This window comes from Antechinus flavipes, chromosome 3 (assembly GCF_016432865.1).
Source record: "Antechinus flavipes isolate AdamAnt ecotype Samford, QLD, Australia chromosome 3, AdamAnt_v2, whole genome shotgun sequence".
NCBI lineage: Eukaryota > Metazoa > Chordata > Mammalia > Dasyuromorphia > Dasyuridae > Antechinus > Antechinus flavipes.
This window is the reverse complement of record NC_067400.1, coordinates 577,867,111-578,010,754: the sequence shown is the minus strand read 5'-3', so window position 1 is coordinate 578,010,754 and position 143,644 is coordinate 577,867,111. Positions and strand designations below refer to the sequence as shown.

At 41.5% G+C, this 143,644-nt stretch overlaps 5 protein-coding genes across 13 annotated transcripts in view; 4 read left to right on the top strand and 1 right to left on the bottom strand.

The window, feature by feature from the left end:
• CATSPER4 (cation channel sperm associated 4) overlaps positions 1-11,305 on the top strand; it is a 22,087-nt gene extending 10,782 nt beyond the window's left edge. Inside the window, exons 5-11 of the mRNA XM_051990826.1 lie at positions 1,495-1,592; positions 1,882-2,002; positions 2,378-2,511; positions 5,014-5,197; positions 8,987-9,207; positions 9,830-9,981; positions 10,787-11,305. Coding sequence (XP_051846786.1) covers positions 1,495-1,592; positions 1,882-2,002; positions 2,378-2,511; positions 5,014-5,197; positions 8,987-9,207; positions 9,830-9,981; positions 10,787-10,821 — 945 coding nt within the window. The 3' untranslated portion in view covers positions 10,822-11,305. The remainder of the gene's footprint in view (positions 1-1,494; positions 1,593-1,881; positions 2,003-2,377; positions 2,512-5,013; positions 5,198-8,986; positions 9,208-9,829; positions 9,982-10,786) is intronic.
• A 25,279-nt stretch (positions 11,306-36,584) lies between these two features.
• On the top strand, positions 36,585-42,263 carry LOC127557511 (uromodulin-like). The gene is made up of 6 exons (XM_051990825.1): positions 36,585-36,598; positions 37,026-37,271; positions 38,703-38,865; positions 39,265-39,367; positions 40,680-40,712; positions 42,155-42,263. The coding sequence occupies exons 1-6, from the start codon at positions 36,585-36,587 to the stop codon at positions 42,214-42,216; spliced, it is 621 nt and encodes a 206-aa protein (XP_051846785.1). The 3' UTR covers positions 42,217-42,263.
• Positions 42,264-51,009: 8,746 nt separating this feature from the next.
• Positions 51,010-97,366, top strand: CEP85 (centrosomal protein 85). 4 transcript variants are annotated; one of them, XM_051988146.1, is made up of 14 exons: positions 51,010-51,120; positions 68,395-68,467; positions 74,036-74,176; positions 80,019-80,701; positions 83,027-83,160; positions 83,547-83,664; positions 85,208-85,393; positions 86,887-87,039; positions 87,439-87,593; positions 87,934-88,048; positions 91,199-91,249; positions 93,651-93,758; positions 95,096-95,321; positions 95,802-97,366. In XM_051988146.1, the coding sequence occupies exons 2-14, from the start codon at positions 68,413-68,415 to the stop codon at positions 95,960-95,962; spliced, it is 2,286 nt and encodes a 761-aa protein (XP_051844106.1). In that variant the 5' UTR covers positions 51,010-51,120; positions 68,395-68,412; the 3' UTR covers positions 95,963-97,366. The 4 variants fall into 4 exon arrangements, with proteins under 4 accessions (XP_051844106.1, XP_051844108.1, XP_051844107.1 ...); XM_051988148.1 differs by lacking the exon at positions 74,036-74,176; XM_051988147.1 differs by lacking the exon at positions 51,010-51,120 and having other exon boundaries at positions 65,581-68,467.
• A 580-nt stretch (positions 97,367-97,946) lies between these two features.
• On the top strand, positions 97,947-99,458 carry SH3BGRL3 (SH3 domain binding glutamate rich protein like 3). The gene is made up of 3 exons (XM_051988156.1): positions 97,947-98,133; positions 98,647-98,814; positions 98,895-99,458. The coding sequence occupies exons 1-3, from the start codon at positions 98,086-98,088 to the stop codon at positions 98,958-98,960; spliced, it is 282 nt and encodes a 93-aa protein (XP_051844116.1). The 5' UTR covers positions 97,947-98,085; the 3' UTR covers positions 98,961-99,458.
• A 586-nt stretch (positions 99,459-100,044) lies between these two features.
• On the bottom strand, positions 100,045-137,818 carry UBXN11 (UBX domain protein 11). Of its 6 annotated transcripts, none has more exons than XM_051988150.1 (16): positions 137,515-137,818; positions 136,569-136,629; positions 131,014-131,144; positions 129,788-129,825; positions 128,698-128,796; positions 123,855-123,955; positions 123,431-123,485; positions 118,875-118,954; positions 117,192-117,306; positions 107,113-107,330; positions 105,428-105,505; positions 102,299-102,425; positions 101,497-101,639; positions 100,834-100,874; positions 100,560-100,730; positions 100,045-100,235 (listed from the first exon to the last, which is right to left on the bottom strand). In XM_051988150.1, exons 3-16 carry the CDS (start codon positions 131,082-131,084, stop codon positions 100,082-100,084), a joined length of 1,491 nt encoding a protein of 496 aa, XP_051844110.1. In that variant the 5' UTR covers positions 131,085-131,144; positions 136,569-136,629; positions 137,515-137,818; the 3' UTR covers positions 100,045-100,081. The 6 variants fall into 6 exon arrangements, with proteins under 6 accessions (XP_051844110.1, XP_051844112.1, XP_051844111.1 ...); XM_051988152.1 differs by having other exon boundaries at positions 100,560-100,694; positions 137,515-137,816; XM_051988151.1 differs by lacking the exon at positions 136,569-136,629 and having other exon boundaries at positions 131,014-131,120.
• Between the last annotated feature and the right edge of the window lie 5,826 nt (positions 137,819-143,644).

Below are 143,644 nucleotides of genomic sequence, written 5' to 3'. Positions count from 1 at the left end.
ATAGGGAGCCATTGGAATTTATAGACTAGATGGATGACAAGGTCAGACCTGCACTTGCAGATCACTTTGACAGCTAGATAGAGAATGGAATGGAATTTCACATGTACTTCATCACCCTTCCCTCTGTCTCTGTGCAGGGTTTCACGAGACTGGGGAGAACAAAGCCATAAGGATGTGATGATGGGGTTATTATGTTCACTGCCTTGAGGGTCCTGAGCATCTTCTTTGACCTAAATCTTTTTCCTTTTTAAAAAAAATTATCCCTTTTTTATTTTATTTTTTAAATAATAGTAGCTTTTTATTTTTCAAAATACATGCAAAGATAATTTTCAACATTCTCGCTTGCTAACCCTTGTGTTCCAAATTTTCTCCTTCTCTACTTTCCCCCTTGCCTAGAGAGCAAGTAATCCAATATAGGTTAAACATATGCAATTCTTCTAAACATATTTCCACATTTATCACACTGCCCAAGAAAAAAAATCACATCGAAAGAAAAAAATGCAAACAAATAAAAAAGATAAAAATATGCTGTGGTCCACATTCCATCTCCATAATCCTCTTTCTGGAAGCAGACAGATTTCCACCCTAAGTCTATTGAAATTACCTTGAATCACCTCTTTGTTGAAAAGAGCGGAGTCCATGACAGTTGATCATCTCATAATCTTGTCACTGTATACAATGTTCCCTTGGTTCTACTCACTTTCCTTAGCATCAGTTCATCTATGTCTTTGCAGGCTTTTCTGAAATCAGCCTGTTGATCATTTCTTACAGAACAATAATATTCCATAACGTTCATATACTATAACTTATTCAACCATTCTCCAATTGATGGGCATCCACTCAGTTCCAGCTCCTTGCCACTACAAAAAGGGCTGCCACAAACATTTTTGCACATGTGGATTCTTTCCCCTTTTTTATGATCTTGTTGGAATACCAGTAGATTCACTGTTTGGGCGTAGTTCCAAATTGCTCTCCAGAATGGCTGGATCAGTTCACAACCCCACCAAAAATTATTATTTATTAGTGTGCCAGTTTTCCCACATCCCCTCCAACATTTATCATTTTTCCTGTCATCTTAGCCAATCTAAGAGGTGTGAAGTAGTACCTCAGAGTTGTCTTAATGGGCATTTCTCTAATTAGTAATGCTTTAGAGAATTTTTTCATGTGACTAGAAATGGCTTTAATTTCTTCATCTGTTCATATCCTTCGACTATTATTTGGGGAATGGCTTCCAATGCTTTTTTCCTGCTTCTGGTTCTATATAAATATTTGGGAGTGGGTGGTCCATCTTCTCAATGGTTATCGAAGTTTTAATGCCTTTCCCAAGTCCTGTGGGACTTAACATTTGGATCATGGCAGCATGGAGCACTGGCTGGTGCTGCTTGTGGTGGTATAGAGAACTGGGTCAGTGATAACACATCTGTTGAGTAGCAGGGAAGCTGAGTCTTAGATGATTGCCTCTGATCACCAACTCCTGCCCCCTCCCCCTGCCAGGATGGATGGAACATACTCAACTTTATAATCGTCTTGGTGCTGCTGCTGAGCCTCTTCTTCGAAGTGTTCAGTGGTATTGCCATCGTTTACACCTTGAGGTAGGTGATGTGAAAGGACCAGCCTGTCTCCCTAAGCTAGAATTGCTGCTCTACAGACTAGGGCTTCAGAGAAGGCAGATGATGTGGGGCACCTGTGGGGAGGGGGGGCAATAAGAATAGGCTATATATAGGCTAGTAAATAAATGGGAGGGGGAATCAAGAAGCTGAAGAGCACGTGCTTATTTGGCCACCCCAGGGAGAATGGAATGGAGTGAGTGGGAACTATCTCTGGGAGGGAGTAAGAAGAGGATGGAAGAACCTGATTGATCTTCCCCTCTCCCCTCTTCAGGGTATTGAGATTGGTGCATGTATGCATGGCAGTGGAGCCCCTGGCCCGGATTCTCCGTGTCATTATACAATCTATTCCTGACATGGCCAACATCATGGCACTCATCCTCTTCTTCATGTTGGTCAGTCCCTTCCTTGGGGCCTTCTTGGGGAACCTTCTCCCACCCTATGACCCTTTCCCTGCCTTCCTTTCCAAAATCATTGCTGGTCCTAATCCCTGGAGAGAGCACTGCCTTTATGGTCACGAAACATGAGTACAAATCCCTGATAAGACATTAACGATGACATAAGACAAATCTCTTTCCTTCTTGGAATCTCCCTTTCCCCATCTATAAAATGGATGTTATATTACCTGTCTCCCAAGGACTTTGTGAACCTAAATCATCACACAAATACGTTACTGTAACTTTCTCTGAGTTTTGGCTTCTTTAAAGTGGAGGGTTTGGAGCAGATGGTCTCTGGGTACCTTCCAGCTCCAAATTCTTTCATCCTTGTAGGTTTTCTCTGTTTTTGGAGTCACTCTCTTTGGCTCCATGGTCCCTAAACATTTCCAGAATATGAAAGTAGCCCTTTATACGCTCTTCATCTGCATCACTCAGGATGGCTGGGTCGACATCTATCAGGAATTTCAGTGAGTAAAGTAATGGGCCCCTCTGAGATGTGGAATGGGATTGAGCCTTGCCCAAAACCTCTGAGAAAAGAAACACCCTACAAGCTATGATGAAAGGCTTCTAATGTGATGTGAGGGAGGATGGTAAGAGAATCTTTTATTGGAGGAAGAGGAGCATATTATGGGAAATCAGATAGGAAGGCTCCAAATGGGAAAAGGGGGAATAGGGAATAGGGAAAAAGGACTGCTGATAAGGAGAACTGGGAACTCCAATGTGGAAGAAATAAGGCATTTCTCATGAAGGCAAGATGAGAGGCTTTTTATTGGGAGCTAAAGTTTATCTCCAGCATGGTTACAGGGGTTCTGCCATGTTGTGGATAGTGAAAAAAATGCTACAACCATAGACTAGGACTAAGGTACCCTTCAGGCCAAGGGAATAAAACTTGAAGGAAAAGCAAAGCCAAGACGTCCTTCATTTGTCACTTAAATATCTGGTTTCCAAGGAATGAAGGAATCTTATTCAATTTCTTTCAGGCCTCTAACCTCCTTTTTTTTTCTTTTCCAATTGGGAGGATAATCCTTTTCATTACTAGTTATTTTATTTTCAATCCATTGCATAATTTCTGTTGGTATATGAACCACTTCATCCTAATGTCTAAACTATTTTCTTTTAAAAATGTTTTATTAATGCTTTTTATATTATATCACCTCCCCCCACACACACACACACACTCACACACTTTTCCTGGCCCAAACCCCCCCCCAAAAAAAAACCCCTTTCCTTGTAACAAATAAATGCAACCAAGCAAAATACATCCATACATTGGCCATGGAAATGCATACCTCATTCTGTTCCTCTAAGCAACCATCTCTCTGCTCAGAGGTGGAAGACAGGCTTTCTAAGTACATCAGTCCTTCTAGAATCGTAGGAACATAGATTTGGGCTGGCAGGTTCCTCAGAGGTTATTTAGTCTAACCCCTAATTGAGCTTTAGAGAGGTTAAGAAATTTAACAATGATCGTAAGAATACACTCTACCTATTAAAGGTCTTTCAATATTGTTTTTCCTTTACTTCATTAAGCCCATTATGTAAATTATTCTCCAGGTTGTGCTTACCTTGTTATGCAGCAGTTCATACAAACCTTCCCAAGTTTCTCTGAATTCTCTATGTTCATTATTTGACAACATAGCAATATATTCCATTACATTCATTGACCACAATTTGTTAAGCCATTTCCTAATTGATGGGTGTGTACTTTTCTTCTAGTGCTTTGCTACTACAAAAATTAATTAATATTGACATTAATATTTTTTGTACATATGAGATCTTTCCCTCTTTTTTTTTAAAATTTCCTTGGGGTAGATGTCTAGTAAATGGTACTGCTGGGTTAAAGGGAACATATAATTTTGTTACTTTTTTAGTATAATTCTAAGGTGTTTTCCCTTAAAACCGCTGGACTATTTCATAGTTCCATCACATTAGTCTGTCTATCTTCCCACAGCCCCTCCAATATTTACCTTTTTTCTATCTTGTCATCTTTGCCAGGATGACAAGTATCAGGTGAGAACTCAGAGTACTTTCTTATTTCTCTAAGCTGTATCTGAACATTCTTTTATATGACTATCAGTAATTTAAATTTACCTATTAGAGAGTGGTTCTTATTTTGTATATATTATTTTTAAAAAATCAATTCACAATACATCTTCTATCAAATTTTTACCAAAGATATATATGAAAAGACTTTTTCCTAATTAACTGTTTTTCTTCTAATTATAGTTGAATTGCTTTTGTTCACACAAAATTACTTCAGTTTTACATAATCAAAATTGTCCATTTTATTCTCTCTAATTATAGCTATTGCCTGTTTAGTTAGAATTTTTTTACCTAGACATATTTTTGCAAGGTAACTCCATTTCTTTCCCTCTGTTTTTTTTTAATGATATGGACCTGACTGTAGTATATGACATAAGCCCAAGCTATTTTCAGTTTTCTCTCTCCCCTCATCAAGTTAGACCAATCTTCTGAGTTCTTTTAACCCTCCCTGTAATGCTCGAGCTAGCTTTCTGGAGTTCCTCCGCAAGGGCCTTGGTCTCAGCAGGATAGACACAAGAATGGACAAGAATAGAGTCCAAAGTCTTTATTGTCTCTTACATGGTCTGTCTGCCATAGTCTGACCCAGTCTTAGTCTAACCCAGTCTCCTCCAGCAGTCTGACACTCTCAACCAGTCTCCCTCTGAATCTGACTTTGTCCCCAGTTTAAATACCCTATTACAGTTACATCATTACAATATACTGAGTATGTGTGAACTAGAGAACTGTTACATCACCATGCTAAATACTAAGTATATATATGAACTAGAGAACTGTTATCTCACCATTTCCACTGAGTTAACACCTTGTTTCAAGTATACTTCTCCAGAGTTCCGGCTCTCTACACCTCCCCAACCTTAGGCACAGCAGAATCTCCAGTCTCTTACTCAGGGAAGGGGCACAAGGTGATGAGGGGTCCCTGCTGTCTCCAGGATGGATAATAGGGAATACGGGCTAGAGATCGGGGGTGCTGTTTACTTTGCCGTCTTCATCACCCTTGGTGCCTTCATCGGCATTAACCTATTGGTGGTTGTCGTGACCACGAACCTGGAAGAGATGATGAAGGAGAGAGAACGGGCACAGCAGCAGGAGGTGACTGCTTTCACCATCTTGGAGGTAAGTGATGATCATTGATCAATGGACCCCGTCCTGGGGTTAACAAGGGCTCTTGTTATAAGCAAATCACTACTCCCTGAAGTCAGGAACCAAAGTACTAGGAATCAGAGTTGTAGGTCCTGGAAAAGGGTTCTGAAGGCTGGAGGGTCTAAGAATGATGAGGGTCTTCATTTTCCAATGGGCCTCATTTTTCAAAGAGTTTACATTCTGAACCTTTAGGGGTAAGATTTAATAGAGGATAGGGGAACTTCTGAAGAGGTAGGATCTGAGAGGAAATCTGGTATGGTGGTCAAAGCTTTGGGACTGAGACTTAAAATCCCCTACTCCTAATAGGTATTTGTGTGACCTTATTCAAATCACTTATCTCCAGGTTTCAATGTTTTCATCTATAAAATGAAGGGTTAGAAATGAATTTAGGATTATATTTCTTTTATCTCTAAATCCTAGAATACCATGTTTTCCAGCAGGGTGGAGATCTGGGGCAGCAGGGCTTCTGGAGAATATAAAGATGTGTGGATAATGCCTGATGTTATTACTTAGCTACTTAAAAATTTTTTAAATTTATTTTAAATTTATTTTTTTTTTACTGATTGGGGGAACAAATATTGACTGAGACACATAGGAGAGAGGAAGTTAGGGTCATTAAGACTTACTTATCTTGATGCCTAGAATTTCCTCTGGCTATAGTAATTAGTAAGTCCACTATTAAGAGATAGTGGAAGGAATATTCAACTGGGAGACTTGTGTTTAAATCCTGGCTCAGTAATTTAATGAACTAGTTGAATGATTGTCTAAAAAATATTGATGAAAGAATATATGACAGCAAGAAGGTACTTCACTCTTTCCATAAATATTTCCATAAATATGTTTTAGTATGAGGAAAGATTTCTACTATGGCACTGTCAACAAAATGTGTCTTTTTTTTTTTCTGAAAATTAGCCTAGCTAAATCTAGAGAGACTCAATTCTAATAGGCTTGTCATGTGGAGATGAATTCTTTGGCCTTAACAATTCATGAAACAAAGGAAAATGCAGATGATCTTTAACTCTATTTAACTACTTTCTGCTCTGTTGGTAGCAGAATTATGGGAAAAATGGCAGAGGGGGGTTAAGAATCCTGTAGTTTGAGAACTGCCTATAGACTTTAGTTTAGTTGCTGGGGCTCTAAATGTCCAATGACCAATGTTCAATGACCTTTGACCTGACATATTTCACGCCATGCTTTCTACACTCTAGTCATCCACTCTCTTCCTTTCAGAATTTTTTTGGATTTTGCCCTTGGAGCTGGTAGACCTTGGAGGTGAACCTTCACCTCATCTTATTAGGAACCTCCATATACTCCTTGGTCATCTCTACACTACACTGCCTCATGGGTATATTCCACCAGCTTTCCAGCTCTACTTTATGTATTATCTTTATATATGTGTGTGTGTATATATATATATGTATGTATGTATGTATGTATGTATGTATATATTAGTATATAAGCTCCTTGAGGGTAGGAATTGTGGCCATTTAGGAGCAAACTTCTTTGATGACCACATTTCTGTGTTTTATGACTTTCCTAATGTTAATGAGCACAGGGTCATTGAGAAAGGTAATTTCTGTTGAGAACCTTTTCAAGGAATCTTATTACCATTTATTAATATGTGCACAAAAAACACCTAACTGGAGGAGGTTTTAAGATAGGAATTTGGATTTGAGAATTATTGTTTTATAGTTAATAAACAATAAGGGCCAAAGAAACCCGTATGCTCTGCACTTTTCAGGCCATATATCCTAAAATGGAATGTCCATAACCAAACACCACATTCCATGTGTGGTCTGAGCTAGTCAGGGGACACATAATCGTTGTGTTCTATGCGCTGCTCCTATTCAAGCATTCATTCTATTTTTTAGGAGGATTTCTAGCATATAGTCTAGGTTGAAGGGGGGTTCCCTTTAGATGATGAGATCTTCCAAATGGTCCTGTCTTCAGATGAGGTTGAATGTACCAAGGGCCCAGAATGTAACAGCGATTAATACATGAGATCCAGAATTTTTTGAGAATTCAGCCTATTACCCACACTAGAAAAAACCGAGTAGATGAAAAATCTCTATTGTTTGCTCTGCAGGTCAGCCTGTAGTGCTGATCTATTTGGGTATTCCTTTTGAACTGAAGTTGCAGATGGACAATGAATGAACAGGATTGACTCTGAATGGAAAAGAAGGAAAGAAAGAAAAGAAGGAAAGGTGTGGGGGAATAAGGGAGAGGTAGATTGCATTTAAAAACTGCAGTACTATTAATAACTCCAAAAAATTAAACATCATCTTCCAGTGTTATTACATGGCTGCAAATCATATACCATAATTTTCAAAGAATTTAATTTGTGGAATACCTGAAGGGCAATAGAAAGGTACATGGTAGATCTGAGTTAGCTGGAACTTATTGCCAATGATAAATTTTATAGAAGAAGAAGGATAAAAGACATTATTATAGAGATCCACGACCAGAGAAGGCAAGTCACATGGCAAGACTGAGGAATAACCAATGGACATTTTGGTATCTGGTTGATCTAGTAGATAGTAGATTAGGTACAATCTCCTGTAAAGAAGTAGTAGATTGGATGGAACTCCTGAAAAGAAGTTATGAGAGAACCTGAACAGGAGTTGACATGCTAAGTACTCATGTAGCCATCTGTACCATTGGAGGGAGTGCCCCCATGAGATCATAGATCCTTCAAAGTATCACAATAATCAATTTGGAGGAAGTACCTAATAGATCGTCCCAGGGTTTTATCTTTAACTCTCTGCTCTTCAACATTTTATCACTGATTTGGATGAGGGCATAAATGGGAAGGAGTATTCATTCTGAAGGCAGCCAGGATATTATGGAATCTAGAGATCATGCCAAATATAGATGTATATTCTAAAGGCAGTTAAGTAGAACACTGGATAGAGTATAGGTGAGAAAAAAACCTGAGCTGAAATCCTGCCTCAGACATTTGTCAGGTTGTTGACCTCTATATTCCTCATTTTCTTTATCTGTAAAATGGGGATGATAATAATAGTACCTACCTCTTAATGTTGACCAGAAGATCAGATGGGATACTATCTATTAAGTATTTTGCAAATTTTAAGGTACTATTATTATTACTGGGAGAGGCAGAAAAAACTGGGAATAGAGGTATAATCTAGGGAAATTGTATTAGGGACATAATTTTTTTTATAGGTTTTTGTTGACAAAACATATGCATGGATAATTTTTCAACATCGACCCTTGCAAAAACTTCTGTTCCAACTTTTCCTCTCCTTCCCTCCACCCCCTCCCCTAGATGGCAGGTAGTTAGTGACATAATTTTGTTCAAGTATTTGAAATATCACCATTTTGAAAAGGGATTAGCTTTGCTAGGTGTGTATGCATAGGCAGAACTAGGATTAGCAGGTAAAACGTAATAAAGACTTTGAATTTGACTTAATATAAAGGAAAAAAAAACTTCCTAACAATCAGTTATCCCAAAGTGAATGAGGTTGCCGGGGACTTATTGAAACTCCTTCTCCCTGAAGGCACCAGCTGAGGCTGGATGACCACAGATCTAAGATATCGTTGGGAGGACTCCTGATTATGGTAGGAGTTGTATGAGGTTCCTTCCAGTCTCTGTGATTTTCATGACCTCCTCTTTTCCCTACACCTCAGTTTCCACATTTCTAAAATGGGCAGAAAATTAATCACCGTCCCACCTACTTCCAAAGGGCTTCGGGAAAGAAAGAGACACTACAGAAATGTGTGCTGTGATTGTGTTGTGCTTAGGTAAACAAAGAAGATTACACGAGCGATGAGAAACCAGAGCTTCAGCTAGTGCACTGTAGGGAATGCCTGGCAGATTGGATAGAGGCCCCAAGGCAGGAACCGTTGGCTGGGGGACCCATGCAGAACCTCAACGAGAACACCTGCGACAATTTTTGTCTTGTGCTCGAAGCCATCCAGGAGAACCTACAGGCCTACAAGGAGATCCGGGAGGAGCTCAACAAGTAGGCCCGGGATTGGGGGAGAGGAGGGGACCTGGAAGAAGCCGGGGTGAGTGGGTGGGAAAGGATTACCCGGGCTCTGCAGGCCGGGAGTCCACCTAGGAGGAGAGTCTTCAACTTGGAGGACCATCCAGAGGGGAAGACGGCCCTGGGAGGGAAAGGGGAGAGGGTAGTAGTGGAGAAGATTTTGGGAGAAGCAATGAGATCAGGTCCTCCTGACTTCAGGGCTGGGGCTCTATCCACTGCGCAGGAATTCTTTTAGATGGTTAAGCCATCAATCTGAATGAACCTTATTAGATCCAGTTGGTTCTGCCCCAAACCTCCCTCCCTCCCTCCTTCCTTCCTTCTTTCCTCCTTCCCTTCCTTCCTTTCTTTCAAAATTAAAGCCTTTTATTTTCAAAATATATTCATGGGTAATTTTCAGCATCCATCCTTACCAAAATCTTGTGTTCTAAATTTTTTCCCTCCCTTCTCCCCACTCCCTCCCCTAGACTCAAGCCTCCTTTCTTAGCAGAGAAGTGTGCTGGGCCCGGCCTCTCTAAGTCCTATTTCTGACACCCTCCCCCTTTTTCCTCTGGTCCCCGACCCCCCACGCCCACCGCCATCCCCATTCCTATTCTTCTAGGATCGTCGAAGAGGTTCGCTCCATCCGCTTCAACCAGGAGCAGGAAGAAGAGATGCTGCGTCGGAAGCGGAGCCGGACCTATTCAGGGGAGAGCGCAACCTCGGTGCAGAGTCAAGACGTTCTCTCCAGCCTTATAAACAAAGAAAAAGTGGGTAAGCTTCCTGATTTGAGGACGCCCTCCTCCTCAAATCCACGGCAGCAGGCGAATTGTGTTGGATCCTTGTGGGGAGAAAGAATCTTCCAAAAATGAGTCCATAGATTTAGGAGGAGATTAGAAGGAGAGCTCAGCATCCCCAACAAACCCCACCCCCGTTTTGTAGATGAGGAAACAATTTCAATGATTTGGCCTGAGTTATTACATAGTCTCGATTTTCTGAGCATTGGAAGGCTTTAAGTGAAACAATTTAGAAGCAGTTATTGGTTATTATGTTACCAGGTGATTTTTTTTTTTTTTTTTTTTTTTTTTTTTTTGCTGAGGCATTGGGGGTTTAGTGACTTGCCCAGGGTCACACAGCTAGGAAATGTTAAGCTTCCGAGATCAAATTTGAACTCAGGTCCTCCTGCCTTAAGGACTGATGCTCTATCCACTGCACCACCTAGCTGCCTCCAAGATGGTATTTGTAAGGGTGGGAAAGACTGGAAGATTGGATCTGTCCCCAATAAGACACATTAAGACAGGTTGAAGAAAAAGGTTGTCTTTGAAAGAGTGCTGGCGTTGGAGAGGAAAACTACTACTTCTATTCCACTTCTGCTATTCAGTATTTGGCTTTAGAGGCATCTGTCCCTCCCTGGGACTCAGTTTCCTAGTCTTTAGGTTGAGGGCTAGATCATCTCTAAGGTCTGTTCCAGCTGTCTTTGTGATGGCTCCCGTAAGCTTAGGAGACCAGGGCAATGGGGGTGGGGTAGGGAAAAAGTAGATGAGGTGACTACCCACACAAACCCTCTCTGGCTCTTCAGCTTCTGGAAGAAGACAGTCTGTATGGGAAACTTAAGAAGAATCGATGAAAGGGCAGGACCCAGGGCAAGAGCAGCTGGACCCTTCATCCCGACCTCCTGGATCTGCCTGCGGATTGGGCATGACTTCGGAAAGTCCCTCCTGCTCTTCCTACCTTCCAGCTCCCTCATCCTGGGATGGCGGCCGCTGCTCCAAAAGTCAATTTCTTCCTCAGAAGATGGGCACAGAGGCCCAGAAGTGGGGGAGGGGCAGGATACCTGGGTCCCACCCCCAATTCTCCACTCCACCAGATACCAAGGAGAAGGGTCAGTGAAAGAGCTGGACCTTGTGTAAGGTCTTGGGTCTGAAGAGAACAGTCTGGCATGGGGGGGCTGGAGAGAAAAGCTGTTTTAGGATGGAGATGGGGAGATAATAGGCACAATGAAATGGACCCAGCTCCAGGAAGTGTAAATTCTCATTGCTAAATGGGGCACCTCAGAGTTTGGCTCTGAACTTTCAGCGTGCATAGGATTAAGAATAAAGTGGAGTGTTTTGAGGTGAGTGTCTGTCTGCTCTGTTCCCCTTCACCATCCTGTGGAATAAGCCATGGCCGGAGGTGCGAGGGGCACATATAGAGGAAAAAACTGCTTGCTTTAGAGATCCCAGCTCTGCTACTTACTGCTTCGGGAACTTTAAGGTAGGTGACTTAATCTTTATTGGCCTCAGTTTCTCCATCTGTAAAATGAGAGGGTTGGATTAGATCCTTTAAGTAAGGAGGCTGGACTAAGTCCCTTTCAGTTTAAGCCTGTGATTCTTTGAATCAAGATCTATATCATTGCTATTCATTTTTTCTCAGCAGATATTTGCCACTTCGGCTCCAGGCTGCTTACTGTAGTGTCTTTTCTTGCAGCTGCCATTTTAAGACAAATGAGGAAAGGGGATCCAGGGTAAAAGTAGAAGGATTGGTCTAGGAATGAAGGAATGAATGGGAAGAGTTTATGATGGGTTTAGCACTGGAGCTATAAATACAAAGGTGAGATGATTTAACCTTTAGGGAGCTTGAATGCTATGCAGGGGAGACAATTCATATAAAGGAATTGGAGTCAGAAATGGAGAAGTGGTAAGTGGAGGGGGGGAGTAAAGGGTATGGAGGCATAATTTAGAGATGAGTAAAGGAAATGACCTTGTGATGACTTGGTTTTGGATAAGATGAGTTAACTTACTTAACAGTTTTTATTTGTTAGAACCCAAAGGATTTGTGGATGAGTTTTATCCTGTGAAGGGATAGAGATTATTGGGAAATAACATGTTTTTTGAAAAGCAAACATTTAAAACAAAAAATAAAGACAGGTTGAGATTAAAATATAGCTAAGATCCCTTTTACTTCCAAAACTCTGATTCTCAGGCTATAATTCTATGAAAGTTCAGATTTCTGGGGACCAGGTCCCAAAAGGATGTAGTCTCTCTCTTTTTTAAAAATAGCTTTTTATTTTCAAAATATATGCAAAGGTAATTTTCAACTTGCATCCTTGCAAAACCTTGTGTTCCAAATTTTTTTCCCTCTCTTCTCCCCCTCTCTTAGACAGCAAGCAATTCAATATAGTTCAAATATGTGCAATTCTTCTATACATATTTCCACATTTATCATGCTGCACAAGAAAAATCAGATCAAAAAAGAAAAAAAATGAGAAAAGAAAAAAAAGCAAGCAAACAACAAAAAGATGAAAATACTATGCTGTGATCCACATTTAGTCCCCACAGTCCTCTTTCTGGATCCATTGGAACCATTGGAATTGGCCTGAATCATCTCATTGTTGAAAAGAGCCATGTCTGGAGAATGGAATCTCTTGATTCTCCAGCTAAAGAATCCTTAATTCTTTTCCCTTATAGGGGAAACAATTAAAGGTAGACATGGATTGTATAGGTCCCTAAAAAGGATGGATGACTGCTTGCCTTTTTAGCAATCCCAGGGTCTTCCACGTTGTTGATGGTGATCTACCCTTAAAATATTACTCTAAGAATATTACTCTAAATCATAATAGGTTTTTTTGTCTGTTCTGTGAGCTAGGGGACCTTTCTATAGTTCTCTACATTATATAAGCCTTATTTGATGTTTTGTTTGCCTATGAGGCTTGTAGGGAAATTAATGGCCACCCTTATGCCCTTTCCATTTGAATGGATGAAACCATTTGAAGTTTAAACCAAAGTTTGCATAGCCCTTTTGGGTTAGAAGGAAGTCTGACCCAAGCATTATTCTTAAAATACTTCCTTCATCCTCCCATTCCTTTAATCCCTCATCTTCTATTCTTTTCACTACCAGACTCCTATAAGGAGTTGTCTACATTTTCTGCTTCCACTTACTTAGCATTAACTCATTTCTCAACTCGAGTCTCAGAACCAGGGCTCTGAAAGGCTATCTAGTCTAATCCATGCCTCTTTAGGAATCCACACTTGGCAACTCTTTGGTTATGGGGAGAATAGGCAGGAAGGTGGGGAAAAATCTGTGACTGGAAAGATGGTTTTTCATTCACAGAAATGGGAAAATTTATAGAAAGAATAATTTCAGGTGGAAAGATAATAAGTTCTGATTTGGATATATTAATCTTGGCATGCCATGGCTCTATCTAGGTGGAGACTTCCAGAAGGGATTTTGTGATATCAGACTGCAATTCAGGAGTAAAATTAGACCTGAGTATATAGATTTCGGAAATCATCTGCATGAAGATGCTTTTTGAACCTGTGCAATCCAGTGAGATTACTGAGAGGTCTGTCAGAGAAAATAGAATAGAGTCCATGATAGAGTCTTGGAAACACCTATGGGGTAAGAAATGGATGATGATTCTTCAAAGAAAGTAGTGATCAGATAGGTAGCAAGAGAACCAGGAAAAAAAGCAATATGATGAAATGAGAGGAGGGAAGGGGAGACCAACATTTCAGAAATTGTAAAGAGGTCAAGAGGGATAGACAAAACACACAGCAAAACTCACAAGGTTATTTGCTTTCTTCCCTCTCATTCACTTCTCATTCTTTTGCAATCTGATTTCTGACCTCATAGTGAAGCTGTTAACATTGATCTTTTCAATGCTAAATTTCATCATGTTTTTGCAGTTTTGCTGTGACATGGAGCAAGGGAGTAATATAAGGTAATAACCTTAGAGGATAGCAAGGTGAAGGGAGGCTTTTTTAAGATGGAATATACTAATGTGTGTAAACAGAGAAGCAATAATGGATAAAGATGAGATGAAAGAAAGAGAGAGGAAGAAAAGGAAGGTGAGAGAGAGGAGAGAGGAGAGAGAAGAGAGAGAGAAGAGAGAAGGGGGGAGGAGAGAGGCAAGTTCTTGGATGAAATTAGAGATATACAATCAAGGGCACAAGTAGAAGACTTGGCTTTAGTAAGCATGAGGGCTGGCTCCCTTTTTATCATAGACTGAAGCATAAGGAGAAGCATAAGGCAGATATAGAGGCACTCTGAAGTGTAGTAGAAGTGATTGAAACACACTGACACAATGATGGAGCTAGCTTAGTTTCCTTTTTATTTAATTGTGGGTCTAGTCCAATTACTGTCTTGTGAAAAAACTTTATTCAGTTATGAGAATTATGACAAAACGTTATTATATTGTTTGAATTTAGCCTCGTGTGGCTGGGAAGCTGGATCACCTCTTTGTGTTGCCTAGAAACCCCTAAGGACCTAGGTTAGACTGACCAGAAACCCAATGGGATCTGAAGACTGACACAAGGAGTTTTCTCACAATTACACATCTTAAGCAACCCATATATCTTCTGAAAACTGGCCCCATACTGGTCAGTCAATCAAGTTCCTTTGATTGAATACAGACACTTGGGGAGTAGGATGTCTCTTTTTCTGATTTTAGGGGACTGTACCTGTTCACTTTCCCCTTTTCAAATGGAAAAAGTCCCTAATCTTTTCTCCAATTAGAAATCAGATGACCTAATCTTGCATCCTGGTTTATATCCTGTTAATTGTTTTCTTTTAATGCATAAAAGTTTGTCACCATCTGTATTGGGATCCAGTGCCAAGCTGAAGAGTGCTGGTCCCAATTTGTTATGCAATTGGCTTGCATTGCTTAATATTGATATGTCTGGAAGCTTGAACCTTTGTTTTCTGTTATTTTAGATTTCACTTGAACCTTTGTTTCCTCAGTTATTTCAGATTTCACTTATCACAAGTTTTTGATGACCCAAGCTAGACTGAATGAAGACTGACCTCTAAAGACATCAAACTTTCAGAAAAACTCCTTTTTTTCCATGGGAATTCTTTGTGCCCTCTGAAGTCAGATTCCCCTCTCAATTTCAATTCTTCCAAGCTAAGATATTTATCTCCACACTGCTGAGGGAAAAGATTATCCCTTTAATGATGTGTTAAGACATATTCTTTTTAAGTGAATGATGGGCTCTAGTAATAGTAAAATCCCAAAGAGAAACTTCCTTTAAGGAAATGATGGGTAATAGTACAATACCAAAGGATTCCTTCTCAGGAAACATTTCTTTTGGCATGAAATGAGGGGAAGAATATGCCGTTAAATTCACACTGTTAGTATTCATAACCTTTCCCCATCCTGGTTTCCCCAAGGCTCCAAATTTTTTCTTGAGGCTCCAAATAGCAACCTCATTCCCTTGTTCTGGAGCTTGTTAGTTTCAAAGAAAGTTTGTTATCTCTCCTGCCAGTATCCCTAGGATATTTCATGGATATCTGTCATCTGCCTTTTCATGTCTTTGTATAGTTAAAATAGTTTTTAAAAAATTTCTTCCAAGAAGACAAGTCTCTTAGTTGTGATTTCTAGTAAAGACTGACTGCAAGATGCAAATAGGTTCTGGAAAATAATATTACTTAATTGTTACAACGGGGCATGATTAGCCTTACCTTTCTCAGTATAACCATTTGTAAGGTTTCTGCTCCAACCCTACAACCTATCACCTTTTGTCCATACTAAGACCCCTTCTTTGTTGTGTATTTAAAATAAAAGTTCCTTCTCTGGTAATCACTGATTTTTGCTGAGGTTGCCAGTGTGACTCACTTTATTAACCTGTGTTATACACATCACTGTTAATAAACTCACCATGCTCAGAATCTGTACTTCAGAATATCTTGATTAAATTTACTTGACATACACTATTATGGTATATGTCAGTTTGTTTTGTGTCCTTGAAAAGGTATGAGTCTTAATATTGTTATAACTATGTCCTTCCTTTTCCTTTCATAGCAAATTTTAATCAAGGCAGGTGAACAGAAGTTTTGTAAGTACAATACTAAATCTATTAATAGATTTGATTCTGGACCATCTCTGAGTTACCATAATAGAGGTAGGTATGAAAAATTTTAGGATTTTAATCTGCATTAGTAATCAGAGTGATCACAATGATCATATCCTCCTGAGATATGGGGAAGAGGGAATTAGACAAAGTAATAAATCAAAGACATAAAGTAAAAGTTTTCTAATTAGATGAAATTGTAAATTTTGAGAAAGCAACAAGATTAGACCATTTTCTTTTTTTTTTTAATACTAGTTCTTTCTTTTTCCAAATACATGCAAAGATAGTTTTCAACATTCACCTTTGTTTTTATTGTTTTGTTTTGGTTTTTTGCTGAGGCATTTGAGGTTAAGAGACTTCTCCTCCTGACTTCAGGACTGGTGCTCTATTCACTGCACCAACTATAACATTCACCTCTGTAAAACCTTGTGTTCCAAATTTTTTCTTCCTCCTTCTCCCCTAACCCCCTCCCCTGGAGAGCAAGCAATCCAGTATAGGTTAAACATGAGCAGTTCTTCTAAATGTATTTCTATATTCGTCATGCGTGCAAGAAAAATCAGATCAAAAGGGAAAAAAAAAAAACCACAAGAAAAAAACAAGCAAATAACAACAAAAAGGTAAAAATACTATGCTTTGAACCACATTCAGTTTCCATAGTTCTCTCTTTGATGTGGATGACTCTTTCCAGCACAAGTCTACTGCCTTGAATCACTGCATTGCTGAAAAAAGCTAAGTCTATCATAGTTGATCATCATGTAATCTTCTTGTTGCTATGTACAATGTTCTCTTGATTCTACTCACTTCACTTAGCATCAGTTCATGTAAATCTTTCCAGGTTTTTCTGAAATTTCCCTGCTTGTCATTTCTTATAAAACAATAATATTCCATAACATTCATATACCACAACTTATTCAGTTGTGGGCATCCACTCAGTTTCTAGTTCCCTGCCACTACAAAAAGGGCTGCTACAAACATTTACACATGTGCGTCCTTTCCCCATTTTTATGATCTCTTTGAGATAAAGTCCCAGTAGAGATACTACTAGGTCAAAAGGATAGAAAACAGTCTATTTTCTCTAAGAACTAGGTACATGTGTGTATATTGATTTCCAAATGTATCTGATATGGAAATACAAGCTTTATGTTTTAGTAATAACTTCTTAAAATTGAATTAAAGATTTTACATATAAAATTGCACTCATAATTGTAAAGAAACCAAAATTATTTTCCAATTTTAAAGCATCTGTCTGATAATTTTGAAAGACAGAAGGGTATAATTTACAAATTAGATCCCCACTTAAAAAAAAAATTTCTTCCCTCAGCTTGTTGATAGCATTGGCTATATTAGGCACATGGTTTAGGTGAAGATAGAAACAACAACTTCTCTGGTTTCAGATGAATTATGGGCTATTTTAATATTCTTCTTATAGCTCTGTTGTTAATAGTATCATAAGAATTGAGCTGGTTTTCATTTCATGAACTCGTTACTGGAAAACCAAATTTAGGAAGCTGTAGTAAGTTGTAATTAGTTTTGTTACTATTAGATTTTTACAGAATTATCTAGGAATTTCCACAAGTGATTCTGAACCAAAGAAACAGAACCCCCTTCAGAACTGTCCAGAGAATGTTCAAAAGAAGCTATTTTTAAGAACTGGATGATTACATGGGACATCTGGAATTCAAGACAAGATAAACTGATTAAATGGACATTGAAAATTGGTAACTAGAATGCAAAGAGATTTTTTTTAATATTTTATTTTATTTAATAATAACTTTATATTGACAGAATCCATGCCAGGGTAATTTTTTTACAACATTATCCTTTGCACTCGTTTCTGTTCCATTTTTTTCCCCTCCCTCCCTCCAGCCCCTTCCCTAGATGGCAAGCAGTCCTATATATGTTAGATATGTTGCAGTATATCCTAGATACAATATATGTTTGCAGAACCGAACAGTTCTCTTGTTGCACAGGGAGAATTGGATTCAGAAGGTAAAAATAACCCGGGAAGAAAAACAAAAATGCAGATAGTTCGCATTCGTTTTCCAGTGTTCTTTCTTTGGGTGTAGCTGCTTCTGTCCATCATTTATCAATTGAAGCTCACTTAGGTCTCTTTGTCAAAGAAATCCACTTCCATCAGAATACATCCTCATACAATATCGTTGTCGAAGTGTTTAATGATCTCCTGGTTCTGCTCATTTCACTTAGCATCAGTTCATGTAAGTCTCGCCACGCCTCTCTGTATTCATCCTGCTGGTCATTTCTTACAGAACAATAATATTCCATAACATAGAATGCAAAGAGATTTGATATTATTTAATATTGATCGTTATCATTATTTTACTTTAGTCTTTTGTTTCATGGCGTTTATGCTAAATCTCCCCTCTCAAATTAGTCCCTTTAAGATATGATCTATAACCTGGATTTGTCCATGGTAGGATCCCTCTTTCTGGTTTACTTGCTACAGGATAAGAGTAAGTTAGTCACCATAGCCAAATGGTTACCCTATGCATTGAAAATTGTCTTAGGTCATTAAAGTATATGTTAAAATATGCTCCAAATTAATTCCTGAAAATCTTAAACTGGTTCAAGTATTATTAAGTGATTCATAAGAAAGAGGACTAATCTCCTCCCGGAGTCAAAGAGAGGAATTGTAGGCATTGATTGAACCACACTGACTCTATCTTGTAACTCAATTGTAAAACTTGCTCAGTTGGTTCCTTTTCTATTCAATTGTGAATCTAGTTCAATTTCTTTCTTGCAAGAAAACCTTATTCAATTATGGGAATTGCAAAAAACAAACAAACAAACAAACAAAAAAAACCCCAAAAACTTTATTGCATTGTTTGAACCCAGCCCTGAGTGGCTGGAAAGCTGGGCCACCTTTACCTATACTTTAGAGATCTTTAATTAAGGACTTAGGCTAGGCTGATCAGAAACCCAAGGAGATCTGAAGACTGATTTTAGGAGTTTTCTCTCAATTACACATCTCAAGCAACCCAGATATCTATTCTGAAAACTGGCTCCCTGCTGATCAGTCAATCAAATTCCTTTGATTGAATACAGACACTTGAGGGGAGTAGAACCCTTTTTTTTTTTTTTCTGATTTCAGGGAAGTGGAATTTCTCTTTCTAAACTAGTGAGAATAGGCTTAGGAAAAGCAAAGACAAAGGTGAAATGGACAAATAGATGGTTATGATGAAGAAAGAAATGTTAGGGTTCTGTATCATGACAATAGAGCAGACAGAAGGCTGCTTATATTCCATGCTTTCAGTTCCTTTCTTATTCTCTTCTTGATTAATTCTCTACATCCTGGCTTCCAACTTTATCATTCAATTAAAACTGCTTTCTCGAAAAAAATAAATAAATAAATAAAACTGCTTTCTCTAGAGTTGCCAGTGGTCGCTTAATCTCCAAATTCAAAGGCCTTTTATCCATTCTCCCTTTTAATTTCTTTGTAGTATCTGATGTCATTAATCACATTTTTTGTCTTTTTCTCTCTAGGTTTCATAAACTTCTGGTTCTCTTCTCATCTGGTAGTCTCCTCTGTGATGTTTACCCAGGTTGCTCCCACAAAACCCCAGACCTTTTTTTTTGCTTTCTCTGTACTACTTTCCTTGATGATCTCATCAGCTCTACTTATATTCAATGATCATTTCAAAGTCGATGATTCTCAAATCCATTTATTCATCCCTAACCTCTCTTTCCAGACTCAGATCTCTAGCTGCCTTCTGAACCTTTCTCTTTGTCTAATTTCTTCATTACTGTCAAAGGTACCGGCATTATCCTAGTCATCCAAGTACATAACAGAAGTGTTATCTTTCACTTCTCACTCTCATCCCCATCATATTCAATCACTTGTCAAGCCTTATAGTTTTTATCCCAGTCACATCTCTTTTATACATTCCCTTCTCTCTGCTGACACTGCCACTACCTTGGTGTAGTGTTCATCACCTGATGCCTGGATTTTTGTAGCAGTCTGCTGGTTACTCTGTCTATCACAAGCCTTTCCCTCTTTCAAGCTATTCTCCTCTTGGCTACCAAATGTGGTCTTCCTAAAACTCTGGTATGACTATATTACATATCCTCTCCCCCCAGTCATAAATTCCAATGGCTCCCTATTACCTCCAGCATCAATAGTAATCCTGTGTTTGGATTTTAAATCCCTTGAAGATCCAACCCCTTCCCACCTTTCCAGACTTCTCACACTTCCTGATCTAATCTCTGTGTGCCAGTGACATTTGCCTCCAGGCAATTCCATGAACAAGACACTCCACCTCTCAGTTCCTAGTATATTCCCTGACTGTTCCCCAAGTCTGGAATTCTTTCCCCCCTTGCCTTCACCTCTTGCCTGCCTTGGCTTCCTTCAAGTCCCAGCTATATTCCCAGCTTCTGCAAGAAGCCTTTTCCAGTCCTGCCTTCCCTTGGATACCACTCCAATTGATTCTGTATATAGCTTGTTTATACATAGTAATTGACACGTTACTTTCCCCATTAGACCAAGAGCTTCTTGAACAGGGACAGGTTTTTTGTCTTTCTATCTCCAGCCCTTAGTACACTACTTAGAACAAAGAAGGAGCTTAATTGACTTGCTGACATTTATGTGCCTATATTGAAATCTCTTTGTTTAAGTACAGAGGTTGGGGTAAAGAAGAAAATTGAGAACCAGATATTTAGTATCTGTGTATATAATATTTGACACTCTACATGTATGACATTTGGCACCTGAGGTACCTACAATTCAACCTCCAGAAAGTAGTGTGTTACTATATTATTTGGAATATATATAGAGAGAGTGCAATATCTGATTTGTCCACTAAATGTCAATCAACTCAAACAACAAGTCAAATGATCTAATTAGAATCTTTTGGGTACATGATTGGGAGAAAGTCCCAAAAGACCACATTGAATAAATAATTTATTCTTTCCCTTCCAATATCAGGATATATAGTTTCAAGTGGTGGCACTGAGCACTTTACAATCCAGGCTAGTCAAGTTTGGAAGTCAGTCAGGAGATGATATGCCATATTATTCAGCATTTTAAAAACTCTTAAATATATGACCATAGAGCCAGCCCCTCATAATTGGAGTCTCTTCTTTCAGATAAGACCTTCCTTTCCCTTCCTCCCTATATTCACAATACACAGGACATAATTGTAGCTACAAAATTTACTGAAACACAAAGTTTACTGAACACAATTAAAAGTGAAAAAAATGGGAAAAAATGGAAAAAAAGTTTTCCTAAATGGAATTAGCTATGCCCAAAAGTCCTCCCTAAATGTTCTTCCAGTTTCCATTCCCAGATCTTTGGGATACTGTAGGGTGTGGCAGGACAGTCCTCAAGTCCAGCTCATAGAAAGTAATAAAGGAAAATGTGCAATGTCTGAGACCTTATCTCAATCAATGGAAGACTCTCCAAAGGGCAACAAAGGAAATCAGCAGGACTTATAGAATTTTTGATAGCAGCACATCCTTTCATCTTTGCTTGATTTCTGGGAATCATTTAAAGATGAACTATTCATGAATTAGACCCTTAGTCCCATACTCCTGATCACTGGCAGGTGGAGTCAGAACTCAGCTTGTGGTAGCCATAGCATGACAATAGAGACTCTAGAGTCTGTCTGGTTATAGGGACAGTTGACTACTGGTACTATGCAAGGTGACTAGAAAGCTCTAGTTTTAGAAACAGAGGGCCCAAAGAGTCATCAAACTGTGCATATCCTTAAAAACAACAGAGGGAAATAGAGGCAACTAATTCTTGTCCTTCCTATCTTATAAGGTTTCTCACTTCCTCAAGCCTAAGGTGAGACAAGGACAAGGATTTCTTTCCTTGAAAATCATCTTCATCCTTCCAGGCCTTAAGTTAAGCAGTAATCTGAAAGAAGGCATGACATGGGCACATTACATTGAGAAAGGAGGGGAAATGACTAGGGGGTAAATAGACAACAAGGATTTCAATAAGATGATATGGATTGATGGAACACAATTCAAAGGGAAATTTCTGAATAATGGATCTAAGTCTGTCAAAAAGCATTTTTGAAGTAAGCAGTCAAAGCATTTGGAAGTAGCAATGAGAAATACTGGCCTAATTTATATAGAAATTGTGAGGAGGCAGGTAAGGTGGAGACAAAGACAAGTTGAAAAAAAATACAATAGTAAGGGACAGAATGGTCAAGGATATTCTGGAAGATGAAATAGGTGTAAAGGGAAGAGAAGTTTATTAATACTAGAACAGGGAGTCCATAGGGCACAATTAAGTTTCTACATGTCTTGGAAAAAATAAAAATAGTAATAAAAATGTAATTGTAAATGTAACTGTATATTTAACTAAATAAAATATAAAATTTAGATAATACCAATACGTAGTTTTCTAAGTTGATATGCACTCACAGGGATCCTTATGTACAGTTTAGTGGCTCTTGTCTCTATTTGAGTTTGCCACTACTGATCTGGATTATAAAATCCTCCCAGCTTTCTGTTTTAAGCCCCTGCTCTCTTTCACCCATACAGTTGCCAGAATCAGCTTTCTAAGTAATCTTCACAAGCTTTTTTCAGATACTTCTATTAGATAATTCTTATATTATCTCAGAAGGGACTCTTTAGCAACCTCCATTGTCTGTTCCCCAAACTGAATATCTTCAAGCAACCTTTTGAGAGATTCATTAGCATATCTTTAGATGGGTCTGGGTCACCTTTGAGCTTCCTGGCACTTCCTCTCCTTCTTGATACACTCTCCCTCTTGAGTTTGAGCCTTTATACCTGGAAAATCTCCAAGATATTTTTTCCCCATAAAAGATCTGTTTATGATGAAAATCTTTGCTGAATTCTACTTTCTTTCTCTCCCTTTTAGCGCTTTCCTCCTAATGGCGCCATTCTTACTCTAACTCTGGTCAATCTAACCTATCAGACAATGACTTTCTCCTACTTCATAGAGTATTTCCTTTCTCATGGTTAATTGTTTTGTTTTGTTTTTTTCCTTTTTTAACTATACGCTCTCCCAACTTTATTTCATATTTGCCATTCCTGGTGTCTATTATATTCCTTTCCGTTTGTCTATAACTTCTAATAAATCTAATAAAGAAAGAAGATAAGTAATATAATTCAATAATATAAATAATAATTAAAAATCTAATAAACCTTCTTTTTGTCAAAGAAATAATCTTCAATGGTTTTCTATTGCCCTTAGGATAAAACACATAAACTTCTTAGTATCTAAAGTCTTTAAGAGTTTGACTTTACTTAACACTTCTTAGTTGTATGATCCTGGGCAAGTTACTTAACCTCAATTGTCACAGAAAAAAAAAAAAAAAAGAGAGTTTGACTTTAACCCAATCAGAACAGTTGCATGATTTTCTCTAACTTTTTTGGTAACTATGTATAGGTATAAAGGTGAAAAACGGTGGAAGTAATCCAAGACTGAAGTTTGGTTGAGTGTAATCAGTAATAAGAGAAGAGGGGTAGGGATTCAAGAGTGAGGGGATAGAGCACAATTTAATTGGTTCATCAAAGAATCAAGATAGAGAGGAGAGGAGAGAATGAATAGTACTATGAAGATGTCTTGAGAGAGAATTGAGTGGTCCAGGGATTGGAAGTCATGATATGGATATAATGGGGTAAAGGAAGACAAAGGGAGAGGTGAAAAGACAATGAATTATGGTCATATAAGGGTATTTCATTATCTAGCACATAAAAGTACTTAATACTTAATTGTTTTCTGTACTGCCCAAAGGGACAAAATAATCCATTTTATACTTAAATAAAAATTTGAGGATATTAACTTGTCTTTTGTAGTCTCACTACAGAGCATCTTCAGAACCACAACAGTAGCAGGCAAGATGATGGAGACAAATTGTACATCATTCTATTCCCATATAGTTTTGATTTCTCCTTTGAATGTTTTTATTTTTAAAGCTTTTCATTTCATGTAGTGGTATGAGTATTTTGTGTGGTAATATATATATGTATATGTATATATATAAATATATATGTACACATGCATATATATACATATATATATATAACTTATTGTTGTTTTTATGTGGTTTACTTGAACCTTAACACTAAACATAAACACAACCAAATGTTAGCAATTATTTACCTTTAAACTAATGAGAGTCAACATAATTTGTCAAAACACTTTTTTATTCTTTCCCTCTAAATCATCATGTGTATTATTTTTCCATTCTTTCTTATTCACTTTTCCTTAGATAATGATTGTGGTTATCTTTTCTCTTCTTCTGGAAAGTAGTCTTAAAATTATATTGATCATTTCACTGAACAATAAAACCAATTAAACATAAGAGTTTGACTTTAGTCTACATTTGCAACATCTATCAGTTCCCTTCATGAATATGACTTTCCAACTAAACTAACCCATTCGCTGTTGCCCCAGTTCAGCATTTCATCTTCTGCCCAAGTATCTTTGCATGAGATGTCTCCTATGTCTAAAGTACAGGTCTAGGGTTCCCTTTGCCTTTTTTTTTTTTTTTTTTAAAGCTTTTTATTTACAAAACATATGTATGGGTAATTTTTTAACACTGACCCTTGCAAAACCTTCTGTTCCAAATCTTCCCCTTCTTCCCCCCCAACCCCCTCCCCTAGATGTCAGGTAATCCAATACATGTTAAATATGTTAATATATATATTAAATCCAATATATAGATGCATATTTATATCGCTATCTTGCCAACACAAGAAAAATCGGATCAAGAAGGAAAAAAACTGAGAAAGAAAAAATGCAAGCAAACAACAATAAAAAGAGTGAAAGTGATATGTTGTGGTCCACACTCAGTTCCCACAGTCCTCTCTCTGGGAAGGCAGATGGTTCTCTCCATCACAAGATTATTGGAACCGATCTGAATCATCTCATTGTTGGAAAGAGCCACGTCCATGAGAATTGATCATCATGTAATCTTCTTGTTGCCATGTACAATGATCTTCTGTTTCTGCTCATTTCACTTAGCATTAGTTCACGTAAGTCTCTCCAAGCCTCTCTAAAAACCATCCTGCTGATTGTTTCTCATAGAAAAATGATATTCCATAATATTCATATACTTATTCAGCCATTCTCCAATTGATTGGCATCCACTCAGTTTCTAGTTTCTTGCCACTACAAAAAGGACTGTAGGGCTCCATTTTCCTTGGGTTGTCCTTATCTATTTTGTTAGGACTGGGGAGCTGTGGCAATCAGATGGGGGCTTCCCATATGGTATGTGGTTGAGCAGCAGTTGACTTTGGAACTAGGGCAACTGGATGGCAGCAATTGTTATTTAAGACACTTCTACTAGCGATCAAGACTGGAATAAGATGACCCAGATCCTAGAGCAGGAGGATCCAGAGTAGACAAAGATGAGACATCCAGTCAGTATCATAGAGTTAGTTATCCTAAATTGCTGTAGCTTGGTAAACCAGAGGCAGAAAATTCTATCCTCCCTAGGTTGGTGTTCCCTGTCTGCCGTCATCTCTATTCCATGGATGAAATGCCCTTCTAGGTAACTATTCTGAAGCTCAAGTCTCCAATGATTCCCTATTTCCCTAGGACAGGGATTCTTCACTTGTGTCCCATCCATGTTGACATTCTAGTAAAATCTATGGATCCCTTCTCAAAAAAAGTGTTTTTGAGGAGGATTCTGGGAAATGGTGGAATAGATTAGTAAATTTCATGCTCTTCCGATTTCTCTCCCAAATGGAACAAATTTGTGCCTTAGGGCAAACATAGACTCATGAAAAATCAGGAAGATTTGGGACAAAACAGGCGTCCTCCTGATAAAACTAGGAGAAAATCTGAAGAAAGATCCAAGATGGGATTAACCTGTGTGATGTGCAAACACCTCCAGGTTAGCTCCACAGAAACACCAAGTGGGGAGCCTTGGGACTAGCTAGGTGTGGCAGGAGCCTCAGCAGAAACTTTCACTTCCCAGACTTTGCAGAGTTGGAGTGTGAGCTGTGGAAGACTGAGGGGGGAATCCCAGCTGATTAGGAGCATCAGGTCCAGCTGTGCTGCAAGATCCCGCCCTGGACCAGAAGGGTTAGCACCAGCATCTGGTGAGTGTGCAGAAGCAGTGGGGCAGTGACACTGCTGGCTATGGGCCCTTGTCGGAAGGAGGGGTTCTTAGTTTAGGGTTCTAGATCAGAGGGGAGAGCTGAAGGAAAGCTTGAGACACCACCACCCCTCTTGATTAGAGGTGGTTACACTAATATTTCTTTATTTTTAAAAAATGAGCCAGCAAAGAAGAAAGAACTCAGCACTGAAACATACTATGGGAATTGGGAAGACCAGGGTTTGTCTTCAGAGGAGGACATTCAAGTAAATAAATAATGTTCTACCCCCAAAAGTAACACAAAATGGGTCCCCACCCAGTGAGAATTTACAGAACCTAAAAAAGAATTATGTTTCCTCATATATATACTATATGGGGAAGAGGAGGGATGCTTTTAAATGCATCAAATAAAATTGATAAGATTATGAAAAAAACCAATTCTATCAAAATAATATAAATTATACCATAACTTATTCAGCCATTCTCCAATTGATGGGCATCTATTCAATTTCTAGTTTCTAATTACTACAAACAGGACTGCCACAAACATTCTTGCACATATAGGTCCTTTTCCCTTCTTTAAGATCTCTTTGGGGTATAAGCCCAGTAGTAGCACTGCTGGGTCAAAGGGTATACACAGTTTGATAGCTTTTTGAGCATAGTTCCAAATTGCTCTCCAGAATGGCTTGGATGTATTCACAATTCCACCCCTGTTGGTCGTTTCTTACAGAACAATGGGAATATTATTATTCCGTGGAAAATGATGAATAAGCTGGCTTTAGAAAGGCCTGAGATTTACACCAACTGATATCGAACAAAACAAAACAAGCAGAACCAGGAATACATACTGTTCACAGTAACAGCAAGATTGTGCAATGATCAACTATGAAAGACTTGGTTCTTCTCAGTGATTCAAGGCAATCCCAATAAACTTTGGATAGAAAATGCCATCTGTATTCAGAAAGAGAACCATGAAGATTGAATGTAAATCAATATATGCTATATTTACTTTTTTTTCTGTTTTTTTATTCTGATTTTTCTCTCACAACATGATTATAAAGAAATGTGTATTTAAAAAGTTAATCTACATATATAACTGGAAAAATAAAACAATAACAACAGTAAAATGAGGATAATAATAATAGCACCTACCTTCCAGGGTTGTGAGGACCAAGGAAGAGATCTGCAAAGTACTAAACACAGTGTCTGGCACACAGTAAAAGCTTAATAAATACTCATTCTCCTTCCTTCTTCTAGCCTCCTAAAATAAAAGACTAACTTCTCAGTCTGGCTTTTAAAGGCTTTCATAACTTTGCTTTAATCTTTTTAGCCATTTATTGAATTCCTATTCTTCCTACCCTTTGTATTCCAAACTGGACAGCTGGCTACTCCCCAAACTTGACATTTCAAATCTCAACACTGGGCATTCATTTGTCCTTCATGATGGAATAACCTTCCTCTTCTCCTTCTCCCTTTCAGAAAATCCTTCTTCCTAGATTTAGCTCAGGCCCTAGGAGAAAATGAGGCAGGTGACCTTGCCCAGCCCTCCCCCACTTAAATCCAATTCACTTGCATGTCATGACATCACCTCCCTGATGTTATGGTACTCTTCAACAACAAAAGATCAACAACAGCTTAGGTAACCCATCTCCAAGAAGCCTCCTATGAGTGCTTTCTCATTAGTGCTTTCTCTCTTCTGACAGTCATTTTGCATTTAGTTACTAACTGTATTGTTCTAGAAAGACCCCTTTAGGACAGGGATTGTTTCATTTTTGTTTTTGGATCCATAATATCTGGCCCAGAGGCTGGCCAGGAATGGGTTAATAAATGTTTGCTTAATTGAATTGATGTAAAGGGGATTCCTTTTGAGATAGGAGTTGGACTAAGTAACCTCTGAGATTTACTGGTTCTTAATCTCCTTTCTGGATTTCAGTCCAAAGATTTTTAATAAATAAAAGATTGTTATAGGTCAGGGATTCTTGACCTGGGGTCTATGAATTTTTGTTTTAAAAATATTTTGGTACCTGTATTACAATATAATCGGTTTTCTTTTTATCCTTACTTTATTATTAATTAATATTATATGTATAATATTATTAATCTTGGATTTTATTTAATGCATTAAAAGACACCCTTCTGGGGCGGTTTCTAGCCTTCACAGAATGCCAAAGGGATTCATGATCTTTGAAGGTATCCCCAGCACTCTGTCCATGATCTCCTGTGTCTCTGATATACCCTGGGGGTGGAGAGCCAAGGTCAGATGTCAGCCTTCTTGATCACACAGCTGTGGCTCCTGCTGCCAATGACAGCTGCCTCTGGGATGCAGTTACCAGTGAAAGACTCCCCAGGTGCACAATGTTTGCCACTGACATGAAACTCCACCTGCCACCCCTTGCCCATCCCTTCCTCCATTTCCTGGACCTGAGAATATCATAGGTTCTGCCTGGAGGAGGTATTGAGAGTGGAGGGCTTAAAGTCAACAGCTGGCAGAGCTTCATTCCCTGTGCTTCTTGTCCCAAAGTTTCCTGTTTTGTGCCCAGGTGTTGGGCCAGCTTTCTCAGGCTTAGATTTGCTGTCTTTTTCAATCCAGTTGAGTCATGGAGAGACAGCTTTTGAGGAGTTTGCTACTGCTGCTGCTACAGCTGACATTAGCCTCTGAAACTGCTGGTGAGTACCTTCTCCACTCCCAACCCTACAGTGTACCAACCCTTCCTGTTAATCTAGGTCTTGGTGGTCTTGATGATCTCTGCTTTTCCTGTTAGCTCTTAAGACTAATCTAATGTCCATTTAGGCTTCTCATTTTACATTGGGAATACTGAGACCAAGTAGAAGTCCAACGCTCCAGAATAATCAAAATTGGATAAATCACAAATGTGAAGGGAAATGATAGATAGATAGAGATTTTATCTAACAGCAAGCAAAGGGATGGCTATATCATCACTTTAATTCTGCCTGTTTGTCCCTTTCCAGTGGGTTTGTCTCCCCTGTCATTTGGTCTCTGGCTATCTCCTCCTTTCTGAATATTCTTTACTAATTTGGATTTTGGATTTCAGTGGGCTAGGACTCTCTAGAGCATTGCGGAGACAGGGACCTGAGGAGGGTGCCGGGACTTAGATGCATTCCCTTTCCTTCCTTCCAGAGAAGTTCTCCCTGAATATACTGCTTCCCAGGTATAGACCCCAGTGCCCACTGGTTGGGCAGGAAGATGGAAACAATGCCTTTGCAGTGTCTACTACCCAGCACATAGTAGGCATTTAATAAATTTACTATTATTTAATCATTCATTCATTATTTATTCATAATTAATTTGTATTTTTCAGTTAGTTTTTCAATAATTAAATCATTCATTATCATAAATTGTGTTGGAATCCTTACTAACTGCTAAGTAATTAGAGTTAATATATGCCATATTATATAATATAATAGTAATATTTTATTACTTATTTAATTGAAATGAATTGCAAAATATCTGTCTCTAGGGAGTGAAGATATATATATATATATATTTGGTATCATTCCCCACAGAATTAGAAAGCTAGTTAATATCCATTGGTACTCTGGGGAGCAAAAGCAGAGCATACTTTCTCTTTCAAATCTCCATAAAAGTAATTGCCTTGGGGTTAGATTTGAGTTTTAAGTCTCTATCTCTCTGTCTCTCTGCCTGTCTCTGTCTCTCTCTGTGTGTATTCTCTCTCTCTCTCTCTCTCTCTCTCTCTCTCTCTCTCTCTCTCTCTCTCTCTCTTTCGCTCTCTCGCTCTCTCGCTCTCTCTCTCTGTCTTTTTACACTTCCTCCTCCTCCCTTCTTTTTTTCTTCATGCCAAAGCTATGGGAATAATATTAGATTTATGTCTCTATCCTCCAGATCAGGATGATCAGCAAATGGGTCAATCTACTGGTCCTGGCACATCATGTAACTCAGTCCTGCAAACCAGCAGCCCTGAGGTAACCACGACTCTTGCAACTACTGGGATGACTACAACAACAGTCTCAACAGTGATCACCACTAGTGGGACAGCCACTGATGTGATGACACCCGTGGCTGATAGCCAGGAAGGGAGTTTTACTACAAGCTCATCCTCCACTATAGTCACCACAACCAATCAGGACATGGTTCCATCAACCATTACAATGAGCTCTATATCCAAAAACAAGATGGAGACTACTCAGCTTGCATCAACGCAGCTCATGGAAGCAGCCAAGACAACTGGCAGGAGAATAGCTAGTGAGAATGCTGTACCTGAGACAAAAGCTACACTTATAACCTCAATGGTCCCCGTAGCTGCTGAGAACACAGAATCATCAACAACCAAGGGAGCCTCAGACAAGATGAATGAGATGATCAAAGTTAGACCCACAGCCTCAATGACAGTTGCCACAAAAAAACAAGGCTTGATTCAAGCAACAGCTGTGATAAACTCTCTGCTTAAAAGCTCAGAGGGAACATTTCCAAATCTAACTTCAACGACAGCTGCCTCCACAGCGAAGGAAGGTGAATCTGTATCTAAGACCACAGAAGGGACCCCTACAGGTATTCCCCCACACTCTATGCGGACAGACACCCATGTTGAGATAAATGGACCAACAAAGACCATCATGTCTAAGACTAATCCTCTATCTGTAACCTTAACAACAATCACCACGAAGGACCAGTTTCCATCTATCAAAAAGAGTTCTAGCCTTGAGACAACCAATACTATATCCCTGACTTCAGTGACAGTAACTGAGTCCCTGAAAGAGACAGCTGATGTTACACCCACTTACCCCCAAAAAACAACCACCAATGCTGAGACCTTGGGGATGATGACTACATCTGAAACCAAAGCTGGGACCACAGTCCCAACAACAGCAGACACAATGAAGGAAATGATTTCTTCAGCAGCCACAATGATCTCTGGGTCTCAGACCAAAGGAGGGACCATCATACACAAACCCATAGGTTCCGTGAATCTGTCAGTCGATGCTAGGGTGGCTACAAATCCTACAGCATCGCCTACCACTACAACACTCAGTGCTGGTTCCTCTGGGACAAATTCATCCCCTATTATGCCTGTGGCCAATAGTTCTTTGCCAGAGATGAGCAGTCCCTGTGCCTCAGATGAATACCCTAGCACTACCCTAGAGAGAAGCTGTATATGCAATAGCAGCTATTATGCTCACCCAGGTAAATATGGGACTTGTGTGACCACAAGTTGTGTGTGTGTGTTTAAGAAAAAGGGAGTGGTGGTCTGCCTCAGGGCAACAAGATGAGCCTGGCTAATTCTAAAATTGGCCAGGAGTGGATTATCTACCTCATCCATGAATTCAGCATATCCTAATTTATAATTTTCAATCTCCTTCTTCCTACCCTCTCTACCAAGTAGAAGTCCAACGCTCCAGAACAATCAAAATTGAACAAATCACAAATGTGAGGGGAAATGAGTATAAACAGAATGAAAGGACTCTCTCCGAGTCAGAAGTAAATTCAGGATTAATCAATGGCCATATTGCTTTATAGGGTAAGGGGAGGAAAAACTTTATTGGTATTACTGTTCTTTATAATACCAACTCAAATTTGTATGGTACTTTAAAAGCATAAATTACAAAGGAATTTCACGTATTATTTCAGATAAACTCTGACTCTGAGAGGTAGGTATTATCATATAGAGAATTCTATCTCAAAATGATTATATTTAGGGGCAGTTAGGTGGCGCAGTGGATAGAGCACCAGCCCTGAAATCAGAAAGGCCCAAGTTCAAATCTGGCTTCAGACACTTAACACTTCCTAGCTTGTGATCCTGGGTAAGTCACTTAACCCCAATTGCCTCAGGAAGACAAAAAAAAAGTTGTATTTATTGAGGGTGGTTATGAGTGACCTTGTGGCCATGACTGACCTTGACTCAATAAATGGCTGAGCTGGGTTTCAAGTCCAAGTCTTCTGATTGATTCTAAGACATTCCTTTATTCTGCAAATATTTATTAAGCTTTCACTGTATGCAAAACAGTGGGTAACTGGTAACTGAGGAAGTCAGCAATGAATTTGAGTATAATACAAATTAGAAAATGACAGGCACTATGAGGAATGTAGATTGCTATGAGATCAGATGAGGTAAAAATCACTTCCAGTTCAGGATTTGGGGAAAGTTTCTTGGAGAATGTGATACCTGAGCTGAGCCCGTAATATAATTAAGAATTCAACAGGCAAAGTTGAAAGTGGGAAGAAAAGCAGAAAACAGGATTCTACCCCAGCTTCAAATCCAGGATCTCTTCTCTATACTCCCTCAGTAGCTAAGACAGGTTAGAAGCATCAACAGGCTCCCAGAGGGATTTTGGTAATAATTAAGGGAAAGCCATCAATGGAAATTGGGGATGAATCAAGGGCCCTTGCATCAGAAAAACAAAGCCATAGTTTTCCATTAGCTATCCCTTAGTGAATGAGTGAAGTAAGGGACTGAATTGAGGTCTTTGAGAGGTTGGAACAGGCAGAAAAATTTTGACCAATTTCTTGAGAAATTATTTTGTTATCCTTTGGGGCTGATGACAAACTTGCCATAAGATCATAGAACTGAAAGTTGGGAAGGGATTTTAGAGAGCATAGTTCAATCTTTTTATTGTACAGATAAGCAGAGATTAAGACCTGCCTATGTTGGGTCCAGCTGGACCTAGGTCTGAGAGAAACCTGAATCCCACCTTGAATGCTCACTAGCTCTGTGATCTCTTTGAATTTTTGTAGGGTTTATATTTTTTTCTAAGTCGGTAAAATAGCTAGGATAATAATAATAATAATAATATCACCTATTATAGAATTATTATATTATTATAATAACATAATATTAATAGGTAATAATATTACCTATTATCCTGGCCCTCTCCCCATGTGATAAGGATCAGCTGAGTTAATTATGAAAAGTACTCTAAACACCTTTATGTTCAGTTCATATAATATTTATGTCAGCAATAGGAATTGTTCAAGGGTACAAAGATGTGAGTAAGCATCAGAGTCTGGATTTGAAATTATGTTCTCTGACTCTAACCAGATCTAGGGCTCTTTCTCTTGCATTCTGCCACATGAAGGTACTTATTTATTTCCAGTAAGTAGGAGGTACAATGTAGCAGGCCTGGAATTAGGAAGATCTGAGTTCAAATATGGTCTCAATTGCTATCTCTGTGAGTCTGGGCAAGTCACTTAATCCTCTTTAGTTGAGTTTATGGATGAAAATCTATAAAATGAACTCCACTATCTTTGCCAAGAAAGCCCTAAGTGGGATCATGAAGAACTGGATATGATTGAACAACAACAACGAATATTTAACCATTTTCCCTCAACCTCCCACTCAGAATTGGATAAATTGTATAAACACGAAAGAAGTTAAGGAGGTGAATAGAATTTTAGAAAAACTAAGTATGATAGATCTCTCAAGAAAATTGATTGGAAATAGAAAGGAATATACCTTTTTCTCAGTGGTATGTGGCATTTACACAAAAATTGACCATATATTAGGACATAAAAATATTATAATCAATTCCAGAAAGGCAGAAACATTAAATGCATCCTTTTCAGATCATGATGCAATAAAAATTATGTATGATAAAGGACTATGAAAAAACAGACCCAAAATTAATTGAATTTACTTGTTCAAGGTCATATAATAAAACAGTGTCTGAAACTGGATTTGAACTCAGGTTTTCCTGACTACAGAATCCAGTTCTCCATTTACTTTGCTGACTGTCTCTATTGAACAAATGAATTCCAATCTACTAAGTTAGGACCCAGTCTTTGTGTGAACACAAGTGTTCAGTCCAGAAAGCCCAAATTATATTGGAACAATCTTAATTGGGACACAGAGTTTGTGTTATTGATTGGAGCATTTGTCAAATCATCTGGATAAAATTTAAGCTCCCTAAAACTCTACCTAATACCATCCCCTATTTAGGTCACTGGGTCACCTTCCCCTCTCTCCTTTTTCAGAAGTGAATAATGTGACAGTGGCCCTTTTTTGCCGACCTTGGGAGATTGAACTATCCCTCAGCCAATGCTTCCTGAAAAAACATGGCTGGGTCCAAGGAGATGCCCTCTTTCCAGGATGTTCTGGGGTCAGCAAGATCATTCGTGGTTGGAGAGCCATCACCTTCGTGATGAAGAGAAATGAGAGCACATGTGGACTTAAGCTTTCTGTGAGTCCCCACCTTGTCATCTTCTCTGGAGATAAGAGGAAGGACCAGACCTGGTTTGGCAGGGATTGGGGAGGAGAAAGAGTGGGCTTTAGATACATTCCCGCCACCATTACCCAATCCTAGTTTCAGTTTATGCTTCTAGGCTCAATGTTCCTTAAGGGAAGGCCACATTAGTCTAGGAACTCTCCTAGGGTAGATGAGCATTTCCTTCATGACCTTGGCATTGTGGTTGGAGGCATTAGGACATATCCTGAAGAAGTCACAGTATCATCCCCTCTGAATCCTCTGCCCCTCCTTCTAGTGTTGTTTACTGGTTATTAATTATAATTATAATGTGGGGCCCCTCTTCTGGGTGATGGTGCAGGCCCATGAAAAATTTGGAATGTGAAAAAAATCAGAAAATCAAAGCTATGCCCCTAAAGGCATTCACCATTGTTGTTGTTTTTAAAGAATACAATCACTCAAAAACAAAAAATAATAAACTAAAACTTAGTTTTAAATAAAGAACATAAAGGACAATATCCCTTTAAGTATTATATATTACCCCTTAAATGAGATGATTTTCTGGGTCTCATTATTTAATTATATGTTTATATAAAATGACCATTGTCTATTCTTTGACCCATCCCTTCAACACTAGGAGTTGGCACTAGTGTTACTTAAATATAAGACCACTTAATGTTAAAAACTTACAATTTTCCCCCATATTTTGAGCCTCAAATGATCTCCAGAGCCCCTTCTAATATTAAATCTTTGATCCTACATAACTGCCATTCTATAAATGCAGAAACTGAGGTTTGGGTCAAGTGACCTGCTCAAGGAAGCCAAATGATTGATGCTAGGACTAGACCCTGGGCCCTGTAGGACTAAGACTATCAGAGTCTCAATCAGTTCTCAAAATAATCTGAGTAATTGGATCACAGACTTAGAACTGCAAAGGATTTCAACTCATCCAATTCCCTACTTTTAGTTCCCTCCTTTTACCAATGAAAAAGCTGAGGTTTAAAGAGCTTCATGTCTTTGCAAAGTCAAACAGTTATTATATCTCTGACTCTTTCGATTAGCTTCTGTTTACCCCATGTCTATATTCTCCTTCCTCGCTTTACTTCTTTTGTTCTAGTTTTTTCTAATTGTTTCCCTTAGATTTTTCTCTGGTTGGATGGCTCAACAACCTTTTTGTGGTTTCTTTTAGGAATTCATCAGTATTCTTTTCTTTTATTTAAAAAAAAATTTTTTTAGGTTACACATGTACATCCTTTTTTAAAAAACATATTTCCATATTAGTCATGTTGGAAGATAAAAATCATAACAACTAGAAAGGAAAAAGGAAGAAAAAAAGTGAAAATAGTGTGCTTCAATCTGAATTCAGTCTTCATAGTTCTTTCTCTGGATATGGATGGCATTTTCCACCCAAAGTTTCTTGGAATTGCTTTGCTAAGTCTAGCATAGTTGATCAACACCTAATCTTGCTTGTGTACAATGTTCTACTCACTTCACTCAGCATCAGTTCATGTAAGTCTTTCCAGGCTTTTCTGAAATCATCTTGCTCATCATTTCTTATAGAGCTTTAATATTCCATTACTTTCATATACCAAAACTTATTCAACCATTCCCCAGGTGATGCTGTCCAATGTTTCTAATAGATCCTGGCTGTTTTAATTTATAACTTTTTGAAATGTAGTATCCCAGACCTTGGTTTTCAAGGAATCCAATAATTCTTAAATTCTCTCTCCTTCCCATTTTCTGGCTCACTCATTTTTTTTTTTTTTGATAGCTGATATTTTACATTTTTTCCTAATCTTTTGATTTTGTTGTAATATAGGGTTTATCATTTTCTCTTCTCAGCTGTTTATAAGCCTTCCAATTCTTTCCTCCAGTGCTCTTATTTTATGTTTGTCTTGCTTCATTGCTTCCAGGTATTTACATAACTCTTGCTCTACATTCTAAAGCTGATTCCAAATCTACCAATCTATGTTCTGAATTTTCTTCCATTCTGACTTACTCTATCATAAGCCTCTTTCAATTCTAAAGTTTTTTTATCCTCAGCTCTCCTTTGGTCTCTTTCAGGTCTTCTAGCTTTGATTCTCAGTTTTTACATTTTATGTTCTAAGGCCTCTTCTAGCCCTGACATTCAATATCTAAAAGATCCCTCTGTGCTCTGATAGTCTAAATTTTCTTCTATCTAAATATTGTTCTCTTGTGCTTTTCATTCTAGACCAATACAAGCCATGCCGTATATTCTCTAACTGTCCAGCTGACTTCAGTCTCTCATGGCTCTGAGACCTCCAAAGGTTCCACTGATATCACCTTCAGTTGTGCATATCCATTGGTAGTAAATGTGAGCCAGAAGGAACCCTCAAAGATGGCTACCTCCCTGTAAGTTTTGTCCTCTATCTCCAGGGCTCTCCAATAGTATATGTTTGTGTCTCTCCCCTTCCCATATTTTCTGTTATCACTAAGCCAGAGCAGTGAGAATCAGCCCCTCATGAATGCTATCTTTATGTCTGGTCCCTGCCCCAAGTCTCAGAATAAGTTTCCAAAATGTTAGGGCAAGAGAAGTGCTTTTCTTCAAATGAAACAGTGAAGCTTAGCAGTATTGATGAAAATCTAGGAGTGACCCCAGGGATTATTGGGGTGCTATGGTTTGGTTCACATTTTCCCTAAGATTAAGGGCTGGAGCTAAGGGGCTGAAAAACTCTTATCTTGTTCCCTTCACATCCCTATATTGGAAGTTTCCCAGTAAGAGCAAAGTAGAATTCAAGGCTCTCTCCTCACTCCCTTCTTCTTTTTGTCCCTTCCCAAGACACTCCAAAATCCATGTTGTAGGCACTGGAGAATCCACCATCACCTTGTCCTTTTTCACTGATGCCCAGTACTCTTCCTTGCTTGTGGACCAGCCTGTGGCCCTCAACACAACATTATATGTGGCCCTAGAAGCCACCAATGCTGATCCAGAGCGGTTTGTTCTAGTGGTCAATGCTTTCTTTGCCAGCATCAATGCTTCTGGGCCTTCAGCCCCTGAAAGTACCTACTACTTTGTGCAACAGAGGTAAGACCTTTTCTTTCCTCAAGTCTCCTCCCTAGCTTCAGAGTGTAGTGAGGAACACTGGACTGAGAATCAGGAGATTGTTAGACCGGAGAGTCTTGGGTATGAGTTATAATGGAGAAATTTCAGCCTCAGGCCAAAACAGAAGGGAGCCTTCTCTCAGAGATCTCTGCCGTCCTGCAGCTGTCTAAGGGAGTGGTTGCTGATCCCATAGATATCTAAATGGGGGACTTACAGGAACCAGCCAATGCAAAAATGACTGGCTGGTGTATCAGGGAAGTCTTAATTAGGCTTGGAATCTTGGGTATTAGAGCTAGACAAGACAGTATAGGTTATTTACACCAGAGTTGTCAAATACCTGTTGCATTTGGCCCACACCACTCAGAAATAAAGCAAGAAACAGACTAAAAAGTATTTGAGAAATATTTAATAAAAATACAAGAGAAATAAGTATCAATTTGTAGTTTTCTAAGTCAGTATGCATCCTTAAGGGGTCCTTATATATGGTTTAATGATCCCAGTTTCTGTTTGGGTTTGACATCCCCTAATCTAGTACAAGCCCCTTCATTTTACAAAGGAGGACATTGAGATCTAAAGAAGTCAGGGAATAAGCAAGAGAGCCAGAATTCAACCCAGAGTTCTCTATTGATCCTCCCTTCTCAGGAGGGACAGTAGTGCCCTTGCTGCATTGTTCCTTCTTGTGTGTGTGTGTGTGTGTGTGTGTGTGTACAGGTACATGTGCACTCAGGAGGGTCTGTATGACCAGTCACAGACTATGTTGCCTATGAATCCATACGACATGTGTCTGTGAATTAGAGAGGTCAGGTCCAGCTCTGGGTTGCTTATCTGGACCGTACCAAGTTGCATTGATGTTTGACTTACATCCTAACAGAGGGCTGGGTAGTGGGAGCCATTGGGCTGATCTGAAAGTTGTATTTAGGCTCCTCCTGCTCCTGTCCCATTCGATAGTTTGAGAGAAGAACTATGGCAGCAGGGGAGGGAGGGGGAAGAAGAACAGTTACAGCAGTTACAGACATTTATTTAGTCGTAGCTCCTACTTCTTCTGAAGTGGGGTCTCTAGGAGTCTCAGCTCAAATGAAATGTGACTCAGTTTTTCCTTCTTTAAAATGGGGAGATTTTAGGGCCCCTTCTAAATCCTATCATACTATACTTGCATCCCTATCAATTTTCTGGGCAAGACCCCCTGTTTCCATATCCAAGTGAATGTCAACCAGTATTGAAGATGAGACAGATTATAATTTGGGCCAGGAAAGGATCTGTGAGATTATTTGGTCCAAACAGCTCATTTTACAGATGAGAAAACTGAGACTCATAGAGGAGAAGGGACTTGACTACATCAAGTTTGTCTTAGATTAGGACCTGGATCCGGGAACCAGTGCTCCTGACAGTGTCCTCTGATGCTTCTCCCCGCAGCTGCCCAGTCAGTGACAAGTTACTCATGCAGCCAAACACAACTGGGGATTCCTTGAAAGTGAAGCTGGCCTTCCGTGCGTTCCGTTTCTTCTCCAGCGATGTCTTATATTACCACAGCCGTGTGACACTGTGTGACAAGCTGGGGAAGAGCTCCTGCCAACCTGTGAGCTGATCTGAGCCCCCGGGAGATGGGGGCAGAGAAGGAACCCTAAGTAGGGCTGGGCAACCTTTAAATAGCAGGACTTGATCGTGTCCGCACAACAGACCGAGAGGGCTGGGATTTCCATGGGACAGACTGTTCTCTAAGAGATTGGTCATGTCACCAATGGGGGGATACAAGACCCAGGAGCTTGTAATGGCAAATGACTAGAAATGTCATGATTGAAAAAAGTAAGGACTTGTAGGAGCAGGGTTCCCACATATTAGTGAGACCATGGGGGTCAATAGAAGGGGATGTGCGGCTTGGGGTTTTAACCAAATATCTCTAGGAGGAGGGCTTGCTTGGATCAGAGGAAGGAGGAGGAGACTATTCCCAATCTCTCCTTTCTTCTGTCTTCTATAGAACTGTACTAGGATGCACCAGAAACAGAGGAAGTGGGTTGAGCTGGAATACCAAAACAAGAATGGGAGTGGTTGGCTAACATATGGGCCAGTCCGGTTCCAAGGTATTAATTCAATAATTATATTAAATTCAATAGGTGACTGCTGTTTACCAAATACTGTGCTAGGAACTGGGATACAATGTACTTAGGTGGCCATTGTGACCTATAGTCAGGAAGCAACTGATATTATCCCTAGTTTACTAATAGCATTGACATACCCAGACCACCAGTCCTTGCAGACAAGGATTTCTGAAGCCTCATATCTCTCCTGCCATGGCAGGAGCCCCCAGCCCCATGTCTGAGCTTCCTCATGCTTCTCACTGAGTCTCCAACTTTTCAATTCCTTTGAACAAAACATCTTATCATAGGAAGGCAAAATATTAGACAGTCTCTGTCTTAAAGGGGCTTATAGCTTAAGAAGACTGCAACATTTACAAAAGTAAATATGATACAAAATAGCGTCTGAACAGGATAAAGGAGAAATCCAAACAAAAAGATGATTAAAAAAAAAAAAAACCTGAGGAGATGATCACTTTGATCTGCGGGGAATCAAGGTAAGATTCATGGAAAGCTTCCCACCAAGCTAAGCCCTCCAAAAAAGACAAGAATCTCAAAAGACAAAAAGATGCTGAGGTTGGACACCTTTACCATGGGGTCAGGCCAATGTGAATGTCCCTTCAGGAGAATGATGGACAAGGTAAGAGAAGAACTCTAAGGACCGCTGAACTGGAAAGAAGAGTATAAGGGAAAAACATCCCTGGGAAAGTAGACTGGTACCCAGCTAGAAGGCTATGGAAGCTTGAGCTAAGCAGATGGACAGTGTCAGTAAAGGGGAAGGGACATATTGGAAAGATGCTAAGGAAGAAGAATTATTAGGATCTAAGGGAGAATTAATAGGAATGAGAGAGGGGCAGCTACATGGAGGAGTGGATAGAGCACCATCCCTGAAGTCAGGAAGACCTGAGTTCAAATCTAGTCTCAGACCCTTAACACTTCTTTCTTAGTTAAGTGACCCTGGGCAAGTCACTTAATTCCAATTACTTCAGGAAAAAAAATAGGAATGAGGGAGAGTCAAGAGGTAAAACTGAGCTCAGTTGTTTAGCTTGAGTGACTGGAAAGATGGCAGCAACATTAACAGAAATAAGAAGACATGGGTTTGGGGTTTGTTTGTTTGGGGTTTTTTTTGGTGGCCAAAGAGGGAGGAAGATGATGAGTTTAATTTCAGACTCACTGAAATACTCCTTTCCTTGTTTTCCCCTTCCCGTACCCTCCCCGGGATTCTTATTTTTCCAAGTCTGGCTAGAAAGTAAGAAGCTGGAGGGTAAAAACCCATATTGCCTGAATGTGATCAATCCCTCAATTCTTATGCTTTCAGATTCTGATCCTTCCCACAACAGGGCCCCAACAGGTCAGTAATAAAGATTTTCTGGTCCAATTCTGGTGTTTAAACAAAGATCTTAAAGCTTGAGTCTCAGATTAAGAGCCAGAATCACTTGATCCTGGTCCTAGTTATTTTCTATAGAACTCTGAAAAAGTAATTCTAACTCTTTGGGATTTTGTTTACTGACAATGGCCAAGATTTTTCTGATTAGGAAAATAATCAGAAAAACATTGGATGGGAGAGAGATAGGTATGTGAACTGGGACAGAAAGGAGGAGAAATAGATGTCCTCCAGGGATCCTGTCCTTGTCCTCAGCGTCCTTCCATAGCTTCTTATTTTTTCCCTACCTTAAAGAAAAAGGCCCTCAAAGGATGGGGTAATTGGATTTGTAGATTAAAAATATTCTGGTATGTTTAACATATATCGGATTACTTGCCATCCCTAGGAGGAGGTAGAGAGAAGTGGGGAGGAATTTGGAACACAAGGTTTTGGAAGGGTCAATGTTGAAAAATTATCCTTGCATACATTTTGAAAATAAAAAGCTTCAATTAAAAATAAAAATATTTGAATTATAAAAAATATTCAAGTAATGGGAGCAGCAAATACTAGGGCATCATGCTCTCAATGCCATTCTATATATGTATAGCCTTCATTCAATACAGGTAGTCTACACTGTCTGGTAATCCTTCTCTTCCCTCTCCTTCCTTACATGAAAATGAATGAATGGCTCATTAGCAGCCATTCCTAAGGATAAAGGACTTATATGGGGTTAGAATCCATGTTTTTGTTCAACTATGCTAACTGAGTGATTTTGGGCAAGTCACTTCCCAAGGTCTCAGATTCTGAGAGGCAGAAGGGAGTTCAGAAGACATCTAGCTAAACCCTTATTTGTGCAGGAGTTCCTTCTACAATATCCCCAAACAAGTGGCTATCCTGAGGCATCTGAGATAGCTTTAATTAGTAGGAATGTTTTCCTTATCCAGATCCATTCCAAGTTAGTCCAGTTCTTTAGGTCCAAAGAGATCCAATCTTCTCTCTCTGCAAATATGTGAAGATATTTAAGTTTGAAGTGATCCTCTTACAGCATGGTCTCGAGTGCCCTCACCAACCTGGACAATTTCCACCCTATCATTGACCTTCCTAAAATGTGGCACCCTGAACAGACACACAGTACTTCAGATATGATCTGACTGGTTCACTCAGGATACTGTACCAAGCTGGGTTGGATTTTTTGGTTGCCTCTGCTCTGGGAACCCATAAAAAACTAGATTTCTCTTTCTATGAACTTGTTGCCAAGTTGTACCTAGATTCCTTACTTACAAAGTTGATTCCCTGAACCCAACTTTGACAGTATGATTGAGGAATATATCTTCAGGTCTCTCCCATTTCTAATATTCTGAGTTTAAAGTCCCTTCCACCCTAGATTTTCTATTTCTGGCTTGCAGCCTTTTATTTCTTCCTTTCTCTAGGACCTATGAGGATTTGGCTGACATTCCTTCTCCTGGTGGTGATCAGTTGGATGCTGGCATGAGATTCCCACTTCCCTACCATCCTTTTCCAAGAGTCTATTAGGAAATAAACCCATGTAACTTAGAAGTGGAGTGTCTGTGTCTTCTAAGTTGGTAGCTAGAGAGAGCGCCAGTCTTTCCAAGATAATGAATATCAGGGTTTCCTCATCTCAGTTTCTCCACTTATCTCTAGGATACATGCCCAGAGAATCCCCCAATGGCTTGAAAACACATTTCAGGACACAATCAATAAAAACTATGGACTCCCACCATAGTGGGAAATGCTTTTAACCCTGTCTGGACTGGATTTGGAATAAAAAAAGATGTATTTAATTCCTATTGGGTGAAATTAGAATAGTCTACTCCTTCTCTGAGTCTTGGCTTTATTGTCTAAAGAACAGAGAGAAAGAGACAGCTGTAGTAACTAATGGCTATCCAATCTGAGGATTACTCATCTTCTCGGGTATTTCCTTGGAGTGTATCAACTGAAATTAAAGTAAACTGAGGTATAATTCCAAGCATGATCAATTTATCAGCAAAGCATGAATTTGACAATAAATTGGGTCTCGGCCTCCTGGTCAGATCCTGAATGAGGGTGATAAGTTGTAGATAAAAGGCAAAACATCCCAAATCAGAAGATAACATCATAGTTGGAGAAAACATTACTGGTTGCAGAGTCAAAAGCATTTTAGATGTGGTAGACAATATGATTGATTACAAAGTCAGAAGCATCAGAAATGTGGAAAACAATATAATTGGCTGGAAATTGGGAATGTGGAGCTAGCAATAACCCCTTCTTACACTTTATTAAGGAAATTCTGATCGATATAGTCCATCTGCAAGGATAACTAATAAAATACAGGTAAGATTTCTTTTGATTGTACAAGGACAGCTAGTGGCACAGAGATAGAGTGGATATGTTTTCATTAAAGTGATTTATAGAGAAATTGAATTTTTTAACTTAAAGACTGAACTTCTGAATCTATAAGCTTCCGAACTTAATTCAAAGACAAAGAAATATGACCTATGAAATTATATAGTCTTTTCAATAGTACCAAACAGTATCAATTTAATCTTCTCAATTCCCCCCTTTGATTAATGGTAAATATATCTGCCATGGATCACTTAGCTATAAGTAATTCTATAGATTTTTTAACATAGTTATTATCAGCAATGCACATTTCCAAAAGCTTTTCTGTGGGTAGTCTAGAACAGATTTTAGCATTGCAACTAAGGCAAAATCTAAAAAGAAAAATAAAACAGGGCAATAAAATCCCATTTATCAAGAATGGCTAGCAGGCCATTTTCCTGTAGCCAAGTGAATCAAGAAAAGGGGTTCCACTAGAGGTCATCTGGGGGAAATGGTTGTGTTTCTACTATAATTCATTAAATCTTATGTAGGCTTCTAACAATTTCTTCTAACAGGTTAAAGCAAAAACAGCAAGATTGATTAATCATAGCACAAGTCCTTCCCTGAGTTGTAGTAAAAATATATATATATATTTGTGAAGTCTTTTGAGTTACAGAATCTACCTCAATCTAGAGAAAGGAGATGGACTCATTGTGAGCCAACTTCTCAATTTCAAGTGAGAATTTCAAACTATTTGGAGGGTTCAGGGAGATTTACATGTAACTAAGGTAACCAAAAAAACTCAGCAAACAAACACCAGAAACAAAAAGCCAAAGTAAAATAATGATGATCATTACTGTTAAAGAACATCATTTTCTTGTATCCTAATAACCTATTCCCAATGTCCTTGTAATTAGCATATTTCATCTTGAGTCCCAGCTGTCTCAAGGAGTCATATGGTCCCTTGGAAAAATCTTTTTTGGACATTCTGAAGTAGAGGGCAGTTCTAAAGGGGGTTTCTTCTAAGTAAATTTGCTTCTTTGGTTACAAGTAACTTGCAGAGAACCCCAGGTAATTTTGCTAAAATCTGACAGTAACAATACTTAATACAATTTAGTGCAACCTTCTAAATTTGCTTTTCCAATAATTAATTCATGTGGTAAAAACCAGCTAAGCTTATGATTCTTAGCAATAGAGCTGTAAGAAGTACATCAAATTAAGAACCCATAATTCACCTGAAACTTCAGAGAATTTCAGCTATTACACACCTCTTATTATTTCTATCTTTACCTACTCTGCCCAACATTAAAAATGCTGAGTCTGATTCCAAATGATCTGTTTGCCTTAACTTGTGCAAATGTCATCAGAAGGGCTTTAAGTTAGGTGGCACAGTGAATGGTGTGCCAGGCTTAGAGTCAGAAAGACCTGAGTTCAAAAGTGAACTCAGACACTGTGTAACTCTGGGCAAGGCACTTGACTTTTGTTTGCCTTAGTTTTCCCATCTGTAAAATGGGGATAATCATAGCACCCATCTCTGAGAGTTGTTGTAAGGATCAAATGAGATAATAATTGTAAAGTACTTACCCTAATGCCTGGCACATAGTAAGTATTATATAAATGTTAGCTATCATTAATAAAGTTGATAAGTGGAAAAGATGGACAGTCAGTCAATAAACATTTATTTTATTAAGCACCTATTTAGGTGCTAAGCTAAGGGCTGAGGATACGAAGAAAAACAAAAATAGTCCTTATTCTCAAGAAACTCATAGTCTAATGGAAGAGACAATATGCAGAGAGCTACATATATTCAAGGTATAGACAGGGTACATTGGAGTTTATTAGCTGAGGAATGCTAAGAACTTTGTTTTCAAAGTCTTTAGTGCAACTATGGCTGCTGAGGAGGAAGAGGTCATACATGGCCCCTGGTCATTGATAGTTGTTGATAAGTAGAATCAGATTAAAGCTAGTGTGGGAGGAGACATAGCAGCCGCATCTATTAAGAAGATTTATTAAAAATAAGCTAAGAATCAGAGTGAGGAAGATATTTCAAATCTGGTCTCACTGACATTTACTAACTGTGTGACCTTGGAGAAGTCACTTAGCTTTTGTTTACCTCAGTTTCCTCATCTGTAAAATGGGGATAATAAGACCATTCTGGGGTGTTCAAAGGATTAAATGAGATAATAATTGCAAAGCCCTTAGTACAGTGCCTGGCACATAGTAGATGCTATGTAAATGTTGTTATTATTCTTTTATCATTGCTTTCCAGAATTGTAAAGAAAATCAAATGAGAAAATCATTGTAAAATATTTAGTACAGTGTCTATACATTATAAACTTGATATAAATGTTAGCTAACATTAGCTTTATTATTAGTGAAGGCAGAAATAGGAAGGATATTGTCATTGGCGTATGTTATAGACCACCGAGCCAGAAGAAATATATGAAGTTGTAGACACATCGTGTTTCAAATGGAGGCATGTCACAGTGATGATGAGAGACCTAGACAATCTAGGCTCAATTTTTTGATTTGGCTTAATGATAATACTTCCAAAAAAAAAAAAAAAAAAAGGCAACAAGGGGCATTTCTGTTCTATACCTCATTTTCACCACCAAAGGAGAGCTGTAGCTAAAATAAATATGGGAATGTTGGCAAGGAATGCATATTTCAACAGTAGTCAAGATAATGAAAGAGGAAAATGTCATAGGCTCATTTGAACCACAAATTTTGGAAGCGATTTCAAAGCATTCAGTAAAAGGAAAGGGAGGTTCCCATGTTCTAAACTTCTACAACTAAAGTTAGCAAGGCAGAGATAGGAAGCCCTTAAGAATGCGATTTTTCAAGAAGCCAAAGTAAACAAATCTGACAATTCTGACAAGAAAAAGAGACCTATCTGGAGGCAAGAGGACCTACCTTAAAAACACACTAAGAGAAAATGGAAGCAAGAATAGGAGTTGAAGCTGAATTTGGAGGCACAGAATGATCCTGTAAGAATCTCAAGAGCATTCAAGTTCATAAGGAGTTAAAGCTGTTTATAAGTGCTAATAAAAATACAAGTTTTCATTAGCATTTATAAACATAACTGGCCCATAAGCAGGTGCTTAAAAAATTTTGTTGACTAAATAGCTGACTGACCTTCAATGACCTTTAAAAGTTTGTGGAGAATTAAGAAATCCATGTTTGCCACCGGATTGGAAAAGGATGATTATTATCCTAATTTCTTTTTCAAATGGAAAAGTGGAGTCTGAAAACTATAGGTTAGTGAGTTTGAATCTGATTTCTGGAGAAATTCTGTAACATATTATTAAGGAGATGGTTTGTGACCACAGTAGTTCCAAAAAAGCAGGATAACATCATCAAAAATAGGTCATGCTAACTAAAATAGGTTCAGACTAAATTTTTTTCTTTTTTTACACAATTCTTTTCTTTTTAATTTTTAAAAAATAATAGCTTTTTTATTTTCAAATATATGCAAAGGTAGTTTTAACCTTCAGCCTTGCAAAACCCTGTGTTCCAAGTTTTTCTCCCTCATTCCCTTCCACCTCCCTCCTTTAGACAGCAAGCAAGCAATCCAATATATGCTAAATATGTTTTTTTACATAATCCCAAGATCAGAAAATCAGCAAAATGTCGAAGATATCATTTGCTGATATATGTATTTTTTGGTGTAATATTGAGAATCCTATCTGGACTCCTCTTGAAAAATCAATAACATTATTTTCTCTCTGAACTGTGAAGAGATAATCTCCATTTTCTAATAAGTAGACCAAAAAGTCAAATATTTATTTGTTTAATCTTCATGATCTATTAGGAAACTTTTAGTTTAGTTTAGTTTAGTACTTTTAAAGTGAAAAACAACAGCAACAAACAGTATCATTTGCCTAGATTTCAGAAAGGTATTTAACAAAATCTCTCATATTATTCCATTGAGTGGGATGGAATGAGTGGTACCAAAAAATAAGCATTAATGAGTCAATTTGGAGAAAGCTTTTACTGGAATGCTCCAGGACCTAGATGAAGGCATAATTGTTATACCCTTCAACTCTGCAAGTCTTACAAACCTGAGATAAACAACTAACACTTGGGATGTCAGAATTCAAAAACTTCTTAACAGGTTAGCAGCATGGTTTAAATTCTAAGAAGATGAAATTTAATAATATAACTTTTTACATTTAGGTTAGAATATCAACTTCATAAATACAAGATGGGCAGAGGTATGATTAGATAGCAATTCATCTACCTTCCAGAGACCTAAGGTTTTTTTTTTTAATTTTAATTTTATTTTATTTAATAACTTTGTATTGACAGAATCCATGCCAGGGTAATTTTTTACAACATTATCCCTTGCCCTCACTTATGTTTCAATTTTCCCCCTCCCTCCCTCCACCCCCCCCAAGATGGCAAGCAGTCCTATATATGTTAAATATGTTGCAGTATATCCTAGATACAATACATATTTGCAGAACCGAACAGTTCTCCTGTTGCACAGGGAGAATTGGATTCAGAAGGTAAAAATAACTCGGGAAGAAAATCAAAAATGCAAATAGTTCACATTCGTTTCCCAGTGTTCCTTCTTTGGGTGTAGCTGTTTCTGTCCATCATTTATCCATTGAAACTCAGTTAGGTCTCTTTGTCATAGAAATCCACTTCCATCAGAATATATCCTCATACAATATCGTTATCGAAGTGTATAATGATCTCCTGGTTCTGCTCATCTTACTTAGCATCAGTCAGACCTAAGGTTTTTAGTGGATTATGAGTCCCATAGGAATTGACTGCATGATGTGGCAGTCAAAAATATGAATGCAATCTTAGGGTTGGCTAAAAGAGACAGTACTAAGAAAGTAATCATTCTGTCTTGGTCAGAGCTCATTGAATTTAGTTCCTACGCTGTAGAAAGGACATTGGTAAAGTAGAGGGTGGTGAATGACCAGGATGGTAACCAGGCCCCTTATGTCATATAAGTATTGAAGTCATTGGGATTTTAAGTCTAGAGCAGAGGAGAACCAGTGAGAATATGATAGTTAACTATATTTAAAAGCTTATCATATGGTAGCAAGATTAAACTTGTTCTTAATATTCCCAGATAAATGGAATAGAAAATGCATATTGTACACACAGAAGGAAATACTTTCTAACCATTGGCTCTATCCAAAAATGGAAAGGATTACATTCTCATTAAAGGTCTCCATCCAAGCCCAGGCTGAATGGTCACTGCTCTGATATGTGGTAGATGATCTCAGAGATCTCTTTCAATTCTAAGATTTTGATTCCAAACTTTTTTTGCATTACACATGATATTTATTTTGTACAAACTAAACCACTAGCTGTGTTCTATATTATACATTCTTTCTCTCACTTTCATATAATAGTTTGAGTAATGCCTAGCTCCTGGAATATGCTCTTTCTTCATCTGTGCCTTTCTAGAATTCTAATCTTTCTTCAATATTCAGCTCCAGTGCATTCCCTCCTTGAAGAGTCCCTTCATCTTATATTAATCCCACTTCTTTCTCTTGAATTTAGGAGACTACTCTCAGGACTGGAAATGTTTGGTTCTTCGTATTTTGTTGTTGTTGTTGATGTGCCTTCAGAGGGGGGAAAGAAACACAAACACGTATAAAAAGGCAATCTACCTTGGGCTTACCTTGGCAAGTCCAAGTTTTCCCTATGATTAACTTGTGAGTCACCATTGCTACTAGAAGATGAGGATAAGGGGGAAGGGAAGGAAATACCATATTCCACTCTACTAGAAATCCAATTGAGAGTCCCAAAACCTCTTCATCAGAATAGGAAAGTACTCTAAAAAAATTTAACCACTGTTCTTTTCAATAAACAAAAGTCTATTTACTTTCTTTCCCATGTCTCCCCCATTTAAAAAAATTTTTTTGTGATGAATATATAGAATCAAGCAAGACAAGTCCCCACAATGTTTGTCTAAAAAAAAAAAAATTCATTCTGTACTCTAAGGCATCACCTCTCCTCCCTCTTAGAATTGTGGAAAGCAGGCTTCATCATTGAATCTTCTGGAATAGTAGCTTGTTCTAAAGTTTTTCAAAATTGTCTTTATAATGTTGTCTTAGAAATTGTTCTCTTGGGTTTGCTCACCTCATTCTCCAGCAGTTTATTCAAGTATTCCTGTTTTTTTTTCTGAAAATTGTCCCTTTCATCATTTCTTATGGTAACAATATTAGTAGTTAATAATGGCTAACATTTATGCGCTTTGCATATGTGATGTCTTTTGATCCTCACAACCCTGAGAAAGTAAATGTTCTTATCCCCCTTTCACAAATGAAGGTGATTTGTCCTGGGTCACAAACTAGTAAGAATCTGAAGCCAGATTTGAATTCGTCTTTTAAGGTCAAGGCTTTATCCATGATGCCATACTATTCCATTATATTCATATACCAATGATGGATACTCTTATAGTTTCTAGTTCTTTGTCACTCAAAAAAAAAACCCTACTATAAAATATTTTTGTATATATGGACCTTTTCTTTTTTTTTTTATCTCTTTGGGAATCTAGGTCTATTAGTGATATAAATGGTCAAAGGAGATGCACAATTAATAGCTCTTGAGATATAGTTCCCAATTCCTTTGCAGAATAGCAAGACCGATGGTGCATTAATACACTCCTGAAACCCTTCCAACAGATGTCATGTCTTCTTCATTAGCTATGTGATTCTAGGCAAATCACCTGCCTCAGTGCAGATCTGATCCCTCACACAGGCTGAATGAATCAAAAGCCAGAATTAAGGTCTAGGGGAGAAATATCAACAATCTCAGATATGCAGATGATACCACTTTGATGGCACAAAGTGCAGAAGAATCAAGAAACGTCTTAATGAAGGTAATAGAGGAGAGGGTTAAAGCTGATTTGAAGCTTACCAACAACAACATCAAAAACCTAGGCTCTTGGAACCTGGTTCCATTACTTCCCAACAAACAGAAGAAATGGAAGCCGCATCAGATTTTATATTCTTGGACTCAAAGATCGCTGGGGACAGTGAAAAAAGCGGCTTGCTCCTCTGAAGGAAAGTTATGGCAAATCTAGACAGCTACTACAAAGCGGAGACATCCCGTCGCGGACAAAGGGGTGTGGTCAAAGCTCTTTCTTCCAGTAGCAATGGGGGGCTGCGGGAGTTGGATTATAAAGAAAAAGCTGAACATCCCAGAATTGATGCTTTTGAATTGTGGTGTTGGAGGAGACTTTTGGGAGTCCCTTGGACAGCAAGAGTAAAGCAGTCAATATTTAAAGAAATTAATTCACTGGGAGATCAAATATGAGAGCTGGAGCGCGAATACTCTGGTCGCGTAATGAGAAGACGGGTCTCGTTGGAAAAGACCTTGATGTTGGGAAAGATGGAAAACAAAAGGAAAAGGGGAGGCAGAGGATGGGCTGGAGAGATGGTGTCATGGAATCAATGAACACGAGTGGGGATAGAAGGGTCTGGGCGCTCTTGGGGTCCACGGGCTCAGGAGGAGTAGGACCCGCTGAACAACAACGACGGGAATAATAATGGCACGTCCCTCCCAGGGCTCTCTGCGCATTTATAAAGCGCTTAGCACGCTGCCTGGCAAGGTTCTAAAGGTTGCAGACACTAATCCTCAATTTCATTAATTATAAATTTGGGTCAATATTTGCTCCAACAGAGTGGGGAGAAATTTTAAAGTGCTTTATAAATTGGGCGTTATCATTACTACTAAGATTACAGCCTATACCTGTCGCAAATTCTGCCCTACATCTCAATTCAACTAAGGGGCTCCACATCCAGGGGAAAACTCTTCTGTTACGAGAAGCGGTTAGGGACAGCTTGAGGAAAAAGCGTTTGTTTTCTTCCCCGCCTGACCTTCCTCCCGCAGCCAAGCAGAGAGAGCCGCGGACGGGGGCGGGGCGAAAGAGAAGCTCCCGTCTTCCTATTGGCCGGAGGCTAGCGGAAAGGGGCGGGACAGGGGCGGCGCGCGCCCTCTGAGGCGCGGTCTTGTGGAGCTGTAACGGCCGTTGGAGTAGAGAACGCGGCGTCTCTCGGAGAGAGTCTATCTCTCTCCCGTACTGGAGCAACTCTTTCCCGGACTCCAGGTGAGTATCCTTCCTTAGAAGGGGTGTCTCCCTCAGAACTGACTCCTCTCAACCTCCTTCACTGTCCTTGACTAAGCCACGGGTCCCTTGGAACCCCCTCGAGCCGGAGGAGGGCGAAAGACCGGGCGCATGCGCAGAGCCAGGAACGCCACCAAATGTTTTCTCCCTTTTGGTGGCACCGTCTCCCTTTCCACCCAAATTCCGAGCTCTGCCAACCTCCTTAAGAGAAAGCTTGATGGCTTATCATGAACTGCCAGAGCTTAAGGATCGTCTGACATCACCCTCCCCTTCCCCACCTTTTTTCAGTTAGGGAAACTGAGGCCCGGAGTAGTGCCAAGTCCCCTGAATGAGGAGTACTGGCCTACTTAATTCCCGTTTTTGCCGCCCCCCCCACCAGAATGCCCTTTCTTTCCCTCTTGGCACCCCCTCCACGATCCCCTTCACGTTCTGTTCATTATAAGGCAAGTTGATCCCCCTACAGGGTAGGAGGTCCGTACTGGTGAGGGATGATAAAGGACGCGGCCCCTGCCCTCCGTCTGCTTCGGAAGGTTGGATTCTCGGTGCCCTCCTTACCCCTCCCCTCCCTCATCGCTGGTTTTCCGTTGCCCTTAGTTTAGCCCGGCACCTGCACTTGGAGCGACTTTTCGTTTATCCTCTCGCCAAAGGATACGTTTACTTCTCTGTTCTCGGGCTAATTCTTTCATTAAACCTTTATTCAGTAGCAGTTATGTGGAGGTTCCTTGCTAGATGGTAGGACTGGAAAGGTAAAGGTGACCGGAGCCTGCATTCAAGCTCACATTCTAGGAGGAGGGGAAATCTGGCGTGCAGGAGGAGGAAAGGGAGATGATGGCCACAAAACAATGCTCGAGGAAAATGAGGATGAAGAGAATGCTTAAGTGAAGGACGGATCAGAAATCCCTCCCCTTACTCTCTTCTACTCGTCTTGTGTAGCTCGAAACTTATTTTGGGGAAAGGTAATGTTTGGGGATAGTTAGGAGGGTGGTTTATGAATAGTCAAGATGTTGAAAATGGTGTGATAGTGTGAAATTCCTTCTGCTACTGTGTCACAACTGCTTATGTCTCCCTCTAAATCCCTTCTGTCTGCGGTGCCATTCTCTTAGCAGCTGCAGAGGGTGATGTTACACAAAGATCGCGACTCTCTCAAGGGGTGGGGTTCCACTTAAAGTCCAGGACTTGGTTTTGCTAAATGAGGAATTAGCACGAACCTCAGAACCCGAATCCACTTCCCCTAAAACTTTTATTGTCTTGACAGATTCCTCACGTGTCTTTGGATCATGAGGGGTTAATTGCCACTATTTCCTCTGATCTGCTCAGGCTCGTAGAATATTAAAGCTGGAGGGAACCTTACAAGTAGTCGAATTTATTTGAGTTCTAAGTTGAATATCAGGGTGGTTTAGAATTTTGATTCAGATTTCTTTAGTTGTGTGATCACGTGGAAATGACAACCTTTTCAGTTTTCTCATCTGTAGAATGAAAATAGTAATCCTTGTGCCATTTATTTCAAGTCCAGTCATCAGTCATTTATTACTCATCTGTTAAGTGCCAGGTGCTAAGTGTTTATGTTAGAAAAACCAGGCCCTGCTTTCAAGGAGCTCTCAGCTGAATGGGGAGAAAACATGTAAACTAGTATATATGAATGAGATCTAGAGGCAGTCTTACCAGGAAGGCACTAGCAATAAGGAGGTTTGGGAAAGGCTTTTTGCCAGAAGATGGGACTTGACCTGGGACCTGAAAGAAATCAAAGAAGCTTATTGGAATTGAGGAGGAAGAGAAGTACAGGTATGGAGGGCAACCAGTGAAAAAGTATGGAGAGAAGAGTACTTGATTGAGGAATAGCTAGGCGACAGTGTCACTAGATCACAGCATATCTGGAAGGGAGTAATATGGAAAAGACTGGAAATGTAGGAAGAGGCCAGGTTGTGGAAGTCCTTAAAAGCCAATCAGGATTTCATAATTGATGCTGAAAGTTATGGGCAGCTATTGAGAGAGTAGCTGTAGTTTGACATAGTTTGATTTGTGAAAGATCAGTTTGATCTTTCTAATGTTAGGAAGAATAGCTGAATGGAGGATGGAGGAAAATGGAGGTAGGAAGACCATCCAGCAGTTCTTGGAATGGTCTAGGCTTGAGATGACCTGTACCAGGTGGTGACAATGTCATAGCAAAGAGAGGGGGGTGTGCTTGAGAGATTTATAAAAGGTAAGCTTGACAACAGATAAATATGGGTTTTTTTCAGTGATTGTAGATTCAAGAGCGACACTAGGTTTCATTCACATCATCCAGATGAGAGGATAGTAGTGCCCAAAATAGTATTACAAAAATTGGAAAGGGAGAAGGATTTGGAGAAAAAAGATAATGAATTCAGTTTTGGACATTGTTGAACATATTTCACAAAGTTGTTGTAAAGAAAGTTCTTTGTAAACTCCAAAGTACTTAGAAACATGAGTTATTATGACCTGCATCTCTCCAAATCTCAACCTCATAAGGAAGGAAAGCTCTTTTTTTGCTTTGACCACTTGAGGAGAAGAATTAAAGAAAATAACTTTTATTAAATGATTAATAGGAAAAACAACCTAGAACAAACTCATTGCAAAGCTCAAATGTTATTAACAAAAACACAGAATTGTTTCTGGTGATCCTATCTCATCTAGTCTAAACCTATTTTCCCTGAATTGGGTCAGACTTCCCAGATCCTTAAATGAATTAAAAGGTATTAAAGTATTTATGTGCCAGGCACTGTGCTAAGTGCTAGAGATACAAAAAGATAACCCTTATATTTTGTGCAAAGCATTGTGCTACTCATTATAGATACTAATAAAAGAGCAAAGTTGTACCCTGACTTCAAAGGATTTGGTGAATCTGTACAAGTGCTTACAGGCTATTACTAATTAGGATGTCCTTGCATCCTAAAATAAGGAGAACCCCTTAATCTGGGAGGAACTTCCTACTCGGTCTAATGCAGTCTTGATATATTCTATGTGGAATTCTGCAAATATTTAGGGCTTTCAGACATATTATTTAAAACCTGTGGAAAATCTATATCTTTTGTGATGAAATTTAAGAAAGAATATTTATTGTCTACTATGTGCTAGGGACACAAGTACAAAGAATGAAATCATTCTCATTCACACCTTACATTTTAATGAGGGCAAAAATGAGTATATAGGAAAACATACAACATAAGTACAGTTAGTAAATACATGTGAATATATACAATCAATAAACATTAAGTACTTATTATGTGCCAGGCACTGTGCTAAGTGCTAGGGATACAAAAAGATAACCCTTACACTCAAGCATCTCATAGTTTGATAGAGGAGACAACAAGCGAATAAGCGTTTAAAAAAACCCAACTATATACAGGATAAAAAGTAATTAACAGAAGGACTAGAATTAAGAAGGTTTAGAAAAGACTTCGTATAGATCAGATTTTAGTTGAAATTTAAAATCCAAGAGGGGAAATAGCATTTCAGTTTGGAGAAAGCCAGAGAAAATTTCTGGAGCTGAGAGATGTCTTGTTGATGGAACAATAGGCAGTTCAGTGTTACTGCATCAGAGACTGTGGAGAGGGGTGTGAGGAATAAGACTGGATGCGTGCGCCTTAATCATAAATGCTGTCTTGGTCTCTGAACAATGGACAGTTGGTGCCAAACAAAGCAGAGGTGTTAGAGAACAAGTCTAATTAAATCACTTTCAGAGTAAGGAATACAGTTTGCAAACTGGAAGTTTCCAAATCCTGGGCAGGAAACCTTCTTTATTGCAGGAAAGGTAGAGATTATATATACAAATCATAAATGGGACTGGAGGGAGAAGAAGAATACAGTACAGTCAGTTTCAGGGCCTGAGTGCTTTCTCATGACAAGGCCATGAATCCAGGACACAAGGGGTGTTCTGCAGTCCTGAGGAAACAGTTCATAAATGATTGTTTGAAATCACAGGGTCATCACTTGGTGGGGGACGGGACCAGAGTTCTATGAGTGGAACAGGTTCAACAGCTTCTATTCACTTCGTTTAACATATACAGGAGAGCATTGTCAAGAATCCATTGATCATTCAAGCTGCATGATAAGACTGCCTCTTAGGCCAGAAAAGATAACTTTGAGAAATCTAAATTAGTATATTCATTATACGCATCATCTTCATAATTATGAAAATCACAATAATGTTTTCTCAATGCCAAACAAAGGATTTTGTATTTAATCCTGTAGATGCTAAGGGACCATTAGACTTTAGTGAGCAGAGATGATGGGGAGAAGATGATAGGGCCTATCCTGTTCTTTAGGAGAATCTTTTCAGTAGCTGAAGGGAAGGTGGTTTGGAGTGGGGAGAGACTTGAGGCTAGCACGCTTATTTCAGTCACCCAGGCATGAAGTCATGAGGAAGGGGTATAATTAAGAAATGCTGCAAAGTGAAATCAATGAGCCTTGGCAACCTGGCAATGTGGAGACAGATAGTGAGGACTCCAAGAGAAGGCCTAAGTTGTGTTTCTGAGGGACTGAAAGGATACTGTTCTCAACAGTAATAGGGAAAATAGAAAATGAGGAAGATTTAGAGGAAAACATAATGAATTCCTTTTTGGACATGTTGATTTTCTAGATGTCTACTGGATCTCCAGTTTGAGATGTCTGAAAGGCAGTTGGAAATGAGACATTGGATGTCTATAGAGACATTAGCACATAGTAGGTAGATTTTGAGAATCATCAGCAAAAAAATGGTGATTCAGATCCATAGGAACTGATGAAATCTCCAAATGATGTAGTAGAGAGGGAGAAGAAAAGAGGTCCCAGGACAGAATTCTAAGAGATACCTGGATGAAGATTCAGCAAAGGAGACTGGGAAGGAGTGGTGGTCAGATAGAAAGGAGAACTGGGAGAGAGTGGTGTCCTGATAAAAGAGTATTTTAAAAGGGGGGAACAACTTTGTCAGACTGCAGAGAGATCAAGGAGAATGAGGATTGAGAAAAAGCTATTGGATTTAGCAAATGAGAGATTACTAGTAACTTTTGAGAGAGTATTTTCAGTGGAATGATAAAATCAGAAAATAAATTGTAAAGAGTTAAGTAGAGAATGAAAGGAGAGGAAGTGGACCTTGTGGGAGTTTAGCTACAAAGGACAGAAGATAGGATGATAGGAATGGAAGAATCCAGGGAAGGTTTTTTTCAGGTTAAAAAAGATAGGGGTATAACTTGTCAACAGTAGAGAATGAGCCATTAGACAGGGACAGATTGAAAATAAGTGATTAAAAAAAGGCAGGCTGATTTTCATAAAAGTCTGGAAAGACATGAACTGATTTTAAGTGAAGTGAGCAGAATCAGGAGAATATAGTACACAGTAACAAGATTATGTAATGATGATAAATGTAATAAAGAGATGATTTCAAGGAAATTTCAATAGACTTCTGATAGAAAGTGTCATCCACTGACAGGAAAAAATAATGATGAATGTTGGAGGGGATGCAGGAAAACGGGGACACTGATGCATTGTTGGTGGAGTTGTGAACGAATCCAGCCATTCTGGAGAGCAATCTGGAATTATGCCCAAAAAGTTATCAAACTGTGCATACCCTTTGATCCAGCAGTGTTTCTATTGGGCTTATACTCCAAAGAGATACTAAAAAAGGGAAAGGGACTTGTATGTGCCAAAATGTTTGTAGCAGCCCTGTTTGTAGTGGCTAGAAACTGGAAAATGAATGGATGCCCATCAATTGGAGAATGGCTGGGTAAATTGTGGTATATGAATGTTATGGAATATTATTGCTCTGTAAGGAATGACCAGCAGGATGAATACAGAGAGGCTTGGAGAGACCTACATGGACTGATGCTAAGTGAGATGAGCAGAACCAGGAGATCATTATACACTTTGACAATGATATTGTATGAGGATGTATTCTGATGGAAGTGGATTTCTATGACAAAGAGACCTAACTGAGTTTCAATGGATAAATGATAGACAGAAACAGCTATACCCAAAGAAGGAACACTGGGAAACGAATGTGAACTATTTGCATTTTTGATTTTCTTCCCGAGTTATTTTTACCTTCTGAATCCAATTCTCCCTGTGCAGCGGGAGAACTGTTCGGTTCTGCAAATATGTATTGTATCTAGGATATACTGCAACATATTTAACATATATAGGACTCTTGCCATCTTGGGGTGGGGGGGGGTGGAGGGAGGGAGGGGAAAAATTGAAACATAAGCGAGTGCAAGGGATAATGTTGTAAAAAAATTATCCTGGCATGGATTCTGTCAATACAAAGTTATTATTAAATAAAATAAAATTTAAAAAAAAAAAAAAGAAAGTGTCATCCACATCCAGAGACAGAACTTTGGAAGCTGAATGTGGATCAAAGCATAGTATTTTCATCTTTTTTTTTTTTTTTTTATTGTTGTCCTTGTTTGCTTTTTTTTTCTTTCTTTCTTGCATTTTCTCCCGTTTGATCTGATTTTTCTTGCACAGTATGAGAATATGGAAATATGTTTAGAAGAATTACACGTGTTTAACCTATTTCATTGCTTGCTGTTCTTAGGGAGGCAGGGAAAAGAGGGAGGAAAATTTGGAACACAAGGTTTGCAAAGGTGAATGTTGAAAACTATCTTTTTGCATGTATTTAGAAAAACAGTACGATTTTTTAAAAAAGAAAGAAAAGAAGTGATAGACTGGGGATAACAAGGGGCAATGTGTTGGAGATGGGATGGGATGGGGTTGCTGAGCAGGTAGAGGGGTTAGGAGTAAGGAGTAAAGTCACTTCATGTGAACCAGGAATGAGGGAGGAAAGAGTCAGAAGGCATCTGAGTGATAGATGAGAAAGAGGGAGTTCACAGTACATAGCCTGACTGTTTTCTGTAAAATAAGAGGCAAAGTTCTCTGTATTGTGGGGAGGAGAAAGCATGAGTGATCTGAGGAAGGATGAAAAGGTTTAGAAGACATTGAGAAAACATTATTATGATTTTTAGAATTATCAAGATGATGTGTATAATGAATATACTAATTTAGATTTCTCAAAGAAGAGGGATAGTGAGCTGATAAGGGGAAGTTTGGTAGGACAATAAGGACCCAAGTGAAATTGTTTAACCTAAATTTGTAATGGACCCAGGCAGAACAGTTGTGTGATTTTATGCCTTTAAGGTTCTTAAGAGTCTTTAGGAGCAAAGGCAGCAAAGGGGGGTGGGAGAGATTCAAGGATGAGCCTTGGTGGTGCGCCATAATCAGTAAGCAAAATGGTTCTTAGGGATTCAAGAAAGGGAGACAATGTGCAGTTGACTTGGTTCACCAAGGGACCAAGATGTGACCAGAGGAGAGAGTGGCTAATGCTGGACATATGGCTTGGGAGAGAATTGAGAGGTCACAGTGTGGACAAAGAGTAGGATTTTGTAAAGGAAGGCAGAAAGATTAGTGCAAAGCTAATAGATTTTTTTTGTTTAAGGAAATTTTGGACTTGAATGAGGAAGGTATGATGGCAAGATCTTTGTGTGTGGCTGAGGTGGAGAGTTAGAATGGGAGCACACATTGAGGAGATGCTAAGTGTCTGGGACCAGATTTAAACTTCAGGGCTGGTGCTCTATCCACTACACCACCTAGCTGCCCTCAAACTTTTTAAATAGGGGGCAGTTCACTGTTCCTCAGACTATTGGAGGGCTGGACTATAGTAAAAACAAAAACTATGAACAAATTCCTATGCACGCTGCATATATCTTATTTTGAAGGGAAGAAACAAATATAATATTTAAAATGAAGTAAAGTTAAATCAGCAAACTTACCAGTATTTCAGTGGGAACTATGGGCTGCTTTTGGCTAATGAGATGGTCATTGTCTGGTTCCATATTTGTCACTGCTAGTCGTAACAAGTGATGCAAGTGTGCATCCATTTGTCTTGATCTGGTTGGAGATTTCAGGTGTTTCATTCTAGAAACATTCTAGAAATTATGTCTGTTCACAGACATAAGTGCTGCCAAAGATGGTTGCTATTTTGAGTGCATGGTTCCTGAGATGAGGATATGTCTCAGAGGGGAGAGATGCATAGAAATTATGAAGGCTGCTTGACTTGAATGTCTTTCAGAGAGTCACAATTCTGCAGTTCAGCCAGTTCCATTTGGTAAATTGTATTCACATTTTCAATGTCAATAGAAAATAGGTTACGGAAAAGCTGTATGTCCTGTTCATGGAGATGAAGCTCTTTAAATCTAAATTGGAACTCCTCTTGCAATTTTTCCAGTGAATCCACACATGTTTTGTTTGGGAATGTAATCAGCGGTTTTTCTGCTAACAGATTTTGAGTTGTGGGGAGATGGCAGAAGTTTTCCTCCTTCACTTGTTTGAAGAGGAGGCCTAATTTTACTTCAAATGCTTTGACATGTGATTGTATATCACAGATGAGCTTCCCCTTTCCTGGAAGTTGCATATTGAAATTGTTGAGTAGCTCTGTTACATCTGTCAGAAAGGCAAGGTGCCATTTCCATTCTGCATCATTGAGCTCTGGTACTTCTTTGTTTTTTGAAAGCAGAAAAGTTGTAATCTGTGGAAATAAGTCATAGAAACGTTTCAAAACTCTCCCTCAACTCAGCCAATGGACTTCTGTGTGATATAGAACATCTTCATACTCAACATTTAGCTCTGACAGAAATTCCTGAAATTGTCTGTGAGTTAGTGCATTAGCTCTAATGAAGTTAACACAAGATACCACAGTTTTCATAACAGTCCTACTTCAGTGATTTACTACACAGCACTTGGTGATGGATGAGGCAGTGTATGGCTATTGGATGAGAATAGTTATGCTTGTCCATCTCTTGGTTAATGCGAGCAATTACTCCTCTCTTAGACCCCACCATGCTAGGAGCACCATCAGTTGTCACGCTGGCTAGTTTAGCCCAGTCCATCTCCAAACCATTCATAGTTTGGCAAACCTTTTCATAGATATCCTCTCCTGTAGTTGTTCCTTTGATGCTTTGCAGTGCAGCAAGCTCTTCTGTGACTTAAAAATAATCATTCGTGGCATGAATAAAAATTAGAAGTTGTGCAGAATCACAAACATCATTGCTTTTGTCAAGTGCCAAGGAAAAATAAGAAATTTTTTTATGGAGTTTTGCAAATGCTGATGCAGATTGTCTCCCATTTCTTCAATCCTCTGTGTAATTGTAGGTCCTGAAAAACTCACTATACTAAATAAATCAGCCTTCTCTGGACACATCTCTTTGGCAACAGAAAGAAGGCATTTTTAAACAAATTCTCCCTCCACAAATGGTCTGCAAGTGCATGCTATTAACTTGGCAACTTGAAAACTTGCTTACAGTGATGAAATATTTAGCTGCTTCTGCTTCACAAAAGTATTTTGCTGACTTGTCAATGTATTTTTCAGTTTTAATATTTTATCTTTTCTCACTTCTCCAACCAAACAATCATATTTATCTTTATGTTGAGTTTCATAGTGTCGACGCAAATTATATTCTTTGAACACAGACACTATATCCTGGCATATCAGACATATAGCTCTTTCCTTGTACTGCATGAAAAAGTAATCATAAGTCCACTGTTCTTTGAATATCCTACACTCCAAGTCAGTTTCTTTTTCTTGACATCATTATTTCCTAGGGATTCCAAATTGCTATTAGTAAAATACCAATACACACACACACACACACACACACACACACAGCGCCACAAAAACAATATACCGGCAATAATTTTGCCCACACAGAGACATACAGACTGCAATGCCCAATTTCCTCCAAGCTGCCTCTGCACTGTGATGCCTCCGTTTCCTGCACTTCTCTCCCACTCTTTGCACTCCCACTTCCAACCTTCACTGCTACAGTGAATTCCTCTCCTCCCCCCCCCCCCCCCCCACAGCGGCCCTGACATGTGCAGCATGCACCATACATCCCCCGCGCCTGTCTGTTGTGGCTGCCATTGCAGTACAAGGCCACGGGCCGTCAATTCTCCATCTTCTGCATCTCTCCCTTCCCCCACACCACACACCCCCACCTGGGAACTCACCTCACCTTGGTATCGCCTCACACTCTGTCTCTGCGCCTCAGCCCAGTGCCGGTAGTGTGCGTTACTAACGCAAGTTTAGGTCGAACATCACTTCCAGTCTGATTTTGCCATAACTCGCCAGGCCACATAAACATCCTCAGTGGGCCGCATCTGGCCCTTGGGCCGTAGTTTGAGGACCCCTGGTCTAGAACTTTAAAAGCTAAAGTTTTGTCTCATTCTAGAGGCATTAGGAGTCACCAGAGCTGGTTAAGTAAAGGAGTCACATGGTCAAGTTTGTGCTTAAGGGTAATTACTTTGACAACAATAGAAGGGGTTTGAGTAATGAGAGACCTGAAGGAAGGAGTCTAAGCAGGATGCTGTTGTAATAATCTAGATGAGCAGTAATGGGGATCTGAATTAGGGTGGTAGCTGGGTAAGTGGAGACAAGGGTTTGAATATGTGGGAGGTTATGAAGGTAGAAATGGAAATATTTGTCAGCTGCTTATCTGTGTGGTTCAGTCATTTCAGTTACCTCTGACTCTTTGTAGCTCCATTTGGAGTTTTCTTGGCAAAGATAATAGAGTAATTGGTCATTTTCTTTTCCAGCTCATTTTATAGATTCAGAAACTAAGGCAAATAGGGTTAAATGACTTGTCCAAGGTCACATAGCTAGTGAGTATTTGAGACCAGATTTGAACTTGGAGAGATGACTCTTGCTGACTCCAAGCCAGGTACTCTTATTCACTGCAACATCAATCTCCAAAGTTCTTTCTGAATGCAGATGGCATTTTCTGTCCAAAGTCTATTGGGATTGCTCTGGGTCACTGAACCACTGAGAAGAACCAACTCTTTCATAATTGATCTTCACATGATCTTGCTGTTACTGTGTACAATGTATTCCTGGTTCTCTTTGTTTCACTCAACATCGGTTCATGTAAATCTTTCCAGGCCTTTCTAAAATCAGCTTGTTCATCATATTTTAAAGAACAATAATGTTCCATTACCTTTGTATCACAACCCAATTGATGGGCATCTACTAATTTTCCAATTATTTGCCACCACAAAAAGCTACTACAAACCTTTTTTGCACATGTGTGTCTTTTTTCCTCCTTTATAATAATGTCTTTGGGATACAGACTCAATGATGGCACTGCTGGGTCAAAGGGAATGCACAGTTTTATAGGCCTTTGGGCATAAGGCCAAACTGCTCTCCAGAATGCTTGGATCATATCACAACTCTACCAACAATGCATTAGTGTCCCAGTTTTTCCATATATTTTAAGTGCTGTTCTTATTCCCATTTTACATTTGAGAAAACTTGCTCTGGGTCACATAGTCAGCAAATATCTGGGGCTGGGTTTGAACTCAGTTCTTCCTAACTCCAGGCCCAGCAATCTGGTGGCAGCTGAGCAATCTGCAGATTGTTTCCGGGACATCAAATTAGAAATATCCAGTTAGAAGTGTAGCAATTAAAAATGAGATATACTGGATTGAACTTCAGAGAGAGAGAGGATTGGCGTGTAGATCTGGAGGTCACCTACATAGAGATAGCTAAACCTGTAGAAATCAATGAGCTTACCAAGAGTATACAGAGGGCAAGAAGGCCCACCACAGAAGCTTGGGGAGCACTAGAGAGTTAGGAGAGATGATAGTCAAGGGAGACTAAGAACAGTCAAAACTTTGAAAGGCTGCCTGTGGAAAGTGAATGAAGAGCTGAATCTTGAAAGGAACCAAAGAACCTAGAGGGGGCAGGTGATGAGAGAGAACATTCTAGGCCTGGGGACAGCCAGTAAAAGAAGTATTTGTATAGGGAGCTTGGGAGGAATAAAATAAAGTAAATAATATGGGGAAGGTAGCAAGGAGCCAGGGTATGGAAGGCCTTAAATGCAAAGTGGATGATTTGATCCTGGTGTTAATAGGGAGCCACCAGATTTGATGGGTTTGAGGCTTGACATGGTCAGGTGTATATTTTAGAAAGAGACTTAAAGCACAGTGATAGCTCAGTAAGATGTGTTGAGGACCTATACTATTTATGAATGACAGTATTTAAGGATAGCAATAGAGGCAGCTAGGCGGCGCAGTGGGCAGAGCACCAGCCTTAAGTCAAGAGGACCTGAGTTCAAATGTGACCTCAGACACTTAGCACTAACTAGCTGTGTGACCCTGGGTAAGTCACTTAACCCCAATTGCCTCAGCGGGGGAAAGGGGTAGCAATAAAGCAAAAACTACTGGATTTTGTACAAAAGGAGTTGAAGAGAGCTGACTTAGCTCTCCTGCTCCAGAATGCTCTGTTCCAGATGCTGAATTAGACCATTTTTTCTGTCAGTGTAGTCAACTGGAATTTCAGTAGGTGGTGGTATATCTCTAGAGAGGCTGTTGAAGATCATGGGTGTATTGATTAGGAGAAAACTGCAGAGGGCAGTAAAGTACATTGCTAAAACAGTGATACGCTGCTTGTTTTCTCTTAGGGTTAATTTCTCCTCTGAGGCCTATGACTTAGAGATGAGTTGTCTCTAAACTCTTCCATTTGCTCCTCAGGGTTCCTGTGTAGTTTTCTTTTTGTTTGTTTGTTTTTTGGTCCTTTTTTTAAAATTGAAGCTTTTTATTTACAAAGCATATGCATGAGTAATTTTTCCAATATTGACTCTTGTATAACCTTTTGTTGCAAATTTTCCCCTCCTTTCTCCCACCCCTTTCCCTAGCAGGCAGGTAGTCCAATACATGTTAAATATGTTAAAATACATATTAGATCCTGTATATATATATATATATATGCATATATATATATATATATATATATATATGCATATATATATATATATATACACATAGTTATACAGTTATCTTGTTGCGCAAGAAAAATCAGATTAAGAAGGAAGAAAAAGAAAAATTGAGAAAGAAAACAAAATGCACGCAAATAACAACAGAGAGAGTGAGAATGCCATGTTGTGTTCCACACTGTTCCCATGGTTCTCTCTCTGGGTGCAGAGGGCTCTCTTCATCACTGAACAATTGGAACTGGTGTGAATCATCTCATTGCTGAGAAGTGCCATATCCATCAGAATTGTTCATTGTATAATCATCTTGTTGCTGTGTATAATGATCTCCTGGTCCTGCTCACTTCACTAGCATCAGTTCATGTAAGTCTCTCCAGGCCTCTCTGAAATCATTCTGCTGGTCATTTCTTACAGAACAATAATATTCCATAACATTCATATACCACAATTTACCCAGCCATTCTCCAACTGATGGACATCCACTCAGTTTCCAATTTCTAGCCACTACAAACAGGGCTGCTACAAACATTTTGGCACATACAGGTCCCTTTCCCTTCTTTAGTATCTCTTTGGGGTATAAGCCTAGTAGAAACACTGCTGGATCAAAGGGTATGCACAGTTTGACAACTTTTTGGGCATAATTCCAGATTGCTCTCCAGAATGGTTGGATTCATTCACAACTCCACCAACAATGTATCAGTGTCCTAGTTTTCTCACATTCCCTCCAACATTCATCATTATCTTTTCCTGTCATCTTAGCCAATCTGATAGGTGTGTATGTAGTGGTATCTCAGAGTTGTCTTAATTTGCATTTCTCTGATCAATAGTGATTTGGAACACCTTTTCATGTGACTACAAATAGTTTCAATTTCTTCATCTGAAAATTGTTCATAACCTTTGACCATTTATCAATTGGAGAATGACTTAAACTATTATAAATTTGAGTCCGTTCTCTGTATATTTTAGAAATAAGGCCTTTATCAGATCCTTTGGATGTAAAAATGTTTTCCCAGTTTATTGCTTCCCTTCTAATCTTGTCCGAATTAGTTTTGTTTGTACAAAAACTTTTTAATATAACCAAAATTATCTGTTTTATGATTAATAATGATCTTGGTTACAAATTCCTTCCTTCTCCACAAATCTGAGAGGCAAACTATCCTATGTTCTTCTCATTTGTTTATAGTATCATTCTTTATGTCTAGATCATGAGGATTCCTATTTGTGACCCTTTAGCTTCCACAAAGGGATCCCATATTAATTGGTTGTTCTTTGTTACCATGTTGGACTGAAAGATACAGTGCCTACCATGTATAATGTACTCTGCTCAGTGCTGAGGGGATGAATGCAGATAAGACATGGCTCCTGCTTTCAAGAATTTTAAAATATATGTGACACAAATATTGTGTATGTCTATGTATACATAGGCAATAACATGTACATAAATGTGTAATACTGCAAGAGTGTATCCCATTAAAGTCTTGTCTTGATGCTTGATTATGACATTGAGGCAACTTGACTCTCAAAAGCTACAGAGAGATAACATCCAAGCTCAACTAAGTCGTACAAAGCTAGAATGAGTTGGAGTACAAGCACTCCCAACAATAAGCTGAGTATACATTATCTAAAAATTGAAGTCCTGTGCCAGAAAGTTGGCCATGAGGTGGATTGTTGAGAAGACCATTGCAACTCATGAAGATTATCCATTAAGATATGAAGAGTAGCAATTAACATCTTTAAAGGAAATAAGTCATCGTCAGTCACAAATCTGTATGTCAAGTAGAATTATGAGTACATAAGAGTATGAAATGCTTTTAGACTAGATGATATCTGTATTAGAATTAGAGCACTGTGCTGAAAGATGATGTTCAAAGATCTTGGCAATTAAGCTCCTTATTCTTAAGAGTAGACTTATTTAAAAAAAATTTTTTAAGCATGTTATTGTATATCAGACTTCTAGTAAAGATAACTTCCTGAGCAAGAGCAGACTGCTCAGCTTTATGCTGTTGTGGCAAAAATCTACAACTTGTACCAGGTTGAATTCAGTGAGAAACTACAGTGACTTCTACCCAAGAACTATACAAAAAACCAGCCAGAAGCCAGTGAGTAATGGAAAAAGAGACTGCCAGCTAATTTGGTGCCATCATAGCTTGCTTCAGCACAGGCAAATAATTCTATCATGAGTAGAGACAGGCCAGAAATGTGTAACCTGCAAGGCTCTGTATCCAGAGGAGATAAAAGTGGCTCCTGCCAGCCCCCTGAATGCCTTGAGATTAGGACCTTGAAAGCCTCAGGGAACATCACTAACCAGTGCTTGTATAACAGTGCTCAAAAAGGGGATAACTCAATTGCCCAGGGACTGTGATCATAAAAGACATAAAACTGCATTGAAGATGCAAGTAGGCCTACTCTGGGGATATAGAAGTTTCGGCAGGAATTGTTAACTACCCTAGAAGAGCTGACGGAAAGCTACAATAAAAAATTATAGATCTAAAGATTTCTTACAAATGAATAATTTTGTAATGACTACAAACACAGACTAAAAGGAAAAAATGGATTTTCTACCAGGGCTACATGGATATCTAGAGGAATCAAGACAAAAATGTGTAATAAAAATGCTGAAGGGAAGAATTGAAAGGAAAATAACTTAAAAGAGAAAGTGATAAACCTTGCTTGATAACACTCCCTGAAAACTAAAATAGATCAATGTCTATGAAACAGCAGGAAAATTAGAATTTGAAAAGATTTTTTAAAATACAAGAAATTTTCTATATCCAATATCAAAAATGAAGGGGCAGCAAGATGGTGCAGTAAATAAAGCATCTGCCCTGGAGTCAGGAGGACCTGAGTTCAAATCCAGCATCAGACATTTAGCACTTCTGTGTGACTGAACAAGTCACTTAATCCCAGTTGCCTCACACCAAAAAAAAAAAAAAAAAAAAAAAAAAAAATCTGGCTATCAGGTCAAGGAGAGAGATTTTAAGTCATTGGAGTCCCCGAAAACCATGACTACCCCCCCACCCCTATCTCCCCAGAAAAAAAAAAAAAGCCTGAACATTATATTTCAAGAAATCATAAATGAAAACTACCTAGATCCATTTGAACCAGAGGGCAGAGTAACAGTAAAAAAAAAAAAAAAAAGTCCATTAGTCATCTCTGGAAGACACCTCCTTTCCCCTAGTTCCCCAAGGGAAGATTTTAGGAATATTATAACCAAAATCCAGACATTTCACTAAAGATGCCTAAAAGACTATTTTATGGAGAATCCACACAAGACATGTACTTGTGTGATGGTCAGAAGCAACAAAACAAGGACACTCTAGGGCTTTTTGAACTTTGGAATTGATTGTATGACATGGGAGATGCTGGCAAAGAACTTGCCAGCATAGTGTGCCTGCATCAAAGAAAGTGCTGTGCTCTGTGAACAAAGAAACTCCAAATTTAGAGAATCCACCCAAATGTTGTCCCACCTGTGGTGATGCATTCTGAACTGGAACTGGTCAGCCGCAGTTGGACACACTGTAACTTCACTCTAAATAGTGATGTTGTTTAGTTCTCTTCCAGAATGAGGGATAACAACCAGTGTTTGTACTACACTAAAATTCTTTGTCATCTGTATTGAGAGTCATCATCCCTCACTACGAAAACTACAAAGATAAAATAAAGTATTTTACTGAATATTTTGTGACATCCATTAGGTAATTTAAGATGGTCCATGGAATCAAAGAGCAGCTAGATAGTGCAATGGATAGAATAGTGGGCTTGAAATCAGAAAGACTCATCTTCATGAGTTCAGATTAGGCCTCAAACACCAGCTGTGTGACACTGACCAAGTCATTTTACCCAGTGTGCTTCAGTTTCTCATCTGTAAAATGAGATAGAGAGGGAAATGACAAACTACTCCACTATCTCTGCCAAGAAAACTTGAAGTGGTGTCAGGAAGAATTGAACATGCTTGAAACAACCAAACAACAAAAATGTAATCAAAAAGTCAAGATTGGGAATAGTTATATTTGTTTATATTTGTGTATAGCACACACTCTGATAACAAAAAAGTTGGACTTGTAGTGAGAAGATTTGCTTTTATGACCTATCTCTAATTCTTACTAGCTGTGTAGCTGGTTGATTTTCTCCATGGATCGAGGTCTCCATTCATGCTACATATAATGGGATCTGAGGAGGAAATTTAAACTTATATAAGTGTGATCTGTTGTAATTTGACAAATTACATTTTTATTGTAAATTACATTATAATGTAATTTTGTTGTAATTACAATATACAAATTACATTACATAATTACAAATACATTTGACCATGGCTCTGTTTTCCCCTTTTTCCAAAAGAAGCAGTGCAGGAAGTGCTGTGCTTAAATGAAATTGTCTTTTAGGGAAGGAAGTGTAATGCTGGGTTTGAATATTCTTGAGGAAAAGGGGACAAGCTTTCAGTGTGGATTTGATCATAATGATTTAAAAGATATTAGCTAAATTCATTGGTTGTTGATTAATTCCCCAGCTGATTGGATCTCCCAAAATGTCTGTGCAAGAAAAATACCTGGGAGGGAGGATTTCTCAAACCAGTCCATCGGGTAAGTATTACAAATTTTTCTCTGTCAAATCCCAACACTGGCTATATTTTTCTCCTCCCTCCCTCCATCCCTCTTTCCCTCCTTCCTTCCTTCCCTCCCCCCATTTCTTCCCTCTCTCCCTTCCTTCTTTCCTTCCTCTCTCCCTCCTTTCCTTTTTTCTTCCTTCCTCTCTCCCTCCCCTCCTTTCTTCCCCTCCTTCTTTTCTTCCTTTCTTCCTTCCTTCCTTCCTTCCTTCTTTCCCTCCCTCCCTCTTTGAAATAAGAAAGAAAAAGACATAATTCACTGAGGTATCAAAAATTTTAAAAAGTAATAATGTTTGAAGTGAATTATTATCTATGGAAAACTAAGTCTGAATGGATATTGACATGTAGATATAGAGGATGGAACAAACAGTTGTGGTTTCTTAACATGATAATTATCTGAAATAGCAAACAGGTACTTAAGACAGGAGGGGAGAAGTATGTAGAATTATGTGAGAAAGAAAATAGCACTATTAATTACTTTATTCTTTGTTGTTTTTGCAGTCATGTGGGCTGTCCATTGTCTCCTGTCCCACAAGATCCAAATTCCAGTTGGATGCCAATGTATTCTGGTGGCATCATTGGAGATGTGGGAATTTAGTTCTTAAAGCACCCTCTCCTCTATATGAATTTTGCAGAGTTGCTTATGAAAGCTCATATGCCACATTCCAAAAGGGAAATGCAGTTGTTTAGATAAGTGCCTCCTCTGACAACATAGCTGTGTAATTCAATAAAAAGTATCTACTTTCTGTAGAGGTTTTTGTTTTGTTTTAAATACCCTCCAATACCTTGTGGAGCTTGTAGTCAAATAAGGTAATTTGTCAAGAATATAAAATGATGCAAAAGTGTATGAAAAGGACACACAAAGAGACAGTATTACAGTGGGCAGGAATGAGCTTGAGATGAGCCTCAGTGTTAACAACAGATTAATTAACAGCATGTTATATGTATGATGATGTATTTGGATCTTTTCCTTTTTTTTTTCTTTTTCATTTTTGTTCAAGTGCTATTGAAATATCATTCATTAACTTCTTTAAAAAGAAACTTTAATTTTTGGTCACTTCATCTTTCTATGGCTCATGCTCATTTGAGGGTCCTTATGGTGTTGGTGTGGCATAAGATAATAAAGAAAAATCTCACTTTCAAAATCATTTTTATATATAAGTAAATATGCATGTGCATGCAGGCATGTATGTGTATGAACGAAAAGACAGCGTTAAAAGACATGGACAAAACAAAACTCATTATCTTTCCTCTCAACCCAATCCTATTCCTAACTTCCTGGTTTCTTCCCAGGCACTCAATTTTACAACGACCTTCCACCACCACCCTAGTTCAGACCCTGCTCCTCTTTTTCTTGAACTATTGAAGTAGCCTCATAATTGGTCTTCCTACCATCATCAATGCCTATGCCCCACCAAGACAAATCCTGATGAGGTTAAAAAAAAAAAATCTATGAAGACCTGAAGATAGTTATTATCAGTGTGCCAAAAGAGCTTATAATTCTGGGTGACTTTAATGCTAGGTAGTCTTAGACTACCACATATGGCAGGGAGTCCTTGGGAGGAACAGAGTTGGAAACAGTAACAACAATGATCATTTACTATTAATGATTTGTGCACCTTATGACCTCATCACCAATACTGTATTTCCTTTACCTAAATTCAATAAAACATCATGGATGCACCCTTGTGGCAAACGTCGGCATTCATTAGACTATTTGATTGAAAGGAGAGACAGGCATGGAGGTAAATAGACTGGCTACATTCAGACCTCCCTTTATCTAACCTGCTCTCCACGTTGCCACTAAATTTCTAAGACTTTATAATTCCATTTGCTTCTTGACTCAGAAAAAGCCATGAAGTGACCAGGCGAGAGAAAAACAGAGCAGCCAAAATAATGAAGTTTTAAGAGCGTTTATTGCTAGCTAGCGACTGAACCCCAACACCAACATGGGAGGGGTCAGTAATGAGTGGCCTCAGGGCCATATAGTTATAGAAAGAAGAGAGAGACATCAAAATGTTTCTTGATACATTTGTCATAATAAAGGAATTTCTGTTCTAAACAGGAGGCAAAAAAAAAGTTATCACTCTAAGGGGGTCATTCTCAAGCAGCAGCAAGCAGCATTTCTTTAAGCTTATCAAGTTGTCCAGGTCTCAAGATCTCAGATGAATACATCTGGGTTGTTAAAAATACCATCTGTATAAGGGAATGAAGAACTAGTAATAAACTTCTAACTAACCATGGTCAGATTTGAACATGGGTCCTTCTGACTTCAGGACCCATACTCTTTCCATGTGCCAGCTACCTGTCCCTGCTCCTTTGTTTCTAAACCCAAATATAAACTCTTCCATTAAAAGCCTTTCAATAAAATCCAACCCATCTTTCTGGTCTTCTTACATACTATCCTTTCCCCCACATTCTGTGCTTTAGGCTGACTGACTGACTGATTTCTGATCTCCCTGAACCTTACCCTTGAATAGGTTATGTTCTTTCCCTCCCCCAATTATTAAACCTCCTCCAACTACAATTACTTGTAATTAAGCAAGTCATTAATCTCCCTAGACTAAAGTTTTCCTCCTCTGTAAAATGGCTTTTTGAATGACTCTTTTGTGTTAAATTTTGGTGAGAAGAAGTGGTGGCTAAAGGGTATTAATGTGGAAAACAGTGTTAGACCAAGGTGATTTATGCTGAAATTCTACTGAGCACATCCAGCTTAATTCACCTTCCTTCAGCCTCTGCTATGTGCAGAGGATGGGAAGGATAAAGGATTTAAAATGACAAGACAGACAGGCAGTAGGGAAAGATTTGCAAAGCACTTCATGTTTATTCATTTTTTCAATCTTCATTTTACAGATGAAGAAACTAAGTTAAGTTAAGAGGTTGGATAACTTGCTGAAGGTCACCCAGCTTTATATATATATGTATATATATATATATATATATATATATATATATATATATAATTTTTTTTTTGAGGCAGGATTTGAATCCAGGTCTTCCTCATCCAAGTCCTGTACGCTAGTCAGTAGACTTGGATTTGAACTGTACCTTATTGGCTCTGTGATTGTAGCACAAGTTGGTTCATTTTTCAAAACTTCAGGGGCCCTTATCTGTATGATGAGACTAATACTGCTTGTTCTGCCTCCTTCACAGGGTTTTTATGAGAAAGTACTTTGTTGTAAAACCTTGGGGCATTATAAGATATGAGTTTTTACTCATATATACATCTCCCCTCAAAGATTTATAATAGGGAGGATGTAATGCACCCAAATACTTGTAATGTAAAAGTGAACAAAAGTATAAGTGAATTGTTATATAAGGTCTTGAAGGGAAAGATAATTTCCTATATCTCAGATTATAATCCTAATCATGCTGAAATCCTTCTTTACTTTCTTTATTAGGCCTCAGTTTTGCAGCTTGGTTGGGAGGTGGGGGAGATTGAGATAAACTAGGAGACTTAAATTTTTACCCTAATTATCAGCCATTGGACCAGAAGAGAGAGAGAGCTGATGGGGCAGTGAGAAGACTTGGTTCATAGCCCCTGCTGGTGCCATGACCTTGTTCAAGTCACTGCCAAAGCCCTGAGTCACAGTTTACTCCTCTTAAATGAGGGAGTTGGGCCAAATGGCTTCTCTCAGTGTATGTATATTTGATCCACTCGCATGATGTGGGGATTGCGTTTGCTTAGAATTGAGAGGGCAGCCTATGACATAACTAATTAGGATTTTAGTATTTTGTTGTCTGCTCTTGGTTAAAATTTTCTTGACCATCTCTCTTTTTTGAAATTCACATTTGAGATTCCAATGGTTTAAGATATACCCAGTGTAGAACCTCCCTGTCCTGATTTAGATCAGCAACTTCTCTGACTTACCTAAGACTGCCTCAGAGCCAGGCTGGCTCAGATTGAAACCAAGTCTTACTGCTCCAAACCAGTCCTCTATGTACTCTGTCATACCACCTTTCGTCAAGGTCAGAATGGCATTCTAATCAGCCCAGACTAAAACTGATGATGACAAAGGCAATGTGATGTTGAAGAAAGAGGGTTTTGGGGCCTCTGCATTAGGAAGCCTGAGTTCTGTTCTGGCTCTGGCTCTGGCTCCGGCTCCATGGTAGTAAAGGAGACTACTTTCTTAACTGAAGTGGAGATTTTGAATTAATTGACCCTTAAGATCCCTTTCAATCTTACATTTTAATCTTTTTCTTGTATCCTTTGCACCTAGCATGTTTATTGGCACTTAGTAGGCTCCTGAATGCTTTGTTGATTGGTTGATGGTTCAAAAATTGAATTTCTAAAGCCTAATCTCCTAAAACATGGATCTTCCAATTTGTATTTAACTTGTATGTACTATATTCCTGCAGTAGAGGGTAAACTCCTTGAAAGGGCAGGGATTTTTTGGTATTCATTTTTGTGGCCCCAGCGCCTAGCAGGGAGCTCTGCACTCTTCTAATGTAGATGTTTACTGAATGTTTGAATTGAATTCAATGTCAGTTTTTTGTTCAACATGTTTTCCAGGAGTTCTAAATAAAATATAAACTCTTCGGACTAGCTTTCTAGATTCTCTAGAACCTGGTCCCAATGATTTCTTTCCTATTTTTTTTTCTGAATTAGAACTATTTTCACTATCCCATTATCTCATGCTGTTGCCCTATCATCACATGGGGAAGTTTTCTCATTACTTCTGCCCAACAAAATCCTCTCTCTCTCCTTCAAGATCCAGCTAAAACCTCTTCTGAATAATCATATTTGTATATATAGTGCTATAAGTTTTATAAAGACCTTTTTTTTTTTTTTTTTTTTGCTGAGGCATTTGGGGTTAAGTTCTTGCCTAGGGTCACTTACCTCGGAAGGGTTAAGTGTCTGAGGCCAGATTTAAACTCAGGTCCTTCTGACTTCAGGATTGGTGTTCTATCTATCTACAGCAGGATAGCTGCCCCTAAGATCTTTCTTTATACACCCTTTTGATAATATTGTAAAATTATCTATTTCACAGATTCAAGAAACGAATTATAAATTGCTCAGAATCACACAGTTAATATACATTGCAACCAGTGTTCAAACCTGGTCTCCTCATTCCACAGTCCAATTCTGTTTTCACTACATTATGCCACTTTAACTCCAAGTCATATTGAACTTTCCTTTTTCCAAATTCCTATTGATTGCATATTTTTTGCATTTAGTAATATTGAATATGTATAATGTATATATTTGCATATTGTAGTAATTCAGATATCAGTTTGCTGTTTCACATTTGTAGAAATTTATTTGAGTCTTTACTAGATTGTAAATTCCCAATGGGTCATCTATTTCTTTAATATTCTTCATAGCTCCAGCATGGTCTTGGTCACAGAACAAAAACAAGATAAATATTTGATCTTATTTTGAAACTAGGCAGTTCCAGATAGCTGGAATAGCTATGAAAAGGTGAGCTGTTGGCTTGTGATTTAATTTCCAGTGTGGGTTTAGGGGTGATTTTTGCTAAATGATTTCAGTGAGTCAAAGAAATACTGGGAGTACACTAAAGGTGGGTAGTGGCACTTGTTTCAGATTCCAATTTGGTTCAGAAGGGCAGTTCCCTGGGGACCGAATGGCAGACCCCAGTCTCAGAGCCATACAGAAGCCACTTCAGCCGCTGCTCAAGTGTGGCTGACACGGCCATCGGCACATCATGTTCCGACATCGTTGAAGGTAAGTTTGAATTGTTAATGAAATTGCTGACATTGTACTGCCTTTTTAAAGATTGTAGTCTTGTGGTTTCACGTGTTCATAAAGCCAGTCTAGTCTAATCATATACCAAGTTTGTTTCTTCAAAATGTCTCACATCCAACTCTCCATTTCATTGCCATCATCCTAATCCAGTTTCACTTGATAACTCGGGATAAGGAACCTTTTTTCTGTCAAAGGCCATTTGGATATTTATAACATCATTCGAGGATCATACAAAATTATCAACCTTAAAAGAACTCAAGGTTATTGTCACCTGCTGTGGCCTTGGCAAGGTCAAACCAAATGATTTTACAGGCCTTATCTGGCTCTTGGGCTTTGCCTGTGATACCTGAACTATTGCAGTAACCTCCTCATTGATCTCCTTGTCTCTCTCAGTGATAATAAGTAAATAATCTTTTAAAAATACTGGTTTTTTCATTTTACGTCATAATTCAAGAATAGTATTTCGAGCTCTGTAGCTTCCTTGATTTAGGGGACTGCCTACCAATGAAGATACAACCTTGTCTTTCCTGAGTAAGGAGTTTTTGTGAATTGCTGTTTCCAAAAATAATGCAGCACCTAGTTGCCAATCTTCTGTGAACTGATTTTTGTAATACAGACTTGCAGTCTGTCAGTGGGCTTAGATTCAGAACTCCAGTTTAGTTGGAGCTGCCAGAGTTTATATTGACTGGTATGTCCTTGAGAGTTCAGAGTCACTCACCCATGTCACAGCAGAGAGAGACTTTAGTAGAAAAATAATAATCATAGCTTATATTTATATTAGCACTTCTGAGTTCCTTGCTCAGTGACCTCTAGTGGTTTCCTGCTCTAAGAGGACAAGGCCCAAACTCCTGGGTTAAACAGGTAGATCCTGTCACTATCTATAACAAACTCTCTCCTCCAGCCATGTTAGTATCCTTGCTATCTGCTCATTCCCACCACTGTACCTTTTCTCAAGTTGTTTCTCTCCTTTTTCTTTCCTTTTCCATGAAATGTTCATTATTCCTTTCTCAGACTGTGTCTATCCTTCATGGTGTACCCACAATCCTATGTTATCCTTGAGGCTTTTCCCATTATGTTGCTTTCCACAGCATTCTTCTTTTCTTTATTATTCACTTAAATACTGTATTGCCTTGAAATGAGAATATGGATCTCTAGTTGTGAGATGTAGAAAACTGTCTTTTTCTCATCAATGGAAAAACAATAAATCTGGGTAGGGTGGATTTTCCCCAGATGTCCTATGTATATAATTCTTTGAGTAAAACAAAATATAGCTTTCTAGGTTACAGGATTTTTGGGAGGGAGAGGGGAAACAGCATGGCTGTCAGGTAGGGTGGTATAACCAGAATAATCCTGAGAAAACTAGAAATTCTTTTTTTTCTTTTTTATAGTATTTTATTTTTCCAAATGCATGCAAAAATAGTTTTCAATTTTCACATTTGTGAAACCTTGTGCTCTAAATTTTTCTCTACTCCCTCTACACCTTCCCCAAGACAACAAGCAATCTTAAGTTAAACCTGTGCAGTTCTAAATATTTCCATATTCATCATACTGTGCAAGAAAAATCAAAAGTGGGGGAAGAAAAACAAGCAAACAAACAACATCAACAAAAAGGTGAAAATATTATACTATACTTTCCATCACAGGTCTATTGGAACTGCCTTAAATCATCTCATTGTTGAAAGATGTCAAGTCTATCACAGTTAGTCGTCACATAATCTTGTTGTTGCTGTGTACAATGTTTCCTAGTTCTGCCCACTTAACTCAACATCAGTTCATGTTTTTCTAGGCTTTTCTAAAATCAGTCTGCTCATCATTTCTTAAAAAATATTCCATTACATTCCAATACCATAACTTATTTAGTCATTCTTTAACAGATGGGCATCCAGTTAATTTCTAAAAACTAGAAGATAATTCAATCAATTAGTAAATTAAGTGCCTCCTATATACTAGGCACTGAGCTAAGCCATGAAGATTTCAAAAAAGTCAAAGAAAATCTTTTCCTTCAAGGAGCTGACAATCTAATGGGAGAATCAACAAGCAAATACAAAAACAAAACTATATGGGAAATAATTGACAGAGTGAAAGCACTAGAAGTATGAGGAGTTGGGAAAGCCTTCCTATAAAAAAATGGGATTTTTAGTTGAGACTTAAAAGAAGCCAGTAGGCAGTTGAGAGAACATTTCAGCCATCGGGAAAGTCACAGAAAATGTCTGTAGGCAAGAGTAAGAGTGACCTATAGATGGCCAGTGTTACCGGTTTGAGAGAGCCAGAAATAGACAAGACAGAGAGAGAGAAAAGAGAATGTGTATTGTGATGATTGGAGCTGTACTCTTGGAAAATCACCTTAGTATGGAGAGATAAGGTAAGCAGATTTAGCAAGAGACTATTGAAAATAGTCCAGGTTTGAAGTAATGAAGGTCTTGAGCTGATAGTGCAGGCTGGTATGGAGATGAGATAGTGAAGAGTTGAGAATGACTTCTAGATTATAAGCCTGGGGGACTGGGAGGATGGTGGTGCTTTTGACAGGAAGAGGAAAGAGGTGGAGAATTTAGAGGGAAAGTTAATGACCTGAGTTCTTAGTGAATTGAATCTTAAGATATCAATTGATATACATACAATTTTTATACAATACATTGTAGGGAAACATATATATATATATATATATATATATATACACATACATACAATTTAAGATATCTGAAAGGCAGTTGGAAATGAGAGATTGAAGATCTGCAGAGGGATTAGTGCAGGGTAGGTAGATCATTAGTATAGAGATAGAAATTAAATCCATGGGAACTGATGAGATCACCAAGTGAAGCAGTATAGAGGAAAAAGGCTTGGGACAGACAGAACCTTGTGAGGGACATTGATGATTGGAGGGCATGATTTAGGAGCAGATCCAGCCCAGGAGGATGAGGAGTGGTGGACAGGTAAGTAGGTAGGAAGAGAACTAGGAGAGACTGATGTCCTGTAAGAGAGTATCCAAGTAGAGAAGAGAGAAACTTCTGCAGTCTGCCATAGACTGCAGAGAGATCAAGGTCAGTGAAGATTGGGAAGCAGCTGTTGGATTTGGTAACCAAGAGATTATTAGTAACTTGGAGAGGGCATTTTCAGTGGAATGATGTCATTGGAAGCCAAATTGTAAAGGGTTAATTAGAAAGGGAGAGGAGGTGCCTATTGTGGACAGACTTTGTGGGGAGTTTAGCTTCCAAGTACAGAAGACAGGATAGGAATGGAAAGGCTAGAGGAGATGTGGGCATGTTGGTAATGAGTGAGCCAGTGGTCAGGGACATATTTAAAAGAAGGGATAGACTGGGGGTGACTTGGGGGGGGCAATGTGTTGAAGATGGGATTGGATGGGGTCACTGAGCAGGTAGAGGGATTAGGAGTAAGGAGTGAGGGAGGAGAGAGTCAGAAGACATCTGAGTGATAGATGAGGAAGAGGGAGTCCACAGCACATGGCCTGAATGTTTTCCATAAAATAAGAGGCAAAGTTCTCGGTGTTGTGGGGAGGAGGAACCACGAGTGGTCTGAGGAAGCGTGAAAAGGTTTAGAAGAGCTGCAGTGGAGAGGGAGAAGGGAAAGGGAGCTAGCTGATAAAGGAAGTGTGGTGGGACAATAAGGACCCAGGTGAGATTGTTTAGCCTCATTTTGTAATGGACCCAGGCAGAACAGTTGTGTGTTTTACTCCTTTAAGTGGCATGTATATAGGAGCAAAGACAGCAAATGGTGGGAGAGATTCAAGGATGAGCCTTGGTGGTGGGACATAATCAGTAAGGCAAAATGATAAGGATTCTAAGGATTCGAGAAAGGGAGACTTGGTTCACGAAAGGACCAAGATGTGGACAAGAGAAGAGAATGGCTAATGCTGGGCAGATGGCTTGGGAGAGAATGTCCACAGTGTGGACAAAGAGTAGGATTTTGTGAAGGAAGACAGAGATTAGTGGAAAGCTAATAGGTTTTGTTTGTTTAAAGGGATTTTGGAATTCTTGAAGGGGAAGGTGTGATAGCAAGATCTTTGTGGGCAGTGGAAGTGGAGAGTTAGAATGGGAGCTCCCATGGAGTTCATGGGAAGTGAATGGGTTGAGGGAACTGAAGTCTCCTAATATTAGAAGAGGACTTGGGGAGGAGAAAAAAATAGTGAGCCAGGTATCAAATTCATTGAGGAAGGAAGAGGATTAACAAGGGGTGTGGGGAAAGGAGAGGTGGTTTAGGATTCTATAGACAGGTTATCAGGATTGTGATTGGGTGTAAATAAGAATAGTATGAAGCTCAAGGGAGGACAAATTACTGAGTGATGATGGGACTAATTCAGGGGGATGTGTGATTGGGGTATATAATAATTCTTGTTGCTCTCTTTTTTCCCTACTTGCTTTCTCTCAAATGATAATAATTACAGTTTCCTAGTAGGCAGAGACTTCAACTTAGTGCTTTTAGATCTCTCTTTAATGTCTTTAGTATTGGCTCAAGAAATACTGATTGATTGAAAAGATATGGTAGTCATTCAAAAATTTTAATAATGGATTTGGTATCTTTTCAGGTATTTCCTTTAAAAAAATTTATTTCCTCTACTACTGTTAGTTTTGAGTTAGCTAGAATATTAAAAGTAAGTCGTTTTTTAGGCTTGTGTGTATATTGAATAGTCTTAGGGAACTTAAGTGCTGATTACCCTTAGAAATCATCTTGTCACATTCTTACCTGAGCCATGAAATTCCTGGACAGTGTCTTCTTTTGGATATCTCCAATGCCCGGGAATTTTTTACTTCCCAAGGCATCTCATTCTTTATCTTCCACCCTATCTCCATTACTTTTTGTTTATATCAAATCAAAATACCATTTATTTGTTTATACCAAAGTTTATATCAAATCAAAACCTTCCTCTATGTAACTTCACACTGATTGAATATAACTTTGTCACTCTAAGATCTAGTGAAACCTTATTTTTCCTTTACATTATCTTTCAGATGTTTGAAGATAGTACTCATGGCCTCATTAATCTTCCAGGCTAAAAAATCCATAGAATATTTAGATATTAGAGATCGCTAAATCCATCCCATTCTTTTTCTGTACATAGAAACAGAACCAGAGATTAAGTAAAATAAATATCCAGATATCCAAAAGACCAACTAGGATCAGGAATGATATAAAGAAAAGATTAATAAAATCATGACTATAGAATCTGGTGCATTGACAATGGGCAAGCAAGCAAAATTAAAAACACAGTGTGCTTCAGTGTTGCTGGAGTGAAATCTGAGAGTTACTAAGAATAACTTTGCATTTCCATATGAAGCCAGGTTTGGGGTGTGTGAACCAGGACAGTCAATTGCTCAGGCACCATGTCCCCTTGCTGGTCTGAACACTGAAGGAGACAAAGACTTCATTTTTTTTCCCCTAGGATAGTTGTTTCATACTCAAATTCATTTAGGAATGGCAAATGTCACTGGGGTAACTATGTGGCATTTAGTTGTGCCATGGACTTAGGGAAAATTTCTTTTTGCTGGAGTTACAGTTTGTGGTTGCTGATCTGTGAGAGGAACTAATTCTTTTCTCCTTTTAGGATCCTTAAAGCCTTAATTTCTTGACTAAGAAAATGCCATCTCTGGGGGGACAGGGAATAGAATATAACTTTAAGAGGAAGGCCTGGAGATGTGGCTCTAGAAACAGCCAGTGCTGCCTTTTGTGGGTTTATCTTGGCAAGTAGCAGTTGAACTCCTGGAACTCACACCACTCTTCTAAGCTGATGTCCCTTTCTCTACAGCAGCTGAACTTGGGAAGGCTTGATGCTTTTTTCCTGGCTTATAGAAGGCTCTTCTTTCTCCAGAGTTTTGCAGCTCTAGTGGCAGCTCATCCTTCCAGCCCATCAAAAGCCAAGTAACCATTCCTACAGCCCATGTGATGCCATCTACTTTGGGGACCTCTCCAGTCAAGCCAGCTTCCACCCACACGGGGCTGCTTTCCTCCAAACTGCCTGTGTCGGGATTGTCTGAAACCTCGGGACTGCCCCGGAATGGAGACCTCAGCACCATGAAGAGGTCTCCAGGCCTGCCTAGGGATCTCATGTACCTCTGTGGAACTCCTGGAGAAAATGGAATTGAACAATCCTGGTTTCCTGCTTTGGGCCACGAAAGGGAAGAGGAGATGACGAAGTTTGATACTCCCAACATGGAGACAACTCTCAACCAGTCAGTACTGATGGAAACACTGTATTCAGATCCCTACTACCGATTCCACCTGCAGAATCCAGCAGCTGAGACAGGCAAGGAGTTGTATAAGGTATTGCCTGAGACTAAGAAGGCCCCAGGTGTTGGGGTTGGATGTGAACGAAATGGAGCCCATGTCGTTGCTGGTGGGCTGCTTCAGACAGCATCTGGCTTCCCAAAGCCTCTCCAGTCACAGGGATGGCTTCAAAGCCCTGATGCTTGGCATTCCCAGGAACAGTCTTGTGAACTCAGCTCATGCCGACAGCAGCTGGAGTCAATTCGGTTACAGATGGAACAAATGAAGGTAAACATCCCTTTTCTTGTTATATAATAAAACCTGGTGTAATGAAAACATTGGACTTTCAGACATGAGACTTGAATTTAAAAGTCCTGTCACTGCCACTCCTAGCTTGCCTGGGGAGAAATCATTTGACACTCACTAACTCTGGTTGTCTCATCTGTAAGATGGGGGAAGTCTTTTAAGTTGCACTGCTTAGTGATGGCATGTAGAAAGAGCACTGGATTTGGAGTGGTAAGGGTAGTGTTTGAATTCTGCTTCTGCCACTTACTAGCTACGTGACTTTGGGCTGCTTTTCCCTTCTAGCCCTTGGTTTATCTGTCAAATAAGGGAGTAGGATTAGTGGATCTCTTAGGTCCCTTCCAAAGTCTCTGATCTATACCTAGTACAGAGGGTATTGGCAAGAAAAATATTTGGTAAATATCAAAGAATGTTAGAAATGGGCATCACTGGAGATACAATGTTACATTGGTCATTCTTGAGCATTGATGTATTAAGGGGCGTTGGGGTGATAGATATTGTACACCTAGAATTATTTTGGTTTTGCCTTGAGTATTTAAAGTTGACCTAACCAAAAAGGAGGAAAAAATTTTTTATCTTGGAGGAACACTTTGAGACCACTGATCTTTAATACATAGAAGCAGTTTATAAGAAAAGAAAGTTAATAGGAGAAACACAAAAAAGCTTCTATTTCAGAAAAATTCCAAGTGCTGCTAAATGATGATGCTACGAGTGTGTATATAGATATATGTAACATCTTGTCCTCAAAGTTTTTAACTATCTGATTTGATTCTTCCAACATCCTTGTAAGCTGGAAAGGCAGGAGTTGTTAAGTCTCATTTTATAAATAAGGAAACCAAGACTTGAACTTAGCCAAGGTCACACAGCTAGTGTGAATAGAATCCCAAATTTGAACCCATTTTTTCAGACTTTACATCCGTGGTGTTTTTCCAGTTCTCTGCTTCCTCCATTGGAGTGGGTAGGGGTGGTAGGAAGAGGAATTCTTAGCCTCCTGATGAAAAGAACTAACTCAGCTGTGTACTTTGTCTCTGTTACCAGATAAAGCCTAACTGACCTTTCCTTAGAGCTTGGGATAGGGGAATATATAGCTTGCAGGCAGAGCCTCCCTCATGAATTCTTCCAATCCTGAAAGAGAGCTAAAATTAGTCAATAAACACAGGGTTCTCCCAGGCCCAGTCAAAACAGAGCTCAGCTGAAGATCATGCTGGCCAGTGACCAGGTGCCTGTCACAGTCCTTCTGTCATTTCAGTTCAGTGAGCTTAATAAGGACCTCAGCTATCTATCTACATGAACTGTTTGGGCGTGGGAGAACAGAAGATGGAATAAGGCACAGATCCTGCCCTTAGGGTGTTAGGGATCAAAATAGGCACATACACCAATATCTGGTCCAAAGCAGAACCAGTGGAATACAAAGCATAGACCTAAACCATGTGCACTGAGAGATTGGAGAAAGAAGTCACTGTCCGTTTGTGAGATATGGAAAGGTTTGATGAGAAGGCAGGCCTTGAAAGAAAGGCAGGAGTTCAGCAGACAGTGAGGAGCCCTTTCTGAAGGTTGTGGGAACTAGTACCAGTAGTGAGAGCAGAGCCTTGGAGAGGATGCAGAAAATGGTGAGAAGAGCCAGTCAGGTTTAACTGGAATGCCACTTAGACCTAGAGGAGGGAACAGTGACGGCCTGGAGCCTGCCCTTAGGTGGATGACCAGAATGAGGAAGCCACTACAGTCTGCTGTGTGAATATTCAAAGGACATAAGACTAGTTAAGGCTTAAGAGAAACATGATAGCTTTCTTCACAAGATAGGTCCTTAATAAATGCTTATTGATTATTTGATCAGTTCTAATGTTTCAGGAAGTATAGTGGAAAAAGAATTGGACTTTTTCTCTGGCATCAGAAGGCAGAATTAGAAGAGTGGATAGAAGTTGCTAAGAGAGAGATTCTGGCTTGTTATGGTGGGGGGGCTGGGGTAGGGGTGATGCTCTATTCACTACACCACCCAGTCGGTCCCTTTCTATAAATTAATGTCCAAATATGGATCTGGATTGTCTTGGTAGCTGGGGAATCCCCACCTCAGTAGAAGATGTTCAAGCAGAGGCTTTAAAAAAAAGCCTTTCCTAAATATGATTGCTCTCCAAGTAGGGCTTGGACTAAAAGTGCCTTCCAATGAGAAATGTCTGGAAAAGGGAGATTGACTGTGGAAGGCTTTGAATTCTGGAATGTAAGTTTATACTTCATTTTGGATAGTTAGGAGAGGCCTTGAAGGGTTCTTAGCAGAGACATTAAGCCACTTACCATGACCTGCCTGTCTTTCAGCTCCAGAATGGAGCTACTTGCCACCACCCCTCAGCTTATGCTTCATCTCTGCCAGCCCTGGAGCCAGCCCAGTGGGTGGGCATCCTGAACAGCAACGAGAACCTCCTGAAGGAAAAGGATATTCTTATTAACAAGTAAGGATAGAGGGAAGAGGGGGGATGCTCATTCAACATATAACTTCCTATTTTATCATGTTTGCCTCTGAGTTCCTCTTATTGCCTAGGGGCAAAAGAGCTACTTTAATAACTAGCCTGTTCTTGTGTGTCTTTTTGAGACTGATAGGAAGTCCTTTGTGTAGACAACTAACTCATTTTTAATTATTTGTCCCTTCCCCCAGAAATCTTTTTCCTTCTTTCTTTCCTCTATCATCAGCCCAGACCTTGAGATTCTCATCTCAGTTAAATAGGACCGATTGTGCCTATCTGCCTAGTTAAAGGGAAGGCTCCAATTTCAGGCAGACTGTTACTCAAGAAGGTTGCTTTGATGTGTGCCCAGGCTTAACTTTGCTGGCTCTTTGCAGACAGAGGCAGCATATCTCTCAATTGGAACAGAAAGTCCGTGAGAGTGAGCTTCAAGTCCACAGTGCTCTGCTGGGCCGCCCTGCTCACTATGGGGATGTCTGCATGCTGAGACTGCAAGTAAGCACTGCTGATCAAGGCACTATTGTAGGGGTGCTCTCAGTCTTGTGTGTGTGTGTGTGTGTGTGTGTAAGGGGAAAGTTGTTACAAAGATAAAATATAATAGCTGCCCTTAAACAGCTCACATTATGGTGAGGCAGTATGATATAATAGAAACAACACTGGTTTCAAGTCTGGAGAGACTTGGGGCTCAAATCCTAACCTACCATTATACCCACAGGCAGAATAGCTTTACCTCTGTCAGTTTTCTCATCACAAATGGAGATTTGTGTTTGTAAGGACCTAGTGACATACATCAGATAATAAACATATCATTTTGCACACTTTTGAGTACAATAGGGAAGACAGACAGACACACACACACACACACACACGCATGTGTACTTCAGTCTACCATAACATGAAGTAAAATTTGAAAGTGCAGTAGGAGAAAATACAAAGTACTGTGGCAGCTCCCAAAAGGGAGGTTTTTACCAGGCATGGATTCAGGAACTGGGCTTTGAGTGATGAGTAGAAATTACACGAGGGAATTCTGGATGGGAGTAACTGAGCAAAAGCATGAGGACCCAAGAGGTTAGAAAGCATATATGGGTCATAGCAAAGAGTTCAGCTCAGACTTTATTACTCAACACTGATGGATAAAAAAGTATTAAATATCATCTTAGTGTTTAGTATTATAAAAGTATTAAATATTATTGCAGCATTGCCAGTATCTACTAGATATTAGCTTTTAGCCAATATCTTCACTTTAGGAGTGAGGGGACAAAGCATTTAGAAAAGTGTCCCCAATTCCCATAATAGGATACCATAGAACTGGAAAGGGGGATTTTTGAGACTCAGTCTGATTGACCTTCCTCCCCCAACTTTCTTTTGTTTTACTGTTGAGAAAGGAGATAAAATATTGTTGAGAAAGGAGCCAGCTGTGTGCCAGGTTCTGTGCAGTGAGGGTGAAGGAATGGTCTCGCTGAGGGAGGATTGTTCTGAAGTTCTGGAAGTGAGAGTGGCAGAGCTGGGGCTGTGTCCCACTCCCAGTTGTGTGACCATGGAAAGGCCCTTGGCTTCTCAAGGGAGCAAGTCGGGCACATTGGCCTCTCTGGGTCCTTCTGGTTCTGAGTTCTGCTGCTAATCCAATATTCTTTCCACTCTGCCAAATTCCAGCAGATGGAGGCCAGAGTAGAGGCTGGTCCACCAGGGCCAGGACCCTTTGAACTCTGTTATCTACTTGCCAGGCTTGGTTTTCCCACCAAGTTTTGTCCACATTGACTTGGAGCTCACTGTACAACTTTGGACAGTCCTTTTTGTTTCCTTAAGCCCCAGCTGCTCACCTCTCAAATGAGGAAGGTAGAACTAGATGATCTTTAAAGGTGCCTTCTGTAAATATTTTCTGTGAAGGGATTCTTTAGCAGTTAAATTATCTAAGGGGTGTGTGTGTGTGTGTGTGTGTGTGTGTGTGTGTGTGTTTACGTATGTGTGTGTATGTACATGTGAGTGTACTCGAAGCCAGGGACCGAGCCACTGGTCATAATGAAGGCATCTCTGGCAGGAGCTGCAGCGAGAGAACACTTTCCTCCGAGCACAGTTTGCTCAGAAGACAGAGGCTCTCAGTAAAGAAAAGTTAGAGCTTGAAAAGAAACTGTCTGCCTCAGAAGTGGATGCACAGCTCATCCGGGAGTCCCTCAGGGTGGCGCTGCAGAAACATTCAGAAGAAGGGAAGAAGCAAGAAGAAAGGGTGAGTGGGGTGGGAGAGGCTCTGGAGTCAGCCAGAGACAAGCCAGGGCTGAGGGCCAGGACGGGAGCTGAGAGGCTCCTGGGGCTGGGCTTGCTGCTGCTCATCAACACCAGTTGTCTGTTCTTCACTAGTTACCTACCCCAAAGGAAATAAAGGAGTAACACGGGCATTCCCCACTGTTCACTCCCCCATTCCCTTGAACCTTGCCAGCTGGCAAAAGTGAGCAGCAGTTACACCATTCTTCAAAGTATTCAGGAGTGCGAACACACTCGGGGTTCGAATTGCTCGATTTTCTTTATCCTGTGGACTAAAAGTGAAGAAAAGCAGCTTATGTTTACAATTAAGAGAGTTTAGAATCCTTGCCCCAGTACTTCTGATTGCCCCAAAGGATAACTTAAGACCACAGAAGCTGGCCCTGTTCTCTGATCCACACTTGCTAAAGTTTCTGTATTCTTACACAGCACTAGAGAGTAGGAAAAAGAACCTCAAGGCAGGAGACTGGCTCAGGACTTGGTTCTTTCTGGGTGACTGTATGGCCAAAGTTTGGCATCCTCCCTTCTCTAACTTTGTTTCCTCCTGTAAAGACGGGTAAATAATGCCCTGCTTTCTTAGTTTGTAGGTGTGTTGTGCCCATAGTGCTTTGTAAACCATTAAGCATTAAAGAGGAGCTGTTACCAAACAGCTTTTCAGGTATACATAGTGATAGTTTCGCCTGAGACACTGCCATCAGCTCATTACTGAGTCAGTCTTTGCTCATGTCTTCCTCTTTAATCTTATCAGGTGCTTCCTTTGAAATCACTGTGTCTGTTTCCATTTCACTGAGCTCTTTTTTTTTTTGCTTCCCTTTTGGTTGTATTTTCTGAAAATACAGAAAATAAGAAAACTGTTTTGGAGTACTTTTTTCATTACAGTGCTTTAAATGGTTAGTGTAAAAATTTTTAGCCCCATTTTACAGATGAGGAAACTGAGGAAGATAAATAAAATAATCTTTTCAAAGTCACATATATGTTAAGGCCAGGTCTTAAACCAAGTCTCCTCTCTGCTACAGTATGCTTTTTTAATTTAGATTTTCTAAGTAGAAGTTGCCTTTTCCAATGATTCATTTATTTTGTAACTGAATGGTTTGGGGGGGAGAGGGGAAACATGTTACTAATCCACCCAGATGTGAACCAGACAAGATGAATGCCTCTTGCAGGAAATGCATCTAACTTTTGGGGTAATGAAGGATTGATGATCTTCTCTTTCCTTGTTTGAAAAGTACTGGCATTCTAAATCTCTGTGCCCCAATCTCAAATAACTTGTTAATCTTTCTCATGTTCTCTGCCTTTATCGAAGTGCAATGTCATTCTGAATCCCAAGGGAAATGGTACTGGATGCAAGTTTGTAATTGCCAAAGGGAAAAGATTGTTTGAAGAAAGAAAATTGACGTTCAGGGTCTGATGGAATCAGACTTTGAATCAACAAAAACAGACAAGTGACTTCCCTTCACATAGGTCAAGGGACGGGATAAACACATTAATAATCTAAAAAAGAAATGTCAGAAGGAATCGGAGCAGAACCGTGAGAAACAGCAGCGTATTGAGACCCTAGAGCGCTACCTGGCCGACCTGCCCACCAGGGAGGATCATCAGAAGCAGAGCCATAAGGTAGAAAGAGTATCTGACACAGCTGTGAGGGGAAGATGGAGACACCCAGGAGGCTTGAGAGGCTCTGGAGTGGGGGGAGGACCTGAGAAATCTAATCTAATTCCTTCATTTTACAGCGAAGGAAACTTAAGGCCCACAAAGTCAAATGACTTGAAGAAAGTCACACGAGTAGTAGCACAGCTAGAATGCAAACCTGGCTCTTCTGCTTCCCGTTGCAGTATTCTTTTCCCTCCATCTTGCTACCTCTCAAGCCTCTGTGCTTCCTAAAAGGAAAAACTCATGTCCACCCTGTTCAAAGTCCTGGGCTGCTGGTTGGTGGTTAGATTGAAAGCACCTTGAGGTCCCTGAGGGACGAACACTCCCACCTTGTTGGATCTGAGCCTGGCTTTCTGTCTCTAGCTCCGGGAATTGGAACTGAAGAACTCAGACCTGCAGGAGCTAGTGACGGACTTGGAGAGAAAGCTGGGAGAGGCCCGGGCAGGCTGCACGGATCGGGAATCCCAACTTGAGAGCCTGAAACAGAGAGAGCGGGAACTCCTCTCCACTGTGCATAGGTAAAGAGCCCCACCCTGGGAAGATTGTCAACTCCCACAGTAAGCTTTAGGAACAAAATAACAATGACCTCAGCACTTAAGGGAAGGATGACTTGGGAGGTGGCACCTGGTTCCCTACTTATTGAACCCTCTGGTTGTTCCTGCCTACTTTATTGCGGGATGGTGGACATCTAAATCCCCTTAGCAGCCCCAGTATAGCACCTGAGTGAACTGGAAAGAGAGGGATGAAGGAGAGGGGTGTGAAAGAGCCTGGGCTCTGTTTACTCTAAAAATAGAGAGTTGTCTGGGCAGGAGGCTGGCTCGTGGACGGGATAACCTGTTGAGGCACTTTGTTTTTCAGTTTGCAAGATAAACAATCTTCAAAGAAGGCCAGTGGAGGAAGCCTGATTCAACAGGTGGAAAGCCCCAAAGCAGAGACTGAATCTTTGCAGAAAGAGTGTGATTGCCTCAGGAAGGTGACTGATAATGTGTACCCTGGTCTAATGGGAGGGAGGGAGAGCTACAGGGAAGGTCAGTGATTGGAGCTGTCCTGTACCTGGCTACCAGAACAGCTGATTTTCTCATTCGGGTTAAAGCATTTTCCAGCTCTTCAATCTAATACTTTGTTTTTTCAAAATGTGATTCAGAAGAGGAACTACTTTCTTTTGTGATTTAAAAAATATGTTGTATAGTAATATTTCCACTCATCTAAAGGAGACCTCTCATTTGGGTAACCAGGAAGGACAAAAAAAAATAAGACCCTCTGGCTAGCCAAAGTGGATAGCTACAGTCCTGAAACTAAAGCTCCTTCTCAGTTCTCATAGTTTAGTATGTCTACCACTACTGATTTACACAATACTATTATGCTAAGTTGACTGATTTAATAGCTTTTTGCAGACTAGAAGGAGACAAATTGAAGAGCAGAGAGGTACCACTGAAGGTTGGTAATAGCAATAAATGACCAGTGGCCACCTGCTAAATTGCTGCTAATTAATATTTTTCTCTAGATTTACATTGTCGGCTTTAATCATTTATGAGTTGGGATTGAGGTATTCTTAGCTGGTACTAATTTTTGCCTCTTCCAAGCTTGATTTTGACAAATAAGTGTGAATTGCATGTAGTATGTATCCCAACAGGATATATCTTATCTGATATTTTTATATGGCAAACATTTTTATCAAATTCCAGGATCTGTCTTAAAGAAGCACCTGATAATTTGTTTATCCTTCACAATAGAACTAAAAATAATGGTATAATTAAGTTATTAACTATTTCTGCCTTTTGAGAGTATCACTAGATGATCTCCAAGCTTCTTCCAGATGCTGGCATTTTTTTGATTCTCTTGCTTGCTGCTTAGTATAAAAATGAGTTCTATTTAGGATAGCTTAAATTTCAGAGTGCTGTTGACATACAGGTATGGAAGTGATTAGCTGACAGTTGGTGATAAGGGGCTCAAATTCAAGAGGGGAGATTAAGACACCTGAATAGACATGATCATCTTGAGATTCTTGAAGAGAGAATATAGAGAAAAGGAGAGGTGGACTTGGATCATTTGTGGGGAGGAACCCCCAAATAAAGGACAGGAGGTGGATGGTCCAGGAAAGATATGGGCAGACAGAGAAAAGTATTTGGGATTTGGGATGTGATGGACAAATACTGCGAAGAGTAATTGACATTTACATGGAACTTTAAAATTTATGGAGCTCCTTTACTCTCAATAACCAGAGAAGACACAGTTGTCATTTTAAAAGAAACAAGTTTGGAGCAGTGATAGGACTTGAATCCTGGGTCTTCTGAATTCAGACCCATTGCTTTGTCCATCTCACCCCATTGCCTTTTGCATAAACAGCAAATTCAAGAATTTAAATGACAGAGTAATCTAAAGTTACTTAGAAAGATTTCCATTGAAAAGATTTTAAAGTTTTCCTACTCTAAAGGGTAAGCAAATTTTGGTTAACCAAGAAATTCACTCAAGTAAGATACCTCAATTGACAGTAAATGTTGATGGAATTGTCTCCTATGTGCTAAGCCTTATAAAGGAGTGGGAAAGTAAAAGAGGCTGTTTGCTGTAATGCTGTGTAAATGAGGCACTACAGAGTCATTCTTTCCTCTTCCTTCTCCCTCACTTTTAAGTTCAATCAGTTGCCATGTTTCATCAATTCTACCTTTACAACATCCTCTCTCTTCCCCACAGTTATTATGCTAGTTCGTATTCTTATCATCTCTTGTCTGCCCTATTTCAGTAGCTTCCTAGTAGATTTCTCCATTAGAAAGACAAAGGTCTTCTCTAGTCCATTCTCCACATAGCTGCCACATTACTATTTCTAAAACATAGATCTCAGCTCTAAAGTTTTCCATTGCATTTAAGATAAAATACAAACATTCAGTCGGCTCCCACCTATCTTTTCTACCTTTTATTTCCAACTACTCCCAGTCACACACTCCCAGTAGACAGCTGTTACCCAAAGTTGATGGTTCCTCTCCTCTCTCCAAGTTTTATATAGACTGTCTCTCACCCTAAACCAGCCTCCTTTGCCTCTTAGAATACCTAGCTTACCTCAAAGCTCAGTTTTGGTGCCTCCTATGGGAAACTTTTCCTGATTTTTGCCCCCAAATATCAGTTGTTCATTCTTTCTCCCTCTTGACTTCATCTTGACTGATCAGTGTGATATTTTCCCCACTCCCTATTTCCCCAGCACACAGACTCTTTAATTGGGAATTTTTTTTAAAGCTTTTTATCCCCAGAACCAAGCTCAGTACCTCGCCTTTAGTGGGCACTTAATAAGTGAAGTACAAACTTGAAGAAGGGTACATCTGTCACATGAACCCCAGATTTTTTTCAGGCCACTATACCTTAACAGGGATTTCTTCTCCCCAGATTATTGGTGATCTTGCATTGAAACATTGCTTGTCAATCCCTTTCCTATCAGTAGCATTCATCTATAATGTTTGAACCCAGGGTCAGCAAATTACAAAACACAGGACCAAATGCAACATGCCACTTTTGTTTTGTACGATCTGCAAATTAATCACAGTTTTTACATTTTTAAATACCATAAAACTTGATTTTAAAAATATAAAAGCCATTCTTAGTTTAGGCTAAGGCAGCAGTTGCCACCAAGCTCTGGTTTAGCTGGTACCCAAGATACAAAATAATGAGTCATTTTATGTTGTTTACTTTCCTCACAATGAACCTGTTGTAGGGAAAGCAAATAATATGATCTCCATTTTATAAGTGAGAAAACTGAGACAGAGATTAAGGGATTTTCCCACAGACACATAATAAATTTGGAATTCTCTCTGAAATCCATGTCTTCTGAATACAAGACCAGCACTTTTTCTATTCCTTCGGTTAGCTCCCCATTGAGCTGAGCCACTAAACAGGCATATAGGGAGTACTATGTGCCAAGAACTGTGCTAGTCCCTAAAGGGACAAATATATAGAAGGAAACAATCTCCACTCTCAGAGAACTTCTGTAAGAATTCACAATCCAGCTCTCAGCTCTGTCTGGTCAACCAAAACATGGAACACAGTGGGGCTGGTGAATTGCTGATGTTTTGATACTGCAAATTCATCCATGGGAAAATAAGCCCTGACTTTTTCTTCTGTTTTCTTTGTCTTTTAGATTGTGGATAAGCAACAGAAGAAAATAGACCAGTTGTGTTCACAAGTGAAGGTAAGCAGGACCTAGACCCTACAAAGAGGCCAGATCTTTACATGGCCTTAGTGCGACTTCACTTAATCTACTGGATATGTTCTAGAAGTTGTGTGTAAAGCTGATCTTTGTGTGTTTTTCAGAGGTATGTTTCTATAGGAAAAATCTCCTGCCTTCTACCCATCATATAATAGAATTGCAGTTAATAATCCTAGCATCTACTTTAAAAGCCTGCTGTGCCCCTTTGTCCTTGTGTGGTCTGGGTTATTTATATTTAGCTTCTGAGAGGCATCTAGTAGGAAAATTTATCAGGTAACAGATTGCCCCTTTCGAACGTTTTAAAGCATTAAAATACAATAATGTACCAGTTTTGTTGTGAGGTCTAATTGCCTCTTTGGGACTCAAAACCATATAATTTTATTCTAGATAGTTGGCCTAAGTCTTTACAAAAGATCTGATTTATGTTATATTGATCCAAGTACATCTTGTGCTTGCCACCCACCTAATATCCCCATTCTTCTCAGAATTGGCTTGCATAAAATCCTTGTATGACCTATAATTGGTGCTATTTTTAGTATAGCACAATCGTCGACACGTATTAGGTGCTTTAATAAATGCTTACTGGTTGAGTATAAACATATTTATTCTCCCTTTCAAAGAGAACTCAATTTAAGGGGTATGACTAATTTGAGAGAGCAGCCTGTGTTTGAGAAAATCTGGATATTTAATCTTCACTATCATCTTCCTTCATTGGATGCCTAGTTGAGAAATGTTGAGAAAGTGACCCTGAGGGGCTTTTTATTTGTTTGTTTTTTTGCTGAGACAGTTGGGGTTAAATGACTTGCCCAGGTTCACACAGCCAGGAAGTGTTAAGTGTCCAAGGTCATATTTGAACTCAGGTCCTCTTAACTTTAGGGCTGGTGCTCTCTTCATTGTGCCCCTAGCTGCCCCGACCCTAAGATTTTTTAAAGCAATAGCAGCCAAGCACAGATAGTGACATATCTTATATAGCTGAAAAGACATGGAGCACAGTGAAGATTTTGTTTTGCCCAGAGACTAGCCTTGCTAAATTCAGAGATGTAGTTGGTTAGCAGATGATTAATTAGGGGACCCACAGTATCTCATAAAAATATCCTTGTGAGTATGAAGTTTTTTCAGTCTTTTCTCCTCTTACTTCCCCTTTATGCATACTGACTGAACTGTGGTCAAAATGGCTAATGAATTATTGAAACCCAAGATAAGTAGAAATATGGCAAGAGAGCAGACTTAGGCAAACTATCCTAGGGCACTGAAAAAACTGACAGCTATGATGGTGTCCCATAGTCAGAGACCTTTGAAAGTGTGTGGAGGACAAGAGCAAGAGGAATAAGAGAGGAGAATGTTAGCCGTCCTAATTTAAAAGGGGAGGAAGGAAGGGCTGTAGCATTTCTATGTCAGGCAATTTGACATGGGTTCTCAGAATGTATATTTAAAAAGATGCATCATGAAAATCTAGAAAATGTAATTCCAGAGTCACTATTAACTTCATCATGTCAGACTAACACACTCTCCTTTTTGACAGGGTTACTAGACTGGAGGGACCCAGATCTCCTGAGGAATGCCTCAGAGGTCTCTCCTTTGCTCTAAACTGTTTAATATTGTTATCTGTGTCTTGGATAAAGGCATAAATCCCTGCTTTTTGAATTTGTAGCAGACACTAAAGTGGAAGGTGGTTTGCTGACAGATGGTTTGGGCTTTGATCACAGATAACATGGGCAACACCTCTAAAATTGATCTGAATCACTTAATTTTGTTCAATGTAAAGGCTTCCTTTTGGGTTCAGAAAAACTTATTGCATGAGTAGGAGATGACCAGAAAATGAGGAGGGTGGTGGGGTGGCCCTCCGTAGACAAGCTTTGATTTGAATAAAGATCTGCATTTTAGCGGCTCATGAGCTGAGTAAGAGCCAACAGGGTGTTGTGGCAGCCAGCAAAGCTAATGTCTGGGGTTCAGGCTCCTTGGTTTCTGTCCTTATCACAATTCACATCTGGCTCCTTTTTGAATTACTGAGGGTTGAATTAGCTGGTGTCTAAGGCCCCTTCCAGCTCTGAAATCCAATAGCTACTTGCCTTTCCCCATATCTCATGCTGACTCTCTCGGTTCCAGCATGCCTTTGCCCATATTCACTATATAGAGAATATCTTTCTCTTCTTCCTCTTTGCTGCCACCTTGACCTTTTGAAAGCAAACTTGTCCCTCAAGGCTTGAGTTCAGATTTTCCTGAAGCTTTGCTTGATCTTCCCACTCCATCAGTCACCTGGCTTTCTGTGGTGTTTGAATAGAATTATCAAACCAGCAGGGTAGGAAATTGGCTGACACAGCATCAGCTGTGGCTTCCTGGCTTGTAATTCTTGGTTCTCTCTACTCCCTTTGGTGGCTCCCAGAAATTAGAGGCAGAAATGGCTCAAGAAGAAGGAGCTGGTCAAGCTCTGAAGGAGGAGGCCAAGAAGAGGGAAAATGCCTTGGAGCAGCTGCGCTTGGCAGTAAAAGAGGTGAGAAAAGGGTGAGAGTCTGGGGCCTTTCAGTGTCAGTAGTACCAGAGGGGTCTTAGAGGCCAGGAAGTCTGTGTTGGAGACTATTGGGATTACTGAGAATCCAAGCTGACCCCTACACTTCCATTTTAGGGACCACTCCCTTCCACTGTTAAGTGGGATCATACACACACACACCCCCCTCCCATCTCCTGCATGTCACCTCCCTGGATCTTTTGGAACAAACACACACACACACACACACACACACACACACACACACACAACACGCCTTGTTCTACAGTGAGCTAAATAGCGGGGGGAAAGTTCTTTAACTGGGTTCAACCCCAGGTTGGGGCTAAAGTTGGGGGTGGGGGCGTACTTGGGGAGAAAAAAAATCTGTTGAGCATCTCCCCAGAGAACATCCGAGAGAGTTTAGTGGGACGAGACTGCCATCCTTCACAGGTCCAGTGTTGTTGAGCTGTTGGTTGAGCTGTACTTAGCAGTTAATTGGCATTCCAGTTAAATCAAGAGGGTAGAATCCAAGTTTCAGAAGTAGGAAGGGGCTCTGAAGAGCTAATCAAAGATTCTTTGTTACTCAAAAGATCTCATGACTGTCCTGTTAATGCCTTCTGTGTTCGAGTCGTGTCTGACTTGTGACCTCAGGTCGGGTTTTCTTAACAAAGATATGAAGTGGTTTGCCACTTCCTTATGGATTAACTAAGCAGAAGTTAAGTTAACCTGCTCAGGTTAGTGAGTGGGAGGTTGAATCTGAACTGTCCCCTGAGCCGCCCTTGCTGCCCATCTCCAGATGGGATAACTGAAGCCCTGATGTGAAGTGACAAGCTGATGGTTACCGTGAATGGAGAGCTGGGGTGTCCATGTTGGTCATCTCGGCGTCTGCTCCTCCTGCTGCCTGCTTTCATCACCTCCCTCACAAGAGACGGAGCCCAGCCAGCCTGGCCCAGAGCCACTCTTGTTAGGGTGGAGGGGAAAGATTGAAACCAGTATCTCCAGCGGAGGTTTTGTTCTCCTCAGATTTCACTTGTATGTGTTCAGGCTTCTCTAATGGCCTGACTAACAGTGTTGGCCGAGGCACTAGCTGCAGATGCATTTCCAAGGGGTGGAGAATAACTTCTCTGGTTCCCAAATAGGAACCTTCAGGCCAGTGACTCAGGTCCCCTGTGGCAGGCCAAGATTTCACAGAGAAATCCTCCCTTAGCAGGCAGGTGGGAGGATCGAGTCAGACCCTGCTATCTGGGGGCCCAGCCCAGGGCCCTGCCGCTTGCTGCTGACTCAGAGCCTCGTGTCTGCCCTCCCCCAGCCTAGATTTCACCATGGTTTGCCCATATGTTCAGCTTTCAGTGCAGAACCAGGACCTGATCGAGAAGAACCTAACCCTCCAGGAGCACCTTCGCCAGGCTCAGCCGGCTTCTTTGCCTTCTTCAGACACAGCCCAGCTGGTTCATGAGCTGCATCAGGAGCTGGGCAGCTGCTTGCATGATCTCCAGGCTGTCTGCAGTATCGTGACCCAGAGGGCCCAGGGACGAGACCCCAACCTGTCCCTTCTCCTGGGCATCCATTGTAAGTCTCAGGGCCAAGGAGGGTGCTGGGGCCTTGGACAGGAAATGACCCTCATTAGGCTACCCAGGACTAGAAGGAAGCAGCCAGTCAGACCTTTCAGCCCAGTCATGGTCATCACAGTCATCCATGTGTACCAAGTATCTAGAGCGACAGCCATGCATACCCTTTGTGGTTTCCAAGGTCCTTCTCTCCCAGCAGCCCTGAGAGGGGCATTGTATAAAAAGCTTCAGATCCAGGTCACCCAGCAAGATCACAGGCCGTTAGCTTCTGAGGGCAACACTTCCACTTTAGCCTCCTTGAGGAACTTAAAATCCTTGCACACAAACATGTTCTAAATAAATGTTGATTTGTCTGGTCCAAAATAGACCCAGACTCACGTGTAGGGATAAGTTGCCCCTTGAAGAGCTGTGTTCCAAGGTTGTGGGTCTCTTAGGGCACGCTTTTCCCAATAAGCCCACTTGATGAACTTTTCCTTCCCAGCTACATCCCACCTCCCGACTGAGCCAGATTTGCAGAAACCAGATGTGATCATCAAGAAGCTAGAAGAAGTCAGGCAGTTGCATCGTGACATTGAGGAAATACGTACCACCATGTCTGACAGATACGCCCAGGACATGGGAGACAACTGTATCACTCAGTGAAGACCTAGGAAATAGAGGGAGGGATTAGGGAGGGAAGGCCAGGCCAGCACTGCCTCTTGATTGCTGTGAGGGGTCGGTGAATGATTTAGAAAGCCCCCTGCCAAGGATATATCTGTCCTTCAGGAACATGTATATTGGCACTTGCCAGTTCTGATTTGTGCCCCTGGGTAGTGATGGGGAGGGTGAGTTAATCATTAACTGGCCTTCCCAAGGCACAACCTGCTGCCCAGGAAAACCCTGTCCTGGCCTCAGGCCACAGAGAAGCCTGGCCTGTTGCCTTGTCAAAGCCCCGTCCTTGCAGATGGGGACCAGAATCTCTTTAGGCTGTTTTGCCCACAGCATTCAGTAGAGCAAGTAGAGGCCCTTGCTGTGATTGCCCTCACATCCCTCCCGCATACCCAGGACTGGTGCCCAGACACACTTCTCCATCTTTTTCCCTCAGGGTTGACTAGGATGATATAGCAGGGGGAGGAAAGTCCCTTCTCTTTGTGGCCTAGGAACCTCCCCAGTGTCTCAGGGTCTTTAGGGGAAATGCATTACTTGTCACAGGTGCCTTAATTTTTCTCCCTTCACCTCCCATCCCCAACTGAGTTATCTTCTGGAAGCCGTCCAGGTCACACCTGGGATGGGTGGGTTGGACTGGGATGGTGCAAACAAGCCACTCTGGCTTTGTGGTCTCTGCAAGCAGGCGGGCACTGGAGGCTGTCCCTGGGAGGGATGGTGCAGCTGGTCTTCCCCATCCTTCCACAGTCCTCCCTGTCCCCTTTAGCTGTGGGACTCTCCTTCCTTCCCTACCCCTTGAGGGATGGCTCTCGTGGAAACTGCTGGCCACGAATGCTCACACAGGCCTTGGCCCCTTGGGTTCTAGATTTTATAGCTGTTAACATGTTGACTTCTTAGTTACTGGTCGGTTGGATTTGAGTTGGGCCCAGGGCCCGTTTTGGTTTTTGTTCTACGGTTGGGGAAGCCTTGGATCAAGCCCCTCTTTCTCATCTTTATACGGCATCGAGTTCAGATCCCAGGCGTTGGCTTGTGGTGGAGGAGAAGGAGGGGTGGGGTGATTAGGGCTGGCCCGTAGCACCCCGAGGTGCAGGTCCCTGCTGCCCCAGGAGCAGTCTGGAGGCCAGTGAGCCTTTGGGGAATGCTCCTCCACCGGTTTAGTGTCATTTATAGGATGTTTGGGGAAAGCTGCTCAAGCCCCTGAGGCTACCCCCCATCCCTGGTCCCCGGGCATCCTTTCTCCAAGCCAGGTGAGGCTGTCCTCACCTGGGGCCAGGAGCCAGTGCAGAGCTCAGGGCTATTCTTATTAAGTTTATAAGCACAAAGTATTTATATGAATCTTTGTTATATTGTTATTGACTGGTTTGTATTATTTTGATTACAAAATAAAAAGATTTAACCGCCTGCCCAAGTTTTATAATTCTCTCCTATCCCCCCCAACTGCCCCAGCAGAGTACCGACATGAGTCCCCTGGAGATGAATAGGGACGGCCCGGGTGCTGGGTGTGGGGGGGCTCCGGCAGTGCCCCAGGGCCTCTCGCCACCTGGGGCTGCTACCTCCTCATGAGAGGGCCGGGGCCCCACAGGGAGGCCCGGATTGCAGAAGCCCAGCTGTCGTCTTGGGAGGGTCCGGCCCCCGGCTGGAGGCAGGAAACTGGGAAACCGCGCAGCGGGGAGGACGGAGGTGTTTAGGCGAAGCCCGGAGAGGGAGGGCCGGCACGCCGGCTGTGCCCCTTCCATCCCATCCCCCTCGGTCCAGGTCCGGGAGGGCGCTCGAAGGCCACCCGCTGCAAGGGGGTCCAGGCCTAGCGCGCGACCCCGTCTCCCCGCCCCCGCGGAGGAGGCTGGAGGGGAGGCCACTCCCCCGGCCGGCCTCTGGGCCCGCCCATTGGTGCCGAGTGCCACTGACTCACGGGGCGGGGCAGGAAGGAAACCCCTCCCGAACGCCGCGCGGCCGCCGCCTCCTCCGCCTCTCCTGTTCCCGCTGCTGCTGCCGCTTCTGCTTCTGCTGCTCTTTTAGCTCGTCCATACGAACGTCTGTCCGGCCCGGTCCGGTCCGCGCAGTCCCGGAGTGGCCCTCCTTCCCCGCCATCGCGTGTCCGCCCAGCCCGGCCCGGCCACAGCATGAGCGGCCTCCGGGTTTACAGCACCTCGGTCACCGGTTCCCGGGAGGTGAGCAGCGAAAGAAAGAGGGGGCGGAGCGGGGAAAGAAAGAGGGGGCGGGGCGGGGCCGCTTGTCCCGGGCTGCTGCGGGACCCGGGAATCCGAGGACCCCTCACACACCCCCGCCTTCCTCCTGCACCCGGGCGCTGCCCGCGGGCCGCGGGGCCTTCCCGGGGGCGAGATGGGGTGGGGGGGCTCCGGCCCAGTGCCGACCTCACCCCTGCTCTAGTTCCCCATCTCTCCAACGTTCCCCATCCCGTGACCCGTCCCCCTCCCAGCTTGCCCGGGGAGCTCCCCCACCTCTGCCGTGCACCCCCCGACCTTCCTCCCCCCAGATGTTGACTGGCTTGGACGCCCCCTGCTCCATCCCCCCGAGTCCCCGCCCCACGCCTTGTCGGAGGCTCTTGCTCCCAGAGCCGCACCCGCACCTCGACAGCTCGGCTCCTCGAACCTCCTCTCCTGCTATGGCTTCCCCCTCCCGGCTCAGTGCCCCCACTGTCCTTCCCTCTTGGTTTCCCCTAGATCAAGTCCCAGCAGAGTGAGGTGACCCGCATCCTGGATGGGAAGCGGATCCAGTACGAACTGGTGGATATCTCCCAGGACAACGCCCTTCGGGAGGAGATGAGGACTCTGGCTGGGGACCCCAAGGCTATCCCTCCCCAAATATGCAACGGGAACAAATACTGTGGGGTAAGGGCCTCCCTGCTGGGCTATGGGGGTGTGGAGACGGGCAGGAGCTCCGAGCGCTCAGAGTGCCCTTTCTTTCCCAGGACTATGAGCTCTTTGTGGAGGCTGTGGAACAGGACACCCTGCAGGAGTTCCTGAAGCTGGACTGACCACCCCCCCTTCGCCCCCCAGCCCCATAGACTCTGAACAACATTCCCTCTCCCAGCCACGAAGGATCCTGGGACCAACTTCTCGACCTGTACTGTATATCCGGGTTCCACTTCCAGACCCCCCCTCTCCCCCTCCTTGCCCGTACCCACATGTGCTTGTAGTCCTGCCCCGACCTCCAGGGATCCTCTGCCTCTTTTCCCTTTCTGACTCCTGGACCCCCAGCATTCCATTCCCTTGCCTTACATTCCCTGCCCATCGGCCCTAGAAACTGACCCAAGTATCTGTGTCCCCCCTCCCCCATTCCTCAGTCTGCGCGGGGTCTCCAGGGAGGGATCCTCCCTCCTGCTGCTATCCCTCCCAGCGGCGGCCACCTGGTGACCAGCGGCGGTGGGGCCTAATGCCCACCTGGGGCCTGTTGGTGACCGGCCAGGGCTCTTGTTCTTCGGTGGCCTCTATTACTGAGGGGCGATTAAATGTTACGTTCCATTTGGCTTGGAGCCAGTTTGCGAGTGGTTCTTTGGGGTGGCCACAGGGAAGGCCCCCCCCCATGCGTTTCTTCCCCCTTTGGTGGGCTCCTTGGGCAGTGCCACTCCCTGGAGGGGGGGTAGTTGCAGCCTTGGATCTCGCTCCTGTGTTTGTAGTGGCTTGCACCCACTACTCTGCCTTTGTGTGCACCTGCACCTGTACGCGGACCTGCCCGACAGCCCGGGCGCCTGCGTCTGTGGGAGTTGTAGTCCCCTGACTGCGCCCGATTGAGGTGTCGCGTCCGCGGGGGTGGAGGTCTGGTTGGCTCGCACCTTCCACCACCGCTGGGCCACACCTACCCGCTTACTCTTTGGCCCGGGCCACGCCTTCCCCTTTGGCCCGGTTTTCCTCCTCTGGCCAAGATCGGATGCGATCTCGAGGAAAGAGAAGTGAATGGGGCCCTAGACCGAGGCCGGGCTCCGCCCTCCCCCAGCTGTGGGCTCAGTCCTCCCTGTCCTCCTCCCCCAGCCCAGCTGCGGGCCCCACCTCTCCCCGAGGAGCCAGCTGCGGGCCGGTGGGGCCTGCTTGGGAGCAGAGAGGATGCACAGACCAAGCCTGTCAGAGTCCCCAATGTGGAAGGGGAAATGTGATTTTATTAGAGACTGGGAACTGGGTGTGGAGTCCTGGGGGGCCGAAGCAGCAGGATGGCATTGGGCACCAGCCCACAGGCCTGCAGCGTCTTTGAATCATCTGTGTACACGGTGGGTGGGAAGACGGTGAAGATTTCAAATGTGGCTGGGTCCATGTTCCTGAGGTGAGAGGTGTCGGGTTAGAGGGGCGGGGCGTCCTTAGCGTGGGGACGGTGCAGACTGCAGATGAATGGGGAGGGGGCCCTTAGAGTAAATAGACCACCACATCCCCCATCCCTGCTTAGAGTAAATAGACCCGCGCTCAGGTGGGTGGCTTCGCCATTGACACTTCATCTGGAGGTTCCCTCCTAACGGCACCTTCCCTGCTGTAAGTGGCAGGTTGGGGTGGAGAGGGCAGCAGGTCCCCCCCCAGCTGGGGAGGGAGGGGCGGAGGGGCAGCCCATACGGCAGGCTTGCTGGAGAATGGGGAGGTTTGGCGCTGACCTGGCCTGGGCAAGGTAGCGCCTGATGTCCCCGATGGTGTCCAGAGGCGACATGGGGAGCACGAACGTTTGCTCCCCGTTCTCGGACTTGATCCGTAGAGTGGTGGTGGGAATCTCCGTGGACGACTGCCTCAGCCTGGGGGCCTCAGGCCCGTCACCCTGGGGCCCAGGGCTGCAGGGGCTTTGGGACTGGTCCCAGCAGCCTCTCCCACCCCCACCCAGCCCACCTGGGGGACCGCCCCCCAGCCCCAGCCTGCCCCGCCCCAATTTCTCACCTCTCAGTCTCCACCAAGATCTCCTGGGGCCCTGTGCAGCCCTTTGAGGCAAGGAAGCAAAACATTGGTCCTGAGACTAGAGTTCTCCCCCCCCCCCTCCCCGCTTGTGCTTGGAGGAGTGTCAGAAGCCTTCTGTCTACAATGGAAAACCCAGAACGAGGCAACTCCTCCCCTACCGGGAGTGCACAGAGAGCGCCCCAGAATCAGGGAACCCACAGGCTGGGGGGGAGGGCACGCAGTCCCTCTGTGGGGAACCTGGGACAGACTGGGTTAGGAAGAAGGTGCTGTACCCCAGAAAACAGACGATTAGTGAGAACAATCGGATGAAGATTGGAAGGGGAGAAGAGCTGACGCTGGCCCAGCTCCAGGAAAATTTAAGGGAGGGGGCGCCTCTCTCTCTCCCCCTCCCCCCAGGTCATGCCAGGGCCCAGATTATGGATTTTCACCCCGTGGTGGTTGTCTAGTTCTAACTCAAGCCCTCGGGCTACAGAAGTCAAAGAAACTGTTCTAGGAGGGTCCCCAGAGGGATTCAGAATCAGCCCTCCCGTTCTGATGTCCTGGGAATTGTGGGTACTGGTGCTGTTCCTCTCACTGAATGGTGGGCCAGTGGCCTCCCAAGTCTGGAGGAGTGTGTCCCAGCCCCCTTGCTACAGGGACTCTCACCTCCAGTGTTTCCCGGATAGGTTCCCGAACTTCAATCACTTCCCCGTGGCGGATCACAAACTTAGGAAGCTTTTTCAGAAACTGCTCTTTGGTGATTGTGGAAGTTTGGGGGAAGGTGTTCCCCACAAAAGGAAGAGGGTTCTCTGGCAAAGTCAAAGGGATGAAGTTTAGGGGTGACATCTGCCCCAGACCTTCTGCAGTTTGACAGGGTCACCAATGATTAAGGTGAAGGTCTAGACCAAAGGCTTATCAAACTGATAGGAAATTGCCAGGGCAGATGAGCATCCCTGGGATCCAGTGATGGGCTGAATCAAAGGAACAGGGATCAATTCCAAGGCCTACATTTAAAGTAAAATCAGCTGTGCACAGGACGGGATCAGACAGCTTGGAAAAGCAGCCAACGAGTCATGTGGACAAGATGGGGGCTGCGAGGAACAGTGAGTGACCATCCATTCCAAACGGGCGGCTCTAAACAGACCGCGTGGGGACACTTGGTCCCTCGGGGCACCACATTTTATAAAGGATGGAGAGGAAGGGAGACAGGGTAAGGGCCAGTTCCTGCAACTGGGGGTGTTTGGCCTGGAGAAGATTTGAGGACACGGTGGCTGCCTTCAAGTAGCTGGAGTACTATGTGGGCCCCTCCCAGCAAGGAGAGGTGCTCTACAGCAGAAGGGAATAAGCAGCTTGCCTCTCTGATCTGTCAGGGATGCTGCCTCTAGGCCTCCCAAGGTCCCCATCAATGCCAGCCTCCGGTGAAGCGGCCCCTAGCACCCGGCTTCTCCCCTTCCTGCCAGAGGCTCACCTGCAGCTGACTGGTCATTCAGCTTCTTGGTCTCCTTAGAATTCGGTGTTCCTGTCACATACCCAGGGCCTGAGAAGACCTTAGGAAGCTGCTTCTCCTGGTAGACCACACTGCGCAGGTCTGTCACCTGAGGAAGAAAAGGAAGAAGTTGGGAAGGAGTGGGTAGCTGCACAGACATAAACTCCTTTGGCAGGAGATATGGGTGGTGGCTATCCTCCCCTTGGGTCCCATAGCAGCCAAACCCTGAGAGATGATCTAGGCCTTCCATCTTCCCCCTCCCTGGTTTCCAGCAAGTCTAAATGGAAAGGGGGTCACAAACAATAGTAATAGCATTTCTGTGGCACTTAACAAAGTGCTAACCTCCCAGTACTTCTGGGAGCAAGTATTATCTACACCCATTTTGGAGATAACAAAATTGAGGACTAAAGTGCTAGTAACTCAGAGGTAGGTTCTTCAAGTGCTGTTATTACCATTTTATGGGGGAAGAAAATGAAATTCACAGGAGTGAATTGCCCAGAGTTCCTGAACTAGTGAGTCACAGACCTGGGATTTGAACTCAAGGTGACATGTCAAGTTCACCAGCTTTCCCACCACATTGTGGGGTCTCTGTAGAACAATAAAAGTCAAAGTAGTGACATTCCTGAGAGATAAGGCCAGTTTGAACAGGGCTCAAGAGCCTAGATCCTTTTTTTTTTTTTTTGATTATTTTTATGAATATACGTAAAAATCCTTTTCAATGTTTGTCTTTGCAAAACCTTGTGTTCCAAATTTTTCTCCCTCTCCTCTCCCTATCCCCCTTCCCCAAGACAGCAAGCAATCATATATAGGTTGAAATGTTCCATTTTTCTACACATATTTCTATATTCAGTATGCTGCAAAAAAAAAAAAGAAAGAAAGAAAAAAGGAAAAAATAAGCAAAAAATAACAAAAGATGAAAATACTATGTGTTGATTCACATTCAGTCTCCATAGTTCTCTCTGGATGTGTTTGGCACTTTCCATTGCAAATCTATTGGAATTGTCTTGAATCATCTCATTGTTGAAAAGAACCACATCCATCAGAATTGATCCATCATAAAATCTTGCTGTTTTGTGTACAATGTTCTCCCGATTCTGCTCATTTCACTCAGCATCAGTTCATGCAAGTCTCTCCAGGCCTTTTTGAAACCATCCTGCCTTCCTTATAGAACAATAATTTTCCATAACATTCATATACCACAATTTATTCAGCCATTCCTCAACTGATGGGCATCCACTCAGTTTCCCGTTCCTTGCCACTACAAAAGGGCTGCCACAAACATTTCTGTACATGTGGGTCCTTTTCTCTTTTATCTTTTTGGAATGCAGGCCCAGTAGAGACACTGCTGAATCAAAGGTATGCACAGTTTGACAGCCCTTTGGGCACAGTTCCAAATTGAAGAGCCTAGCTCTTCTGCACCAAGTCCAATGCCCTTTGCACTCTCCCATGAGGGCCTGAGGCTGCCCCTCTCCAACACCCATCATGGCTGCACTTTTCCTGTCTGGCCCAGGCCAGAAGTGGGCCCCACTCTGTGTCTGCCCTTTCTCCAAGTGAACATCAGTCATGAACAGTGACTCTACCACTAGCTCCCAGAATTTCTGTTCCTAACATAGAAACAATCATCACAATACACAGAGATGAGGGAGGGAAAGCTCCCTATGAATAGTCAAGCGAAAGCCTGCTCTGTTGTTCACTCACATCCAGCTCTTTATGACCCTACGGACTATCCCATGGCATAGCAAGGCTGCCCATGGGATTTTCTTGGCATAGATGCTGGATTAAGGACAGCTGAGATTAAGTGACAGTCCAGGATCACATAGCTAGTGTCTGATGCAGGATTTTCACTTGGGTCTTCCTGATTCCAAGCCCAATGCACTACCCACTGAACCACCTGCCCACCTTTTTATTTCTTTAGAATATTCTCTATGTCTTTGATAAACTGTAATCTCCATGAAAAAAAGGGCTGTGGGAGGTTGTATCTACACTGTCTCCCCTGGTATCCACAGCCTTGGGTTGCCCTTTTTCAGGCATGCAGTGGACTTGCCTCCTTATTCCCAGCCTCACTCTGCCTCCTACAATCCCTTGGCCAACTTCCCTGATAGCCAGCCCCTTTCACATCCCCTCAGCTCTGAGCTTGGCCCTTTTCTTCAAATGACTTCCCTGGCACAGGACCGATGGTAAGCTCCATAAGAACATCTTTTCCACCTCTATCTTGGCCAGTGTTGAGAAATTGGAAAGTGTGTATATAAAGGCTTTTGGAAAGGATTGTTACTGGGGCAGCTAGATGGGCAGTGGCGAGAGCACTGGCCCTGAAGTCAGGACCACCCGAGTTCAACTTCAGCTTTAGACACTTAATATTTACTGTGTGAACCTGGACATGTCACTTGATACTGTGTGAATCTGGATATGTCACTTGAACCCAGTTGTCTTGGAGGGTAGAGGGAGATTCCCATCCAGAGCTTCACTTCTATTGGCTCTGCCTTCTAACTCAGATCAAGGTCATCTGGTGCAACCCCCTCAGGTTACTGGAGAGGCAACAAGCCCACAGAGGAAGTGGCTGGTCCCATTGCCCTTCCCTTCCCCCCCATCCCCCCTCTTCTCCCCTTCCACCCCCCCCTGCCCCGACCCCTTTCCCTTCCGCCTTCTGCTTGGTGAGTTTCACTCCCAGACGGGGCTCTTCCCAAACGAAGTTTCCTGCGGCAGAGACCTCCGTACCTGGCTCAGGACGCGCATTTAGGGCTGCAGCCTTCCCTCTGTATGACCAGCAGGGGGCTCTCTCTGGCTGCCCAGCAGAGGCCGGGAGAAGGCCCTCGTCCCTCCCCACCAGAGCAGACCGGCCTCCAGGCTGTAGTCCTCCAGGAGGATCTCCTAACCAGCCGGCTTGTACCATTCCCATGCTCCCACGGCTGCACCCCAAGGACTTGTCAGAATGGGGAGCTCCCCAAGGACAAGCACTGTCTATACCCCATCAGATCAGGGTTCCCCGGGGTCCCACGGTCCCGGATGGGAGTTTGGGGCCATGTGCTTTTCTTGCTTCTAACTCCCCTCATCCACCAAGCCCTGGAGTGAAGTCGAGGCAGGGAGAATTTCGTGGCCTAGACGCTCCCTTACCTGGAAAGGGACTCCACTGGGGTAGATTTTTTTCAGCTCTGAAGGGAAGAAGCCATCTAGGATATCCTGGATGCACTGCTGCAGGGGAGACAGGCGGGAGGTGGGAGGTTGGGGAAGGGGATCTCCTCCGTATCAACGAGACTGCTTCCCTCCCTCCCTCCTCCACGCCCACCCATAGTCCCTGCAGAGCCTGGGAACACCAAGGTCCCAGAGGCCCGGCCCTGCCAGCTTCCCTTTCGGGGCATTTCCACATATCTTGTCTTTACAGGGTTATCCGAGGGGCTGGGAGCCCTCATGGGATGTCCAGGGGAAAGATGGTCACTGTCATGAGGGCACTAAGAGTCAGCCATCAGCCAGACTTGAAGACAGAGACCACCCTCGTACCACAGGGAAAGGACATATCTGGTAGCCATGGGAAGGTGCATCCCCCACCTCCATCACCCACCAGCATTCTCTGCTTCTTTGGGGCACAAACCACCCTGCTTACTTATGCTGGCTGGGAGAGGAGGTCCCCTTCTTTAAATTTGAAGGACCTGTGATTTCTCCTCTACCCCCACACTTTAGTAAGGGATTTTCAGAAGCCGCTGTGGCCAGACTCATCCTCTGGGAGCTAAGTGTTTGGGAAGGGGCTGATTCTTGGAGGACAGCAGTCACAGTCGCCACCTCCTGACCTCTGGGCAAAACCTTTACCCTTTCTGGTCACTCAGACATTTGTCTACTTCTTGAAAATGGCACAGTGACATAGTGGGTAGAGCACCAGCCCTGAAGCCAGGAGGACCTGAGTTCAAATCTGGCCTCAGACACTTAACACCTCCTAGCTGTGTGACTCTGGGCAAGTCACAACCCCAATTGCCTCAGCAAAAAATAAAAATTAAAAAAAAAAAAAGGTTGTTGGATTAGACGTTTTTGTGTCTGAAACATATTTTGAGAGAAATTGGACCAGTCTGTTGGGGCAGCGAGGTGGTACGATGGATAGAGCACCAGTCCTGAAGTCAGGAAGACCTGAGTTCAAATCTGCCTTCAAATACCTTCTAGCTGTGTGACCCTGGGCAAGTCACTTAATCCCAAATGCCTCCAAAAAAAAAAAAAAAAAAAAAAAAAGCAAGAAAAAGAAAATGACATGATGTGCTGGACATCTCATATCTCTCATATATACATATCTCTGTTTGGTGTCCCCAAAGTGAAGTGGCCTTCACCCCCCCATACCCCTGCACTCCCTCCCCGGGTGACTTTGCTCAGGCTTTTACCAGTGCCAACCAAGCCTTCTTTTGACTGGTGACTTCTCATAGTTTCCAGCCCAGTTCAAAACTGCCCGACTCCAGGAAGGCCAGCCTGATTTCCTCCCACCTTTCCCTGAGAGCTTGGGCAGCACTTGGAATGGATTATGGCATATCACCATCATGTGCATTTAAGTTTTCATCTCCACTGGATTGTGGGATTCATGAGGACAGGCGCGGTCTCCTGTGAACTACTGTCCCCCTTATCATTCCCCACTTTCTCCCAAGCTTCCCCCAGACTATGCAAGGCCATGATGTCCATCTGAGAGGGTTCTCTGCAGCCCTCCCCATTTCACAGTCTATGACTATGTTCACATGTCCAAGACTACAGGGAGGATCAGCGGTAGGTGAGTGACGGGAAGCCCGGCCAGCTGGGCCCTCCCCCTCCCTGCCTCTTGGGCCCCTTACCTGTGTGGAGACGTCTGAGAAGGGGCGGAAGGGCCCATTGAACATGATGATCCCATTCTGATACAATGTCAGAGGGACTGGCTCCGGAGTCTTGAGCACTGCCATGCTGGATGAGGTGTGTACCAAGGACTGCCCTTCGCCAGCCAACAGACTGAGATCTCGTAGGTTCTCCAGCAGCTCGTCAAAGTCCACTGTGGGAGCGGGCACCGTGGATTCTCCTAGGAACAAAAGGGTCCTTGAGGGGCCATGACCTTTCAAAAAGTACGCCACCTTTTCATGGGTCTGACTACCCAGTGAGCCATGAGATGAGTTGTGGTACCCTTTCTGGGAGAGCTTCTTGTGTGGGCCATGGGGCACAGGACAGAACCAATTCCTGGGGCTCCTGGTACCCAGAAAGGTGCGCCCCTTGAGATCCACCCAGGTCAAGCTGCACCCCAACCATTGTTATAAGCATTTTATGATCACGAGGCGCTCCCCAGGGTGATGCGAGGGAAATAATAATGGACACAATCAGGAAACATGGGGGCATGCAGGCCGGGGTGGACCCTAGTGGTGACATCTGGCAAGGTCACTTCATCTTTCTAAGTCTCAGTTTCCTCTCCTATCAAATGGGGAGAATACTACGTGCACCTGCTACCTCCCAGGGTGTCATCAGCCTTAGAGAGTTTAGAAGCCCTATTCCTCCCAAGGCTTCAGACGAGGCTCTGAAGCTGGCCTCCCTCTGGTCCTGGTGACCTGCTGGACCCATTACAAGGGCCAGCTTAGCCAAGAGATTCCTTACCAGCAGCATGGCTGCCACCAGATGATGGAATTTGGTTAACAACCCCCACCTCCTCCAAGGATCTGGGATTTCATCAGCACAAGGAATTCCTGGTATGAGAACTCTTTCCACCAATCCCTTCCCCAATTAAATCAATAAGTTTTAGGGAACTGCAACTAGCCCATGGTCACACAGCTCAGGATGTGAACCCAGAGTTTTCAGAATCTAAGCCAATTACTCTACAACATCATGCTGCTGCTTCTCTCTACAATCTAGGAAACAAAGAAAAATACAGTTCTCAGTCTTGTGTACTTCCAGTCCACTTACTCAGTTCTGAACAAGAGAAGAGTGACAGAAAATGGGACAGGTTATAAAGAATCATATGGTTATTAGATATCTATACACTAATTTAGTTGTATTCTACATTTGAAATCTTTTCCCAAAGATAAATAGGCTGATAAGTGATGTTCCATTATGAACACACTCACTACAAATGAAGATTGAATTACACTAAATAATGATGGAAGTCAGATAAAAAAACAACAACAATAACACCGGAGCGCTTTTAAAGGAAATATCCATCTTTTCTCTTAACAAAAAGACTAAAGTGTGAAGCTGCTTTACTATCAGTAAAAAACACTCTTATATTGTTTTAAAATGGAGACTGTACACTATAAATTGATTGATAAACAAAATTGCATTTAAATAGAAGGCTAGTTCCTACACTCTTCCAGGAAAGGTGAATAAAGGAAGTTAATTTCCTTAGGACTTGTAGACTACAGAGAGGCCTTGTGCCTATATCATGCATATTTTCTTCAAGAAGAAAGTTGGAAAGCACAAAGTACAGTAAACACAGAGTAACCACAAAATATAAAACCAACTACTTTAACATATAATAAACTATTTGGTATAGACGAGAGATGAGTTTTTAGGGTTTGGGGGGTTAAGGTTAAGATATAGAAATCATTTCTGAATAATTGTTTATGCAATCTGACCAGTAAAACAAAAGTTAAAATCAACACCAATGAGAAGACATGATAAAAATAAGAAGAAATCTTTGCAATTATAATATATTTAAACAAGCAGTTAAACAAGCTAAAAATGGGACACACAAGGTAAAAATAACTCATATGTACCAGTTCAAAGAGTGAATGTTAAAGTATTGAACACACCCATAGAATTAAGGAAAGTCATAGGATGGAACTATGTTTACCAGAAATTTTTAAGATATAAATAGTCAGAGTTAAACTGAGAAACTGGAGAATTTATTTTGCTTGAAGTGATTTTTTTTTTAAAAATCAGAGATAATTATGATCTCAACAAAGTAACTATAAAAAACAGATTTGTGACAAGAAATATAAAGAAAAGCTACTCTTATACTTAAAAGTACCATTGATAATGAAATAATATTAATACTATACATATATGTATACACACACACATAAAATAGAGAACTTGCCTAATCTAATCATGGGAAAGTAGTGGGAGGAGATAACAAGCAAAAAAAAAAAAGAATTAAAAAAAAAAACTCATACCAGATAGATTTATAAATGAATACTCTCAAACATTCAAAGAACAATTAATTCTAATATTACATAAATTGTTTGCAAAAATCAAGAAAAATGGATCCTGAGAAATTCCTTCTATGAGATAAATATGGTCCTGGCACCAAAAGCAGGGTTAAATAGAACAACAACAAAAAAAAAAAAAACTGCAAGGTAATTTTGCTAATAAATATCAATACAATATCAACAACAACAAAAAAATTGCTAATAAACAACACAAAAAAACTGAATAAAATATTAACAAAGGGGCTACAACAATATATTTTTTAAATTACATATTATGGCCGAGAAAACAAGCTTGGATTAATATTGGAAAAATTATAAGCATAATAGAGCTTATTAATAAAGCAATAAAAAGCATATTATTATATTAATTGATACAGAAGCAGCTTTTGACAAAAACAAAACAATATCTCTTTATGTTAAAAAAAAAAACTTTAAAAGGCATAGGAATAAATGGACTATTCTTATGGTAAGTAATATCTATTTAAAGCTAAAAACTAGCCCTGTCTGTAATGAAGAAATACTAAGGGCCTTTATGGCAAGTTCAGGGTAAGGAAAAAATTATCACCATTATTAAAAAGTATCTAAAAATTGCTAATAGCCCTAAAATAAGAAAACATTGAAGAAATAAGCATAGGTAATAAGGGTGTGGGGAATGAACACTTTTGAAGATGACATGAGAGTTTATATAGAGAAGTTTAAAGACTCAACTAAAAATTAAAATGAAACAATAATTTCAGTAAAACAGCATGATATTAAAAATGAAGCCATAAAAATATTAGTCTTTTGGAATATTACTAACAAAATCTAGCAGGAAATCAATTCAAAATAACTACAAAATATAAAATATCTTTGAGTCCAGCTACTAAGACACACAGGAATTAAATTAACACAATTGTTAAGACAGTCCTTATAGAAATAAAGGCTAACCTAAATAAATATAAAGATTGATTGCTCATAATTAGACTGTGCCAAAATAATTACAATGACAGTGTTACCTAAGTTAATTACTTATGATTCCTTTCCACTCAAACTGCTAAAGAATTATTTTTTATAAAAAAAAATTTTAAAGGCCTGGGCACTATATTTCACGAAATCATACATGAAAACTGCTTGGATATAATAAAATCTAAGTACAAAATAAAAATGAGAAAAAACTCCCCTATTTAGCTCTTGAAAGAAACTACAAAAGACATCCCAGGAATGTCATAGTCAAAATCCAGAGCCAATCTATATCAAAGCAAAATTCTTCAAGAAGGCAGAAAGAAGTTCAAGTACCATGATCTTCTTTTACTATAAATGACAGTTTTTTATTATAAATGAAAAGAAATCTTGAAATATTGAAAAGGCAAATGATATAGGCTCACAATCAAGAATAACTTATTTTAAAAATCTGAGTAGAAATCTTACAAGAGTAAAAAAAAAAAAAGAAGAAGAAGTGTTTCTTTGATGAAATAGAGAACTTTCAAGCAAACTGATGAAGAGACTAGACCTTGTAGGAACTTAGAAATACAAACTCAAGAGTCAAGAGAAATGAAGAAAGGTAAGATTTTTTGAGCAACTGGAAGAGACCTTATTCATTGCTAATATTCTATCTAGTAAGAAAAAGAAATAAATATCCCCTCAGAATCTTAATGTCTTCAAAGGGTATTGAGAGAGTTAAATAATAAAAGGAGAGGATCTATGGGTGGATTAGTTCTTTTCTAAGGGGAGAAAAGGAAGGAAAGGTAAAAGGTATAACCTTATGCAGAAGGAAGGGAAGAAGAACTTGCTATGTCTTATAATTGAGGCATGTGAAAAAGAGTATATTAATGTAGAGAAAGGAATGGGGAGAGCAGGAATTCTGATAAAGTTCACTGTTATCTGAACCAATGGCAGAATACACTGTATACACCCTACTTGTGTGTACATACACACTGCTTGTTGTAGAACTCTATCAAGCTCAATAGGGAAATAAGCAGGGATAGTGGGTCGAAGGATATTAGCAAAGAAAGAATAATCCAAAGCAAAACAAACTTCTTGATCCTAAAATGAGGGGGGTTAGGGGACTAAAAGGGAAAAAAAGAAATTAAAGAATTGTCTATCAACTAAGGAATGGCTGACCAAATTGTGGTATCTGAAAATGCTGAACTGTATATTACAAGATGAAACAATTTCAGAGAATGTTGAGAAATATGACTTGATGAGGTAGCTCAATAGAAGTCTACAATTCTTCAAAATCCAGCTATAAAATACACCAGACCAATCTTGACCGAGAAATCTAGAAAAAAAAAGTCACAGTGAGTCTCTTGTCCCACCTAGGTAAGTAAAGAGAGACAGAGAGGTTTGTGGTTACTGAGGACAGGGTTGGGGTAGGAGCACAGGGCCTTCTAGCACTCAGGGAAAGGCTGCACCCAAAACCAAAAGAAGACCAGGGCACTAGCCCAGGATTCTGGGTCTCAGATCCAGAGCAAAGTGAATAAGGGACCTGTGCCCAGTGGGGCCAGAGTGGAGCTGCCAGGAAAGGAGGACCTGGGCAGTATACTGAGAAAGGAGAAAGTTCAGAAGCCAGCAGCAGCAGCAGTCACAGTAGTGTGGCTCAGTTCCCAGGTTCAGAGCAGAATCTCACTTTTCACATCTAGGCCAGTCTACCAAATAACCAAAGCAGGAAACCCAGACTAAAGGGGAAACTTAAAATTCTTCCACTTTGAACCCACAGATCTTTCTAAACTGGATGACAGAGGAGAAGCCCAGCACTTCTCTTGTTCAGATCTAAACTGAGGTCAGACAGTTTGCCCTGGATGAGATCACTTAGGGAGCACCAAAAGTCTGCAGTTTCCCAGATTGTGCCTGAAATCTCATAATAACACAACACTCAATATCCCAAGAAAGTAGCAATGGCACTATCCCAGGCCTTCCCTCCAGAATTGATGTAGAACTCAGTTCTAACCACAAACCCCTAGCCAGGAAGGAGGTTAGAAAAATAAGGCCCACCCCCCCAAAAAAGCTATTTTGAATTATTATGAGCTATATACCAAGAAACAAACATAGAAGAAAAGAATAATTCCAAGAGAAAAACATAACTTGAAAGGTTAAAAAATAACATTTCTTAATAAATGAGATAAATGCCTGAGGAAAAAAGTGGCCAAAAAAAATAAAAGAAAGAAAAATGGAAGTAAGAATTAGAAAAGGAATTAACAGCATAAAAGGTTCAAAAGCCTTAAACTTCCTAAAGATTTGAATCAATCAAATAGAAGCCAATGACTTCATCAGGCAACAAGAAATGTTAAAACAAAATCAAAAGGCTGGAAAAAAAGAAGAAAATGTAGTATCTCATAATAAAAACAACTAATCTAAAAAACAGATCAAGAAGACTTAAAAATTGTTGAATTATCTATATACCATGACTCAAAAAAAAAAAAAAAAGAATCTAGACATCCTGTTTCAAAAAGTCTTAGAAGAAAATTGTCCATATTTCTTAGAACCAGAAAAAAAAGTAGAAATAGAATCTACCAATCACCTTCTAGATGAAACCTCCAAATAAAAACTAGTGGGAACAACATAGTCAAAACTCAGAGCTTTCAGATTTTAAAAAAAGTCTGTAAACAGAAAGAATTCAATACCAAGGAACCACAGTCTAGATCAAATATAATTTAATAGCCACCACTATAAAGTAGCAGAGAACATGAAATATAATATTCCAGAAGGAAAAGAATATAAGCCTGTAGCCAAAAATAACTTGAACATATGATCTCTAAAGAAGAAAATATGGATTATTAATAAAATAAAGATCTTCTAAACTTTAGATGGAAAGTTGGATGGAAAGATTATAGCTACAAAGAAACTTTGAAAGTTAAACACAGTGGGGCAGATAGATGGTACAGTGGATAGAGCACCATCCCTGAAGTCAGGAGGACCTGAGTTCAAATGTGACCTCAGACACTTAATACTTCCTAGTTATGTGACCTTGGGCAAGTCACTTAACCCCAACTGCCTCAGCAAAAAAAAGTTAAACATAAGAGTGAAAAGAAGCCTAAAAAGGCAAAATGATGAAAAATTATAAAAGATAAACTGCTTGTATTTAACTAGGACACTACATGTGTCATCATCATGAGAATTCATAGAGGAAATCAAATTAGACAAGTCTTGGGGAATGGTTCTTTTAACTCTCAATAGTTTTAAGAATGGGAAAAAGGAGAAGAGAGTGGAAGGGAAAGGAAGGGAAAGGATAATTATTTCACATAATCAGGATGAATAAGTAGACATCTATGTAAACAAGGAAGAGGGAATAGCAGGAATGGTTGATGCATGAACCTCATTCTCATCTGAATTGATTTAAAGGAGGAAGAATACACACACACACGTGAAAAACACATATTTATTTTACTCAAGAGGAAAATAGGAGAGAAAGGGGAAAGGTAGGAAGGGAATGAATAATCAAGAGAAAGAGATGAATCCTAAGCAAAACTCCAAGGAATATACAAAAGTAATTATAGCTCTTTATGAAGTGGCAATGGTCAGGAATCCAAGGGAGTGCCCACTAATCAGTGAATGGCCAAATTATGGAACATAAATGTGCTGGAAAACTATTGTGTTGAACTCCTATCAGTATAATGACCAACCAGAATTTCAGAGAGCTAATAAAGACATCTGTTATTCACCTCCTAATAGAGAAGTGAAGTTTTTCAGAATTCAGAATGAGAAAACTATTTTTGGGGATCACAGCCAATGTAGACATTTGCTTTGATTGACTATAAATGTTGGTAATGGGCTTTGCTTTTTTCATGTTCTCAAATGAGAAAGAGGAGGGTTGAGAAAGGAGAGGAGGATCTTAGAGAGGAAGGGAGGAGAGAGAGGCAAGGCCACTTGTGTGGATGTTTTGTTTCATTATACTTGTTATAAGGTTTGTTCTCTATTTTTGATTTGGAGTAGAAAACAGAAGGGAGACTTCCTGGTAGCAAGTTAAAAAAAAAAAGGCTTCTGAAACATTTGTTCAAATACATAGAAGAGAACAGAAGGAAGTTCAAAAGAAAGCACAAACAGGATGATGTTTAAATTAAAGTATGAAATGTATTATATCTTATTTTTTAAAATCGAGCAGCATAAAATGACAATTCATGGCTTTACATACAATTCTCTGTTGTTTTGTTGTGTAGACGGAAAAGCTTTTTTTTTTTTTTTTTGCTTTCAGTTCAGAATTTTAAAAAAAGTTAAAAAAACAAACCCAACAACATAACATCCTTCTGAGGTTCCACCTCAAAGCCATTCTATTGATAAAGATAACCAAAAAAGGAAAAATAACAGTTGTCAGAGAAGCTTAGGGAGGACAGACACACAAAGGCACTGCCATGGGACTGAGAAATCTAGACTTTCTGGAATTCAATTTGGTACTATATTCAAAAAATACTTCAATTCTGCATACTCAATGCCCAGTGATATCATGACAAAGACTATACTCCAAAGAGGGACAGGACCCATATGTAAAAAAGTATATATTTATTTATAGCAGCAATTTTTGTAGGAACAAAGAAACTGGAAAATAAAGTAGATGTCCATCAATTGGGGATTAGCTAAATAAATTATGGCATATGAATATGGGGCAATAGCCCCATAAAACTGCTAAAAAAGGACAGAATCGGAGAAGCCTCAAAGATACTGATACTGAGTAAAGTGGGCAGAATTTGAACAATTTATATTCTACAACACTGTAAAGGAAAACAGTTGTGAAAGACTTTAAAATCCCAATTAATACAAAAACAAATCATGACTCTATGAGATTAATAACAAATCATGCTTTCCATCTCTTAGCAAATAGCTACAGGACTCACAGATGTAAGATGATACCTATATTTTCAGACACAGAAGCACATGTGTGGATTTCTTTTGAATTATTACATTTATTTGTTCCAAGGGAGGGCTTTTATTTGGGGGAAGGGAAGAGAAGAGGATAATGGTAATGATCCTTTAAAAAAAAAAAAACTAAGAAAGCAAAGAAGCTTTAATGGATTGCTTTTAAAAGCGAAATAGAAGAAAGCAGAAGGAAACCCAAAAAGAGATACTGACAAGCAGAGCAGTTTTGGAACTAACATGATAACTCTGAAATTTATTTTTTTAAAACAATACAAAGTGAAAATTCATGGTTTTCTATGCAGTCTTCTTCTTCTGTTCTCTGTCTAGGGACAAATAGTTGATATCTGTAAATTTCATAATCATAAAAAAGAATTTTTAGAGGTAAATATAAGAGTTCTGAGTACAGGGACAAAGGATGGAAAAAAAGGATGGTAGCTGAGCAGAGAAAGAGGTTTTACAGAAGGAATAGCACATGAATGATGAGAATATAGCATATGATGAGCAAGAAATATTGACTTAAGGCTACACACAAACTGAAGAGCCTGAAAATAAAGCAAGGACTCATTGCCAAGCACAGAACATCGGTGCTAGGACAGAACTCTGACTGTGGAGTATCAACACTGGAAGATAGCTCACAACCTGAGAGCTTGGAAGGGATTGAGAATCTAGAATAACAGAGAGGATTTCAGAACTACAGGATCACAAACCTGGAGGGGATTGAGAATTTAGAAGAGAAGCGCTGGGAGGACCTTAGAAGCAGTAGGATTGGAGAATTAGAAGGGGCTGAAAATCTAGGATAGAACTCAAGAAGTGGCAGAATCACAGAACTGGAAGGGATTGAGAATCTAGAAGAGTCAGAAGGATCTCCATGGAAGCAGAATTGCAGAGCTGGAAGGGAGTGAAAATCTATAATAGAAGCACGGGGAGGACCTGAGGATCCTCTGAGGATCGCTGAGCTGGCAGGGATTGAGAACCTAGAAGAGAAGTGCTGGGAGGACTTCAGAATTGGCAGGATTGCAGAATAAGAAGAGATTGAGAACCTAGAATAGAAGCACTGAGAGGACTTCAGGATTGGCAGGATGGCAGAGCTAGAAGGAATCAAGAATCTAGAAGAGAAGCATTGGGAGAACTTCAAAGGCAGAAGGATCACAGAGCTAGAAGGGATTGAGAACCTAGAATAGAAGCACTGAGAGGACTTCAGGATTGGCAGGATCTCAGAACTAGAAGGAATTGAGAATCTAGAAGAGAAGCACTGGGAGGATTTCAGAACTGATGGGATCACAGAACTAGAAGAAATTGAGGACTTAGAAAAGAAGCACTGGAAGGACTTCAGAACTGGCAGGATGGCAGAGCTAGAAGGAATTGAGAATCTAGAAGAGAAGCATTGGGAGAACTTCAAAGGCAGAAGGATCACAGAGCTAGAAGGGATTGAGAACCTAGAATAGAAGCACTGAGAGGACTTCAGGATTGGCAGGATCTCAGAACTAGAAGGAATTGAGAATCTAGAAGAGAAGCACTGGGAGGATTTCAGAACTGATGGGATCACAGAACTAGAAGAGATTGAGGACTTAGAATAGAAGCACTGGAAGGACTTCAGAACTGGCAGGATGGCAGAGCTAGAAGGAATTGAGAATCTAGAAGAGAAGCTTGGGAGAACTTCAAAGGCAGAAGGATCACAGAGCTAGAAGGGATTGAGAATCTAGAACAGTAGAACTGGGAGGACTTCAGAGGTGGCAGGACTGCAGACATGGGAGAGATTGAGAGTCTAGAATAGAAGCACTGAGAGGATTTCAAAGGTGGCAGGATCGCTGAGCTGGAAGGTATCTTAAGGATCCAGCTCCCCCCTTTTCACAGACATGCTGGAGCTCATGTCCTGCCCAAAGGTTCCCTTTCTTGGAGTCAGGGAATGGGCCCCACTCTACCTGGCTTCCAGGTTTTCTTGAGCGTCCACTTCTCAGCCTCTAAGTCCGTTTCCATCTCCATCTCAGTTTCCGATGGTTCTCCCACCCACTCCAGTCCATAGTCGTTCAGAAATCGCTGAACAGGAAAAGGACACAGGAAGATTGCCATTAGTTAGGCTTCTTTCTCAGGAGACACCAAGAGGGAAAGGGGCAGTGAAGGTCATCAATATCATGATTCAATAACAACTTCTCAACAGATTCAAGGCCAGAGCTGTGAAGTCTCAGCATCCATCCTGTTTCCTAACCACAGTAGTAGAAGTAGGGACCTTCAGAGCTGAGGCATTGAGTGTGGCTTGGTAGAAAAGCCAAAAGACTTGGGTTCAGTTCCTGCCTCTGATTTCCTAAGTGTGTTATCTAGGGCAAGTCACTTCATTTGAGAGCCTCAGTTTTCTCATCTGTGAAATGGGAATACCAATATTTGTTCTACCTAGATCTGAAGTTCAAATTTTTAAAAAAGATGTATAATAATATGAGCTGTTATGACTAGTTGGGAAGGCCCTTAGAGATCATCTAGCCAGTCAGACCCTCCTTTCTCACAGCTAAGGAAACGGAGACCCAGCAAGGAGTGATTTGCTCAAGATCATAGAACAGGTTAAAATTTTGCACAGAGCTGAGAATCAAGTCCAAATCTCCTATCTCCCAATCCCGAGTTCTAGCAAACAGGGAAGGAAAAAGGGGTGCAAGGGAGCCTACTATTTTAGGACTAGGCGTGGCCTCCCACCTATTATCCCAAAGACCACTTCTGCTCCCCCAACCAACTCCTCTCATCAGCGAAGGGTACTGCCAGAAGCCACAGGCCATGGGTTTAAATAGAGCATGTGCTTCTGGGCTGAACGTGGCACAAGGAAATGAGACGTGAAAGGCAAGGTGAAGGCTTTCTTAGCCACAAGAGGAGTCTGCTGATGTTGCAGCCTGGGCTGAGGTCTGGAGCTTTGTCTTCCTGGCTCTAAACTAGGCTGTGACACTGGCAACTAGGCACTGACTTCATCAGGCAATAATTTGTGGAAGTGGGAAGGGTGTAACCATCATGGGAAGACTGACATAAAGTGGCCTCCCTCATCCCAGTGAGCTGCTGTTCTCAAGCACAGACATTTTAGAGATGCTCAGTGGCTCGCCTTCATCACAGAGCTCCAAAGTCTTGGGAGCAGCATTTGAGTCCAGACCCTCTAACTCTAAAACTCTAAGATCCAGGATATTTCCTCCATAGCTCACTGCTTCCTTCTGGCTAAACTGTGATCAAGGCAAAAGGCAGAGTCTTCTCCAGCAGGAGTTTCTGAGAATGCTGGTGATGGTGACAGCGCGCATTTACATAAGCATCAGTCATGGCACAGACAGACACAGGGCATAAGAAGCCAACTTAGGAGCTCTTTCATAGTTTCACAGGGTTAGAGATGAAAAGGAACTTAAAATTAGTCCAACCATCATTTTACACATAAAGAAATTGAGATAGATCGCACAGGTAGCATCAGCCCTAGAATTTGAATATCATGTGAATGAGTGACGACAGAAAGGTCTATTGGGAGTGATAGATAGGTGGGAAGGAGAGTGAAAAAGACCCCTATGGTCCTTGACCCCCAACTGGGAGATGCCCCAAAGCCTCCTCCTTTCAGGGTCCTGTCCCATTCTCCCCTTTATCTGTCTCACCTCCATCTCATGGACCTGTTTCTGAAGGTGCTGACACTTGGCTTCCAGTTCTTCTGTATTAGTTGAATTTTTTTGATCTTCTGAAAAAGATAGGTTGGGTTCAGGAGGTCCCCAAAGCAGAGATGCAGGGCTCAGGGTGGCCTCCTTGACCAACACCATTGGGCTTTCAAGTGCTGTCCAAGGAGACACCTTCGAGGGTCAGGCACAATCTGGAATGAGATTGTATACAAACCCCAGAATTTCACATGCCCATTCAAATTTGGAGGTGAACTAATCCTGCTAGTCACATATTCTTTACTTTCTGCTGAGTCAATCCTTTACACAATCAAGATTAAATGATTACTATGGACCAAGTCTTGGGTTGAATATGAAAGTTTCAGAGAGACATGGATAAGAAATAAACATACTGAACTATAAAACACAACATTGTGTCTTAGATATGTTAGAGAGAAGTGTTAGGGAAGAGTGCTCTGTGAGACCTAAGGTAAAAGATTGTTAATAACCCATAGTGGGTTCAGGAAGAACTTTGATGAAAAAAGCACCATTTAGGGTCCACCTTAATGTGTGAATATAAATTCAACATGGAAAGAGGAGATTGCAGGGCCCTCGAGGTATAAGGAATATCATGAGCAGTAGTACAGAGGTGGGAAATCACAGGGTATATTCACAGGACAGAGAATGGTCCAATTTGAATGGCATGCAAAGTTCATGATAGGCCTTAATATGAAATTCAGCTGGAAAGGGGTGGGGGTAGGTCCAAATTGTAGAGGGCCTCTGATGCAAGTTAAAGCAGTTAAATAGTATTCAGTAGGCACCAGACATAGCCCCTGAAGATTATATAATAAAGGAGTGACATGATCAGATCTATATACTGAACCTAGCAAATGAAATCTCCCCTGAAGAAGGGCAAGGTTCTTCCCTGAAGCAGTCAGAGGTCCCAAACCGTCTTTGGGCTGTTGCTGCCAGTCTTGGAGGATGGGCTATCCTGGCATCCAGCATAAAATAATCAGACCATGCTCCCATCCCCCAACTCAATGTATCCCAGGGGCAGTTACTATTAGTAAAGTTCCTTTAGAAAGTAAAAGAATAAAATAGAGAAGGGAATGAGGGGACATAGAACAGGTTTAGAAAGTAATAGGAGTTTGCTGTTGAAATCATCTTGGTGGGTGATAAAATACATACATATATATGTATATATATATATACACATATATATATATATCTCTTTACTACTTGGGTAAAAGCAAATGAAATAGGAGAGAGTTGATGTAATAGAGAGAATTTGGTAACTGACTCTACATGAGCACTCAGGGAGATGAAGAGTCAAAGATAACCCCAAGACACAAACCTGGGAGATGGGGTGACTGGCAGTGCCAAACACAGAAATATGAAGTCAGAAATTGGAATTGAGTTATGGGGGAAATCAGCTCTGATCTGGCTACACTGAGTTTTGAGGTAGTAAAAGGATGCTGAAATGTCTTTGCCCTGGTGGCCAATAGAAATGTGGGTCTGGAGTTCAGTAATTAGGTTAGGGCTGGGACACTGAATTGAGAGCCATGTGCATAAAAGGGCCAGCAGGTGCCAGGGGAATGAAAGGGCTTAAGGCAGGGGTCCTCAAACTATGGCCGACGGCCAGATGCAGCAGCTGAGGACGTTTATCCCCTTCACCCAGGGCTGTGAAGTTTCTTTATTTAAAGGCCCACAAAACAACGTTTTTGTTTTTACGATAGTCTGGCCCTCTAACAGTCTGAGAGACAGTGAACTGGCCCCCTATTTAAAAAGTTTGAGGACCCCTAGCTTAAGGAGTTGGGAAGAGGATGGGGAATCAATGAAGAAGACAAAGGAACAATGGTGAAAGCAAAGGAGCCTGGAGAAGAGGAATTAGAAGGGGAGGAGAAGCAGGAGAGAGCATGAAAATCCAGAGCAAAGAACCTAAGGAGGGATGTAATGTAGTTAATGTAGCAGAAAGTTCAAGAAGATGAAGCCTAAGGAAAGACTATCAAGATTTGCCAACAAAAAGGGTGTTGATAGCTGTGGGAGAAGGTGCAGGAGCATCTTTTCTGTGACCAGAAGGGAGGGAAAGATAGTTGATGATACTCAAAAATTTGAAGAAGAGGGGCTAAGATTTCTCAGAGAAGTAGGTGGCTCTCTGATGTAAATTTTGTGCTGGGCCTCTTCTCTCTCTCTCTCTCTTTCTCTCTCTCTCTCTTTCCCTCTCTCCCTTTCTCTTTCATTCCTTCTCTCTCGTTCTCTCTATTTCCCTCCCTCCCTCTTTCTCTCTCTCTCTTTCTTACCCTCTGTGTGCATGTTTATCTCGGTTGGTCTCTCTCAGGCCACTCTTGCCTGGTAACCTCATTAGCGCCCTGAACTCAGTTATCATCTCTATGTAGATAATTCCCAGTTCTGAGTAGCCAGCCCCAGTATCTCTCCTAAGCTCCAGGCCTCTAACAAAACTGCCCAAAGGGCATGAAACTTCTTGAGGACCAGGACCTTATTGTGTTTTTTCTGCCTCCATGAATGTCTGATTGATTTAAAGAACAGACACTGTGGCAAATGAAATGAGTTGGGAAAGGCAGAAACTCAAAGTACAGCAAAGGCTCAGCCGAAAAATGACACAAATGTCTGATTCTGAATTTTTCTCTGGATAGCTTCATAAGTCCCAGGACAGGAGCAGAGAGCTCAGGAAGTGACTATTATAAGATTTCCAGGCCAAGAAGTGCTAACTGAGAAGAGGGTAAGTGATTCTAGTGAAACATTCTAACACTTGACCAGGCACCAAATGAGCTATCATATTAAAGGGGAATTAAAGGGGCATCAAAAGTGAAACCAAAAACACTTTCTACCTGTGTGAACCTGGACAAGTCATTTAACCCCAATTGCCTCCGGGGAAAAAAAAAGAAAAGAAAAAGGAAAAGGAAAAAAAAAAAAAAAAGAAACCAAAGTAGGGGACGGGGACTGGGGGATCAGAGATGGGTGGAGGTGTCAGAGGTCATGCTATGGGTAAAGAAGAAATAGATTTCGTGTGCATGAGAATGAGTAGAGAAATAGGAGGTTGTGGACTTTGAAGATTTCGATCTTAGAAGTAGTGTAATTTGGGAAATGATTGAAACTAATCCAGATGTGCAGCCAAATAGAGTAGAGGAGTCCTTGAAAAGGAGGACTTAAGAAGTCAGTGTGCTAAATGGTTCCTGAATATGCACGCCTAAGTCCCAGAAGGAGCTGCGATGAAAAGTCTGTAAAATAACTAACAACGTAATTGAATAAGTTGCAACAGTAACCTGGAGAGATGACAACAAAGAGGAGAGAGGACATTCTAAATAGACTGTGTGGATCTTAAATGATAATGTCTGCAGGCAGCTTTCACTTAGACTTCTTCAGAGGCCGATGACCCACTTCAAAAGACTTCTCTCCAACCATTGATACACTGCCCTGGATCATTCCTCAGTGATTAGAATACTGCCACCTCCTCATACAGGGTGTTTCCAAAATCTTAGTGCAGTTTTAAGTCTTAGAAACTTCAGAAATATGCTACAAACGTACATAACCCCTCAAAAATTTCAAGTTTAGTTACTTAAATGTCTTTCAATGTATCCATTTTGTGAATTTTGAATAATAAAATTTTAATCTTAACAAGTCAAGGCAGCATGTGTTTATGCATTGTGCATGACAGTTTAGGGGTGGCACTTTGATGACTGATCTCTACAGGAAGTATTCTCACTTGACCATGTGGGTCACCTGATCTAGTTCCATTAGACTTCTTGTGGGTAACATTAAAACTATAATGAATGCATCAAAACCTCATTCTTAGGATCTTCTGAAGGCCCAGCTTGCAAATGTAATCATTCAGTCACTGAGTCACAGCTGATAAAAGTGTATACAAAGTTAAAAAAATTAACTAGAGCAACATATAGAATAAGACAGCGGTTATCTTGAAATTTAATAACAATATTTTGAAACCTTTAGATACATAATCTTCTATAAGTTGTTTTTCTAAGTGTGTAGCACTTATGCTTCTGAGCTGAAGTCAGGAGAGACTTGTAGAATGCCCTGTCCCCATGGTCACACCCCAGTGCTCCTCCCCAGCTGCCTGCTCCAGTACTCCTCTCCATCCCAACCCTACCCCCCAACCACCTGTTCCAGATCTGAGCTTCCAGCTACCTCCCATCTGACCAAGAATCCTCTATATGATTTTATTCCTGACAAGTGAGTTATCAACCCTCTACTTGGGGACTTCCAACGAGGGCAAATCTAACTGTATCCCAAGGAAGCCTGCTCTACCTTTGGAAGGCCCGATGAGGAGACTTGCCGACATGGAGCCTGCAGCTATCTCGACAACTTGTCACTATTCTGCTGCCCAGCAGACACGTCTAATCTCTCCTCCACACAACGTTCATATTGCTCCCCACTGGCCATTTCAGGTTTGTGTGTGCAGGCTCCCGTCCCACCCGGCAGTTCCACAAGGCAGGGATGGCATCTCTTTATCAGGACTGGGGTTGGAGTTGGGAATGGGAGGGGAAGCTAGACAGGCCAGGACTCTGGCCAGAGAATTCTATTACCTTCTCCTGGCTGCAGGTTTTTGATTTTCAACTTGAGGGTTTTGATCCACTGGTCCTGCAGTACCAAGGCACCAACATCAGCCCCAGACTGGTTCCTGGCACTCGGGAAGCTGGGAACGGTGCCTCTGGGAAGTCGCTATTGTATTCCTTCCCGGCCCCCAAGTATAGAAACTGAGATTCCAGAATGAGTGGCAGAACAAAGCTGTTGGAACCCTGTTGCCATGGCTCAGTCCTGGAGGCCCTGGATCCCCAACACCCCAGGAGAAAGCAAAGGAAAGATGCCCAAGCCTCCCACTGAACTGCGGGGCTGCCATGGGGATGTGTTGGGGCTTCTGCAGGGGCTGAATGTCTCTTTAGCCTCATCCGGAATCCCCCATGGCCCGGCAGACAGCAGCTGGTTCAGCCTGGGCCCAGTACCTTGTACCTTGAGGTTGATTTCTTCAGCCTGCGTCTTCACCTTTTGTTCCAGTTCATTTAACCTCTTCACCAAAGAGGAGACCAAGCCCATATCGGGGGGCAGGGACCCTGACAAAAAATGACTTAAGGCCACAGCTTAAAGAACTGAGGTGGGGGCCCATGGGTTTACCAAATGAATGGATCCTTATCCTCCCAATTCCACCAAGTTGCTAAGGTTTCAGAGAATATGTCCAGCTTTTGAGTGACGTCCCCATCCTGACCTCAATTAACCACTGCCAGCAATTGTCCCCTGAATGCCCAGTCTGGACATGAACTACCTATCAACGGCCTAAGACCTGATTCTCCCAGCTCCTGAAATCCTTCTATACCTAGTTTGACTTCCGGGTTCTGACTGATACCCCTATGCCCTTGACCAGCTTATCTCCATGACTAGACCCTTTACCAGTTAAATGATCCTTCAGCTATCCCAAATGACCTATCCCAATTCTTGCTAATCAAGTGGAAAGAACCTTGACCTGGGAATCTCAGGCTAGACTTCAAGACCCCCATCTTCTAGTAGGCTCCATACCCTCAGCTCTGCCTCAGGGGTGTCCAAATCTACAACCAAGCCTTTATTCATTAGGCTTTCTGAAAGTTCAGCTATCTCTACAATACCCAATCCACTAAGAATCAAAGACTCTCAGTACTAAAGGGGACTTTAGGGCAATCTGCTAATAAATATGAAGCAGGAATCCCATCGCTCAGTCTTAGACCAATGGCTGCTAGGTCTCCCAGAATGCCCTAAAAGATACAGGGAGGAGCCTACTCCATCCTGAACAGCCCCCATTGGTACAGAAAACTGCTTTAAAGAGAATCAAACTGTCTTCCTGGTGCTTCTAGCTTCAGTCTCCTATTGAGGTCAAGCAGAATGAGCATCAGAGGGCTTTCTAATATGACATCAAGGCTGTAGACACCACTCCTCCCACCACTGATGTTATATTCTATAATTTCAATATTAATAATAATTCACATTTCTATAACACAAAAGTGCTATACCTGCCGTGCAGGAATTGTTACCCAATTTATAGATGAGGAAACTGAGGCTCTGCTTAACTACAATTAAACAGTTAAGTAAAAGAGCAGGGACTTGAACTGGGGTCTTCAGCCTCCAAAGCTAGTGCTTTTCATAATACTAAGTTCCTTTTAACCCATATGGGCTTGGCCTGGCTTCAGGCCACCCACTTGACCAATCTCATTCCTGAAATACTATGTCTGTAATTCTCCAATTGCTGTCTGACAAGGTCAGAACACAGTAAGTAGGACTGTCACCTCCCTTTTTCTTTCCTTCCCCTTCTAAACTTGGCTCAATGCTCTCTGGAGCTTTCCTTGACTAATTTCATCCAAGATTTAATCAGTCACCTCTTTTCTCCAGCTTCCCCCCTGCACTTTAGTAATCTATACTTGTCTTTCCTTTCTTGGCACTGCATCTTGCCTCTGCCATGAGACATGAAGGTCCCAGAGAGCCGTTAATCCAAACCTACCAATTCTCTCCATCCATATACCCACTTCTTCCTACCCCTTGTCCTGCATTCAAGTGAACCTGTCCATTTCTTCTTGTCCATTTCTCCTCCAGCCACATTTGTGGAGATTTTTAAATCTCTTCTTGCCTCAACTGTGAGAGGAAGCAAGACTTAATGAATAGAGAGCATGCCTGAGTGCCATATACTGGCTGCATGACACTGGGAAATCATTTACCCTCAGAGTGGTTTAGGCAGATCTCGAAGAAGTGGCATTTTGCAGCAGAAGAGGATGTTTATCAGGAAATATTGAGGAAATCATGAGTCCAGTCTCTATTTCTTCTTGGACTATTGATCGTCTTCAAACTGGTCTTCCTGCCTCTAGTCTCTTTTCTCCCACCTATCCTTCACACTGTTGCCCTAATAATCTCTCCAATTCAGACTATATCATCCTTTGACTCAAAAATCTTGAGCATCCTTTCATTGTCCAACAAAGAATAAATTCATGACATTGGAATTCATGGTCCTCCATAATCTAACCTGCCTATCCGGGTTTCTACATTACAGATTGTTCTGCCCTTTCTCATGTCTCTGTCTTTACACACAAGATCCCCCATGTCTGAAATGGGCTTCCCACTCAAAGCTCATAACCTCATTCCTTTCAAGGTGTAACTCAGCTGCTACATCCTCCATAAAGCCTTCTCAGAAACTGCCCAGATGAAAATGACTTCTCTTGACACAAATGTCTCATTGCATTCATTGGGCCTCCATCTCTTTTTTTTTTTTTTACACTTAATACTCTCTTGTATCTCTCAGAAACTTGGGATGCTACAGGGCTAAGAAGGAAACACAAACACAGCTGGGTTGTACTTATAGAGATATTTCTGTCTCAACCCTTGCTATTATAGGGTAGATTGCAAAGGAAAGTGATTGCCATTCCAAGGTGTGAGTATATGTAAAGTTGTCTGAAAGTGGCCAGAGACCTATTGAACTGCCCTGGTCTGACAAGTATGGTATGGTATACTTAGAGCCAAAGACAGTGATGGGGTATAGGGATTGCTTGTGAGAGTTCTGGTCCTCAACAGTGTTGTGGGAAAGGCCTGAGTGTGTAGAGTTAGAGCTGAGGCCTCCTCCAAGGGCTTGCTATGGAGTTACTTCCCCCTTTGGTCATCATGATATATAAGCAATTGTGAGGGTAGGATCTGTGGACTAATCGCTGCTATTCCCAGACACCTCATCACAAAGTAAACATCAATAACAGTTATGAAGTCCTTATCTGAACTGTAGACACAGCTAATCCTAGCTCTGGATCTGTACAGGCAAATGCTGGGAGAGCACTTAGCAACCAACAGAAATATAGTTATTAGTATCTGTTTCTTTTCCCTCATTACATGATAAGTTTCGCAAGTGGAGAATCTGTCATGTCTCCTCTGAAAAATAAAGAGAAATCATAACTTCTGCCCCCGGCCCAAGATGATTGTATAGCTTAAGAACCAGGAGAACATTATATACAATAACAACAAGGTTATATGATTATCAACTATGAAGGACTTGGCTCTTTTCAATGTGGTGATTCAAAGTGATTCCAATAGACTTGGGATGGAAAGAGCCATCCACACCCAGAGAGAGAACTATGGAGACTGAATGTGGATTGAAACATAGTATTTTCACTTTTTTGTTTGTTTGTTATTTTTTTCTTTCTTTCTTGCACATGTTTAACCTATATCTGATTGCTTATTATTTTGGGGAGGAGGAGAGAAGGGAGGGAAAGAGAAAAGTTAGAAATGCAAAGTCTTACAAAAATGAATGTTGAAAACTATCTTTACATATATTAGGAAAAATAAAATATTAACCAAAAAAGGCTAGCTTATTTTTATTCTGTTTTGAATTCTCTGAGCCCAAACACCAATTGTACTTTCCATGGAGGTAGGTTGAATGAATAGCTCAGGCTCAGACTTCAATTGTGGCTTCTTCTTGCCCTGCTAAAGGATGCAGTGTTCCCTCTCTGACTCAGACCTTCTATAGCCCAGCAGCATGACCCAATACACAAAGGATTTGTCTGGGGAAACACCTACAGCAAAGGGGGACCACAAGACACACAGGGGAAAGTACTGAGGAACCCTTAAGCCCCACATCTGGGTGACCCAACAAGACTTTTGGTCTTATTTTTCCTCCTGGGGGCTAGCCTCCAAAATGCCAGGAGTTTAGACTTCTCCCTGTTTTGAGGCGCTGTCTGCCTAGTGGCCCTGGCACAAGAAAGCCCTGATTGTTTGGACCTCAGTAGCTGCCTCCCCACATCCACAGCCTAACTTCTAGCTTTCTTTTAGATGCTAATATTCCATTTAGAGGGCAAGGAAATAGATCCAAGGCTCTCTTTAAAGGATGGGATCTAGACACAACAAAGCTTCCAAGGGTACTTTGCTCAGAGCTTACAGGAAACAAGGTGGTGAGCTGTTGAACCCCATACCTCATGTGTCCTGCCCCCCACTAGTACTCTCTAGTGCTTTCATATTCAATATGACCAATTTCACTAGAAGTGCCAGAGAAGTTTGCCTGGCCACTTGGGATGTCCCCCTATCCTGTGCCAGGAATAATATCTGTTTTTTTATCTTCCATCAGACACTGAATAGTTCTGGGATACACAGAGGCCCAACTGTGTAATTGGACTAAAGCTGCAGCAAGTATGTCTGCATCGATTAGGAGTTATGTTGGGCTTCCCAGTTCCTTCCCAAATCCTGCACAGAGCTGCATCTTTCTCCAACACTCCCACCCTAAGCCCTGCTATTAGTATCACCAAGTCCCCTCTCAAAATCTCCAGGTCCTTCATCTCAAGGAGATAGACTCAGGAGGCTAAATCCCCAGAAATCTTCTACAAGTGGTCACTTTTCCTCTTCATGTAGGAAAAAAAAATCAGATTTATTCTGCTCGACCCCACTGACGGTAAAGGTAAATGGTGTGACAATGATTAGAATGGACCAAGCCAGAAGACTTGAGTTCAAATCCAACTTCAGATACTTCCTAGCTGTGTGACTCTGGGCAAGTCACATAACCCTGTTTGCCTCAGTTTCCTCACCTATAAATAAATATAATAATAACACCTACCTCCCAAGATTGTGATGAGGATCAAATTTCTTTTTAAAGTGCTTAGCTCAGTACCTGGCACATAGTGCTTATTTCTTTACCCTTCCCACCCAATAGGTGGACATTAGCATTCCCTAACAATTAGAGCTGTCCAAGAATGCAGCAGGACGCCCAACCAGTGGAATCAGGATGACCACTGGTCAAGGTTCCTGAAGAGCTCTGACCACCCATGAGGTTATCCTTGTATCTCTGGAGGCAGCCAGGAGCTCTTACCACTTCTTCCCACGTGGAAGGATTTTTCTTTGTTGCTGCCAGGGCCCGGACTCCTTTCTTCTGAACTAAGTCCATCACTTGACAAATCATCCTCTTCTTCTGTAGACCGAAGAGTATGAGGTGATTTTTTAAGGGAGGTAAGGGATTATGCAGACTCTGGAACCCAACTGTCTCAGGGTTCAAAGTGTTGAGTTAGGGGAAGGAAAGAGAAGGAGTAATGTTTTTCCAAGGAAAGAGAGGATGAGGTCCCAATTCTTTGAAAGGCTATACCCAATTCTCATGGTGACCAGGCCAGAGGGAAAGCCCACTGGATAGTCGGATGAACATTCATCCCCAAAAAGGGTTCCAAGAAAACAGTCATTCTTGAGAATGCTGGTAGGTCGGTGAGGGGAATGCCAGAAAAAGGCCCTATAGGCCAGCTCCTGGGAAGGACTGAGATGACAGGAAGGAAGAAAGAAGAATGGGACGGTCCCTGTGAGTAAAGTCAGGAGTGTAGCTAGAAAACCATAAAACAGAGAGTCCATTTGGGGTTTTCAAAAACAATGCAGAAGGGAGGATAGGATTAGGAACTCAATCAGCACTTTTTCCTGTCTAGTCCATACCAAACTGACAAAAGGCTGGAAAGTAAAAGACCATCAGAGGAGATTGAGGTAGAAGCTTGAAGGAACTGAGGAAAACAAGGAAGTAACAGGCACTTTGGGGGATCAAATAGAACAAAGGGGATGGATTGAAGGATTTCTGTAAGGAAGGGCATCCAATCATCCTATGGAAGGTGGTTTGCAGATGGCTAACAGGATGCTGGAGAATAGGACTGTGGAGATGGGGACTGGGGTGGGAAGAGAGGGAGGACAGAAAGAAGGGAGACATGACGGGGACAAGAGGAGAAGGGAACCCTGGAGAGACATCAGTCAGCCCAGCTGGCAAATAATTCAGGTGGAAGGGTGGCAACTGAAGTTTCCTCTCCAACTCCAGCCTCCCACAACTGCCAACATGAGGAGTATCGAGAAGGGGCTGTTAGTTTCCAGCCTTTTTTTCCCCTTTATTCATCTGTTCCACCCCAAGCAGCAGATTGATTAGAGCTGACACTCACCACCAAAGATTTTCATCCGAGAAGATAATGCTCTCCTCCTGGAAATCCAAAGGGGCAAAAAGGAAATGCCAGTTAGAAACTGCCAACTGCCATACATCCGGGGAAAAATGGGGAGTCAGCAACATCACCACCCCTGCCTATAGGCCAGGCTCCCTAATCCTGGATCCAAAGGAACTAAGGAGAGATGGAGGCTAACTCCTTCCTTCTGCTTTGGGAGCATGTGCCAGGGCCTCCACCTCAAGGGAATCACCAATCTGGAGAGAGGAGCAAAAGCAGGATTGATTTGGGGACTTGGCGTCCTATCCCTGGTTTGCTCTTAGACATCCAAAAGAATGGGAGGGAAGAACTGAGAAGCAGTTTCAAAAACAATTAAGTCAGGAATCTAGAGATCTCCACCAGAGGAAGGCCTGCTGTGGGTATAGGTCATGAGAACTGACGCCTCCCTTCCCTTCCTTGGAGAATACAATAAAGGCACTGGGGCATAGGAAACACAGTGAGCTGAGTGCTGGGCAAGCACCGAGAGCTTGGGGCTGAAAGCCTGTTACTAAATGGGATGCGCATCAAGCACATTGGGTTTCAGACCCAGAATGTAGGCAACACATTTGGGCTCTCTTAAGTCTCAGTTGCTTTATCTTTAAAATGGGTAGGAGGTGTGGTGTGGCTAACTGAATCACATGAGAAGACAGAGGTAAACGTTTATATAAATGTGGGTTACGATTACTGAAATACTTTGAAAAACAATCCAGCGCCACACCAGTGTTAAATGCTTTGTGACAATCATCATCTGCCTGGGGGAAGTGACAGTCATCTCCAACAGAGGAAAAGTGTCCCAAGGACATCTCTGGGTGCTCTGTGAAAAAGTTACAGTGCTTGTGAGGTACTAGGGAGGGATTTGGCGATCCATTAGCTTTACTGGTTGCTCTTCAACATCGGCAAATGTGAATTTCTGGGTTCTATTCTGACGTAGACAGAACTTCCCAGATAGGAGGGGTGTTCAGCATTAGAAGGGTAGCCAGCAGAGGCTATCTATTTGCCAATCAGCCCTAGGCGGCCAAAATTGTCAGACCATGGACAGAGGCCCCAGACAGGGCCTAGGAAGCCCAGAAGAGCACTTGCACCTTTTTTGGGCCTAGGAAAAGATTCTCTCTGACTGTGCTCCCCCCACACCTAGCTCCCCCCAGCACAACCATCGGCCTCGAGGCTGCCTGACAGGAGTTGCTGCTTACCCTGAGTTCTGGACGTCCGACTGCAGAGGCACCCTCCGAGTCTTGGAAAGTGAGGCCAGAGGGGAACTCATAGGTGCTAATTCTAGATCCTATCTGTCAGGAGGTCCCTGAAAGCAAACCGAAAGAAACCCCTGGGGACGTGAAGGGATTTACAGTCACCACCCTGGCACAGGGCGAGGGCCTCTACCACCCTCCCCCAGATGCGCCCTGCAACCATCCCCGAGAAGCAGCTGCCCTGGGGGAAGCCTCTGCCCTCGACTCCTGGTACCAGGGGCACAGGTCACAGAATCTCTGAGGGGCAGCACCTGGTATCAGAGGTCGCCTGGAACAACCCAGGCCCGAACAGGAGTTCCTTCTAGACCCCTGCCAACAGAAGGGGACCTCCTGCCAGGTGGAGCAGCCCCTGTCCTTTTGAGCTGCTCTAATTCAAAAGTGCTTCACACCCACATCAAGCCTCTAACTCCCGCTCTATACCACACTTCTGGTCCCCAACACACACACATACACAATCACACACATACACACATACACATACATGCACACATACAAGAAGTGAGACTTCTTGAAGACACTGCCACACTTGATGACAGTTATGTTCCCCTTCCCCACAGGGGAAAAGCAGCCACACCTAACAACTACCACAGGCCCTGAATAGACAGCACCTAGTAAACACCCCCCTTCCTTCCTGAGGTCTTTTGGGGCTCCATGGCCTCTTTGCCTGCCTCCCTGCAGCTGGTTGCGACCCCCCAATATCATAGCCCCTTACACCTTCCTCCTGTCCTCCTACAACATATTCTCTAGGCAGGGCATGTGGGCAGTGGAAAGAACACCAAATTGGACACCAGAAGGCCTGGGCTCCTGTCCTGGCTCTGCCACTGGCCCCTGAGGTGACTGGTCCCTCCACATCTCCTCTGCAGGGCCCAGTTTCCCCATCTGTAAAATGGCAATAATCACAGGGCGCCACATATGTCACAGAGTCAATGGCAAGGACTTCATACCTTGCTCTTCCTCATAATAAATGTCTGATGACTGCTCATTGAATGAGGGCAGAGAGATGGGAATGTCCCATACTTTTCTGCTTCTTTCCACAAATTAATCCCTTTCCTGCCCTTCTCCCCACCTCTCAGTCAGATGTTTGGGGACTCCAAAGCCCCATTGTATCCTGCATAATGATCCCCTGCAGGCACAGGAGCCTGCCTGCAGCAACTCTGCGCTCAGGTCATAGAACTACATTAAACACAACAGAGAATTCAAGGGAGGCAGGGAGTACTAGACAAATTCTCCTCGGGCTCTGAGTCTCCTCAACAGGAGAAACTGGCCGCTGAGGGAGAAAGTGATCGGATCATGGTGAAGAGGGAGAGGAAAGCTGGGAGTGGTCTAACATACATTCTAACTTTTAGGAGAACGGATTCAAAGATCTCAGAGTTTAACATTCTCAGGGAGAAGTCAGTCTAGGAAGAAGAGCAAGTGAGCAAGAATGAAATTCTGAAGACACAAAGAAAAAGTCAATTCCAATGAAGAGGAATGGGGAAAAATAGTTGTCTAAGACCAATGTGGAGACCCAACTACGCACTCACCTTAGATGTTTAAGACATGAAGAGAAGATGAAAACGGGATAAATAATAAAAAATGAAAATAAAATCCTGGCAGAGTTCTCTAAGGAATCATGTGAGGAATGCCAATGCTTACACTGGGCTGAATCTGGAGAGAAAACCTACAGGTCATAAAAAGGAGAGGTTTTTTATTTTTATTTTTTTATTTTTTTTATTTTTTTTTTATTTTTGCTGAGGCAATTGGGGTTAAGTGACTTGCCCAGGGTCACACAGCTAGGAAGTGTTAAGTGTCTGAGGCCAGATTTGAATTTAGGTCCTCCTGACTTAAGGGCTGGTGCTCTATCCACTGACCCACTTAGCTGGCCCAAGGAGAGGTTTTTAAAGTTACATTAGAAGAACAATCAGAAGTTACATTAGAAGGACGATCAGAGAAGGGGCAGGACTATTGCTTAGCGTATACAGAATAACAACAACAAAAACAGAGAGATGATTGGGCTGTTAAACTAGTTTTCTCTGCCAAGAGGAATGATCTTAAATTGGAAAGGTGAAAACAAAGATGGCTAATATGGGTTTTGTTACTACCTCCAACCACAGGCCTCCACTAAGCATGTTTCTTGCCACATTCTGATCATACTGTCAAGTATGTATCAAGTAGGAGTGATGGCAATTTCTTTGTAAACTCATTATTATGAGTTTTTTGTCTGATTATATAAAAGATTTGAGCTCCACTGTCTATATTTTAATAAGGAAATGCACATTAAGAGAGAGACAGAAAAAGAAACAGGGAGACAAAGGGAAATATGAGCACTACTCATTGTGTCTGGTGAGTTCAACTCATTTGACCCAGCCTAACTATATTAGAGGATTTTGAAAGAACTAGTGGAGTTGCTGAGCCACTGTCAGTAATCTCGGAAATAAATGTAAAAAGCAGAAGAGGTATCAAAGGATTGGAGGACAGGAGGGAAAATGTTCCATTTTTAATAATAAAAATAGATTAAATCTTCAAAGGATAAGGCAGTAAGTTTGATTTCTGATCCTAAAAGAATTTGAGAACATAGCATCATTAGTGATCAATGATTAGTGAAAAAATAAAGAAAAGGAAATACAAGGATTAACAAAATCCACCTTGATTCCTTTTGTTTGGGGTTTGGATTTTTTTTCTGGACAGGTTTAAGGACAAACACTGAAATTAAAACTTAAATATTTTGGCCATATAATGAGAAAGACAGGATTCTATGCAGAAGACCCTGATGCTGGGAAAGAGCAAAGGAAAATGAGCAGGCAAAGGATGAGATATCATGGGAACAACAAATATGAACTCAGACAGACTGCAAAAGATAGTGGGAAAAAAAGGGGCCTGTTATGCTATGGTCCATAGGTGGGCTAAACTGATAAAAACTTTTTTTGTTATTTAGTCCTTTCAGTCATGTGTGACTCTTTGGGATCCTACTTGAGATTTTCTTGGCAACTACTGGAGTGGTTTGCCATTTCCTTCTCCAGTTCATTTTGCAGATGAAGAAACTGAGGCAAACAGGGTGATGTGACTTGCCCAACATTACACAGCTAGTACAAGTTTAAGAGCAGATTTGAATCCAGGAAGATGAGTTTTTACAATTTCAAGCCCAATGCTTTATCCACTTTGCCACCCAAGGGTTTGGACAGCTAAGCACATAGAATACAAAGTGCTAACTTATTGTCAAGGTGGAAGTTCTCCAAAGATGATCCCAAGGTGCTGGGCTTGGCCCTGGGTCGTTTAAAATTTTTATGGATGTATTAAAGAAATGGGTCACAGGCTCAACCAATGTACAGATGACATAAACCTAGGAGAGAAAGCTAATACACTAGATAACAGAATTCAAAAGAGATCTTTTCAAGTTAACGCACGAGGACACAATATAAGATTAAGTTGATAAAGATGAAAATCAATAAAGTCTTACACTTGGGCTAAAAAAAATCAACAGTGAAAGTTGGGAAGAAAGAATGGCTGCTCGATTGTTAATCTGAAAAGATCCAAGGCCCTAAGAGAGGGCAAACTAAATATGACAATTGTTAATTCAACCTTTCCTGCTACAATTTTTGCTGATGTCCAATCTCACACTTGGAACTGTCTTTCAAACATCCAGAACTGGATTCCAATGTAGACATTTTAAATTCCACATGTCCAAACAACTCATTATTTCTCCCCAAATCCTCTCCAACTTCTACCTTTCCACTTACTGTAAAGGACAAGTCCATTCTCTCAATCCCTTATAACCTAGAAGCCATCCTGGATTCCTCAGCATCTCTCACCCAAGTTGTTGCCAGGACCTGCGGATGCCAGCTTGCAATAGTTCTCAACTTAGCTCCTTTTTCCTATGACTCTGCCATACCCTGGTACAGACCCTCTTCCTATCACACTTCAATTACTGCAATAACCTGCTGGTGGGTCTGTCTGCCTAAAGTCTTTCCTCACTCAGTTTTCATTCAGTTATAGAGAGATTTTCCTAAAATCTAGGTCTGATTGTATCACCCCACTCCCTACTCAATAAACCTCAATGGCTCTCTATAGCTTCCAAGATCAAATATAAAATGTTTGGCATCATAACTCAGTCCCCTCCTACCTTTCCAGTCTTTTTATATCCTACTCTCCAACAAGTACTTTTTGATTCGGTAACTGGCCAGCTGGTCCTCTATCTTGGCCCCCAGCATTTCCTCGAGTTGTAACCCATGACCAATATACTCACCTTCCTCTGCTCTGATCACTGATCTCCCCAGCTTCCTTTAGGTCCCAACCAAAACCTCATCTTTCACAGGAAACCTTCCCCAGCCCCTCTTAATTCCAGTGCCTTCCCTCTGCTAATTATTTCTATTTATCCTTTACATAGCTTGCTGCCCATGGTTATTTATGTGTCACCTCCCTGTTAGATTGTGAGCTCCTTGAGGTTGAGGATTGTCTTTTGCCTCCTTTTTGTATCCCTTAAGGCTTAGCACAGTGCCTGGAACTTAGTGGGCACTCAGTAAATATTTACTGATTAGTTAACTGGTAGATGTGTCTGTTATACCACAGTAGCTAAGGAGGCTGCTAAAAATATAGATTGCATTGCTGTTGTTTAGTCATTTCATATTCTCATGACCTCATTTGGGGTTTTCTTGGCAGTTCCTGGAGTGGTCATGTCACAGATGTGAGGAAACAAGGCAAAGAAGTCTAAATCACTTGTCCAGGGTCACACATTTAGTAAGTGTCTGAAGCTGGACATAAACTCAGGCAGATGAATCTTTCTGACCTCAGGCCTGGCACTCGAGCCACTGCACTGCTTAGCTGCCCATAGACTGCATTAGGTGAGAGAAAGTGATAATCCCGTCCTTTGCCTGTGAGACCACATCTGGACATTATTTCCAGTCTTTCGTGTGCCCCCTTTTAGTAAGGACAAAGGACAAAGATAAACAATCCCCTCATTGTTTAACCTGGACTAAGTGGCAGGGAGGCGAGGGGTGGGAGTGGTGGGCAAAATACACATATAGAATAGCTTTAATTAGATCAAAAAGAAGAGGGATTAAACTTGTCTTTCTTAGCCCCAGAAGGCAGAATGGGTTGAAGTCGCAGAGACAAATTTGGGATTGACTAGGGAATGTGTCATAACAACTAGAGCTAGCCAAAAGTGAAATAACTGCTGAAGGAAAGAATGAGTTTTACAAATCGCCTCATCAAACAGGAAGTCTTGGGGTCAGGATGTTTTGAGGAAGAGATCAAACAGATTTCTTAATTTAAAAATTTCCCCCGGCCCCTTCCCTCCATATACCCATTTACACCCAAAGCATCCTCTCTTTGGCTGCAACTCTAAGGCAACGTACAGCTCAGGGACAGGGGTATGGTCTTGACTGAAGCCAGCTCAAAGGCTGCTTCTTCCAGGAAGCCCTCCCCAATCACCCACTCTAGTCAGAAGTGATCTCTTCCTTTCAAACCCACAGCCCATTGGTGATGTTAGTATCTTAGTCCTATGTTATGAGTATTTGTATACTGGCCTTATTCCTCTGCTGGACTATGGAGGGCAGGGACCAGGTCTTCTGCTTTGTATCCCAGATCCTAACCCAGAGAAAGTGCTCAATAAATATTGAATTATTGGCCCTACACAAATTCCTCTGCAGGCAGCCTTCCCCACCTGAATCCCCAAATTCCCTTTGCTCCACCAGTCCATGCGCCCTCCACAATCCCTACCCGAGAATAGACTCTCACTATATCCCCTTCTACAATTATGAGCATCTTAAGTCTCGTTACTTTGCATGGGTCCCGTCTGTCTCACGGAACCAGAGGGATGTGGTACCTTCTCCTCTCAGCTGATGGGTTTCTTAAGGGTAAGACTCTCACTCCCTTAGAGCAGGCTTGAGGGTGAAGGCCCTGAATAGGGGGACTGGACTGCCCTCAGACTAGGGGCTGCTTGAGGTCAGGGGCTGTGCCTCCTCTCCCAGACTAGGGGCTCCCCGGGGAGGGGCTATGTAGCCCCAGCAGACTAGGGGTCTTCCCGAGGGCAGGGGTTACGTCTCCCCTACCAGGCTGGAGGGCTTCCAGCAGTCAGGGATTACTCTTCCCCTTCTAGACTGGGGGCTTCCGGAGGGCAGGGGCTGTGCCTCCCCTACTACACTGTGGGTTCCCCGAGGCCAGGGGCTGTGTCTCCCCTTCTAGATCGGGGGGCTCCCCGAGGCCAGGGGCTGTGTCACTCCTACCAGACCGAAGGCTCCCCAAAGGCAGGGGCTGTCTCCCCTTTCTCATTACGTTTCCTATCGCAGCGTGACATCATCACTACGCGACCCCAACCCTCCCCCTTCCTCAGCTCCGTCGAGCCCATATTCCCTCTTCTCAAAGCTCATCGACCCGTTGTCATGGTAACGAGAGCTCGGGTCTCTACTAGACAGGACTTGGGGGAGGAAGAAAGCTCCCTAGACCGCCCCAAACTCCGCTTCTGTGACTCACTCAGTCCTACTGTGAGCTCCAGGAACGGACTCTCGGGGAGAGAGGACACCGGGCTGCTTGGGGGTCACTAGGGACAGCGAAGGCCTTTGGCGGGGGACTCACCACGCCAGGGCACTGAACCGGCCTGGCAGCACCGCCATCTTGTTATCAGCGCGGTCACCACGGCGACCGAGGGCTCCATGATTTTTATTGGTCATTAGAGCAGTCGCCTAGTAACGAGCCTACCGAAGGTGGGTATAATACTCAGTCCTTAAACCTAATTGGTGATTTCAGTGTCCGTGCTGTTTCCAGGAATTACAAATCCCGACTCCATAGTAATGGGTCTTGGCTAATCTGTAGCGCCAGGATAGGGAAATTCGATTGGATAATAAATCTGTCAATCAGTTTCTTTCTACGCCCCTCTGTAACGGAGTACTCTGTGGGGGTGGGAAAAGTCTTCTTTCCTCAAATATGATTGGTTAATTTGGTTCGCGCCGTTTGTGGGGCTGCAAATCTCAGACAGTTGAAGAGAAGAAAGCGTGCAGTCAGTCTCAGACGATTGGATAATCATCCTGCCAATTATAGTGTTTCTCAGCCCTTTTCTTTCTTCCGCCTTCTCTCCGTGAGAGTGAGAGTTCTGGAAAGTTTTGTCCTAACGCCTAGTGTGGGCGGGTCTGCTTAAGAGGAGCGCCCTTTTCCGTTAAAAAATGTAGCTAATTAGAGCAAGAAATGAAATAGAAAAATATATCTTTGCATCAAATATCTATGATAACCGATCAACCAGCATTTATCCCAAGTTTGCTATGTACCGAGCAGGGCTGCGGTTACAAAGGGAAAACCGTCCTGCCTAGTGGAGCTTACACCTGCGGGAGGTGTCTATGGAGACTCGAAACAAATACAGACCTAAGAGCCGTGTCCCAAAGGACGGGATCAATGGCAGATATTCAACAACTAAATTTAAAATAATACTCCCAAATCACAAAAAAATTAGAAAATTGCAAATTAAAATAACCTAAAGGTTTCAGCTCTACTGTTAAACCGGCAAGCGTGATGAAAGACTGTGGAAAGACTACCATCTTCATTTTATTTTTATTTTTTGTGAAATTGTGGTGGTTCAAGTACTCTTTAAAAAAAATCACTAAACTCGGTGTCCTAGTGGACAGAATGCCAAGGCCTGGAGTCAGGAAGACTCATCTGAGTTCAAATGCCGCTCAGATCATCACGGGCAAATCATTTAACCCTGCCTGCCTCAGCTTCCTCATCTGTCAGAATGAGCTGGAGAAGGAAATGGCAAGCCAAGAAAATCTCCAAGTTGGACGTGGTTGAAAAATGACTGAACAACAACAAAAATCTCATTCCGTTGCACATACCCAAAGGCAGTCAAAGACAGAAACAAAGGTGTTTATATGTGATTCGATAGATAGCTAGACAGAGAGATGGAGAGCAAGCATTTATTAAGCACCTACTATGTGCCAGTCACTGGGCTAAACTCTGGACACACAAAAAAAGGTTAAAAAAAAAAAAAGCTCACAGGGTGGTGGAGAAAACGACATGTAAACAATATGTGCAAACAAGCTAATTACAGGATAAGTTGAAAATAATGCGCAGAGGGAAGGCATTCGAATTAAGAGGGATTGGGAAAGGTTTTGTGTAGAAGTGGAATTTTAGATGAGACTTGAAGAAAGTCAGGGAAACCAGAAGTCAGAGATAAGAAAGTAGTGTCATAGGTATGGAAGACAAAGAGACAGAAAATAGGGTGTCTTGTGAAAGGAACAAAAAAGGGGACAGTGCCAGACTGAATGGCGGAGAAATGTAGAATGTCAGGAGATTGGAAACATGGGGGCGAAGTGGGGAGGAAGCCTTGAAGGACAAACAGAATTTTGTGTTCCACCCTGAGCATCAGCGCAGATGAGGAAGCTCTCTGTGAGACTGGAGTAAGTGCCATGAGAAGCCAAAGGAAGGAGGGCTCGGTTGTCAGGCAGTGGCAGGGAAGTGAAATCCCCAATGAGGCAAGCTCCCGTAGGCCAGAGAACTTTGCAGACTAGAAAAGGATCCTGAGCCATAGAGTGGGAAGAACATTTTGGGCAAAATGCCGGAGACAGGAAATCAGAAGTTACACATGCTGAGCACAGTGAGGAAATCTGTCTGAGTGGGCTGGGATCCGAGATACTGTGGTCAGTGCAGTTACTGATAAGGGCTCTCCAGGCCCCTGCTCTTTACTAATCTGGCTTGTGGAGCTAGTTGATGGTTGCCCTCAGTACGTGTTGCTAGGCATTTATGGGGTTTGCGCCCAAGTCTCCTCTCCTCCTCCACTCCAAGTTCCTCTTTTAGAATAAGATGTTATATTTAACATGTATTGGACTATCTTCCATCTAGAGGAGGGGATGGGGGGGAAGGGAAAAATTTGGAACAGAAAGTTTTGCAAGGGTCAATGTTGAAAAATTACCCATGCATATGTTTGGTAAATAAAAAGCTTTAATTAAGAAAAAAATAGAATAAGGATATTAGAGTTGGGGATTATGAGACAAATAAGACCACAATAAGATCAGAAAACATGCGATGTGAGAGCTGAGGAACCCTTAGAATGCAGGAGGTCAGAGCTGGGAAGGCCTTAGAACCCAGGAGGTCAGAGCTTGGAGGACTCTTAGAGCCCAGGGAGTCAGAGCTGAGAGGGCCCTTAGAACCCAGGAGGTCAGAGCTGGGAGGGCCCTTAGAACCCAGGATGTCAGAGCTGGGAGGGCCCTTAGAACACAGGATGTCAGAGCTGGGAGGGCCCTTAGAACCCAGGATGTCAGAGCTGGGAGGGCCCTTAGAACACAGGATGTCAGAGCTGGGAGGGCCCTTAGAACCCAGGATGTCAGAGCTGGGAGGGCCCTTAGAACACAGGATGTCAGAGCTGGGAGGGCCCTTAGAACCCAGGATGTCAGAGCTGGGAGGACTCAACCTTCACTGGGTTGTTTTCAGTAAAAATATTTTGTAATGGCTAAATTCTCTATGAAAATGTGTGTTGGTGATTGTGTTAAATTTTATTTGGGGTTCTTTCAAAACTAGGTCTGTTCTTCTTCCCACCACCACTATTATCACAGGCCCTTAAAACTGATCTTTTAGCAGTTATTTTTTTAAACTAAATTTGGCAACAATGGGGGCCTTAGGAAACTGTTTTTATGACAAGGGAGGTAAAGGACTTGATCCTTTTCAGATTCCCAGATAGTCCTCAGGCCTGAGCCTTCCTAAAAGGGATTCTTTATAGGCTACAGTGACCATACTGAAAACCACTTTCCTTCCCCAAAACCCAGCTCAGTCTCATTGTTCTTGGTGTACATGGGTACAGGAATGAGACAGAGAAGTGAAACTTGAGGTTTTTAATGAAAATAAAAACTAAAAAAAGATATTTTGCCCTTCTTCCCCAACCTATACTCACTCCCCCACATACATGGCTAGAAGATGCATCCACTATCAGGTATATGTAGTCAGTTATAATTGATATGAAGCATTTATCAGCAAACACTTCCTATCATACTGTCACAGAAATAAAGACTTTTACACGCTCTCACAAGACTGATTAATCAACAGAGGCACCAAGCCACAATCCTGTATGATAATAGAAATGTCCATCTAGAGCTGCCAGAGGTTGTCAAGTGAAAATACTTTGACATAAAAGGATTAAATTGGTTAAGGTCATCCATGTAGAAGGTAGAAGGAGTAGACGTTTAAAATAAGGTCATTTCAACTTTAAACCCAGCATTTTTCCCATAGCACAAACTCATAATTCATTGAATACTATCCTTACCTCTCTCTTAAAAATTCTTAATGAACATCAACTAAAACAAGGCACTTCCAGAGATAGAGGTTTGAACATGAAGTTATATAAGCTCTGCTGTGATGAACTGAGTATGGTACCTGGTACATGGAAGATGCTTAGGCCCTTCCCTCCTTCCCTCATCCCTCATTATGGAGAGTTTTCCTGACATTATCTCATTTTATTTTATATTTAACAGATTTAACTAAACCACAAAGAAAGTCGTTTGCCCAATGTCAATAGTCACATGGTTGAACCCTCTAGTTTTATTTTTCTCTTTTAAATTTTTTCAATTAATAAGCATTTATTTCTCTGCCTTCCTCCAACATATTCCTTATACACCACTAGAAACCACTTCCCTTCCCCAGAACCCAAAAGAGAAAAAAAATCCCCACAGGAAAAACCTTGTAACAAGTATGCATAGACAAGCAAAACAAACTCCCACGTTGGCTTTGTACAAAAGTGTAATTCTGGTTTTGCTTTTCTTTTTAATAAATTCAACATATTTTCAAATATGACCTGTTTTTCTATGACTTCAGACCTTCCTTTGTTTTTTTTTCAGTGTATTTCACAAGCATATTTCAATGATTATTCTTTCTTTTTCTTCCTTCCTTCCTTCCTTCTTTTCTTTCTTTTTTCTTTCTTTCTTTTCTTTCTTTCTTTCTTTCTTTCTTTCTTTTTTCCTTCCTTTCTTCTTTCCTCCCTCCCTCCCTCTTTCTTTCTTTCTTTTCTTTCCTTCCTCTTTCCCTCCTTTTTATTTCTTCTTTCTTTTCCTTCTTTCTTCCCATTGCTAGCTCTCCTTTTCCTTCCCCTTCCTTCCTCCTAAAGTGGAAAAAGGAAAAACAAAACTCTTGCAAAAATATTCATAATCAAAATAAAAGAAATTCCTACATTGACTGCCAGAAAAATATCTTCTCTTGCAGCCTCAATCCATCTCCTCTGTCAGGAGATAGAAAGCATGCTTCCTCAATGTTCTTCTGGAACCTTTCATACAATTCCATTTTACAAGGACACTAGACAAACATTTATTCAGTGCATATGGCCAGCAAGATTCCAGATTTTTCATTTGAGGACCAGTTAAGCTAAATATGGAGAGGCAAATCCCTGTAAATTTCCCTACCAGAAATAAAACAATGAAATCCTACAAATGCTCAGTGGGAGTTGTGCTCATATAACACAGATCCAGTTCTCAATCTAAGGGACATAGAATAGAATTTACACAAATAACTAAAACCTGGGTGGAATCTATAACAGCTACAAAGAGAGGAGGAGGCAAAATGTGATGAGAAATTCAAGGAAACGAAATATCAACAACAATTGGGGCATAGAGTAGACTAACGCTTTTTAATTTTAATTTTAATACATTAAATTTTAAACTAAAATTATTTTAATAAAAATTGAAGAGATTCAGAAGGAGCTGGGATCAAAGAATTCAATTCTATTCAAAGAACATTTATTAAACACCTATTGTGATTATAGCAATAGGCAGCATAGAGAAATAGAGAAGTGGCCTGGAAGCTAAGAAGGCCTGGGTTCAAATATTATACTGATTGCATAACTGTGCAAATAATAATAATAATAATTTGTTGTACAACAGTTTCAGTCATGTCTGACTTTGTAATCCCATTTGGGGTTTTTTTGGCAAAGATCCTGGAGTGGTTTTCCATTTCCTTCTCCAGTTTATTTTACAGATGGGGAAACTGAGGCAAAGAGGGTTTATATGACTTGACCAGGATCACATAGCTAGTAAGGACAGTTTTGAAGGAAAGTCTTCATGACTCCAGAATCAAAGAACGTCCACTGTACAGATCACTTAACTCAGGCAACGCACTGAGCAGGTGTCAATTTACATTAGAAGAGGAAGTTTTCTTCCTAGGAAATCCCTATCCCAATAAAATAGTGGGAGATTGACTAGGCTTTAGAGCATGCACAGTTTTTTTTTTCCCTGCATTCTACCACTTCAATATATGGGAAGGCTTGGCAATAAATTTTCCAACTGGCTTCAGAGCTGAAAGGATGGATGGGCAAGGTAAAAGGATGTCACTTAATTTATATAGGAGAGGATCCACACATTCCCTCCCTTCACCCTTTTTGTTCTCTTCCCTGGTGGTTTTCAGGTGAGGAGAGTTATAGCAGGGGAGAAAGGCAGAAGCCCTATCTCTAACCTGATGACCACAGTGCCTGTTTCTTTGTTGTCTCCTTATCTTCAGTGGACCAATATCTAGAGATGGGGTAGATCAGCTTATGATCTTGGGATCTTTGAAAGATTAGAAGAAGAAGCAGAGGTCCCCTTAGCAACCTGAGTCCACTAGCTGAGACTGCTTGAGTCAACAGCAGCAGGAGCTGAATCTG

Coding starts and splice junctions, on each gene's coding strand:
- LOC127557511 (XM_051990825.1), top strand. Junction 38,866..39,264: donor GGAAGAGCTCCTGCCAACCT/GTGAGCTGATCT, acceptor TGTCTTCTATAG/AACTGTACTAGGATGCACCA. Junction 39,368..40,679: donor TGGGCCAGTCCGGTTCCAAG/GTATTAATTCAA, acceptor TTATGCTTTCAG/ATTCTGATCCTTCCCACAAC.
- CEP85 (XM_051988146.1), top strand. CDS start 68,413: ATGTCTGTGCAAGAAAAATACCTGGGAGGGAGGATTTCTCAAACCAGT. Junction 88,049..91,198: donor AGTGTGATTGCCTCAGGAAG/GTGACTGATAAT, acceptor TTTGTCTTTTAG/ATTGTGGATAAGCAACAGAA. Junction 91,250..93,650: donor AGTTGTGTTCACAAGTGAAG/GTAAGCAGGACC, acceptor GGTGGCTCCCAG/AAATTAGAGGCAGAAATGGC.
- SH3BGRL3 (XM_051988156.1), top strand. CDS start 98,086: ATGAGCGGCCTCCGGGTTTACAGCACCTCGGTCACCGGTTCCCGGGAG. Junction 98,134..98,646: donor CGGTCACCGGTTCCCGGGAG/GTGAGCAGCGAA, acceptor GGTTTCCCCTAG/ATCAAGTCCCAGCAGAGTGA. Junction 98,815..98,894: donor ACGGGAACAAATACTGTGGG/GTAAGGGCCTCC, acceptor TTTCTTTCCCAG/GACTATGAGCTCTTTGTGGA.
- UBXN11 (XM_051988150.1), bottom strand. CDS start 131,084: ATGAGTTCCCCTCTGGCCTCACTTTCCAAGACTCGGAGGGTGCCTCTG. Junction 129,826..131,013: donor TCGGACGTCCAGAACTCAGG/GTAAGCAGCAAC, acceptor TTGGATTTCCAG/GAGGAGAGCATTATCTTCTC. Junction 123,486..123,854: donor CTGAAGAAATCAACCTCAAG/GTACAAGGTACT, acceptor TTGGTACTGCAG/GACCAGTGGATCAAAACCCT.